This window comes from Ambystoma mexicanum, chromosome 14 (assembly GCF_040938575.1).
Source record: "Ambystoma mexicanum isolate Mex_15411 chromosome 14, UKY_AmexF1_1, whole genome shotgun sequence".
Taxonomy (NCBI): Eukaryota; Metazoa; Chordata; class Amphibia; order Caudata; family Ambystomatidae; genus Ambystoma; species Ambystoma mexicanum.
The window spans coordinates 481,884,583-482,028,761 of NC_090940.1; positions in this window are offsets into that span (position 1 = coordinate 481,884,583).

Sequence of the window (144,179 nt, forward strand, 5' to 3'; positions counted from 1 at the left end):
ACACTATCAATTGTCTGGTTGCCACTACTCGGATCAGTTTTAGCCTTTTATTTGCCAATTTTCCCATACTATAAATATTTCCCAAACTATAAGGTGCACACACTACCCTTTCCATGCGCAGCTCGATCGGTTCATTAGCATTTTTTCTCTAAAATAATACAAACTCTTTTAAGTAAAAAGGCTCTGTAATATTTCATTAGATGTCCAGATCCTCCTCCTTCGACTTTTTGCAGCAATATATATTTTGGAACACGTGTTTTTTTTACCCACTCCCCATAAAAAGGATTGAAAGAGCTTATCAATTTTTATCAATTGCTTTTTATAAATCAGTAACGGGATTGATTGGATGACATACAACAACTTGAGCAATAAAACCATTTTAATTGCATTAATTTTTGCCCACAAATTCAATGTTAGTCTTTCCCATCTTTTTATTAATAACGATATTTTGGTGGCTCCTTGATCCAAATTATATTGAGTAATTTTTTTTTAAATCTCCAATAATATGTATACCTAAGTATGTGACACCATCTGGTGACCATTTACAGTTCCAAGATTGCAGAAAAAATATTTTCTAAAAATTATTATAATATAATGTCAACAGTATTTAAAGATTGAAGAACCTAGAAATCTTCAGTTAAAACTTTAACAAAATGCTTCATCTATATATTTCCATCTTCTGTTTAGTACTACTAGATTAGAATATGTTTGTCATTTCCTCTGGTAACCATCTCAAGTCTCTTTTTAGCAATTTCTCACACCTGGTGGAGTGCAATGTGTACTTTTTGGGTATCTGTATTCAGACAGAGTCTGACATAGTCCTACTGCTTTGCTGAGGGAATAGAAGACAGTCTTACAGAAAGCTGGTTATGTGTAAGGAGAGTCACATTGGCGATTGGGCATTACATTGCCTAGTGTTACCACATCAATTCTGCCAAGCTGTAATGTATGTGCTCCACAACCAAGCTGGACATCTCAGCAGTGTTGGAACCTTTGATTTGGTGTGCTCAAGGTTCAACTGACCTGACTGTCTACAAATGTCTACTGCACCTTGTTTGTCACCAGGAAGATGATGGCCTGTTCTGCAGTCGATCTCCATCACATGCAGAGATCTAGCCGCTTAAACCTTGTCTGCAGCAGCTTTCTCAGCCAAGCGATGGATCTCTGCGTGGTGCAGAACACGCTGGTGGTGACCAACCACTTAACTCGCCACACCTACGCCTTTCCCACCAAAGTTGCCCATGTGCTGTGGGAGAAGTATTTTGTGTACCATAGGTGGCCTGCCAGAATACATTCAGATTAAGGGCCAGATTTTGAGTTGATACTCATCAGAGAGATGCTGGTTGGCACCAAGAAGTCCCATATGACTCTATCAACTTCAGAGAGATGCCCAGGTAATGTTGAGGAAGGATAGCCCAGGAGCAATGTGTTTGTCTTGGAAGCAAGACAATGGAGCATAACACAGATTTGAATCCCGATCCCATGCTTAGAAACCACTCGCTGATATTAAAGGATAGTTCCGGGACTTTTTTTTTATTGTCCCTACGGGTCGGCCATGTGTTTGTAAGCATAAATCGGTAGATCGTAGGAAACTTTCCTATGGACCTTACCCGACTTTTCGCCCATTATCGCACTCGAAATCAGCCTCCATTTTGTGATAATCCTATCATTCCGCCGCATCGACCTGGCTCACCTGCCTTTGCGGCACTAAATCAAATCCCCCGCCCCTGAGCCTGACATCAGCAGACGCGTACTGCCCATTTCAAGCACGTCTCGTGTCAACAATCGCTGCGCCTCAGCTATTGACGTGTTGCCATGGAAATGGCAGGACGCCTCTTTCCCCAATAAGTATAAACAGACCGTTTCACAACACACAGCAGCAGATTTTCGATTCCATTCCTCTCTCTGTGTTACTTTGAGTATTCTGTGACTCGTTTCAGTGCTCTGGTCAGCTACCTTCGCCGCTTGTAGCCCGTGTGAACACCTGTACCATCTCTGTAAATTATTTTACTATCTTTACCGCACAATGGCCACAATAATGCCGTATATGTACGAGCCCGAGTACACCGAGGAAGAACTACTGGAAAGTCAAGCACGCGAAAACGATGGGGATTCGGACGGCAGTTGGGAGGACCAGTCAACGGATGAAGAGCCTGGACCATGTCGCATGGACGGCGTCTCCACCTGGTGCACGTGCAATCAGTGCGAGCTAATGCCAACTGAGGAGGAGAACTGCTGCTGCCGTGAAAATTCCGGGTGCTTGGCCTACATTTCGGAAAGCGAGCAAAGTCTGCAGGAAGGCGAGCAAAGTCCGCAATGCATCACCGAGCTGCCAGAGTTCAGGGAAGCCTGCCTCTCACGGACCGTGTTGAGGATGATGATGGTGCTTATGCACGAACTTCGCGGCACTGTTCGTCCGCGTAATCCGAGTAACGAGTAAGTATACTCTGTTTGTGATGTCAGTGATGCCACCACTATTTCATGGTCGTCTCCCACATATAAAATTACATTTACATATCATTCGAACGCATGTAAATTTGTTCCATATAGTGCATTTTCTAGATATAATTTTTTTCTAAGAAAAATGACATGTGTTACCTGAATCGACATTGATAAGAAAGTTTGGTCAGTTTAATACAGTTTGCATCTTTTTTTTTCACAGGTGGTACAGGCTGGTGGCCTATCGTTGCTTCACTTGGTGGCTTCACGGGAGGCTCGGACACCGCGTTCGGAGAGTAATACCTGCCTGTGCGGTACTTGCCATTAGACAACATTTCCCCAGTGACAGTGGACAATACCGCGGATTTTCCCTCGATGTGCTGCAACCTCAACTTTACAATGTGTAATGTTTATTATTTATGTTTAATTAAAATCTAAAATAAAGCCCAACATATATTTTAACAATGGTTGTTTTGATTTTTTAAATGAATCTAGTGTATATTCTCCTGGGAGGGTGAGGTATTTATAAACTCACCCCCCTGCATTCCATGTAGTAGATCCTGCAGCCATCCTCTTACATTCAGTTAGATGGCCTCTCCTTGGTGAGGCCCTGCGGCAAACGGGTCTTGTCTGCACGACCACCGCCCCGATCCACCCCCCGCCCTATCAAAGGCAGTTCGCACCGGGGTACTTGTGCTGGCAAGTGGAGCTGTCAGGGAGCGATAAAGGCCAAGAGGTGCCAAAGACCATGTACACTTCAAAGTGGTCTATAGAGCATGGGTTGTTGTTCCCATGTCTACCTCCAGACCCCGTGTCTCCTGCTCTATTCGTCCACATCCCTCCACTGGTGAGTCAAGTTTACGTATTTATCTCTCGGCATTGCGGTAGTGTGTAGCATTAGCTAACAATAATTTCCCCATTTATGTATCCACTCAATATGAAGGCTGAAGATTCTCCATCCGTGTCGTTATTGCAGTCATCAGCCACTTCAAGCGCCTATCGGGTAATCTTACTTAGCTATTCTGACACTGACTTGTTTTAGGCATGTAAATCAATAGTTTTAATTGATCGTGTAATTATTTTACCTAATGGTACACCACAGTACTCGTCCTCTAGTCTTTGTTTTCAGTTATAATTATTGTTATCCAAAATAATGCAAGTACTGTCTTTCAGGGAGATGCTGAGGAGTCCAACGCATTGACGACAACCGTAGATGTCACTCAGATGCTCGAGGTACGTTTCCGGACAGTTCCATCGATGGAGATCATCAGATCTTGCATTCTTGTAGCGTGATTGTTACACACAATGTTTCTTTCGTTTTTAGCCATTGGTATGTCCTTCTGTCGTCGCCCTCCTATGTGTCTTCTTTTTTCAATATTGTGTTCATTACTAATGAAAGTCCTATGTTTCAGGGAGTCGATGGAGCATTAGTCCAAGAGGAAGGGGGAGCATGCAGTTACGGGTCGGCGCAACAGCTTGCAGAAGTGTGCACCGCAGTTACAGCGTCCCTTGATGTTCTTATGCATTTCGAGGTATGGATACTGACAGATCAATCATGCGAGATCAAATGACGTGATTACATCCGCTATACTTCCTTCTTTATTAACGCAAGTACTATGTTTCAGGGAGCTGACGGAGCTTCTTCAACAAGAACATCACCCCTAGTAGTTGATGCAGATCTCTGGGTGGTGACACTTCCAACGATGGAGCAAATCGAATCATATTTAGATATCCATTATTTATTTTAGACAACTGATCATTTGTGCAGGTCTATTTAGATGAGCCGTTGACGCCTGCAGAAAGTTTATGTTCTTTTAAACAAAATAGAAAACCATACTAATGCAATTACTGTGTTTCAGGGAGTTGCTGAAGCGTCATCTTCAATAATATCATCAATGGAAGTCTATGCGGAGCCCGAGGTATGGATCTTGACAGTTCAATCTAACTAGATCAACAATGCGTGAACTATTGTCGTTTGAATGTTCTACACAATGCGTTCATTCGTGTTTTGCTATTGAGATGTACGTATGGGTATTGGTCCCCAAGTACATTTTGTGTTTTCAATATTATTATACATACTAATGAAAGTTCTATGTTTCAGCGAGTCGATGGAGCCTCAGTGAGTGATGGATGTGCTTATCATGAAAGTATAGTCGTTGCAGCGCGAGAGGAAGTGGAGACATGCACACACGAGTCGGAGCAACAGCGTCCAGATGTTGAAGTTCGAGGAAAGAAAGTTTCAAAGAAAAGAAAGCAAAAGAAGGTTAGTGTCCTGTTCACTATATTATGTTGTCTTTCACTGTCAATAGTTCAATACTGTAAGTTGTGTTTAAACTGAACATCCCTTTTCTAATCTGTCCTCTAGTTGCGAGTGGGTGTAAGAACTAGATCTACACAGACAGTGAAGCGAACGAGAGATGTTGCTTGTCAAACCTTTTGGCAGGGACTTGAGACTGGAGATGCATCGTGCCAATGGGAAGAATATGAAGTGATTGACAACGGAGCTATACCACCACCAGCCATTGATAGTGAATGTCCTCCTGGTAGTTTGGATGCAGTCGTAGATCAATTCACAGAATCCACACCCGCAAAAAATAAGAGCACGCGAAAGTTGAAGACATTGTTTTTTTCTCCCATCTCCGGACAAGGAACAGATGTTGCAATGGAAGAGAATGAAGTGGACGACAATGAAACACCATCAATATCACTCAGCATAGCGGAAGACGATATCAGAGATTGTACCTTTCATGCGAGTGACATGTCCTCAACGTTACAGGCCGAACCAGCTGGGATGCAGAGTGACAGTATAAGGAAAGAGGCCAAATTCATTGTATTCGATAGCTGTTTGATGGATATTATTATGATGATGAAATGTGGGCATTGGGTTGGTGGGGAAGTATGTGGGGAGCCATTGATTAATGTGACTCGTGCAATTCGAGGCACTAACCTTAAAATACATGCCACCTGTACACAATATCATCCGTTCGCATGGTCTGCACAACCCATGCTGGGGCAACTGCCAGCAGGCAATCTACTTTGTGCAGCGGCCGCACTTTTTAGTGGTTCAAGTTTTAAAAAGTTACAGTATTTCTTTCAGTTTGTGGGAATCCATTTCATTGCGAAAAGTCAGTTCTACAAATACCAAACCGATTATCTATTTCCAGCCATCAGCGAAGCTTGGAGAATGGAAAAAATGTCAATGGAAAGTACATTCGCGGGCAAACGCTTCAGGCTAGCCGGTGATGGACAATGCGACAGTCCAGGATTTTCAGCCAAGTACTGCACCTACCACTTTCAGGACATGGAAAGTAAGAAAATTGTGAGTTCGGTGGTCGTGCAGGTGTCACAAAGTACATCCTCAGTGGCCATGGAGAAAGTTGGCTTTGTAGCATCATTGCAAGAACTACAATCGCGGGGAATGGTGATCGACCTGATAGCCACGGACAGACACGTTTCAATTGCCAAGACAATGAGAGAACAGTACAAAAATATAAATCACCAATTTGACGTATGGCATCTTGCAAAAACAATCAATAAAAAATTGTCGGCTGCAGGAAAAAAAAAAGATATGCAAGGTATTTCACAGTGGTCCAAGTCAATCAGCAACCATCTTTGGTGGAGCTCAAAAACATGTGAAGGGTCGTTGGAAATTCTACTGGAAAAATGGCGGTCAGTAATGTTGCACTGTAGCAACGTACATCAATGGTCGACAAATGAGCATTTCCACAAATGTGAACATGGCCATTTGTCCACAGAGGAGGCACGGAAGAAGAAGTGGTTGATTCCTTCATCACCCACTCACAAGGCCATTGAAAAGATTGTATTTGATAAAACTATAACAAGAGATTTGAGGGGACTCACGGAATTCTGCCACACAGGAGATTTGGAGGTGTTCCACAATATGTGCCTAAAGTACAGGCCCAAAAGATTGCATTTTGGCATGGAAGGCATGATAAATCGGACTCTTCTAGCGGTCTTGGCACATAACCATAATGTTGGCCGTCAACAAAGTAGGACGACCGGAACTTTAGGGACGCTTCGCTACAATAAGGCCTTCACTAAAAGAAGTAAACAATGGGTGATCAAACCAGTGTTTGAGGATATGCAATATGAGTTTATTGAGAGACTTATCGTAGATGTCCTCGATAGGCACATACATGGAGTGGTGAACGAACCTATGCAGGGGACAACTGCATTGCCACCCAACATTGCCTCTGTTCCATGTCCACCTAAAGCAGAGCTCATTGAGAAATACACATCACGGTTTAAATGATTGTAATTCGATTGTCTGTTCTCTCGAGTCTCCTCATGTTGCAGGCCCATTGCAATTAAACCAAACAGTAATATAAATCATTTTTACAAAAATTATAGAATGTTTCCGTATTACAAACACATGGCCGACCCATAGGGACAATAAAAAAAAAGGCACGCAGACAAGATGCCCTTACACTAACTGGAGCTAACTAGAAATGTGTGCTCGCTCAAAGTGAAGGTCAGCTGCTTTGATGTTTTGCTCGGGTGGCGGAAAGGCCCACGACCCAATATAAGGTTCTATTGTGATTTGACCTTGACAGGCCGGGACCATCCTGAAAGACTAAGAAAAGATAATGAATAAAATTTCAGAAACGAAACGATGAGCCACGTTCATTAGAAGAAGTAACGTCGGCAAAGAAGGAGTGGTGTTTCGGGTCTGCCCTACACAGAGACACAATGGAAAATGCAAATATAATGTAAGTAACTTTTGATGAGTTTATACCGCAATTTCATTACTATACAGTGGCTTTAAAGACGGGTTCAGTTGTACTTGTTCGTTCTATGTGGCATAGTGTTTTCTACCGCGCACTATCTGGAGGAGAACCATCTTCTTTTACTGAAGCACCTCAAAACCTTCCTCTTTGCTTCTGCTTTCTCTCTCCCTCTCCCCTGCTACAACTGGTCCACTGTCTGCGACCTCGGTCCTGGGCCCTTCCACTCTCCACCTGCACTGCCTCCCTGTCAACCCCTGCACTGGGGGACTGTCTCAGTATCCTACAGCCCCCCCTTCCCAGCACTTGTTCTGCACTTACCTTGCACTTGCCACCAGCTGGCCCTATTTATTTATTATTTTATGCTACTTACCTTGTACTCCACTCCCCCCCCTCCATGCCTCGCCACGCCTTTAAACACTTGTGTACACCCAGTAGCGCTGTCCTCGCTATGAAATGAATAATTTTAATAAGGATCTGATGGTGAGACTAATTTCATTTTTTATGTTTTTAGGTACATCATTCACTACTGTCTGTGTCACGAGTACCAGACACCGGCGGACGGCTTCTACAGCCGCCAGTTGCTTCTCCGCGTGAACAACGTTACCACCCTGACCATTTTATGGGACGATCGCCAAGTACAAGTATGCCCTTACGCGGTACTAACGGTTAGATGCAACATACCTACCGTTGTGGTGGCCTAGTGCCTCGTTGTTGGAACAGCCATGCGATTATCAGTGCGACAGAAGAGCTTATTTTTATCGTAAACCAACACCCTGTGTACTGCACACGAACATCGCTTCCCTCAAGACGAACTAATTTGGATCGAGAGCAAAGAAAAATGCAAATCGCTGAATATTCTCTAAACATTTGATGTCCAATAAACGTACTTTGCCAAATGTACAATCTTGCCGTTTGCTTTTAAACCACGGTTTCACATTCCGAATTGTGGTGCTGTATTGTGAGATGCTCTAAGACCCTGTGTACAGCAAAGGACCATCGCGTTCCTCAATACGAACTTTTTGGAACATGAGCAAATAAAAATGCAAATCGCTGAATATTCTCTAAACATTTGATGTCCAATAAACGTACTTTGCCAAATGTACAATCTTGCCGTTTGCTTTTAAACCACGGTTTCACATTCCGAATTGTGGTGCTGTATTGTGAGATGCTCTAAGACCCTGTGTACAGCAAAGGACCATCGCGTTCCTCAATACGAACTTTTTGGAACATGAGCAAATAAAAATGCAAATCGCTGAATATTCTCTAAACATTTGATGTCAAATAAATGTACTTTACCACATTTACAATCTTGCGGTTTGATTTCAAAGTACAGTTTCATATTCCGAATTGTGGTGCGCTGTATTGTGAGCTGATCTGTGTTGATTTCCGGGGTCTGTGTGGAGTCGCGTAGAAGACGCCTGGGCGCGTTTGCCTACGCAGCACAGTCACGTCACGGATAGAGGCGGGGAATATGAATGTTTTGATAAAGTCTGTTTCAGGGGCGGGGGATTTGATTTAGTGCCGCAAAGGCAGGTGAGCCAGGTCGATGCGGCGGAATGATAGGATTATCACAAAATGGAGGCTGATTTCGAGTGCGATAATGGGCGAAAAGTCGGGTAAGGTCCATAGGAAAGTTTCCTACGATCTACCGATTTATGCTTACAAACACATGGCCGACCCGTAGGGACAATAAAAAAAAAGTCCCGGAACTATCCTTTAAGCGCCTTACAAAAGAACAATTATAGAGGTTCAATTGCACACTCTTAGCAATGCTGGATACCATTTGGCCTGAGAAAAAGAGAAGATGGTGCCAACATGTGCTCAGCCTTACCCATGCTTGCAACTGTACAAGGAATGTCATCACTGGATTTAACCCCTACTACTTGATGCTTTTTTAATGTTATTTTTTAATTTCTGAATTGCACATAACAGATTACATTATTACTCCTGTTCAAAGCCTTAGTAACCATTACAAATGATTCTGGATACACATTATAATCAGGGCATTTCCCAAGTGGAATATCAGATATAGATTCCCCTCTCACCTTCAACCCTCCTATATTACTTGTGTCAAATATGTAGACCGACTTTTACTAAATCAAGACCATTCACGGTGAGTGCAAGTCTTGTATAGTCATTAACTTGTTAAGCATCTCTCTCCAATCCAACACCTCACCCCCTTCCTCCCCAGTTCCCTATGTCTCCTCGGAGTCTCTACTTCTGCTATTCCCAAGTGTTGCACATCTCCAACCCAGGATTGCACAAGTGGGCCTCTAGGGCATTAATAATAATTATTATTATTATTTACATGATATTCTGATTCTGCGCCTTGGTGAATATTAACAGAAATTGGACCATTTTCTTTTTTGCCTTAGCCCATTTCCCCCCTGGTATCAGTCCACAGAGATACACCTCTGGTGTACATTCATGTGTGTCGTGTAGCAGGAATTCTGTTTTGCAATTACCTCTGCACAGTAGGATTTGAGGGATGGGCAGTCCCGTGTCATGGGCCAGAATCCTGCCTAAACTCCCTCGCATCTGGGACAGAACTGAGAGGTCTGTGGGTTAATCGCATGAAGTCTGGTTGGGGTCATGTATACCCTGTGTAAGTAGTTGTCCCAAGTTAAACAAAACCTCACGTTTCTAGATACCTTCTTGACCTGTTCCCATATATACATATCCATTTGTCATCTGAGATCTCATGTCCCTCTCCCACTTTGCCTTTATCCCTAGTTCAGCTCTCTGTTTCTGCTCATTGATGCCCCTATAGAATCTCAATATAACCCCCTTACTCTCATCCAGGGTTAATATCTGTTGTAACAATTCATTTGTCTCAGGCTCCTCAGGGGCGTCTTCCCATAAGTCTGCTAGCCTTTTTACCATTCGTGAGTGTGCCAGAAAGGAGCCCGTAGCATATTGTATGTGTGTCACCTTGCTCAAAAGTTCAACCAACATACAAGTTCCACCAATACCTACCCTTCTTTTACACACTCAGGTCGTGGGAGTCGCCCCAATTCAAAATGTACACATCTGTGTTAACTAAATTAAACAGAAGTACAATAAGTCAGTGAAAACATACACATATTTTAATTGTTATACCATTATAAAAATAAATCATGAAAAAGGGTAAAATAGTACGCACAAGAGTCATTGTATCCAACGAAGCATGTCTAACCGATGTTTCAAACATGGACTCAAAGTGTCATCTGTTCCTTATTTCTCATTGAAACAATGTTTGTGAGGTTAGTAACACTAGTGAGAGGCTATTGCCAAATCAATGTCTATATATTCGCCCCCTCACTGTATAGACATTGACTTGGCACCAGCCTCTCACCTGTGTTACTAACCTCCCAAAAATTGTGGGTCCATGTTTGAAAACATCAGTTCGACATGCTTCGTGGAACCCTAATGGCAGGTGTGAGCAATACATCCATGATAAGTGCAATTTCTGAGGGATGTTGCTATATGTCCCCCCCCACACCATACCTATTGGGTTAAAGTTGTTCTATCCCTTCCCTGTTCTTCAGGAATCTCATCAGAAAATGTGTTGGGTGCCCTTCTGGTGAATCATTCGAGTAGGTTACCTCATGTAACTGGCCTGCATGAAAAAATAAGATTCAAAATCAGGGAGATTAAGCCCTTGCTCTAGATCTGATCAACGTAACGTGTCTAAGGCTACTCTTCTACGGCCTGTTCCCCATAATAATTCCCAAATTTTTGTGTCCAACCTTTTGAACAAGCTCTTTATTATCTTATGTGGGATATTTACAAAATAATAAAGCAATCTTGGTAATACCACCATCTTGTATAAGGCAATTCTTCCCATTAGAGACAATTACAGAGTGTTTCAAAAATCCAGAGTCTCCTATCCCGGACAGTGCTCAACCTATATTATTGAGAAAGGTTTCTTCCTTGTCATGGAAGATTTGGATCCCCAGGTAACGAAAAGATGGAAGCTCCTATCTTCCATTGAAGGAGTTTTTGCTTTGGCTGTCCTCATAATGCTACGAGTGGGAATAGTAAAGATTTTTCAGTATTCACCAGAAAATCCAAAAATCGCTTAAAATTACAGAATACTTCCATTAATATCAGAATATTTTCCCTTGTATTACTGACGTATAGCAGCGCATCATCTGCATACATGGATATTGTTAAGATGGATTTCTGAACTCTGACCTGGTGGGCAGAGATTCAGAAGGCCAGTCTAGTTTCTTGGAACAGGGTAAACTTCTGGACAATCCAGACCAATCAAGGTAGCATTGGCAGTGATCAAGACTAGGTCTCAGGAGGGGTGAGGGTGATTGAAAAGTCCACAATGAGAACACACAGCAAAAACCACAAATTACTCTGTCAGGTGTATATATCAGTAATATGAACAAGTGAGGATCCACAACCTGTAACAGAAGAGGGTCAGCCAGTGCAATTATACTTTAGGCAATTCTTCAGCAACCCAAACCCTAACTAATAGGCAGTCCAATCCCTACGAAGTGTGAAGTCTTGTGCTCAAAAGTACGTTCAGCTTGGCAGCACTCAATCGTGCGTTAAAGTACAACAAGGGTCTCTTCAAGGGGCTGTAGTGTCGCATGAAGGGGGGGGGTAAGGTGATGAAGATCAGAGTTCCACCATTCAAGGAGGGTCTCCAAAAGGGCGCAGAGCTATTTCCGGGAATCGGGAATAGGATGGTAGTTCAGACTATCCTAACAAAGGTGAATGGCCCTTGGGGGATACTTGTTCATAAAAGTCTATGGATGCGCCAGGGGCCACCGGTAAGTGTTGCAAGTACTCACCAACCCTCGACACAGTCCGGACCAAACGTCGCCAATCAAATCAGTCCGTGGCTGGACAGTGCCCTTTTCTCCGCTTCTGGGAAGGGATCGGGCCAGTTCCACTACAGGTCGTCTTAGGGCACAGGAGGGTACAGCAGCAAACCTTACCGAAACCAATTTATGCTTTCAAAAAAGGAAGCAATATTAAAGTTTGGGTCTCCAAAGCGGATAGAAATTCAGCACGAGAAAAACAGACTAAGATAACATCAAGTTGGGGCATGCCACCAGTTTTGGGCCATTACCCATGCAGTAGCTGTTGTAATTGTGCTTCAACCACTAACATACATACATGAGAGAAATTGGACACTGAGGAATCATACAACATGCCTCAGTACCAATGTCAATATACGTGATAATATGCCCTTGTAGAAAAGCGTATATCGGCAAAACTTCTCGAGCAGTGAAATTACGAATAAGTGAACATAAATCAAAAATTAGGACTAAACAACTGAACGCACCCTTTGTCACCCATTTTTTAGAATGCAACCACAGTCATGATGATGCTAAGTGGTGGGTTTTGGAAAAGGTCACCAGAACAGATGCTGCTAATACAGCTATCCGCCTGTCGCAAAAAGAACAATGGTGGCTTTACCATACCCAGAGTTTTCTGAAAGGTCTTAACCAGCAAGAAGAATGGAACCAATACACTAGATAAAGATGTGTACTATTCCCAACTGCTTTGATGTATCAGCAGAGACACATTGCGAAAATCTTATACACACACCATTCATTGTAGGTGTGTAATAGATTGCGTATGCAGCAACCGTTGTACATGTATCATTATGCCCATTAATTAGATAGAGACTGCATTCACCAGCAGGAGTACAGTTCCCACATGATTATATAATACATTAATGTCAGTATATTGTTGTCTCAGTCTCAGTCCCACTGAATGTTTTGCCATTGTGTTACGAGTCCAAACTCAAATGGCATACAGAAATAGTTTGAGTGAGCAGTTACCCCCAGACTTATTTTTCGTTTCCATTTATACTTTATTTATTTTGTATTATTTATTTTTCAAGTCATTTTACGTTTTTCAATCAATTAGAGATTGTATTTGCCATTATGGGCTTCGTTCCCATACTATTACACCACACATTAAAACATGAATGGTATCGTTGTCTTTTTAGTCCCACTACGCGTCATTTGGCGTTAGACTGAGAGATTTTTGTTCTCTTTCAGTCCTCTTTCAGTCTCTTTTCTTCTTGGTTTGTCCTAGAGGGCATGGAAATAAAAGACATACTTCCTCTTCCGTGTCAAACCATACGCGTATGCTCCAGAGAGGATACAAGACACTGCAATGATGTTTCCCAAGCAACTTAGGTAAGAGCCTTCATATATATATATATATATATATATAAAAATATGCTTTTATTTTTAGACCAGATGGAATAGACAGATTACCATTGTCGTATTTGGTCTTGCCTACAGATAAACAGAGGCATGCTTGGATTCAACGTGCTTAATAGGACGTATTTCACCCGAACGTGCATACAAATACCGGCGGGGCGGAGACGCCGTATTAACAGAAAATAAGCCTTCTAGGTTAGAGCTTGTTGGAAACATTGAGTGAATTTATTGAACAGGTGAATTGGCACAAACTTTGATGGGATTACGGTCTCGTTATAGATTAATACATAAAGGCTTCGATTGAATTGAGAATCGAATGAACTCGTTTAAGACTGACGTTGAGGGCAACAAAGATGGCGCCTTTTTAAAGAAAGAAGCCTAAGGTACATTGATTATGTAAATTGTTGAAATATTTTCTAGGATAAAATGACGGGTTCTCACACGCCCCCTCTCCTTCCCTTCCTCCCTTTTTTTTGCTGTTTTTTGCAGCCTCACAGCACACGAAAACTGTTCCGCTATACAGCGCCTTGATTAAGAAACATACAAGACAGCTCTGAACAAACTATCGAGCTTTGCAAGGTGATGAACTAATTTGTGTTTCATATAAAAACATAGTATTGCTCATCAACAACAAGGCAAGACAGTTGACATTCCTTTATATTTATATTTGTTTCAATAGATCTAACATCACGATTAGATTATACGAACTGCTCAAAAAGATATATTCAGAGAGTACTGGATTCTTGCCCATAGGTAAGACGCTAGGTGGCCACAATTTAAAAGTACGGAGTTAGCCATGCTGCTTAACAATGGGAACCAATCTGGGGTGTTACTGATGTGTTTTTAACTGCCTGCATGCCCAGACATTTGTACAGAGGTCCTGCAGGGGTGTTTGTGGAGTCTAAACAGGCATTGCTTTTGGCTTTTGCACAATTTTGTTAAATCAGATTAGGACTATTGTCCTTAAATTAAGGTTAGACAGATAGAGATTTAATCCTACACTGTTTACCATATACATACTGGGTGAGATATGAACGGGCCCTGTTTAGAAATGAGAAAACGGGTATGAGCATGACAATGAAATTCGCTCCCCGATTGAAATGTTTATAAAATGAAAAACCTGGAAAGTAGAGACATGAGCTTTTAATATAAGTGTTTTAATAGTATGTTATAAGTTTGTTTTTAGAAATATATCTTGAAGAAGACACATACAATGGTCTGGAAGAAATCCACCAGACAGTATTGAGTCAAAACTATTGATACACTGGAAGTTCTTTATAAATGGAAGAACTATATTTTGGGACACCTATAGTTAATAATGTTTACAATGGCCCTCATTACGACCCTGGCGGAATTCGGAAAACGATGGCGGAAATGCAATACCGCCATCGAATAGCGCTCGGTGCGACTATGACCCGTCACCGCAAAGTACGAAGCCATTAGCGACACCGTAGTCAACGCTAACTGCACCAAGCACGCGCGCGCGCCATGCCAAACTGTAAACACCACCATGGCGCAAGGGTACGCTAATTCCGACCCTAGCGGACATGTACCTAACGCCATCAAGCATGGCGGAATGTACCATTCCGTCATGGTGAGAAGTACGGCATCGCGAATCAACCGTAAACGGCCCCACTGAGTGCCTGTACACCGCTCCCTGCCCACAAAGTACAACTCCCCGTAGGTGCAATGAAGTCACAATGCAACCATTGAAATGTACAAGTCACCCATGCATGCCAACGAACAAATGAAACACAAGAGGGGCCAATGGGAGCTGCAGGGCACAGATGGCACGAATACAGAAGCCATCCCAATGGACATGACCACAGTCCCCCACCAAGAAACGCACGCAAACACAGGCACCTGTGACCAGCAATATTCCGAAAATCACATCATTCCACCAGTCCACCTGGCTGACCGGCATCTGTTACACAAAACCCAATCCCCCGCCCCTGAGCATGACAACATTCAAACAGTCATATTGGCAGCCCCCATCCCTGACCTCACGGGCTTCGTAGGCAAACGCGCCCAGTACAGTACCACGCAACTGAACTCCGAAGCTGGAACCCAATGCAGATCTCCTCACAATACATCGCTCCCCAAATAGGAATATGCCACATCACTTGCAAAGAAGAACGCTACACGGGCCAAATCAGAATAGAAATTTAATGCACAACAAAATCACCAAGCCCATACAGCCATCAGGCCATGAACTCCAAAACACATTTCACCATTGTGGGCTGCATCCGCAAGAAATGACTAGCCACTACTTGTGTGACGCCCTGTTCCATCATGGTACACAGAGCCACATTCACGTACGAAAAGGCAACATGGAAGCGCACAGAACCGCAGGGCCGTCCCAATGGGGAGGTACTAGTCCAGCTGAAAGGCCGAAATGTTGCTCCGAGCCACTAGTACTGCGTAAGGGCATGTGGCCCATTGGCGATCGTCCCATAAGATCGTAATGCTGCTCCACTGATTAACACGAAGCAGCAGGTGTCGGGAGTAAAAGCCATCTGCAGGAGTGGCATACAGATGGCAGTGGCAAAAGGGGAGGAGATACCTGTCAACCAAAAGAAAAGAAAAAGAACAGAATGGCCATCAGAACTACATCCGAACAACTCACTTCAATGATCACACTGAATCCACAGCCATATGCATGCTAGCCCACTCCAAAGGATCATCACCACCCCAAAACCACTTGCGACTCATAACCATCTATATCGAGGTGTAAACACCATCACAAACGAGTGTACCTGTGCATGCGTCTGTGAAAACAGAATCCATCTGATGGGATTGTTAACGTGCATGGACACAAGTGTCTGAAGGCGCGTCGAGAAAGGGAGGGCTCAACAAGGCCAGATAGACGATGGTCCCACTATGGCAGCCCTGCATCACATAGCGCAGGGGAGGCGGATAGATTCCAAGAAGCCCTGAACATGGCAAACTCTGTATCAAATCATCTGCCCATGCATCCATTCATCATTCCCTCATCCCGGTATAAAAACGCCTGAACATTTACTCACATAACATTAGAAATATCCATTGAGTCTGTGCGTTATGCAGCCTGCAAAATCCACAGTGCCCCAGCCCGTAATTCCAGTGTTGTGAAGTAACATGTATTTGGGAACGTCCGGCCTCATCACCCACGTCGCTATTGCGCATCCCAAACTATTCATATCAATCATTGCTTCCTCGCCATGGCCCCTGTCTCAAGGACATTGAACAATAGAACGTTATATTTGCAGTCAGACCTGTGGGCATCTCCTCGCCGCGAGCTGAAAACCGAAAGCGCCGCCCTTCGAATTCCTCATTTGCAACATCACGTCGAAAAGGCATCTGTGGCCGTTTGAAATCACAAATTAATCCATCTAGTGCGGCTGTGTGTGAAAATGGCAACTGCCTTCACCCACAAATGGGACGCCCCGCCCGTCGGTGCAACTCGGTACAGTGATGCATGAGGGCCCACCGTTACTCGAGTACTACGTTCCACTGACCCTTCACAAGTCTGTTCGCGACGGCAAAGATTGTATGTGAAACAATGGGACCATAGCCGAATGTACATATCAACAAATGTTACACGGCCATCGGGTACAAATACATGATTGCAATAGCAAGATGCCATTACCGAATTGCAGCGTTGTGTGCGGGACGTGCTCGGCCAAAGGGGAGAGCAGCTTGCACAGGTGGAATGAATCACCACAGGTGGAGGCCATACAGCCTGAAAACACATAAATTGCACACCCAGTCTCCTCCCACAACCACACCCACTCCGAAATGCTACCGGCAGGACTCGCGATGTTGGCCCTGGGGGACCTGATAGCACTGCAAGTACTCCAACTCCAAGAAGAAGACGAACACCAACTACAACCGGCCGCACGGAGGAGACGCAGGAGGAGGAGGAGGGCAAGGCAGGGCCAGCAAGGGCCGCCAGCACAGCCACTACCACCACGCAGGCAGGCCGCAATCCCACGCCTCCGAGCACATCCGTTCAACCTCACTGATGAGCAGATCCACACCCTCTACCGTTTGGACCGGGACACCATAGCCGCCATTGTGGACATGACACAGGCTGACCTTGTCAGCATGATAGATAGCCCAACCGCCATCCCACCCCTACTGAAGGTGGTGTCTGTACTCCACTTCCTGGCCACAGGCACCTACCAGCACACAGTCGGACAGTTGCATGGCATTTCTCAGCCACTGTTCTCACGGACACTATTGCAAGTGCTCGATGCCCTCCTGCAGCACGCAGACGACTACATCTCTCTACCACGCTCGGAGCAGGAAATTACCAACACGAAAGTGGGATTCCATGCACTTGGCGGCATACCGGGTTGCATTGGTGCCATCGACTGCACCCATGTTGAATTGGTCGTCCCACATGCCATGGAGGCCCAGTACCGCAACCGAAAACAATTTCATTCCCTGAATGTACAAATGGTGTGTGACTCCAACAGGATCATTACACATTGTTGTGCCCGATTCCCTGGATCAACCCATGATTCTATGGTCTTGAGGAACTCTACAATACCACGCTACATGGAGCGACACGCAGGGAACAGATCCTGGCTACTCGGTGAGTCTCATTACATGCATGATAATGTGGGGTATGTGATTCGGAAATGACCTGGCAGGAAGGGGGGGGGGTGGTGTGCGTACGTAGCAATGGCATTCCACATAATCCGTTTATCGTCCACATACAGGTGATGCTGGATATCCACTGAAGAGATGGCTCCTCACACCAGTCCGGAACCCACGGGACCAGCATGAGGAGGACTACAACCATGCCCACTCACGTACCCGTGTAGTCATTGAACAGGCATTCGGCCTACTGAAGGGTCGTTTCCGCTGCCTCAGCAGGTCTGGCGGGGCACTCCTGTACCGCCATGAGAAGGTTGCAAAGATGGTGATGGCATGTGTCATGCTCCACAACATGTGCGTACGTAGAAATGTGCCCATGCCCCCTGACGCAGAACTGCAAGCACCTGATGATGGTCATGATGAGGGTGGGGATGTGGCAGCACCTCAAGGAGTCTGCGAGGCACCGGAGGGCCGTGACATTCGTCAGCATCTCATTGATGCATGCTTCTAGCACTCACGCCTGGTGGCTGATACATGGACACGGTACTCGTGGCACTGTGTGTGTCTGGTACATGCACAATATGGACTGTACGCCTATGATGGCCTAGTACACAATGATCATTGTCCACACATCACATTGGTTGATCGTGCACTGTTTATGGCATATGTGATATCATATTGAACACCCTATCGACCCGCCACCCAGGTGAGCCCAACACACCCCCTCCACCCTCCTACCTCCCCCCCGAACACCAGTGTCCAAAGATGCTCATTGTCAGTGGGCTGTCGCTATTGCAAGCCCCCTCTGCGGGTATCAGGGGCACCCCTGCCTGTGGAGCGCAGGTTCCTCCCAGATCTACGTTGGGGGCTGCCCTGGACGGAACTTGCAACGGATGATGTCTCTGCCTGCTCACGTCCATGCATGTCCCTAAGGGTTTGTGAGAGCTCAGTGAGCACACGGCGCACTGCGGCAAGTTCGGCACATACGTCTGTGGACGTTGCATGCAGTTCCCCCCTCAGGCTCTCGGTGCCACTCTCCATTTGGACTCTCAGGCTCTCGGTGCCACTCTCCATTTGGACTCTCAGGCTCTCGGTGCCACTCTCCATTTGGACTCTCAGGCTCTCGGTGCTAGTCTCCATTTGGACTCTCAGGCTCTCGGTGCTACTCTCCATTTGTGCCCTTAGTGTCTCTGTACTTCTCACCATTTCTGCCCTAAGTGTCTCAGTTGATGTTTCTATGTCTGCCTTAGTGCCCCCACATTCATCGGCATGGTCCTTGAGGAGCGTGGCCAGTTGCTGCTGTTGCACGATTAACTGGTCGAGGGACTGTTGCCTCTGCTGGGCCATGGCCATTTGCGGGGGTGTCACAGAGGGGCTGTTGACCTCATGTTGCCTTGCCACAGGGCTTGTGGGGGATGGCCAGTCGTCGTTGTTGGGTGTCCTGACCCACGTTTAAGCTATCATGCCACAACATTTGGTGCTGTGGGCTTAGAAAATTCAAGATGGCGGAAAACCCACATGTGCGCCGAAATCCAGGAAAGCTGCGCAGTTTGTGCGCACACCGAAATGGTTGCCTCACTTGCCACCCACCAGTGCGAGAACGAAAGGCCGGGTTGCCATGAGGGAAATGGGTTGCCAAAGGAAAAACAGTAGCGCCGGTTAGCTTCAAAGCGCTTTAAAACCACCATTGGACTACCCGCACAGTAGTCTGAAACCATTGGGAATGGAAATGCTGATTGCCAAATGCAACCTAGAATGGTGGGGAATTCATTTCTTAAATCCCAAAAATGGGTGCAGTACCAGTACTCACCACTATCCAAAAGCCGGCATTTTAAAACCACACCAGATTTTACTTTTTTGTGTAAAACTGAATGAACCCAAAGCAGGCTAAAGAAAGACTTACTGAGAGGTGGATCCAATGTAAAGTTATATTCTGAAGTGACTTGAAGGTTTATAACAAGACTGGCTGCGCTGTGGATTTCAGCAGTTTAAGTAAATTTGGACTGAAAGACACTAAAAAAAATCTAAATGTTTAAATTGACTGAGTGACCTACTTTTGAGTGTCACATAGGTTGCAATTGTTTAAATGTCATAGTTTTAAACTTAGAATCAGCCTTCTAGCTGCATATGTGAAAATGTTTAGTTTTATTTGAATGCAGAAACTGGGGAACAGAAATGACAGCTTAAAGAGATTCCAATTTGCCTGGCAACTACCCCCATCAGGAGTGAAACTTGAGTCACAGCTGTGTTCCCAGGCCTAGCTGCCCTTTTGCTGCTCACACTAAGGATATGCCATCTATCTGATAATTGAATTACCTGTGCTCTACAGGAGCTCTGAACAAAGCCCTGTCCTGGCTCAGGCAAAGGTTTTATTGGCAGGAGTCGTAAATGGTCGTAAAAAGTGGCTTCCTCCTGAGGAAAGGGGAGGGGCACTGCCTGTGAGAGCAAGCTGGCTTGGCAGAACTGGATAAACCAGTATTTCTACCTTGTGCTGAGAGGAAACCACACCCCTTTGGAGCCAGAACATAACTTTAAAAAGATGGATCATTCATAGAGCGGACATGTGAAAATTTTATAAATGATACCATAATTCTTGTGATTTTTCTGCCCACATTTTAAGAGGTTTTTCGACCCGGTGGCGTGTTCAGGGGGGTTTTAGCGGAAAAGTGGATATTACTCTAAATGTATATATGTTAAAAATCTGAAACTTCATCAGTTAATGTCCATACTCCCTGCGCACATGTATGTAAAGTTGGGTCAATGTCAGAAATTGAAAAATCAGTTAAAAAGTCAATTATGTGCCATTTCTGAATGCAAGCTCTTAGAAACAGCAGATTTGGACAGAGACATGGCTAAATTCAGCCACACCATGTATATGTAATTTCAAGCAACTGTGTAACTGTGAAATATGTCTTTTATTATCAAATATAGAATGTGTGCAATCTGACAGAGGAGTGTCCTATCTGCAAGCCATAAAATGACATCCCTCTGACTCACAGTTCATTCCCCAATCAAATAAGAAATGGAAGTTTGACCAATTAGAAGCTGAGAGAGAGGTAGGGTCAGTGATGCTAGAACACACCCACATTCTAAACACATAAAAGCAGACAGACAGGACAGATAGGGATCTTCAATTCCATCTGCAGCGGGACGCTCTGCCGGAAAAATCCATACTTTACCTCCATCAAACCTCCAGAGAGCCAAACTAGAGACTTCAATCTATCCAGAACTAGAGACCCAGACCAGAGAACCAGAGAGAGCTGACCCAGATCACTGTGAAGTGCAGAGACCAGAGGCGAGTCTAAAACCCTGACCAGATCCGTGATGAGGCCCATTTCACTCAAGAATATAGTGTGAGTACCTAGAAAACTGTGCAGAACCAATCTCCTAGTTAAAATAATATAATTCAATCTATTTAATCTAAGTAGAACTGTCTCCTAACTGTCACCTGTCATTTGTAAAGCTGTCACTTGTCATTTTTTAGCTGCAAAAGCTGCACTTGTCTTTTTGAACGTTAAAATTTCAAATCTGAAAAACGACCTATTAAATCGGTCATAACTCTGTAACCGTTTGGGCTAGAGACTTGCAGTAACTTTTATCTGAAAGCTTAGAATCGTGGCTTTCCTATGAACCTAGAACCGCATTCCTACCCCTTATAGTTTTACCGCAATCGCGGAACACGCATTCGCGAATTTTACCGCGATTTGCAAATTTCTTCACATGTAAAAACTGCTGCTGCTTGCCTTCCATTTGCCAGAAATTCGTTTAACCTGCTAACTATCCCTGCATCATTGCTAGTGTGAGCCTGGACTAATATTAACTAGATACCACTCACCCTGAACCTCTGAAAGGGAATTAAAAGCATTTCCAGCATATTTCTCATCCATTGCTAGCACATATCAAAGCATTTTGCCTGTGTTTTCAAAACTCCTATCTGTTTTCTGTAGTGTAAGCTTGCTGGGGTGAACTGAATCACATTTGATTGCATTTCTGAGAACTGTGTGTTTTCCTTCCATTTCCTTGCCTTGCATCAAGGGGGGGGAGGGGATTGCCAGAGAAAAGTGATTACATTGTTTTGTTGAAATCATATTGAGTATTTCTATACTGCATTTCATTCATTCAACCTTGCATCCATTGGAAACCATAAAAGTATTGTTGCTATCTTATCCATCCTATAACCACTCATCCTTGATTATAAAGAAGTGTGCTAGTGCCAGATTCTCCGTTGTTGATCTTTATCATATCAGATTAAGTGCGCTATTCAATTATTAATTTATTATAAAGTGTGATATATATATATATTTTAAATTATCAAATAAACCTTTTAAACTTGCAAAACAGAACTACTTCTTGACTCAGTGGGGTCAGGAGGATTCCAACAGAGGGGTGTTATATAGGGGTAGTCATCCAGAACGCATGAACTGGACATAAAGATATATCAATAAGGGTTTTCATTCAGTATTATAGACTAGGCGTTGACTTAGCTGTAGTGTTGAATTGAATCCCCTTACATCGTCTTGTGGGTGCCCCTGCGTGGTATCCTCATGTTGTACGGGATGGGACAGACGGGGATTGGGACAGGTCATGGATGGATCTGACTTCGACATCCCCGTCTTCTGTGTCGGAGCATGCTGCCATCAATGGGGTGTCACCTATGGTGCTGCTGCCACCAGAGGCAGTGCCTTCTGTGGCATCCGTTGGGGGGACCTGTGGTGGTGGTGTTGTGGGCATGCTGGCTGCTGGGGTGCCTGTTGATGTTCCCTCCTCTGTGCTGCCACCTGATTTGTGCTGCTGCCGTGTCTTGATGCGTGCAGCTGAGGTGGAGGGTCTTTGGCCGTTGGTCTTGGCCCTCTTTGCAGGTGTGCTGGTAGGGGTGTCCTGATGCTCGTCGTTTGGATCGGACCCTGTGGTGGAGTAAAGGAGGGCGAGGGTTATTAATGGGTCTGTGGGTATTGGAATGGCATTGTATCACATGCATTGGGGTGGTACCTGAGGGTGATTTGGGTCGGGGCCTTGGAGGTGCTTTCATTTGTGTGTGGAGTGAGGGTGCAGTTGTTTGGCAGCCTGCAGTTAGGGTGTGCCTGCTGCACGTGTAGTGGGTGTTTTAGGGGTTTTTAATTATTTATGTATTTATTGTGAGTTTTAAAGTGCGCTATCAGGCCGATGTGTGTGGACGTTCTCCTGGACATGTGTTTCTGTTGCACTATGTGGACACATGGTACTTCACATGATTGGACATTGTGGATTTAGCATTGTTTTATTTGGCCCACCTACCTGAATCTTCGGATGTCTGCACTCCTTTCTCCATCCCTCCGACTCCCTCTATGCTCTCCATTCCGATGGTGGAGGCACAGATTTCTTCCCAGGGGGTCAACTTGATGGGTGATTCAGGACCTCCCCCGGTGGCTGTGGCAATGTTGCGGTTGGCAGAGAGTATGCTGCGGACGCGTATCCGCAGGTCGTCCCATCGCTTTCGGCATTGCTGTGGGGTGCGGGGTGCGGTCCCCACCGCACTTACCCGCTGTGCCACCAGAGCCCATATGGCCTTCTTGTTTGCAAGTGCCGTCCTGGTCATTTGTGTGCAGAAGACGACGGCAGCATTCTCCTGGAGGGTCTCTGTTAGCACGGTGAGTTCCTCACGGGAGAAGTGGACCTGCCGCTTGCGGTCGCACGCTTTCTTCGCTACTTTTCCCATTTTTCTTGGTTTCGCTAGGGTGGAGGACGGGTTGGGGTGTGTCTCAGGGTAGTGTTTTTGGTGGTTGTGTGGTTTTAGTGGTTTTATAGGTGTACGGCGGGATGTTTCCCGTTCCGGGCCCATGTTTTTACTTCCGTTTCCGTATATTTACGGTCACCGTACTTTCCGGTAGGCGCACACTGCGGTGTCCGCTGTGATGGGTGGCGGTATTGCACCTAGGGCGCCGTACGGCGGCGGTGTGGGCCGTTTTGGGGTCATTTCCGCCATCGCGGACTTTGCACTTCCGCCATGCCGTGGTGCTCGTGCCCGATGGGTCGGAATGGGCCGCACTTTGCTCCTTCGTGCAATGGTGGAAACGCTATTTACGCTGTGGCGGTCCGGTCAGTCACTTTCCGCCAGGGTCGTAATGAGGGCCAATGTGGACAATTATTAATGAATTGAATTTGCAATTAAGTATATTGGAATTGAAATAATGTACATGAAAACGTTGAGTTCTCAAAATAATGAGCTGTTTTAGAATATCGAAATTTAATGGTATGCATGGAGTATGAATGAATGCTTTAGTGATGATGTTTGATTGAACCAGATTTGTATTTGTATTTTCATAACTAAAAAAAAATATCTAAAAAAATATTTCTACATTTAGCTAAAATGAAATAAAACAAGGTTTAATTAGCCACAGCTCCAGTCTCGACTGTCCCGTTTTTTTTTCTCTAAAGTTTCATCTGGCACTATTACTGTTCTATATATAATTGTTCTACCTTAGAGTCCCAGTGTAGTAGAGGTACCCACCTATGTTTTTTTTTTTGTAGAGTACAGCAGCAAGTCACCCACGAATCTCGTCACCGCAGCTGGACGACACGTGTACCACGTATGCTCGGGTTTGGTGGAAGACCTAGGAATGCTGGGTGTACGAAACTCAGTGGTAGAGTACCTTCTATGAAGAGCTTATGGTTCCCAAAGGCTAAAGTTGAAACTCGATACAGCAGCGGTTCCAGGGCAAAGGTCCGTACAAGCTGGTCAGTTAACGGAGCAGTCCAGGAAAACTTCCGAAGTGGCTCGTTTGCAGGTTAAGCAGGATGTGCTGTGTTAGTCTCATTACTCCAATGGTTCGAAGTGTCCTTGCAGGCCTTCTATGATCGATGAGAAACAACGGCTCTGACGGAACAACAGCGGGGTCAGGGTGCCAAACCTTACAGCAGGTCACCAGCGGTTCCACAGATCTGTTACTTGGGTTCAGGATACTTGGCTCCTTTACTAAGTTTGGTGTGAACTCAAAAGATCGACCTGGAAGGTGTAGAGTGCCTTCTCTTATCCAAAGTCTCCTTTGCGCCAAAATAAACAGAAACCAATGTGAAATCTTCTCACATTCAGCCACCCCAGATGTGGACCAATCACGGGCCACAGTGGTCTCAGTCGTCCCAGCACACCAGACATTCTGGCCCCTTGGATGTGTATTGGAACTAGACAGCTCCAGCCCACATGCTGTGCGCACACACACAAGGCATGCAAAAGCCCACAAAGACTTTGGTTTGCGTGGCGGTCTGCATGCCCAAATAAGGAATTTGCTGGGTACTGGGGAAACCAGAGGGACAAAATGGGCAAAGGACAGAACAATGGACCTCGTGGCATGGCCATTTTAGGCAATGGCCACTGTCCTCGCCCAAACGCAGTAAACACGGTTTGGACCATTGAAAAGAGTCAAAAATGCTTTAGAAGTAACTGCTGCCACCAGCTCTGTCATGGACACACTTGTACATTCACCAAAAATCCTTTGAGGGAGTCTACGGCCTTAAAAATTAACAAGAGACCCCAGCACACGTTACTGGAATGTACATTGTGCACTGATAAAAAGTCACCAACAAATGGCAACTAAATGACAGACTAAGGGAAACAAAGTCGTCCAGTACTGACATTCTGAAGGGCATGTCAGTTTCCCCTTAACAAGATGAGCAAAAGCTCAGCGGAGTACAGCAGAAGGCTGGGCTTCAGTGGTAAAAGTCAGGCTAGATGGTCATACAAAAGCAAAAAGTTGGGGTGTTCATAATTTAAGGGAAAATTACCCATAAATCAAAATCTATCCGAACATATATGTTGTGGGTAACTCCTCAGATCCTAATCCATCTTTCCAATATATAATTTCTGAAGAACTCCGCCAGATGTTCCAGCGCCATGGCAAACCATATTGGTGATACAGGGCCACCCTGTTGAGCACCTCTTTCTAGTGTCCATTGCGAGGAGCTCCAGCCACCTGTCTTCACTTGTGACACCGGGTTTGTGCACAATAAGTGAATCCACCTCTAAATGCTGGGTCCCAACTCAAATGCCTGCATTACCCTAAAAAGCCAAGGCCATTCCAGAGAGTCAAAAGCCTTAGTTGCATCTAAACTCAATGCTGCTAGTTCTTCCTTCGATCCCTGCACCTGCTCCATTATGAAATGTAGCCTCCTTATATTTATAGAAGTGTTCCTCCCCCACAAATCCACATTGATCTGGGTGTATGAGGTCTGGGACCACGTTAGATAATCATGAGGCCATTTGTTTCCCTTATATTTTGGCATCTACGTTGATGAGAGAAATAGGTCTATACGAGTTGCAATAATTCAGGTGATTTCGGGGTTTCAGCAGCACTGTAATTAACACCTCTCTCAAAGCATCAGGAAGGGTGCCCATATCATATGCTGAAAATTGCACCTGTTTCAACTGAGGAATCAATATATCTGCATAGGTGAGGTAGAATTCTACTGGTAACCCATCTGTGCCTGGGCATTTACCTCTTTGCACAGACCGGATTGCCCTCCTTCCTCTATAGATGCATCCAACTGCTCTCTCTATTTTTGTGATAACTGAGGTAACTGTGTGATATCTAACATGTTTGCTGCTTCCTCTCTGGTGTATCATTTTCTATAATATGCCTGAAATACCTCATTAACGTGTTTCTGTGTAACAGCCCGTGTCCCCGATGAATCATAGACCTGTCTGATAGCCCCTGTCAGAAATTCTTTCCATAATAACCAGGCTAACAGATGCCCTGCATTGCCCGCTTCTCCATGTATTACATGTATGTTGTCATATATTGACTCTGATCAAACCTGGACAATACCTCCTGATGTTGCTGCTGAGCAAGAAGTGCTTCTGCAAGATCTTCCCATACCCTTCACCCGTTACCCATATAATTCTCTAGATGTCTAGTTTAGTTTAGTTTCCTTCAAGGATTCCTTCAAGGATTCACTCAGCAGTTTCCGCACCCCTGCCATCTTGGATATTCAAAAACCTCTCATCAACACTTTAAAAGCCTCTCACAAAGTCCCCATATCAGCTACTGACCCTACATTCGTTTTTTTTAAAAAAGGCAACTATTTACTCCCGTATTGTAGTTCAGAATGCGGCATCCTCTAATTTGTATAACTTCATTCTCCATGTAAGTGTGGCCGGTCGAGTAGTGGTCCACTTCAAGTACATCACCAATGGGGCATGGTCTGACAGGATACTCCCTTAATATTCTGTGTCTTCAAATCTATGTGCATATTAACAGCCCACAAACAGATCATCTAATATGGATAGAACTCAAGTACTCTCCAATAACTGGAATACTTCCTATCATCCCTATGTGACCCCCTCCACAGCTCCACAAATTCCAACTCAGTCACTGCTCTATTCAGCAACCTCGTCTGGCTAGATTACCTTAACCGGGTCCAAATGGCTGTTGAAATCCCCACCCCAGATAAAAAGTATCTCCCATTTGACCCCAGATAATGCCTGTACGAATTGGGAGTATTCCTCATTGTCTGTGTTGGGTGCATAAGAATTCACTATGCAGAGGCTCTGCCCCTCCAACTTTCCTTTTACCAAAAAGGTCTGTCCCTACGTGTCCCCTCTGGTCACTTCTATTTGCATTAGTACCTTTCCATCTATCCAGATCAGAACAGCCCTGGCATACGATGATTATTTGGTTCCCATCCCATTTTCTACGAATCCCTTCCAGATATGAGTCTGTTAAGTGTGTAGTAATAGAGCCACCTGGATGCAGAGCCATTGTAAAAATGTACTTACTATCAACGGTTTGGCGCTATTACCCAGACCCTGCATGTTACATGTCCCTATCTTAATCATCATCAGTGCCCCTGAAAATGATCCCTACACTCTGAGTCCCGCTTGGTATTGTGAGGTTTATCCCCATGTCTGGAAAATCAACATTCGAGTGCTGTGATTTAAGTGATACTGTGGGCCAATGCAATCTAACTGCTACTCGAAAATCAACAAGACAATCTCTCCTCCCAACTCCCCTCTTTCTGCATATGCCCATTACTCAGAAAAACATTGTCATAGATACTCAACATGACTCACCACTCTTCCCCCTTCTGCCTCCCCACCCACTCCCTCAACCTTCCCTGTTTACATTTGCAAAATTAACTATTGTCACTCAATTGCTGCATATCCATGCTGCAGTTTCTCCTTGGGTCATGTTGTGTGACTACCAAGGCAATCTGCCCTGTCAGCAACAACCCTTGAGGGTCAACGAATCAGTGGTCGGGGTTGTAACCAGTCTTTTGGCTTGGCCACAAATCTAAACTCCCTCCAGTGTCTCACCCTTTGTCTTACTCTGTGTCTCAATGAGGTTCTGTCTTCTTATCTGGCATTTCAGCGCTATGTTATCCCTTCATTTCTCCCTGCCTTTTGCCCTGGTAGTCTCCCCAACCCATTCTGCAGGTCTCCTGAACTTCCAGCCGCTCCCCCTCTAGACTCCAATCAAAGACAGGCTTCTGATGCAGAGAGAAAAAAGTAAGAGTTCTCTTCTGCCAACACTTTTTACGTTTTGCGGGGAAAAACATCATATATTTCAGATTGTGTTCACAAAGTTTACTTTTTAGAGTGTCGAAAGAACGCCTTTGTTTTTGAAACTCCTGCATACAGTCAGGGATGATAAAGATCCTTGTGTTTCCCTGCTGGTTATGGCCAATTCTTCTTGCTTGCTGTAGAATCACATCTCGATGCGTGAAGTTCAGCAACTTTGTCACTATTGCTCTCGGAGGTGCTCCTGGTAGAGGTGGTCTGCCTGGCACTCTGTGTGCCCATTCAACTATAAACAGTTTGAAAAGACCCCATTGGCGTAAGGTTTCCAGTACTAGCTTTTCCACTAACAGTTCTGTGCAGTTATTCTCCTCTCTTTCTGGTACACCTACAAGCCGGATATAACATCTTCGGGAGCGTCCTTCCAAGTCTTCTGCTCTTTCTTCGAGGAAACTTGTTGCTTCCACAAGACTCTTAGCTTGAGTTTGTAGTTGTGCTAGCATATCCTCTAGATCACTGTCCTGTTGTTCTGCTGCAGTCACCTTTTCATTGATCTTCTTCAAGTCTTCCCGTACCAGGGAGACATCTGAACCCACTTCCTGAATTCTTCCCTCCAGCAACTTTCTGGAATCGTGTATTGCCACTAATTAGGCTCTCCAAGGTGGCCGGCCCCACTCCTTGCTCAGCCTCAATAATGTCCTCCAGCCGGCCAGTGGTCTTTTGTGTGTCCTTTCTACTTGGTCTCTGTTCAAGTGTTAGCGTGCCTCATGCCATACCTTAAAAAATGCTCCCTTCACATCCACACTTGTCCCCCTTTCACAGATGTTTTAGGAAGATTGCCCCACCGCCTCCATTCTCAACATTATCGGACATTGTTTTAGCACAAATTATAGATTAGACTTAAGGGCGTTCCTCCCTTACCGCCCCTAATGCAAACTGCTAGTATTTCCAATGTCCAGTCCTGTTTATGTTGCCTCGTTTATGTTGCCTCTCCTGATCCTCTGCAGGTACATCCTCACGTGAAGTCCTCACACCTTCTTAATGAGCTGATGGTTATGCCCACCGGGAGCCTAACACCAGCTTCCCACTTTGATGTTCTGACTGCGCTCATCAAGCACTCACCGCGGTGCGCTCTCACTTCCTGAACTGGCCTCGTTGAACTGTATGATGGTCTGCTCCTTCATGCTCAGTCTGAGAGCCAGTGGGCCACTGAAACTGCACACTGGGAGGGGTTTCCCAGCGCAACTGCATCTGAATCTCTCAGGCCGGCGATTGCTATCCCCACACCTCCCCCGTCTGACCCAGCGGACCGCTCACTTCACCTCCAGCAAGATGGCTGTTGCTGCCACAGCCAGAGGATTCGGTCCTTAATTACTGCATTCCCTGCTCACAACTGTGTAAATAACCCATCGCAACAGCAACAGTGTGGTGCTCTGATACTTGTTTTCACAGCCTGCTATGGAATCCAAGCTTTAAACAGGATTATCCCAGAATAATTATGACACGGCCTCGGAGCTCCACTGGCTCACGTCTGCATTGCTTGATAGCTGGCCACACCCTCAACCCCTACTACTTGATGCTTGGAAGAGAAGCCCTGTTGCATTTAGACCTGTCTTTTGGAGCATCCACAGATGAAACAGCAAGCTATCACAATGACAGTGAGATACCGTAGTTCTGGTGAGGTGGTTGTCACTCAATAGACTGCAGCACAGTCATTTGAAGAGTCTACTCTACAATGGAACCTTCATAAGGACTGCACACAGTTTTAAAGGAAACAAAATGAAATTCCTTTTAGATTGATATGTGCCAGAAAAATGTTGGTAGGCGGGATAGGTTCAGTATTAGACTTCTGATTATCAAATAGAGGCCAAAGAGTGATGGGGTTAACGACAGATTGTGTGGAGTTCAAGGTGAATTTGGTGCAGAAGACTCATGTCTTTATAGGTTTATGAAACATCAGGCAGTCTGTTTCAAGTGCTATGTGAGTTTGAGGGCTCACCTTTCAACGCCAGTAACAACCAAAACGTACACTCACCAAACTCTAAACAATTCGATTAAACACAACTATGGAATTGTTAATAAAGCTTGTGGCCTCTACCAGCTGCTCCTTTCAGCCCTGCTTACTAGCCTTTTTCATACTGTGCACTTGTTTGAAATTTAGCATTTATATATGATATGACATTTATAACGCGCCTGTACACAAGTGTTTCTAGGCACGACAAGGAAGGGGAAACAAGGGAGGACAAAATAATGATCTTACTAGGCATTGTGTCAATCAGATGGCGCAAGTGCGGGGAAGAGGGAAGGGGAGAAGTGCCAGGGGCGAAGGGAAGGGGAAGTGCAGTTAACTTACAAGTGCAGCCAGTGGGTGGCTCATACGTGCAGTGAGAATGGACTGTAGGGTTGCAGATACAGATCCTTAAGTGCTGGGGAGCCGGAGGCAGTGTGAGGGCAACTGGACATGCAGGAGCCTGGGCCCGAGCTCAGAGGGTGACAAGGTGATCAGTGCGCAGAGCAGTCGGTTGCATCTGCAAGGGAGAGGGAGAAAAAAGCGGAAGCAAAAAGGAAGGTCTTTAGTTTCTTCTGGATACAGAGGTGGTTATGCTCAAGTTTGAGAGAGGCAGGGAGGCTGTTCCAGAGGGAGTCCCCAGCCGAGGAGACAGATCTGCCCCCACTCTCTGCTTGGAGAAGTGGCTGACCCTAACAGAGAGTTGGAGGTGGATGAGCGGAGAGCTCGAGAAGGAAGATGTTTTGGAAGAGAAAGTTAGAGGTGGAGCGGTCCCAGGCCCCAGAAAGCCTTGTGGACAATGCAGAGTGTGTTGAATTGTATCCTTGCAGCCACGGGGAGCCAGTGAAGAGATTTCAGAGCTGGAGAGATACAATCCCTGGGCTTGAGGCCAAGGACATGTCTTGCAGTCCTGTTCTGGATAAATTGTAACGGTCAAAGAGTAGAGGCAGGAAGATTAAGAAAGAGGCTGTTGCAATAATCCAGCATAGAGAGGACCAGAGCTCTGGAGACAGGGATTTTCTGGAGAAAGTGAGAAAAGGAAGAATACCTCTGAGGAGGTGCAGCTGATAGTTTGACTTCTTAGAGACATCAGAGATGTGAGGAGAGAAGGAGAGGATGGAGTTGAAGATGACACCAAGGTTCTTACCCTCACAGGAAGGAGCAGGAAGAAGGCCCAGAGTGGGCGGCCAGAGAGAGAGAGAAAGGAAAGGAGGGACAGGGTGTCCCATTGAGGAGATGAGGAGGATCTCATTCTTATTGGCATTAAGGCAGATATCAATGGCGGGGCACCATTCCTGAATTATGGCCAGACAGTCTGATATAAGAGAAGAAGCAGAGTTGACTGAGGAGAGCCTGAAAGAGAGCTGAGTGTCATCCGCATAACATTGAAAATTGGAGCAGAAAGAAGCGATGTTGTGGGCCAAAGGTGGCAGGTAGTGGTTGAAGAGCCAGGGAGAGAGGTTAGACCCCTGGGGAACACCACAAGTAGAGAGAGAGAGACAGAAGAGAGGAAAGACCCCAGTTGGACCTGAGAGGGTCAGTCGGTGAGAAAGGTGGTCAACCAGGCCAGGGCCTGATCACTAATACCAAAGTTGTCCCGGAGATGATTGAGCAGGATGGCATCACTGACCCTGTCAAAAGCAGAGGATAGATCAAGGAGAATGAGGACAGAAGGGAAATTAGAGTCATGATTGGAGAGCAAGTCTTCACAGGTTTTCAGGAGAGCATGTTCAGTGCTTCTGGCAGCCCTGAAGCCAGACTTGTGGTCATGGAGGCAACCAACAAATTCAGTATGTAGATTAAGCTGGGAGAGGGCCAGCTTTTCCAAGAGTTTGCCCGTGAAAGGAGCAATGGAGATCCGGTGATAGTTAGCCGGAGAGGAAGGATCGGCTGAGGGTTTCTTTAGACTGGAGTGCACAAGAGAGTGCTTAAGAGGGAGGGGAACGTTCTTGTGACAAAGGAGTGATTGGAATTATCGGCCAAGGGTGGAGCAAGGGTGTTGATGTGGTCCTTGATAGTTCTGGATGAGCAGGGGAGAACCTGATTTGATGAAACCTTCATAGATCGGACTTGTCTAGAAACATTGTCAGGGGTGAAGAGGGCAAAGGAGGAGAAAGGAAGAGGAGAGACAGCCTCAGGCAGGACAGAAGTGGTAGAGGAGGAGGAAAAGGAGGTAGAGAAAGAGAGGGCGGACAGGATATCCTGAGCATTGGTGTCTTAAATAAAATCCTTAATTCCTGGAAACTCGTTTAGAAGAGCTGCCCAAAGAAAACCTATCCTAAACCTTGGCCCGAGAAAGGGTGCTGCCCAGAAATACATTCTAGCAAAACTACAATTTCCATTAGTCACACTTTGATGTGGTGTTGGGAAGATTAAGCCACAAAAATGCTTTAAAAAGCAAAATTAATAAACAGATTTTTTCATTGTGTTGCATTTCTTTGGCATGCTTAGAATTTTTGCATGACAACAGATTCACCAAACAACTTTTCTTTAAGTGCTACTGCCTATTCCAATGAACATTTATGTTCCCAGAAGCCCGACTTGAACCCGACTGAAGCAAGTACCCACAAGGCGGGTTCTGGGGCATAACTGCTTAACACAGGGTCCAGGGGCTGAGTGCTATGCGTTGACCCCTGTTTGTCAAAAACGAGCATTAAAGTTAGTAAGGGCCACAGTTTACTTTTTTGTCAGTTCAGGGTGAGTGGCTGCGCTGCACATGGGCCGCCGACACAGCGGGGGCCAGAAAGGCAAGAGGACCAAGGTAAACGGGGTGCAGAGAAAGGGAGCAGGAAAAGTTGGTGGACCTGAAGTGGTCTGACCGATTTCGGGGACCATGGTCACACCATTGATTTTTAACAAGATTCCGACATTCAGCTTTGGGCATTCGTTTTTTTTTATTACCAAGGTATTCATTTTACATTACAGTACTGACATCGGCAAGTAACTATGTACACAGGAGGTAAAAGGGAACATAAGTGGCCTGTGACCAGGGGTTTTGCTATGTCTGGAAAAGATCCGGGGTTATGCTAATTTTGGGACTGCGGGACTGGGGGCTAGCTAGCCTTTTTAGTTGTAACTCCTGAGCTTCTATCTGGGGCTACAACCAAAAGACCCGGAGCTATAGACCCCTCGGCCCCCCCCTAGCAACGCCTCTGCCTGCGACTAGCCAGGGCGGTGCCCCGGCAGTCTCCAAAACGCTCTCCAGAGCCCTGGCTCCTACCAGGCCTCACTCTGTCCTTTACTAATAAGCATGAGAATGCATGTCTCCTGTAGGCGTAAGCATGCTTCTGAGACTCGCTAGATCAGTGCTGAAGGGACAAGCTATGCAACAAATGCATTCAGGAAATTGCTCACGCAGACAGCCCAAGCCTAGCACCTGAGAGCTGACACTTCCCACAGGTGCATATATGGTTCATGGTGTGCAGACATGTTACTGTTAAGGTGAGAATTGTTACAAATGAAATTAGCAAGCCCTTACGTGGTCAGAAGGCTTTGATGCTTGAATCACCCTCGCAGGCATACTTGTCAAATATAAAAATCTGTGATCATTCTAATGTTTGCAAGATGTTGTTTGATTTTATTAAAGCAGCCTGGAGCACACTCTGGCACTATGTGTCACCATCTCCTTTTTCAAATGTGATTATTTACAGAATGAGGGTGATTTACTCACTGATTGAATTGTTAAAATACTTAGAGAGAGAGTGTTTCAGTTACAGACATTGGCCTCATTACAAGTTTAGCGGTATCTGGGTAAATCTGCTGAGTTACCACCAAACGGATTTACTGTTAGCGCCACTAGGTCTGGCAGAATTACTGCTGGATTACAAATGGCAGTATGGTGGCCATTTATGGAATCATGAGGATTTTGGTGGAATTACCACCAGCGGTATTGGGCCGGCAATAATTCTGTCGAAATTGCAATTTATTGGCAGTACGGTGGCAGAATTACATCCAGCTTATTACTCAAGGGTTTTATTCCACTTTACCTCCAAACCCATAGTTCGGCGGTGTGGTAATGTGGCAGTAATGCACACCGCTGAAATCATAATGATGCCCTTTGATTTATTTCCAACTCAAGCCAGAGATATTTATTTACAATATTCAGACTGGATGCAAACAAGCCTCCTGGAGTATTGTTTGGGGCAGGCACCCAGTCCCCTTTAGACGACGGCCAGCACTTAGGCCACACCCCTTGTTCGAGCCGCCCTTGTTTTGCCCCTTTCCCCAGTTACACAAATGGAGATTGAACAGAGCATTACTCTTAAATATAAGCAACGTATCATGCGTTCAGTCTCCTTGATATACATGAGACTTATTTCAGAACTTTCATGTGGCATTACTTCTGTATCATATTGTAGATCTTGTTGATATGCAAATCAAACGCAGGAAGAGGGGAGGTGGTGCATAAGGAAAACTAAACAATGAAAAGAGAAACACAGTGCGACCCGGCAGCCACACGAGTAACCGTACCATGCATCACATGCAGCTATCCTTTAATGGACACTCCGGCATAGGAGAGGCAGCCCAGCCCAGATTAACAGACCACAGTGACATGGCTCCTAGAAATATATGGACAGCATTAATGTGGCATGCTCATTAACCACAGCCCCGTCCTCCACTGGTGACTATCCCCCACCTGCGATATTAGAGCTGGCAGCGTGTTATGCCACTCTGATTAGCACACCGTACGGCCACGTTTATGGGGCTCTCATGATTCCAGTGAGACGGTGCAGCAAACAGTATATTTACACAATTAAAAAGGACAGTATGCAGACTAGTTCTTGCGGACCCACTTCTCTGTTTAGTTGTCAGCCGTGACCTGCTGCTAAGAGAGACGCGCTGTTTTGCTTACTTCTCTTCTACACCCCCCTGCTGTTGGCCCTAGGGGAGAATAGCAAGGCTAGGCAGATACCTTGGTGCTACATTGCACCTGCTCCCTTGACCCTTGGTTAAGGACAGGGGGAGTTACACTTTTCCTAGGCCTTTAGAAATCCTTGCACACGCCCAGTTGCCACAGAACACATAAACCAACGTTTGGGCAGCAAATGCGCCACTGACGAAATTCATTATGGTGGCTTTCAAAAATGTGTGTGTTTATTGATCGCCTGGGTCTCCGTTTTTTAAAGCTTTTCTGTGCTTTTCTTTTCTCTGGCGGCAGGCAGATATCAGCCAGCAAATAAGGCCTGTCCAGCCCGTTCATTCTGCTATTTGCCTGCTCCGACACCTTGCATGGCCTTATTCTGAGCAGAGAGATACAGTCAAAAGCAGCAGCAATTAAATTACCACTACTTTTATCACAACTCCATATTCTGAGTTTGGAGGTGAAGCGCAGGAATCACCTACAACACTTAGTTGGAGAGTTTTCCTCAGCTTTACCTCCAAAGAATTGAGAATTTACTGTGGGTGGAATTACCACTCGTAGTAAATGTTCCAAAACTGCAGTAGAGTCCTGTGCAATCCATCAATGGGGACTAACATCACCTTACTATTGCTTATAATCTGACATATTTATGACCAAACTCTTAATGATGCCAAACTGGCCTGCCGCCTGCTCCAAAGGTAAAACAGACGCGCCATCTGCTCTAAGAAGAGGGCCTATAACCAAGTCTGCATCTCCGTGGCCACTAATAACACGGCTGAACTTTTCAAAATCTGCAAGGAACTCGCCAACCATACTGCAGTCTCCACTTCTCCTCTGCCTTTACTGTCACTCTGCACTTCTCTGGCCCCTCACTTCATCTCCAAAATTCAAGACATCCTCTCCACACTCACCTGTAATCCACATCCTTCTCCCTCACCTTCTTTCAGGCCTCCCTTGCCCCCCTCTTCCCTTCCCTTCTATTCCCCTCTTTTTCTCCCATAACCCCTCATGAGGTTTCTCAAAAAGTCAGCTCTATGAAAGTCTCTTCCAAACAGGTGCTCCCCTGCTCCTCCAGAACTATCAAGGACAACATTGTCTCCCTTGCCCCATCCTTGGCCGTTTTCTGCAATCACTCCTTTGCCACTGCATCCTTCCTCTCACTCCTCAAGCACTCCCTTGTGCACACTCTCCTCAAAAAACCTTCTGGCGATCCTTCCTGTCTGGCAAATTACCACCCTTTCTCCACTATCCCCATTCTTGGGCAAACTCTTGGAGAAGCTGGCCATCACCCAGCTTATCCACCATGCTGAATCTGTTGGTTGCGTCCACAACCACAAATCTAACTTTAAGAGCTGCCAGAGGCAGGGAAACTGCTCTCCTGAACACCCGTGAAGACTTGCTCACTAATCTCGATTCCAGCTCTCCTTCTGTTTGCATCCTTCTTGACCTCTCTTCTGCATTTGACACTGTCAATCATGCAACTCTGATAAAGCAGCTATATGGCACTCTTGGCATCACAGACCTGGCTCTGGACTGGTTGGCCTCCTTCCCCTCTTATCGACCTTCCCAGGTTCAATTGGACCCTTTCCACTACCATCTCACTCTCCACATGTGGTGTCCTCAGGGCTCTCTCCTCTCGCCCTAGCTCTTCAATATATACCTGGACTCTCTAGCCCATTTGATATCCACCTTCAGTGTTATGCTGATGGCACACAACTCTCTTTCAAGCTACTATCCTCTTCCTCTCTCATTCCTGGCTCCATGTCTGCTATTCAGGCTTGGGGCACAATTAACAATCTCTGCCTTAATGCCAGTAAGACAGAGATCCTGCTCATTGGGACCCCTTCTCCCTCTTTTGCTTCCATACTCTGGCCACCCTCCTTGCCTCCACCCTCGTGTGAAGCAACAAACCTTGGTGTTATCTGCCACTCCTTTCTCTCCTTCTCTCCTCACACCATGGACTTGGCCAAGAAGTCCCACTTTGAGCTGCTCCTCCTCAAAGGCATTCTCCCCTTCCTCACTTTCCGCCAGAAACTCAATGTATACAGAGCTCTGGTCCTCTCCAGGCTGGATTACTGCAAGAGCCTCTTCCTCAATCTGCCTAACTCCTCCTTTCGCCCCCTTCAACTAATCCAGAATAGGACTGCTATAGTTTTCCTTGGCCTCAAGCCAAGGGACCGCATCTCTCCAGCCCTCAAATCTCTCCACTGGCTCCCAGATGCTGCGAGGATCAAATTCAAGACCCTCTGCATCATCCAAAAGGCTTTATGGGGCTGGTGACCCTGCTATATCCAATTCTCTCACCCTAAATACCTCCCTACTAGAGCCCTTTGCTCCTCTAACTCTAACTCTCAGCAAATCAGATGGTTTTCAATGAAGAGAGTGGGGCCTAAGTCTCCCTTCTCTGCAGGTTCATCCCTCTGGAATGGCCTCCCTGCCCCTCTCATTCTTTCGCCGGTCTCCTTAAGTTCCAGAAACCCCTCAAGACCTTCCTTTTCTCTTCTTACTTCCCCCCCTACCCTGATAATGTCCCCTCTGCCTGAGACTGGTAGCCTGGTTCCTTCAGAATCATTCAGGGCACCAGGCCTCGCTGCCCAGTCTACTTCTGCACTTGTTCCCCTGTGACCCCGCCCCTGCCAAACCTCACCCTGCACTTGCAGTTACTGGCCCCCCACCTAGACTTGACTGCCTGGCTTGCACCACTTGGAGGCATTCCAGCCCCTTAACTTGCACTTAGTTGTGTACCCGTTTGTCTTGGGAGGATGGTTCAAGGGGCAACGCGCTCACCTTGGAAGCAAGATGACAAGGAGGAACTCTGGTTCAATCCCTGGGTCCGCGCTTAGAAACCTCTGGGTATTAAGTGCGTTATAAATAACCAATTACAATTAGCCACCTTCACTCTGTGCTTCCCCCTGGCCTCCCTGGCACTCTCCTTCTCATGGGCCCTTCCACCATGCACTTCTCATTAACGCACTTACACAATATGAATGTTGCAAGGCCTTTTAGGATATCTACTTTTCTCCTACCTGTTCCCCCCCTCCTGCCTTGCTGCGCCTCGAAACACTTGCGTATAGGCACATTACAAATGAACAATAACAATTTAAATAAATAAAATGGTCTCCAGCTCTGCTCTTGTATTCGCGCACTGGTTGTTCCTGTGTTTCTATTCCAGGTCTTTGTGAATTTAATGATTTTGCAGCCACGCTGTTTCACAATGCATGCAACCAACACCTGGGACTAAAAGCATTTCTCTTGTAGAATTTCTCACTTGCAGATACATTATTTTCATCTGTCTTTTCATTAATTTGCAAAACGTACCATACCGTTCTTTCACCCTGTGGAAAACAATGGAATTCAGGCCTCATTCCGAGTTTGGCGGTAATCCATGGTAAATTGACCGAATCACCACCAAAATCGGTTACCATTACTGCCACTCGGTCCTGTGTACTTACCAAGTGATTCAGTGTGGTGGTACGGCTATGTTACTCCCCTTTGTCGTAGTCCATTTTGACGGATTTACCAAGAGCATGATGCGGGAGGTAAATACTGCACTTCAAGGCAAAACCTGTACTTTGGTGGTGTGATAAACGCGGCAGTTGTACAGAATCATTAAAGTATTTGTTTTTTTCTTGTGATGCTACAGCACACATCAAACATAAGCACTTTAGATTTGTTTGGGATTATTACGCTGCTGTTCCCGATGACCTACTGTGGTCTAAAATCAGCCTCATTAAACCTTTAACAGATTTAAAGAGCAGAGACAAAGTGACATTACTGTTATTATTGAGAGAGTGGGCCGACGGTCTCGAGCAGACAACTACCAAAGGGAGTCCTCGTCATCCGTGCGGTATTCATGTTCACCGTTATCACACGCAGAGCCACCTTGAGAGGAATATGGAGGCAGAGGCAGGTGGCATGATACCAGGGGAGCTGGTGGGCAGAGGGGAGACCCTGGCCATGCTTGGGACCAAGGAGCGGGAGGAGGCTGATGTCTTCGAAGACCCTACACAGGATTTCAGTTAGAGGAGTTTATGGGGATACCTTCAACCAGTGCAACGCTTCAATTCAGACACTAGTGAAAGGCTGGGCTTCAGCTTTGTGGAATCTATGCAAGTTTTCAAGTCCCAGATAAAGGGTGATCGATTACCAGGTGCTGGTGAATAGTGAAACAGTAGATCACTCGCCGAACCTCTGACCTCATTCTTCTTGACCTCTCTTCTGCCTTCAAAATGGTAAACCACAACATCCTGATCTCACGTCTCCATGATACCCTGGGCATCACAGATCAGGCCATGGCCTGGCTTGCCTCCTTTCTCTCTGACCATCCCAGGTGGAGTCTTTTCCCTCCGCTATCACTCTCACTACTTGTGGTGTCCCCCGGGGATCTAACCTATCCCCCTGGTTCTTCAATGTCTACATGGCCCCTCTGGCCCGCAAGATCTCTGCCTTCACCTTCAACTTTCAGTGTTATGCGGATGACACACAGCTCTCGTTCAGGCTACCCTCGGCCTCCTCGCTCATTCCGACTGTCCGCAATTCAGTCTTGGTGTGTTGCGAACAATCCCTGCCTTAATGCCAGCAAGACATCCTCATTTGGACCCCTGCACCCGCTTTCCCAATTTCACTCTTGTCTGCCTCCATTGCCCCTTCACCCTCACCCACTAGTGAGGCAAAAAATCTCAGGGTCATCTTTGACTCCACTCTCTCCTTCCCCTCTCACATCTCGGACATCTCGAAAAAGTCTCACTACTAGCTGCACCTCCTCAGAGGTATTCTACCTTTTCTGAGTTTCCCCCAGAGGTCTACTGTCTCCAGAGCACTGGTTCTTCCAAGACTGGACTACTGCAACAGTCTCTTTCTCAATTTTCCTACTTCTACTCTCCGACTTCTACAACTCATCCAGAACAGAACTGCAAGATGTATCCTTGGCCTCAAGCCTAGCGGCAGCATCTCTCTGGCACTGACATCCCTCCACTGGCTCCCCGTGGCTGCAATGATCAAGTTCAAGACCCTCTGCATAATCCACAAGGCTTTCTGGGGCCAGGGCCCGTACTATCTACAACTCGCTCTCCCTAAAAGCTCTCCTTCTAGAGCCCTCCGCTCATCCTCATCCAACTCTCTACGGGTGAGCTGATTCTCCAAACAGAGATTTGGGAGTAGATATTTATCCTCTGCAGGTGCTTCCCTCTGGAACAGCCTCCCTGCCCCTCTCCATCTTGAGTTTCATCTCCTTAAGTTCCGAAACTCCTCAATACCTTCCTCTTCCACTTTCTCTCTCCCTCTCCCTTGCTAACCTCCTCTCCATTCTCGCCTATCTCCCTCCTCCTTCTCTTACCTAACTCGCTCCATTCCGCTGACTGGTCACCTGGTGCACCTCCAGAGTCACACAGGTCCCAGCCTCCCCTGCCAGTCCTTGCACTTGCCTCCGGCCTCTGCACCCTGTTCACCACTATTTCACTTCCGGAATTTGTCCCATGAGAAGGGTAACTTCTCTGCACTTAACCCAGGGCCCGGTGCACTGGTGCACTTGTTCCCCTCCTCCTCCCTCCCAATCCCTTACAATTCCTGGTTGCGCACTTACATTACCTCAATGCACTAGGCCTAGTTTGCCAGGCCTAATACGGTAAATTTTGTTTCTGTATGTTCTTCTCCTTCTCCTCCCCCCCCTTATCACCTCACTCTGTCATGCACTTGCACTATCGGAAACGTTGTTGACCTAGTACAGTAGTATATGGATTGTATGTTCTTCTCCTTCTCCTCCCCCCCTTATCACCTCACTCTGTCATGCACTTGCACTATCTGAAACGTTGTTGACCTAGTACAGTAGTATATGGATTGTATGTTCTTCTCCTTCTCCTCCCCCCCCTTGCTTGCCTTCCATCGTGTCATGCACTTGCACTAGTGGGACTGCTGTTGGGTTTAGTTTGCTAGTCATTTTTTGTTAGATCATTCAGAAACTTCAAGGTCGAAGAATGACTCTGTATTTCCTTGTTGCCTTCCCGCCTTGAAGCGCTTTGAAGCACTTCACTTGTGTATAAGCGCTTTAAAAATAAACAATTACAATTACAACTTGATGACAGGTAATAGTGCATCTCAGTTGATAGACTTGTATTGGTTTGTATTGAACGTTTTAGCATGTTAAAAATCCAAATGTAATTGATCTTTACGCTGGGTTTTAGTTTCATGAAATGCCCCAATGCTATTTATTTATGTCGAAATAGTTTTCTGATTTTTTTTTTGTGTAAGAAACAAAGATATGTTTACATGTTCTTTTTATTACTGTATTTTGCAACTCGCGATTTGTTATTGTTGTAGGTTTATATTTAGTCATTTTTTTAATGCAGCAATAATTCCCTAACTGCAAAAAAAGTGGCGTTAATAGAATTACCGTCACTTTTTTACCGGACCGTTCAATGAGGCTCTATATATGTCCATCATTCCCATGTTGATAGCATTTGCGCATGCCGAGCCCAAACTAATAAATAAAGGACCTGATTTACACAGCCTAAACGTTTTTGTAAATCAGGCCCATAGTCATAAGTGCCCATATTCAATGGAAATAAATCGATATGTTTGTCTCCTTTATAGAGCAAGCATTTTATTTTTTTTCTAATACAAATGGCCTGTATGTTCAACGGCTGCGGGCAAATGCAAATTGCAGTTCACAATATGAAATCTTGAATTCTTATTAAGGCGGTCCGTGACTGTGCCTCCAAGCGCCTGATTAAATATACATATGGAGAGAGGTATGGGGGGTTTAGGGTGGGTGAGTGGGAGGGGGGGGCGAGAGCGCGGACACCTTCGCGCGCAGGTGTGCTCAACGCCCCCCATTTCGTCGACGTTCGGACGGATCTCTCCGCCTCAGGTTACACAGCGTTGAGGGAACACAAGATAAAAAGGGGAGAAGCTGCACTCCGCCAAATCTGTTCACTGTCAACTTAAATGCACACAAATGGCGGATGATGATCGCTTTTATTGGACTAACATTTATCCAGCAATATCCACACGCTTCCTCTTCAGGTGTTCATTTGAATAGAAATCGCTGAATGAGTGTTTTTATAATTGATCCCTGGAGTACTGGATGTCTAGTACTGCATAACCAACATTTTCCCACTGCAGGATTTTTTGTCCAAATTGCTACTCTGCAAATTTAGAATTTCGTATATTTTTTTCCTACACGGATTAACCTTCCAAATGCCAAATCTCCTTCACGTCACTTGCTAAATGGGGAGATGCGGCGAGGAGACAATCCTTGGGGCCTTTTTTTGCTTCCAAACAAGATGATCAGCAGTAAACTTTTTTCTTATCTATTAAAAATCAATTCACGCAATTAAAAAAAAGGTTAAATGGTTGTCACCAGTGACAGGAGTCATTGAAAGATTTTAAAGTTCCACCTGCTTTTTTAAAACTGGGAATGCGCCATGACACTCGCGCCCTTTCCAGGCTTTGCAGCTGTAAACTGCCTTTTTGTTTTTTTAACTCTGCATAGATTATTTTCCTACTTCCTTCATTTGCAAACTTGGTTGCATTGAAAAGGAAGACATTTGTCTATAGCACTTAAAAGTAAGAATCCACCAGCTTCTAAAGGCTGAACTAACGTCATGGCATTCAATTCATTCACACTGCACGCACGAACGTCTGAGTCAGCACTGTTGGCATTTAAATCCGTGTCCTTCAGGCTGATTCATGTGTCGGAGACAGCACTTAACTCGCTGAGCTATCTTTCCGACAAAGAACTCTGATTTATTTCACAGGATTTGCCAGTGAAAAAGTATACCAGCACTTTCATGTTTTATGCCATGTCACGTGTGTAGCTCATCCAAGTCGAAGTCATATATTTTTGTTTTGCATTCTGGTCGTTTTATTGCTCCATTGTAAATCCAGCACCACAAGTATTTTCTAATATTTCTTCTTAAAACAGAGTAAAGTGGGCGGTATCAGTCTCAACTTGCTCCCCTTGGAAACAAGACAACACAAAGCAACACTGGTTCGATCCCCGGGTCCGTGCTTAGAAACATCTGGCAACAGTCATATTCCTGTAACAGCGCTTCGATGCCCCCGGGCTATGTGAGTGTTAAGATGGTTTTCTAAACTCTGACCCGGTGGGCAGATGTTCAGAAGGCCAGCCTAGTTGCTTGGAACAGGGTAACCTCTGGACAAGCCAGACCAATCAAGGGAGCTATGGTTTGCGGTCAAGACTAAGTCTCAGGAGGGGTGAGGGTTACTGAAGGACCTCAATGAGCACACAGAGCAAGGACACTTACAAATTACTCCAGACAGGTGTATATATCAAAAATATAAACACATTTATTACAAGGCCTTTGTAACTCAAACACAGTAAAAGAATCACAGCAACACTATCAAACCAACACAATGAATACAAGATATATGCAAGACCATTGGGGTCTAAAGGGTTAAAGGCACAAAATATGTTCACAACCTAGAGGGGAAGGAAAATAGGCAGTGCAGATAGCCTTTAGTCTCCTGCAACATCAAGCACACACCTAACTGAGAGGCAGTCCAAACCCTAAGAAGAGAGGAGTCTTATGCTCAATAGTACATGTAGTGCAGGTGCATGCGGTTGTTCCAATGGGCAAAACGGGATCTCTTCAGGGGTCTCTAGCATCTCAGGAAGGTGGGTGAGGCGATGAAGAATTGATTCCCACTATTCGAGGATGGAGGTGCTAGGGGGCCACCGGTTTGGATTACTCACCGGCCCCAGGCGCACCCCGGACCAAACTTCGCCAGTCGAGTCGACTTCGGTTGAAGGTTCAACTACGGCAATACGGCGGCTCTGCGGCTTTCAGTTCTGAAGATACAGTGATGATTCCCAAACGGGACAATGTGGCAATTTCTCCACGCCTGATGGATGGATCAGGTAAGTTTCACTGCAGCAGACATCAGGGGCAAGAGGGTCACAAATGCAGCGCACCTGCAAAGATTGTTACCGCGGCTAGGCAACAGGGTAACCGCGTTTACTCTGGTCCTGGCGCACTCGTCTCACTTCAGACCTGGGAATGCCAAGTGTTCGGAATTCGGTGTGAGGGTGCCAGGGACACAGAGCTAGCAGTATACCAAGTTTCGAGGGCCTCAAAACAACGGCGGAGACAGAGCAAAGGTCCTGTGTAAGCTGGTTAGCCAACTGGTTGGGCCAGGAACACTTCCGGGAATGCTTACTTGCAGGTTTTGTTGAAGGTGCAGAGAATAGTTGGTCCCACTATTCTAATGGGTCGAAGTGTCTTCTCAGACCTTCTAGGACGACCAGATGCAGAGGTGTCCCATGGGACGACAGCGGGCTCAGGGTGCCAAACCTTCCAGCGGTTCACCAGCGGTTCCTCGACTCGGCTTCTTAGTTTCAGGATACTTGGATCCTATCCTTCGTTCAGTGAGAACTCCAGAGATCGACATGGTATTTTCTTCAGCCTCCTCTTATCCAAAATTCCATTCACGCCAAAACGGAGAGGACCCAATGGGAGATCTGCTCACAAACACACACTGCATACGTGGACCAATCATGACCACAGTGGTCCCAGGCATTCACAGCACTCCAGACTCTCTGGCACTCAGGATGTGTATTGGGGACAGACACCCCAGCCCACATCCTGGTGGCACACACACAAGGCATGCAGAAGCCTGCAAAAGCGTGCCGTTTCACAGGAAACTGCATGAACAAATAAGGACAGACCTGGGTCGGCTCGACCTGGGGAAGGCAAAGTGGCAAGATGGCCAAAGGACAGGACAAAGAACCTTGTGGCATGGCCATTTTGGAGCCAGGCCACCTATTCGTGCCAAACATGGTTAACGCGGTTTACATTGCAGGATAGGGTTAACATTATATAAAATGATAAGCTGCCGCCAGCCCTGTCCATGACACATCTGTACATCTCCCAAAAAGTCCTACGAGAGTATCGAGGGTCTTTGGAAATTACTATGAGACCCTAGTGCACTGTAATGTAAGGTACATTGTGCACTTGTTACATGTTGCAACATTGGAAAAGGACTAAGGGAAACAAAGTCTCCCAGCACTGACTGTCTTAAGGGCATGTCAGTTTCCCCATAAAAAGTGAGCGAAAGCCCAGAGGATTGCAGCAGAAGGCTGTGCTTGTTAGGATTCCCCAAAGGTCCGTATGGTTAAAATGGAAAAGACACCATCCCAGATACCTGCAACATAAACCAAAATGGCAGCTCTTTTGTTCCGTTTTTGCTAAACTGAAGTACCGGTCTAGTGTTTTTCAAAATGGCGCCCGACACCTACCCGATCTGATATTAGGATTTTTTAGCAACAGGTAGGTGCGTCGCTACTCGGCTCACTCGTGTGCTATTCCCTTCACTCAGCTTTGCTAACTATTCTTCAACTTACCTTTTCTGCGGACTCGTTCCACACTATTCTTATCTCTGTTATGTCTTACTTTTCTCTCCTCTCCGGCGGACCTTCCGCCTGACATCCTCCCTTCCTGCCATTTCAACTCAGCTATTCCACGTTGTGTCAACATTCCCGAGGAATCCTGCTTGCAATCTACAGTTCCGCGCTCCTTCCGAGTACGGAACATTTCCTTGGGAGTTCCAACTGCCTCACCATGCACCTCACGGAACGATGTGCAAGGAGGAGTCCTTTAAAACATCAACGCTTGTAGGAGTTCTGGACAATGGGTTTTCTACCCCAGAGGGTTTCACGTGGCTGTCGCCCCGGGTTACTGAGAGCCCAATCATTTGGTCTCTCAGTGGTCTAAGGGAGGCATACCAATTACCTCTATTTGCAGCAACTTCCGGACAAACACTTGAAGGCATACCAAATTCCTATCTTGCAGCAGCTACAAGAAAGAACTACTTCAAGGCAACGTGAGTACCTACCATGAAGATTGTCTATAACAGTGCTCCCCTCGCAAAGTCAGACTAAGGTGTTTAAACAGCAGCAAAAAGTTTGGGGGTGTACAACTGGAGGGAAAATTACATATAAAATTAAATGTTTCCTAACACTGAGCACTTTAAAAATGCAAATAAAATAAATGAAGTGAGGTATCTCTTGTGATATTTTTTGTATAACGTGGATATCGTAACTCCCTTACTGAAAAATGTACTGCATTAATTTCTTGTATGTGTTTTTGAGGAATTAATCAGATAATCAGGAGGGAGGGTGTAGCTCGAGTCCTACATTCTAACTCAGTTTCAAAGACACTTAATCCAGCTATCCACAAGCAGAGGCAGGCCAACAGCCTCACTGAATTATCCTTGGCTTACTTATCAGCAGTGCAGGCCCAAACTTTAGGCTTAGTGCTGCATGCGTTGCAATGCAATGCAGGGATTAAACTACTATTGCAATTCAAAATAGTTAAAAGTGAAAGACTGGGAGGGCCAAAGACACATTTTCCTAAAAATGCTAAATTGGTTTAAAAATTCAGTGACAGAAAAGGTAGCAATCAGAATAAATAGTACAATTTGCTTCATAAAATAATTGAATAAAAACCAAGAGACTTTGAATTGGATTAAAAAACCCAACAACTGTTTTTATTAAAAAAGAAAAAGCAATAAAAATGAAAAGGAAATAAAATGAAAAAAGTGATAGCCTTTTCCAGACTTGACCTTGCCGAAGGAGGTGGATCCTTGATTAAGGACAGGAGAAAAGCAGAGAAACTGGGGCAAGCTGCAGGGCCATCCAAAGCACTTTGGAGGCCCGGGGCACAGACCTCTTTGGGGCTCCCCTCCACTAAACCAAATGAATTAAGGGATCCAGAATAACGGCTCGAAACCCCTGTGTCATGATCACAACCCATAACATGATATGCTTCCTCACAAAATAAGCATCAGCACTCCCTTACCTTCTTAATTCTCGCTGTAATAAGAATGATAAAGAAAGTAGCATTTCAAGGGCAACATTTGCAGTCCACGTGTGTTCTACCATAGGTTCAGGACACTTCATCAAAAGTAGCCACAAGAAGGTACACCGGCCACAGTATAAATGCAGGGGACAGATCACATGTAATAGGTGCACCTTATCCAGAATAGACAAAAGCCTCACACAATGCAAAAGATCCCAAACATGGATACTGGAAGCTGATTAGAAGCTAGGATAAAGGTGCACATATACATAGCATAGATAGTGGATGAATATTAGAAGCTACTAGGAAGGGTTCCGTATCCAGACAGTCTGAGATTAGAAGAGGGCCATGGTTGTCAAATGGTGTTGCCATTAGAGAGCAAAGGAACAAGTGACTGTGGTGTGCAATATTTCAATGCTCACTATTATTATAGAGGAAGCAACACTATAGCCAGTGAAGCCATGAGTGAGGCTTTTATTTATTTAATGTGTTATAGTTTTAGTATAAAACTTTACACATGTACAATAAATAATACAAATATCATGAAGTTCATTACATCATCAGATTACACTCATAAAATCACTATATTCAGACAATTAATCAAAGTCATTAAAACTATTTAAAACTCTTAAGATATAAGTATATGTAACATTAAAATAAGATAAGACCCTAGAAAACAGAGAAACAGAGGGACAGAGAGAGAGACGGAGAGATAATAAACAATACAGATCAATTTAATTTCATGCACTATTATAGAAAGTGCATAGTTCGTCCAGCCCTTCTATTTCAAGATAGACTAGATGGGATGAAATGAGATGGATTTATAGTGGGTTTACGATTGAATTGTGCTAAACTAGGTGCCCCCCTTCATACCGGAGCAATGCCACTGGCTTGTTCATGTGCCTCTTTATCATGTGTTGAGGTTAGAATCTTGGCCACCACCTTCCAGATTCTGAACAAAGTCATGTGGAGCCCCTTGTTGTAGGCGTTGATACATTGCTTCCAAAATAGGGGGTCCTTTACAGTGTCTAAATGGTGTACAAATGTACCCAAGTGGTTCATGTGCACCAAATCCAGACCAGGACATTCAGTCAGGATTGCTTGGCAGTCTCACCCATTCGCTTTGTTAAGGCAAATACGGCAATAGCGTTCCTGTTCCAGAAGGGACAACGAAGGACCCAGAACACTCAGAACAGGCAAGCGGTTAATTCACAGGAGCAGGATAAATCTCTTCAAATTAATTGTGGGACATGTATCCAAGTATGGCTGCACCTTCTTGAATGTGTACAGCACGTCGGACACAAAAGCATAGCTTTTTAGTGAACTCAGGTGCATAACATTATCATTCCAATCCCATAAATTCAGGCGTTTAACAAATAGGCACCTGAGGTCATAGAAATCATCCCCCCAGTTCCGGGTCCACCATATGTTATTAAATAGAATATTCATATTCTTACTAAAACTAGACTTTGCTTTGAGCCTCCGCTCAGCATTGCCTAAACTCTGTAGAAGAGGGTTGGAAGGCCAACTCAGCATTTTAATGTACATAATGGCTCTTTTTTTGGGGCCAAGGATTTAAGTGACATAATACTACCAATTTCTAGTCGTATTATAGCCATGTGGTGGGACAGTTGAGCAATCCCAATAGTTTCCTCCAGAATCTGCCTTCGACCAACTGGAGCCATTTCAAGTCAAGGTCTGCTAGACTCTCCAGACCATAGATGACTGCCGGGACCAAGCATTGTAAGTATATCTGTCTTCCTCCCGCAAGCGTGTATCCACCCCTTCTTTTGGTAAATTGCACTATCAACGATGTCCATTGTATTGCCTTCCTAGTGCGGACCTCTATGCACGTTTTAAAGCCCGTTCTTATATTGAATTGAACCCCCAGGTATTTGTACAGCATGGTGTATGTAATTTTAATATCCAGGACAATTAGCCTTGGTCAGGCTATGCGCTTTGCAGAGAATAACATAATCTGTGTCCTATCCCTGTTGATAATCGGACCATTTGTATCAGCATACAGCCAGAGAGTGTTGGCTATGCGTTGTAGGGGAGGACAAAACAAGGCTCTTACTAGGCCCAGTGACATAGAGAACGTGCAATTGCAGGGGAGGCATATGGGGGTATGTGCAACGGGGAGGGGAGGAGTGGAAAGTGCTGAGCAATGGATAAAACAACCACTGGTAGTGCAGCCAGCATGGTGGCAAGTGCAAGGTTAAAGCACAGACAAGGGGTGTCTAATAAGTGCAGTTAAGGGGACTGTAGGTTTGCAGATACAGGCCCAAGTGCAAGGGCTGCCAGGTGGCAGTGCAGGTGTGTGGCTGGGTGGGCAGGGACCTGGGCCCAAAAATCAGAGGGTAACCAGGTGCCCAGCACTGGAGCAGATAGATCAGCAGGGGAGAGGAAGAGCGAAGGCAGAAGCAAAGAGGAAAGTCTTGAGGTGCTTCCTCAACCAAAGATGGTTGTCCTCAAGTTTCAGAGAGGCAAGGAGGCTGTTCCAGATGGAGGCCCCAGTTGAGGAAAGAGATCTACCACCAGCTCATAGCTTGGAGAAGTGACTGACCCTGAGAGAGTTGGAGGTGGAGGAGCGAAGAGCTTGAATAGGAAGATATTTGCAGAAGGAGAGTTCAAGGTATTGTGGACCCAGGCCCCAGAAAGCCTTGCGGACAATGCAGGGTCTTGAATTTAATCCTTGCAGCCACTGGGAGCCAATGAAGACATTTCAGGGCTGGAGAGATACGATCCCAGGGCTTGAGGCCAAGGACAAGTCTTGCAGTCCTGTTCTGGATGATTTGCAGAGGGCGGAGATTAGAAGCAGGCAGATTTAGAAAGAGGCTGTTGAAGTATTCCAGCGTAGAGAGAACCAGAGGTCTAGAGACAGTGAGCTTCTGGGGGAAGGAGAGGAAAGGAAGAATACATCTGAGGAGGTGCAATTGGTAGTTTGACTTCTTAGAGACGTCAGAGATGTGAGGAGGAAAGGAGAATGTGGAGTCGAAGATGACCCCAATGTTCTTAGCCTCACAGGTGTGTTAGGGAGAATTCTCCACAATGGCTAATTTCCCTTACCTACTGCGTCCCTCAGCAGATTTGCTGGATTTCTGGGATTTATTTTTTTCACCTGGTAAGAGTGTGAGCCTTTTTTTCCGACTCTTATGTGTTTTGCTGTGTGTGTTTAACATTTTTGTGTTCATAGACTGTGGAGCCTCACCTACTCCATAGGCATCATATTTTTACTGTGTGTTACATAGCACCTTCAGTTCAGTGACACAGGGTTGTCTTTTTCAGACTTCCCACTTTAAACTCCATTTTCTGGGACTGACTACTGTCTCCCAGAACATGTAAAGTTGCCATTGACTTTATTAGTCTTTTTAAATCCACAGACCCAGTACAAACTATCTTACATAGAGTTCTGGAAAGGGTTAATAGTTATCCCTTTTTATCTGTTTCTCATGGAACATTCTTTTGTTCCCTTTTCATTAAGATATGGCTGGTGGCAGTGGTATCTACCCTATATTTCCTACTGTGGTCTATTTAAATAGCCTTGGTAATGTTTTAGACTATCTTAGTAGCCTCAAACTTAAACCCGCTGGACCACAATTACTTTTATTTGGTTCCAGTTGGGTTTATTCGCCATTTCTTTTTGTAAAAGTTTTTCTCGTGTTTTACTCTGCACGCTAAACCAGGTTTGGTTCCTTTGTTCGCCGACCTTTGGCAGGCTTCTGCACAGAAGCCCTCCTTAGGCGCCTGAATGTCTGAGGGGGACAGGATGTGAGGGAGGGTTTTGAGACTCCCTGCACAGGGTCTCCTTGGACACCCATGTCACACTCTGTGTGATTGGCTGTGGTGACTGTCCCGCTGGGACAGCCACCCTGCTGTGTGATTGAAAGCCAGGCTGTGTGAATATGGGAAAACAGCATAAAAAGCAGGTCTCTGGAACTGAGAAGGCAGAGTCGCCACTGGATCGAGAGAACCGAAGAGAAGCTGACAGAAGAGGACCTCTACCATGACTGAACCTCCCGGTGAAGCCCTGCTGCGGGTCCGAATCTCCAAACTTCGACGACAGGGAAGATCTGCAAGGAATCTTTTTCCCTTGAGCTGGTGGGAACAACCAGTTCGCCAAACTGCAAGGCAGGCCTCCCTTCTCTGGTCAAATTTGCTGTACACAGCTACAGTGAACCGGATAGCCAGGAGGATCGGACCCTGCTTGGGTTTTAAGGAGCGCACCTTTTATTTGTCGCTTTGCTTTGCTTCTGGTTTCTTCCCTGGTCAGTGCAGGACCCTCCAGTCTTCCTCCTCCTTGTCAGTCCGGCAGTAGCTTCAGGAACTGTGAGCCTGCAGGACCTGCCTGGAACATCTGCCTCAGCTACAGCATTCTTCTGCTCTAAAGGTACTGTGCTAACCCGGTTGTTCGTTCGGTCCAACCGCAGTGAAAGTGTTTGAAATCTTTCGCCAATCCGAGGGCTTGTCCTTCTCTATTCTTTAAAGTAACTTTTCATCCGACCAGCTTCATTCTGAACTCTTGGCAAAGACTTAACCGTGAACTACCCTGAACTGTGTGATCCTCTGCAAAGACTGTGGTCCATTAACTTTGGCCCAGGCCTCTTGATTTGATTTCTTCACTGTAGTTCCTTTTTCTAGATTGCACTGCTTACTTACGTGTTGGTGCTGCTCAACGTTTGTCTAAGTTTGTCTTTCCCTCCCTTTTTAATTACTGGAGTGCCATTTTGCTCACACTTCATTTTGAGCTTAACTTGTCCAGCATCTTTTGGGTGCGGTGTAGTGTATTAAGATTGTGATTTTTCAAATGCTTGATAATAGTGAAATGCTTTACAACTGATGTGTAAATAAATGTATATTCTTCTACTCAGAAACCTTGAGTCAGTGTTTGTTTGAATCATAGTAATTGCTGTCCTTTGTGTGAATCATAGTAATTGCTGTCCTTTGTGTAACTATTGATACTGTTCACTTTACTCTTGAGATAAGTATGGCTACAGAGCTACCACTTTACTGTGTAGTACAGGCTTGTACAAAAGGTGAATTTGTACTGTCACTTGTAGTCTTAATTGTGTGTGGTGTTCCGAAAGGGTACTGCATATAATTCTGCCTAACAAGGTAGGAGCAGGAAGAGGGCTAAGGGAGGCCGGCCAGAAAGTGACAGGAAAGAAGACATAAAGATTATATAGTTTGACCCTGAAACTTTGTGCAATTGGCATGGTCATGGATCCCCTAGCATTGAGTCTCAAGCACACTGTATTATTTATGTGGAATATTTTAAGGTAATACAGTATCCCTGGTGAGCAGCCCAAGAGTTTATGTTTGGGCCATAGTAATTCCCTACTGACAATGTCAAAGGCTGCTTTAAAGTCTATAAATAAAGCATATAAGGGCGTTATTTTGGCTATGTACTTGTGTGACCAAGGAATCCATGAGCCGTAGGTTGTGGGAAGTGGAATAGTCAGGGCGAAATCCACACTGGTATCTATCAAGAATGCCCTTGTGTTCAGCCCACTTCTGTAATTCCTTTAGGAGGAATGAAGCAAATAGCTTCCCAGTACAGTCTAGCATTGATAACAAATGATAGTTCCCAGTGTTTCTGGGATTCCCTTTTCTTAGAACCCGGAATGAGGATGGCTGTTTGCCAAGTGGCAGGGATCTTTCCTTCTTCAAGTGCCTTATCAAATAAGATCTTTAGTAGCGTGCACCAAAATTGGGGATTGTGTCTCATAACCACATTGGCCAAGCCATCAAGCCCTGCAGCCCTTGAAGATTCTAACATCTTGATTTTTAAGTAGATGTCCTCCACTTTTACCTCAAAAGGCTAGTCAGGGGGCTTAATGTCTATCTGTAGAGGGGAGAGGGCCTAAAGAGGGGAGTTACACTTAGTGAAGAAGGCCACCCATGTGTGCTCATTTATGGGGTTAATCATGCGCTGTTTCTTGTGCCCTTTAGCCTCACCCAGGAGGGACAAAATGCTACGAAAGTCTCCACTGCAGAGGGCAGCCACCATATGTTGCCATTGGGCATCTCTGTTAGATCTACACCACCAGCAAAGCCAATTGCGATAGATATTTTGTAGTTTTATTAACTGCAAATGCACCCCATGGGACAGAGCTGCTAGCTTTGCCCTGCGCAGGGCCCCCCACAGCTTACGTTTGGCATCTCTGGTTTTGATCATAAATCAAACGAGGTTTGTACTCTAATTGTCAAACACGTTTTAGTCATGGCATCTAAGCCAGCGAAGGAGGAACTCCATCTCTCAATGTCGTCCATGTCATGGAAGACCTGGAGATCTAGAGAGTTCATATGAAATGTAGCAAGCTTAGCTCTGGTGATATTGTTCTCTGGCCAATTAAAATGACTAGCAGAGTGGTTAGTCACGAGGCCCCCTTGGGGGTTTCACTGTGGCCCATGGTGAGGGAGCCCTAAGCTTGAGGATAATGGCCTGATGATCACTCCATAAGTTAACACTGACATTTAGGTCTATCACCCTCAGCGCAACTTCACAGTTTACAAAGACACAATCTAGAGTGGCACAAGCACTTCCCCTCCTCCAGGTATACCCTTCGAGTGTGTTGCTTTTCTTACGACCATTCAGAATTTCAAGTTCCCAGCTAAGGAAGAACCTGGGCCAGCATAGCCCCTCATTGTCAGTGTGATTTTGCTTCATTATACTTTTGGGGAATAATTTGTGCTTCACCCGCTTGCCTGCGACATTGGCACAATGGCAGTTAAGGTCACCTTCTATGATGATGCATTCCTCCCCCTGCCCACCGTCCAAATTCGTAGAGTTCATGCAAATAGTCCTGCAGCTGCTCTCTATTTAGGGCTCCGGGAGGGTTATCATCATTAACCAGCAATATTTTGTTGTGCTTGTCATCTATAGGGTTGGTCACCTCTACCACCAGTAGATGTTCACGTTGGATGCTGAAAATTTTGAGCGAGTTCAGGCTGTGCATCACCCCCATGACTAGGGCCCCAAAGGGTCTACCTTTAGTGCCCTTCTTGGCAAATGATTGATGGATGGTATAGCCATCCATAATAAAGGGTGTCGTTAGCTATGTTTCCTGTAATAGAAAGAATGTGTGCTGGGTAATATAGGAAAGCGACCCAGAGGGTGATAAAAAATGCACAAAGCCCCTGGTGTTCCAGGACATGAGTGACCCGTCTGATTGTTTATTCATGGCCTGGCCATGAATAAACAAAGTATTTCAGCATTGTTTGAATGTCTGAGAGCTGAACCTTGTCTTTGGCCAGTAGATAGGCCGCTGCTGCTGAGTCACTATTACTGGTTCCTGTTTTAACAGGTAGCGAAGGATCCATCCAGTCCACTTCAGTGTCAAATTCAACCCCCCTGCCAAGAGCTGTGCACGGAAAATTTGAAGACCTTGCACTGTGGTCATGTGCTTGCAATGGATTGCCAAAATGTTAGGGTTGTTACCTCTCTGTGGTTTGAAGAACTCAAAATCATCAGATACCAGCACTCACAATTGCTGTGTACGCATGCCAGAAAGGCAGTGCAGGATAACCATTTAGCCTGGGATTTTTGATTGGTGTTCTTAATTGTTCACACCTTGCTTTCAGGGATAGTGTCTGTTCAAGGCTTTTTTTCGAGTCGCACAACCTTCTTGACGTTAGAACTAGGGTGTGGTCACCTTGGAGGCAGGCTGCAAGTCCATTCAGCCTAGGCTTATTTTGTGGCGTTCCAGAGAGGCATTGGACATATTCACAGACTTGCCCGCCATGACCCAGCTTGTTAGGTTGCCCGGACTTTTTTCCTGACGTTTTTACTACGCACCACATTTTTTGCAAGCTTTTTTTGATTTTTTAGCTGCAATGTCCATAGGTGTTAGTGAAGCAGCCACCTCACAAGGAATTTGGCGGGCTACTGCCCGTCTTGCTAGGTGGAGTTGTTTATGTGAAAAAAAGATGGCTGATTAATCAGAAATGTCATTGTTCACAACAGATGGCAGGGATGGCATATCCTACTTCTGCGCTGCTTTCGTCGCAGGCAGCAGATTGGCCGCGTTGCTTGGCGGCTGAAGGTTTTCTTGACTGCGGTCACAAAGCTTCAGGAGAATTACCATAGAGAACTGTATAGAAGTCATACATTATTGCAGTTCCGCAAAGGCTGTCTCGTTGTTGATAGATATTTCCGGCTGTATTGAATCTTTGATTGGCACAGCCCCAGAGGAATCTATAGCAAGGTTTGGGAGGCCGACAGGTGAGCAGAGGTCATGTTGGAGGCGGAACTCGCCTCTGCTCTGATGACCTGGGCATTCACAATAAAAGGTTCCTCCCTTGTCGGTGGCTGATTCTCTGTTACTGCAGCCATATTTTGCTGAGTAGTCAAACAAAGATCTAGTAAGGAATTATTGTTAATGTCCTCAAAATTGAGCGAGTCATTAGATATCCGCCCCTCCTGTGTGGGGCATTCCGCTATTTCGGGGACAACTCCTTCCCCTTCTCAGTCCTGTGGGTCATAGCCTAAGTGATATCATTGCAACCAATGCTCCCTCCTTTCCTGTCACTCTCTGGCCAGTTTCTCTTGGCCCTCTTCCTGCTCCCACCTCTGAAGCTAAAAACCTCAGGGTTATCTTCGACTCCACACTTTCCTCTCTCCTCACATCTCTGACGTCTCCAAGAAGTCACATTACCAGATGCACCTCCTCAGAGGTATTCTTCCTTTCCTCTCCTTCCCCCAGAAGCTCACTGTCTCGAGAGCTCTGGTTCTCTTTAGGCTGGATTACTGCAACAGCCTCTTTCTAAATCTGCATGCCTCTGCTCTCCGCCCTCTGCAACTCATCCAGAACAGGGCTGCAAGACTTGCCCTTGGTCTCAAGCCCAGGGATCGTATCCCTCCAGGACTGAAATCTCTGCAGTGGCTCCCAGTGGCTACTAGGATTAAGTTCAAAGCTCTCTGCATTGTCCACAAGGCCCTCTGGGGCCTGGGACCTCAATACCTTCAACAGCCTCTTTCTGAATATCTTCCTTCTCAACTTCTTCGCTCATCCGCCTCCAACTCCCTCTGGGTGAGTCGCTTCTCCAAGCAGCGGGTTTTGTGGTAGATCTTTCTTCTGCTGGGGCCTCCCTCTGGAACAGCCTCCCTGCCTCTCTGAAACTTGAGGAGAACCATCTCCGGTTCCGGAAGCACCTCAAGACCTTCCTCTTTGCTTCTGCTTTCTCTCCTCCTCTCCCCTGCTGATCTCCCGGCTGAATCTGAAACTACACTGGTTTTCCTGGCCACCCTCTGATCTCTGGCCCAGGTCCCCCCGCAAGTTGCACACCTGCACCACCCCCCTGGCAACCCCTGCACTCTGGGACTGTTCTGTATCCCTACAGCCCCTACTAGCACTTGACACCTGATGTCTGCACTTACCCTTGCACTTGCCACCAGCTGGCTGAACTTCTATTTATTTTCTATAATTATTTCACAGTCATCCTATGTACTGCCCTGCCCCCTTCCCTGTCTCTCTGCACTTTTCCCCTTCCCCCTCCCCTGTACTTGCGCGATCTCAATGTCAACTGGCCTAGTAGGATCGCTGTCTGTCTTCCCTCTGTTTCCCCTCCCTTGCCTCGTCGCGCCTTGAAACACTTGTGTATAGGCGCGTTATAAATGCCATATCATATCCCCTTTCTTAAATATTAGTGGGAGTTTTTTGGTTTGTTAGGATAAGGCATTTTGGTTGAAGCACAGAAAATTCAACATGTATAGTGTCCCAGGAAGGCCTTGTTTGCAACAAGAATGTGATATCAAAATATGGCGTACAGGCTATGGTGTTAGGACCTTACCCACCACACTCCCGAGACGCCTATAGGGCTATAGTCATAGAGACGGGCTACAGAGCGTAGCTACCACACTCCCTCCCCTGCGCCTATGAATCTTGAAGAGATGATGGCTTGGTTAAATATTAACACTGTCCAACAGTGAGGAATCGGCTTGCAATATTACTCTCCAATCAGACAGATGTGTACCACTGTATGCACAATTATTTATCAGTAGTAATACGTTCAAATGGAAGCAGTGCACCTGGGAAGTTGGAAAATTAGCTGTGAGAGAGATGGGGCCTGTACCGGCGAGACCACGATGCCACGATAACATGAAAACACACAGCGCACACTGCACGCTCCTTGTAGGGATGTCTTTTTAAAGCCCAGCCTCCAGCAATTGATAGAAAGTGTGGACAGACTTCCACTAGTATCCAGGGAAAGAGCGTTCCTTCTCAGTTCACTGTTCAATCACGAAAAACACCATTTTTTTTTAAAATCGTACCCCGAGAACAAAATTACTCGGAAGGACATCCGTTTTTGAAAGGTCTAGGGACCGGCAATTTTGACAATTTAGGCAATATACGATTGAATAAGATGCCCAGGATCACACATTGGTTAAGAGGTGATTCTGGGATTTGCATCTACTCTGCAGTTTCTGCACTTTTTCTGCTTTCTTTCCATTTCTTACCATAACCTAAAAAATCCCATTTTATATAGCTGACTTGGAAAGTAAACAAATGACATAACCCAACATGACCATTTTTAAAAATAGTGTTATAGAAGTGTATGATGAAAAATTAGAATGCTTCTAGCTTCATTGTCTCCATCATCAAGGTAAATATATATGCATCAGCATGCCATCCTGCTCAGTCGTTTCCGTGATAACCTGGGGATCACCGGTCAGGCCCTGGCGTGGCTGACTTCTTTCCTCTGTGATCAACCCTCCCAGGTTCAACTTGGGTCCTTCCTCTCCTCTTTTTCTATCTCTACCTCTGGTGTTCCCCAGGGGTCTAACCTCTCTCCCTGGCTGTTCAACCAACACCTGGCACTTCGTGCCCACTACATTGCATACTCTGCCCCAACTTCCAGTGCTACCCTTGGTCTCAAGCCCAGGGATCGTATCTCTCCAGGACAGAAATCTCTGCACTCGCTCCCAGTGGCTGCGAGGATTAAGTTCAAAACCCTCTGCATTGTCCAAAAGGCCTGCTGGGGCCTGGGGCCTCCATACCTTCGAACTCTCTATTTCTAAATATATTCCTTTTCGTGCTCTTCGCTCATCCACCTCCTACTCCTTCAGGTGTCAGTCACTTCTCCAAGCAACAAGTTGGTGGTAGATCTCTTTCTTCGGGTGGGGCCTCCCTCTGGAACAGCCTCTCGGCCTCCCTGAAACTTGAGAAGAATCATCTCTGGTTCTGGAAGCAACTCAAAACCTTTCTCTTTGCTTCCCCTCCCCCGCCAGTCGCACACCTGCACTGCCTTCCTGGCAACCCCCACACTTGAGGACTGTTTTCTGTATCCCTACAGTCCCACTACCAGCACTTGACACCTGATGTCTGCACTTACCCTTGCACTTGCCACCTGCTGGCCGTACTTACTTATTGTTATGTATTCTATTATCCCATGTATTGCACTGCCCCCACCACCCCCCACACTTTACCCCTTCCCATGCACTTGCACGATCTGAATGACACCTGGCCTCGTATGATCATTGTCTGTCTTCCCTCTGTTTCCGCTCCCTTGCCTCGTTGCGCCTTGAAACACTTGTGTATAGCCGCGTTATAAATGCCATATCATATCATGCTAATTGATGTCAACTTAAAAGATTTTATTTGGGGTTCTCTTTTGTATTTTAAGCTTTAAATATGCTCAAAACACAAGCTTGTGAAGTAGTTTTTCATATACATGCAGAAAATATATGAATTGCACAAAAAAGCAAACCGCTTTTCATGTGGTATCAGTAGATCTTAAAATATGCTTGCCAGAGGTCTGCAAAATCTGGTCTGCTTTCTTCTGTTTAGAACCTCTTTCACTCAAATGATCTATATACAAAGAAAGATCATGTTATGGGCTAACCAGTGCCACAGCACGTGAGAAGGCAAACCATAGGAAAGGCTCAGTCAGCCTTGGTGGAATTTGGTATTATAATATTGCATATGGACACTGTTCCCTGCAATGAGTGATTAACACACTGAGCTATCTTCTGAACCAGGACTCAAATGTATCAATATGCATTTGAACTTTTGCTATTGCACATGACCAATATAAACCCCACAGAAACGTGACAATGATACAGAAGTTGTGCCGTAGTGAACACACAATCTATGCATACCAGATTGAGTACAGAAAGCATTACTGGATGAATTGCCCAGGGCAGAATGTGGCTAAATAGAAAGAAATACCAAGAAAGACAATGAGAAGGAATGATGGAAAGGGATAAAATGTAGGAAAAAGGAGCAGAGAAAGACTTGATTATGTAGTCAGGCCTGAAAAGACTGCTGAAACCGTCGAACCACAGTCTTCCTGAAACCATTCCCATTGCTACATCAGTTGTTGTCCAGAGATGGAATAAAATGGGGGCCATCTTTGTTTGGGTATTATGTGAATTCAGGAAAGGTGTTCTATGGAGCTGAAGCTAACATAGCACTGTTATTTTAGCCATGATGACGAGCAATCCGGGCCATACTTGGTGGTAACAGCCAGCAGCCCTAGTTTATAGGTCTGAGTGAAAAAATGTGTCACGACGAGCATGCAACCCGTTCTTTCAAAGAAATACTAATCTAACATAGCCGCCAAGGAAATGGAAGCGAGGCTCCAATCGGGGCCCCTCTGGCCATCGGACCTGAGAGGAGCAGCACCGTGATGCTGCGGCTCTGCAACCTCTTCAGGTAAGTGGGTGGGAGAGGAGGGAAGGGGTGGTATGGGGCATGATGGAAAATGGTGGGGTGGGCGCTGGCAGCTCTCAGGTTGTATGGAACACAGGCTTATACCGTGCAGTTCAACCCACTTTCTGAGCAAACGAATTGGCTGCGGAGCCTGCCCTAGGTGCTAATAGTAATTTATGGAAGATTTCTAACACACATTTTTGTTTTATCTGTTTTTGTCTTTTGTGTTTGATTGTTTAGTCGAGCGATAACCCATATCTAGCCCACCTTAACAGATCGTCACCCCAAAATAATAGTTGAAACATATTAAGTTATCTGGCCCCTATTAACAGAAACTTTGCACCGGTTTTGAGTGAGCGCAGTGTTATACAGAATGGCAAACATTGTCCTAGTGTGCATAAATAAAACGTAATGTTTCAAAGCATTTTCACATAAGTCTCAGTTTGCTTTGGTGCTAATACAGAACGGCATTAGCCCCAGGTCAAACTTTGCCCTGGTGCACAAAGGCATTGAACAAATACGTTTTTGCACCAGGGAAATGTTTGCCCTAGTTCCAATGCTGTACAAAATTGTGTTTGTACCAGCGCAAAGTTTCTATGATACCGTCCCTGATGTACATCTTTAGAATTCTATGAATATAAGAAAACGTGACTTTGCTCTGTTAATGCTGTAAGTAGTGCAGCACTAACAGTGCTACCCTTTGGTATCCGTCTTAGTCTGCATTTCCCTATGTCCATTGATTAGCCTTCATCATCCTTTTCGCTCTTGATTTTAGCTGTAGAACAGCTGGAAATATGAAACTAAACCTGTGCTTATAACACCCGAGGGATTATTTAAGCAACCCATGAATATGTAAGATTCAATGTACGATTCAAGTGCATGACACGGAGGCTTTCTATTATGCATTCTCTGTTCTCATTCACTTCACAGGCCAGGAGGAAAGCTCAGGGGCAACGCGTTTGTCTTGGAAGCAAGCAACACAGGTTCATAACCCAGACTCACACTTAGAAACTGGTCTCTGGTATTAAGCACATTATAAAAGAACAATTATAATGATAACTTTCAGATTAGGTGATGCTGGGGCTTCTGCAAGTAAGAGGTTTTGATATTGTTTCAGAGCAGCCTCTAATCTTATGACGTGTTTACCTTTTGGCAGGGAGGTTTGAGGAAAGGACCTTTTCTTCATGGCCCTGCATCCTACATCTGGCTGAAACCTGCCTCCCTAGTGAGTGCAGCTGTCACTTGTAAAGGGAAGGGGATAGTCAAATCATTAAGTGATGCAGAAACAGCAAGTTGGAGACCTTGGAGACCTTGGAGGACCTTTTTGTTGAGCAGCAAGAGAGTAGATATGCAGAATCAGAGCAGGTTGCTCAACGTGTAGGGGTATCTACAATTATGCAGGCAGGAGACTGTGGAAGCTCATGTGGTGCAGGATTGGTGAAGACAATTTCTCCAGTGTATGGATGCCTCTGTGTTGAAGGTTGCTGACAATTAAATGATAAGATTGTAGCCAAGGCTTTGGATAAGGCTGTCCAGAGATGATCACAGTTTGCCATCCTTATTGTCATCCAAGTGGAGGAGGTGGATAATCACACCACATTGGGATGGATCATGTCCTCAGATAATCAGAAAGCCACAATTATGAGGAAGGATCCTTGGCTAATTTACTAGGTCATCTGGCTATAGGGATGAATAGCAGCTGACTAAATGAGCTAAATTGATTTCCCCATCTATATTCCCTGAGGGTGACCACATAGGGAAGGAATGGCTCCCGATGCCATGGGTGATACTGTTGATAAGACTAAGGATACAGACCTGGAGGAAGGTCTGTAAAGGCTCTAGGATTGTCTTCGGAATTTGATGTTGAATCCTAAATTGATTTAGCATTCCAACTAAGGGGAATGGTCCCTGCACCAAATGGTGGGTCCTTATAGTCTCAAGTATCTATGTTATAAAAAGAAGACGACGCAAGGAGCAAAATTAAGTTTGAATTTTCCAGGCCCAAATCATCTTTTAATGTGCAATGTTATTTCTGTGGTGAACTCCAAGATTGCTCTTTTATCTTAAGGATGGGAAAGATCTTAATATAGGGGTGGACAAGGCATGGTTCACCTGTAAGGACATGTTGCTGAATGCACCTCGCCCCTTATTTATGATAATGGACTAATTGCAAAAAGAAATATTTGTGCGACAGGATTTGGATCCAGAAAAAATCAGCAATTGGCCACAGCAGGCCTCATCACGAGTCTGGTGGTAACCCTTAAATGTGGCGGCAGCGCTATTACCGCCGCATTTAAGGGTCCGCCAGATCATGGCTTTGGCGGATTTCCCCCCAGCTCTGAGCTGGGGGGAAATCCGCTGCAAAATTTCCGATTTTCGGCGCGATTACCGCCGGCGGGAAATCCCCCAGCGGTAATAGCGTGAATTTTCCCCATTGGGCCCAATGGGGAATGAGGAATTCTCAAATGGGCCCAATGGGGAATGGGCAATAACCCTTCCGCCAAACCCGTGAACCGGCGCTAATAGCGCCGGGGGTTTGGCGGTAGGGCTATTAGCGCCGGCATTATAGCGCCGGTGTTACCGCCCAACTCATGATGAGGCCCAATATATTTTCTTGCCACTGGCAGTGAGTTAATTGCCGATGAGTGGAGAAAGGAGATATTGTTAAAGATCAGCCCTAAACTCAGTGGACTGGTGGAATCCAATCAGTCTTCCACCTCCGGCAATTATCTTTTTGTTGACTCCTTTGTGAAGAACCTAGGGAGGTATATCAACACCTTTAACTCCCTAGACAATGCTCAGGCTTCACTTAGAAAGATGTTCACACCTTGGGTCTCTGACAGGCAGGTTGAGGAAGATGATGTTCTTTCGGCCATTTCAATAGAGCAGAAGACCCAAAGAACATACAGCTCGGCACACTCTTTCTCAGGAACTGCAATGATCCACATCCTCTTTCCACATACAGGACCATCCTATAGGAATCAAGGTCTCAAGGGAGGCACTAGAAGAGGAAATATACTGCTGAGCAGTTGAATAAAACATTTATTTGCAGAATCGGTAGCTTGTTTCTCAAGACCCTTAGGATGCAATCCGTTTAGGGGTTTGTGATAGACTTCACAGTTATTCTTAGGCACTGGGTGCCCCTAAGAAAATTGTTTACTTATAAGTAAGGCTTCTGGTTTTGTGGTATTTATTTTTTCAACATTTTCGTCGGTTTCTATGCATCATTTTGTATTGCTTCATTATATTTCTGGTTTATTACAAACCTTTATACATCACACAATGATACAAAAGTAGAACGATATACAATTGATCAACAATCATCTTAGTACACTTCCTATAATACTCTTCCTACCATACATTTAAATAAAAGTAAAATCACTTAAACGCTAAAACATAGCATGGATAATGCAAACTAGAGCAATGATCATTTTCACCTGTTTCCTGTCAACAAACAACACAAAAAATCATCTACATTTAGGGCCTGATTCATGGAATGGGGTGCAGAAATGGCACAAGGTCCACGTGCGGTGAAGGACACTGCATGAGCCGTGGTACAGAAAAAATATTGCACGCCCCGCGTATTCATGGATTTCAACAAGCATTAGTAGCCGTCACGCAAGTAACAACAAGCTGTGTGAGGAATGCCCCCAACACTCCCCCACGCACACCAAAAAGCAAGTTAAAGGACTAACACGGAACAAGCCTCAGCGTCATCCCTGGCCCAGCACCCCAGAGAAAACGAGCAACAAAATCTTGCTGTACCCCAGTGAAATTATGCGACAAAAACTTGCAAAGCCAGGCTGCACCCCAGAGAAAACGCGTGCCTTCCCTTGCAAGCCCAGCCCGTACCCCAGTGAAATCACGTAACATAACCTCGCAATCCCAGTCTGCACCCCAGAGAAAATGCATACCCTCCCTCGCAAGCCGAGCCTGTACCCCAATGAAATCGCATGAGAAAACCTTGCAATTCCATGCTGCACCCCAGAGAAAACGTGTGCCCTCTCTCGCAAGCCCAGCCCATAGCCCGGCGAAATCGCATGTCCCCTCGTAAATGTAGGCCACACCCCTTTACAAAAATGTGAGTTCCCCCTACACCCTCGGCACCCATCCTGTCAACATACTCCCCTATTGCACTTGAACCACTGTAGTCCACACACAAGCCCCCCTCACCTGTGACACCCCCCACAGGCAGCCCCCTCCAGATGGGACTCCACCCCCCAGACCCCTCACCTGTGATACCACCCACAGGCAGCCCCCCACCAGATGGGACACCACCCCTGAGCCCCCCTCAACTGTGACCCCCCCCACAGGCAGCCCCCTCCAGAAGGGACACCTCCCACAGACAACACCCTCCAGACGTGACACCCCACACAGGCAGTCCCCTCCAGATGGGACACTACCCCCAGCCCTCCTCACCTGTAACACTCCCCACAGGCAGCCTCCTCTAGACAGGACACCACCCACAGGCAGCCCCCTCCAGATGGGACACCCCCTACAGGCAGCCCCTCCATAAGGCACACCCGCCACAGGCAGCCCCCTCCAGAAGGTTCATCCCACACAGGCAGCCCCATCCAGATGGAACACCACCCCCAGTCCCCCCTCACCTGTGACACCCCCACAGGCAGCCCCCTCCAGAAGATACACACCCCACAGGCAGCCCCCTGCAGACGGGCCACCACCCACATCCCCCTCACCTGTGGCACCCCCCACATGCAACCCCCTCCAGAAGGGACACCTCCCCACAGGCAGTACCCTGACAGTCTGACACATCACCACTGCAATGCATGACTGTTGCTCACCTGAAAATCCATTGTGTGACAGCACTATGAATTGCAACATGAACATGTATCCTGCAAATCCAAACAACTGGAATCACCGGAGGTCCATCCATGAGTGGAACATCTGCTCACACACCCTTCCAGGACTTAATCATCCCCAAACATACACATGTGACAAGTGAGTGCAAAAACATGTGCATGCTGCCCATGTCACATTGCCATGGCTACAAAGCACAGTGACAGAATGTGTGCCCATGACAGAAGCAAACATACCAAAACGTGTTGCAAGATCCCCAAACAATGGCCAGGTGTGTTACAGCCTGAGCATGAGTGAACTGGGAGCAAAATACCTGTCAGGGAACTATCACATGACCGGTTCATGCATGGGTGATGGTAGGGCAGTCAGAGAGAGCATGACTCCGAGACTTTTGATTTGTGCAGCCACTCTGTAATATCAAATATGTACCACTACTGCATTCCAGTGGTAGAGGTTGACCAACACATGAGAGAAGGCATTGTGTGACTGCACATGCTGGTGAAGGTGAATGCAAGACATGTGTTTTACAGAGCAATAACAATGTAATGTGCTATGAACATGACCATGGAACACTCCCACAGTGAGGGAATGAGTAGAGGGAGCCCACCTCCCTCCACCCCAACCACAGTGTTGCCAAACACAGAGTGATGCAGCACAGGTCAATGCAAATCCAAATGTACAGTGCACACCCATTCGTCTGATTGACATACCACCACATGTCAGGCACATAGGCACATGTGCATTCTGCCATCTGCAATCATCCCAGCAACAACAATACACAAGCATACACGCAACAAGACACATTACTTCCAATGGAGAGATACATTGGCTCAAAATAGAACTAGCAAACAGGCCGACACACAAATGAACTGCACGAAGTGGGGAATTTTACAAACACAATGATATATATTGACTAAATATATTTAAAAAAATGTTCAAATGAAGCTTAAAGTTGTACAGGTAAAATATTAAATAAATAAAATCCTTAAGCCTAAAGAACTATTTGCAATAAAAATGGGAAAGGAATGTCAGAAAATTGTGGGAAAAATAATAAAGAAGGGAAACCTACACCTAAATAACTATTTACACAGGCAGCGGGCTAGTCCATCTCCTCATCCTCAATCTCGCTCAGGCTCTCCACCACGGCTGAGTCCAGCGTCACATCCTCACTCCCCAGACAGGCCTCCGTTCTCGCCTGGAGGGCTTGCAGGGTCTCCGGCATCAGTGTCTCTATCACCTCGGCTTCCCTGCAAGTGGCTTCCAGGATGGCAGCCCACCCCCTCGCCCGATGCAGCACAATCCAGCCCTGGCCAACATAATCCTTGTTTCCTGAGCCCACTTACTCTCTGCTCCAATTTGCAGCCCATATCGCTGGAACACAGAAGACATCCTTTCCTTGATGTCCACGTGTTCCTTCTGCCTCACATTGCACACCTGCCTCCTTTCGATGTTGTGCCCTGAGAATTGTAGCCCCCTCCTTAATGCCTGCTTCTGCCACAGTGCCCAGTGCCTATACGCCCTCTGGGATGATGACAATACTTGGGGGTGTACGACCCGTGCCCTGCTTCTGGGTTCCTGCTGTCCCTCCATTGCTGGTGACCCTGTCGGTGCCTGGCTAGACACGGTGACCACCTTAGCTGATTGACCTTCCACTCCCAACTCGGGCAGGGATGTTGGCTCCACCAGACTGGGCAATGTGGGTGGGACTGGTGCACAGGGGACCCTGGTGGTATCTGGGTCGGAAGGCACCCCAGAGGGCGACTGGCGCACAGAGGTGGAAGACGAGGAGGGGGTCACATTAGTGAACAGCCCATGCAGCACAAACCGGAACAGGCATGTTGCAAGCCAGTTGACGAGGCGGCATACCTTACTGTGATGATGTGCAAGCGGACTACGTGTAGCCTGCACATCATCATGAATGACGGCTGTATTCCTTGCCACCCCGGCCTGCAGTAACAATGTAGCTCTCTTGATTAGGGGCATGTGTCATCCCTGTGCCGCCACCTCTTGAGCCCGGGACTCCCAAAACATTTTCTGGAAAAAAAAGGGGTGAGGGACACACTCTGGTTCCCAGCTTGGTGTACCTTTCACAGTCCAGTTGATCTTCTCCTCCAAGCGCTTTCATGCCTCTTGCAATCTTCAGGGAGACAGTCTGTTCAGGTGTTGCTGGTTAATACCAATTGTGGCCTCAGGGATTTCTGGTTGCTGTAGTCAATGCAGGTAACCAGAAACCAACTCACCCTCCAATTACATAGTGTAAGTCCCACAGTGTATATATGTTTTTTTTTTTAGTACCACAGGGCGCCTGCTTGTCCCCTCGCTGTTAATGTTTATGTTAAACCATCAGGTGTACAAATGGAAAAGATAGGCCTATAGTTCACTAATTATGCTGATGATATACAGCTGACAATGGAGCTCAGTAGGGACTATGCACAAGACTCAAGAAAACTGAACCAGGTATACAGGGTCATCAAAGATTGGATGACAACACATTGGCTTTGCTTGAACAGCTCAAAAGCAGAGCTCCTGGTTTATTGATCTAAACAAGCCAGGGAAAACTTGGGACAAGCATATAAAGGGTTTGAAATCGAAGGATGCTAAATCCTAGTAAAACATTAGGTATTTACATGGAAGCAGCATTTAGCGCAGACGCCCACGTTAATTACGTGGTGAAAAAAGTGCATCATTACCTGAAGGTTGTGTGGCAGATTAGCTCACTGGTTACTTAAAAAAACTGCGAAACACTACAATTATCATGCCAAGACTTGATTATTGTTACCCCCTACAAGGGGGCTAGCAAAGAGTGTTTAAAGAAATTGCAAAAAATTCAGATCAATGCTGTTCGAATAGTTTGTAATATTCCTAAGAGAGAACAAGTATCTAGGGCATGAAAAGAGCTTCATTGGCTTCCAGTATCGGCGAGGGTTCGACTTAAAATCCTCACCCTGCGACACAAATGTTTGTTCGGAGATGCCCCGTCTATTTCAAAGAGAAGTTGGAGTTCTATAAGCCTCACTGAACCCTGCAGTCGAGCGACGCACAACATCTTACAGTTCCACAATTCAAAAGAGCACTGTGCAATGGAAGATCATTCCCAGTATTGGCTGCCCTGGCGTGGAACGAACTTCACATTGATCTACGCCTGTAAGAACGTCATCTCACCTTCAGGAAACGTCTAAAAACACTTCTCTTTGGGTAGGGTCAACTAGGTAGTCATTGCTTGTCGTGTCTTGTTTTTCTTACGCATGCTTGCGTTTATGGAGCGCCCTGATGCCCACAGGCTTTGGTGCTATACAAACAGAAATACAAATATAAATACTCATTACCGCTAAAGATTGGCCTTTAGTAAAGGAGATATATGTGGATGATCAAGTAGACAGTGATCATCGGCCTCTGTGCGCAGACAGAAATAGGTGTAGCGACATCTGATATGGTACACAGTGTTAATATTGCGATACAAGGTAATGCATTTAGAAGAATAAAACGGGATGACATCTTAACAAGCAGCACAGGACCCTTAATATATCACTCTATATTACCATTACTTTAAGTTTTATTGTCAAATAACCTAAGCAATGGTGAGATCAACAAGAAATATGCCACTATGATTACCTATATAGCACCTTTTGTCACGAAATAAAAAAAGTCCATACATAATAAAGCAATACACCACCCCAAGTGGTTCAATAAAGAATGCTGACAGACTAAAACTACTACAATGAAGACAAAGAACCTACGGGCTCTGATAATTCGGACCTGAGAACTTTGAGAGCATCCTATAAAAATGTAATTAAGATGAAGAAAACTGCTTTTGTGGAAAAGGAATGGCAGGAACTCTTAATAGAAATCAGTAACTAAGATGCTACCACCTTCTGGAGCAAGGTTGCAGAGGTATCTGCTAGGGAGGAGAACATGGGAACATCCCAGAGGAGTCTTGGAGGATGCATTTTTCTGAACTCTATGCCTCCACTGGGCACAAATCAACGCTAGATGCACTTGCAGGGGACAGCATAGAGGTGGAGATCCCAGAATTAGAATTCACATTGAAGGAGGTCAAGGGTTATATAGAGCCCCCAAAGTTGGGGAAGGCACCGGGACGCAACATGGTACCCGCATATCTCTTTGGAATTAGACAATCATTGTCCCTCTTTATAAGAGACAACCCAGCCAATTATAGGCATGTTTCCTTGTGAGCATATTCTATTGTCACACCTGGCAGGATGAGCCAAGGAGTTGGCAGTGGTGAGCCACTTGCAGACAGGATTTCAGCCAGGTCTAACTACAATAGACCAGTCTTTTAGGCTGTTCTTGGTAATTCAACAATATGTTGTTTTAAAACAGATTAACCGTTACACTGCCTTCATTGACCTCAAGGCAGCATTCAATGAGGTCCCAAGAAACAAACTATGGAACTTTCTCGTAGCGCTAAAAATTCCCAATTGGTTATTGGGGCCATTATAATCCTTTCTTCGAATAACACAGGTAGAGTTTGCTGGAACCTAGCTGATGCTAGTACCACACCAATCAGTATCAACCTTGGCATAAAACAGGGTTCTGTACTGGCCCTTACCCTGTTTTCGAATTTACTTTAATATGCTATTCACTAGACTTGAGCAAACGGAGAATGATGCACCAAGAATGGGTCAAAGCATTATCGCCCTGCTACTTTTTGCAGACAATGCGATTTTGATCTCCAAAACCCCTATGGGCTTAATGCAACATGTTACTGCATTTCATGAGGGGAGTAAAGCAACCAAAGCAATGGTATTTCACCCGCTCCACAAGAAACGAGCAAAAATACATCTTACAATCGAAGACCAAATAATTGAGCAAGTGCATACGTTTGACTACCTAGTCATGAGATTCTTAAGTAATGGTACCTGGACTGCTCAAAAAGAACAAGCAGTATTGAGCCTAGGTAGAGCAAGTAATGCTACCCTAGAATTGGACATATATGGAAATGGTGCACTATCCCAAACACTCCAGATTTACAAAATGCAGGTATGGGGCTCAGCAGTCTATGGGGCTGAAATCTGGGGTCATGTTATTTATAACGCGCTTAGTACCCAGAGGTTTCTAAGCACAGACCCAAGGATCGAACCTGTGGTGCTCCGTTTCGTCTTGCTTCCAAGGCGAGCACATTACCCCTGAGCTATCCTCCCGAGTCAAACCTGCCAGATTGCAGGTAGAGGAGAATACATTTTTTTTTTTAACATGGATATTTTATTTATTATCAACCAAAGAGACAACAATTAAACAATAGACATCAGTATTGGCAAAGGCTTAAAATGGCACAATTCATTGCAGTGTTAAGAAAATTATAAGTTATCACATAGCTCATTCTTTGCGTTATTAGGCCGCGAGATTGGGAGACCAGCAGAGAGAGGCCTTGTTCGGGGAGGGTGCGTCAGGTTATAGTTCAGTCTAGCCAACGGGCGGTTGGGGGCTTTTGCGTGAGAGCTGAATAGCGTTCTGCATAGGCCATGAATGGGTACCAGGTTTTTCGGAAGGGATTGAGGTTGGCCATGCAAAGTGCTGTAATCCTTTCCGCTATGACGATGTCCCAACACTTGGCCCACCATAGTGGAATAGAGGGGCCCTCAGGGTGCTTCCAAAGACGGGCGAGGGCTATCTTAGCTGCCGTTAAGAATTGTGTGCACAAGCGGGCCATATTCCCTAATAGCGGCAACTCCCCGTCCCCGGTGCCCCCCAGCAGGATGATTCCGGGGTCCCACGGGATGCTGAGGCCCGTGATTGCCTGGGCGTGGTTCAGCACCCATTTCCAGTAGTGTGCTGCTTTAGGACAGTCCCATAGGAGATGGAATAGCGATCCCTCTTGTGGGCAGCCTCTCCAGCAGTTCGGTGATGAGCTTGCGCCCGATTTGAACAGTTGAGTTGGCGTGATGTAATTACCTGTAGCACACCTTATATCCACCTCCCCTGTTGGTGACGCACTGGGTGCTTTTGTGAAGCCTTGACCATATTCTGCTCTGTGCCTCTGGCTCCAGGGGGCGCCCCAGGTCCCTCTCCCAGTTTAGCATGTATCTTTCTTTCGCCTCTGGGTTAGTCTTTTCCAAGAGTTTATAGAGAGTGGATATCTTGCCCCTGGGAGGGGAGGATGTCAGTGTGAGTTCTAGGGGCGTTAGGTCCCTTGAGCTGTGCTCTTTGACGATGCGCTGAGAGATCCAGTGGCGGATCTGTGAGTAGCGGAACCTTTCCTCCTCGGGGATGTTAAACCTCGCCTTACAGTCCTCAAACGAGAGGGGCTGACCCTCCTCCAAACGTCCAAGATCCTGTAGGGGCCACCCTCTTTCCACTTGGCAAAGCTGCGGTTGCAGAGGCCAGGGGAGAAGCCCGGGTTGCCCCAGATTGGGGTCAGTGGACCTAGTGAGCTTTTGGCTGCCCATTTCCCGGCTGCGGCCCTCCAGCTGGCCACCGTGTTGCGTGTTGCTGGTAGCGGGTTCAGGGTGGAGGAGGATTGCCAGGATTGGATATGCGGCAAGTCGGGCAGGGGAGACTTGCACCATGCCTCTTCCAGCTGCAGCCAGCACGGACGATCTTCGGTGCGTGTCCAGGCAAAGGCATGTGCGAGTTGGGCCGCTCGCCTGTATCTAGGAATATCCGGAAGGCCCAGTCTGCCCAACTGGCAACTCCGGATCATTATTTTCTTTGCAATGCGATGTCTTTTTCCACCCCAGATAAATTTCATAACTTCCCGCTGCAAGGAGTTGCGGTCCTCCTCTGGGATATGGGTTGGTAGTGCGTGGCAGTGATATAACACTCTGGGGAGTAACTTCATTTTCACCGCTGCCGCTCGACCCAGCCAGGAGATCTCCTGCTTGTTGCACTGTTTCAGGTCCGCGTGGAGCGTTTTAAATAAATGTGGAAAGTTGTATTTGTAGATCAGGGCGCTAGTTTTAGGGATCTGGACCCCCAGGTATTCCAGTGTGGCATTGGCCCATGGGATGGGAAGTTCGGGGCTCAGAATGTCTCTCTGTTACTTTGGTAAATTGATCGGCAATGCTGAGGACTTATCATAGTTCACTCTGAACCCAGAGAATGCCCCAAATTACTCTCGTTCCTAGAGCAGGGGCTGCAGCGACATGTCTGGGTCCGTGATGGTTAAGAGGACATCGTCCGCGTAGAGTGCCACTTTGTGCTCTGTCCCACCCACGGTGACCCCCCTGATGCTTGGGTTCAGGCGAATCCTCTCGGCGAACGGCTCCATGGACAGGGCGAACACTAGGGGGGACAGCGGGCACCCCTGGAGGGTACCTCTGGATATGGGTATGGATTCCGATTTCCTGCCATTGACTCGGAGTTGTGTTGAGGGGGATGCGTAGTTTGTCATTGCCCAGGTTATAAAGTTATGACCCAGTCCCATGCTGGCTAGGATGCTCCGGATGTAGTCCCAGGTTACTAGGTCAAAAGCTTTATGTACGTCGAGGGAGATGATTAGCAGCGGAGTCCTCTTTCTATTTGCAGATTCGATAATGTTTAGTGTTCATCTGATATTATCGTGTGTCCCCCTACCCGGGGTAAAGCCAGTTTGATCTTTATGTATTAACTTGGGGAGGATCCTACCCAGCCTGGTTGCTAACACCTTGGAATACATTTTCCCTTCGGTATTCAGCAGTGCTGTTGGTCTGTATGAGGCCGCCTGCTTAGGGTCCTTCCCCGGTTTCTGGAGTAGGATGGCGGTTGACTCGGCCATAGAGTTTGTTACCTTCCTAGTATTCAGGAAGGAGTAAAACAGTAGTGATAGCTGAGGAATTAGGACGCGTGCAAATGTTTTGTAAAACTTGGTTCTCAGCCCATCTGGGCGTGGGGCAGTGTTCTTTAGTGATTTTATGGCGTCTAGGATTTCCTCTACAGTAATCGGAACCTCTAGGGAGTCGAGGGGGGCAGTGGTGGCTGGGGCGCGAAATGACGCTAGATAATGTTTTTGCTGGGCCCTTTCCTCCGGAGATGAGGGCGGCCCTTGCATAATCGACTTGTGATGGTTTACCAAGGTTCTGGAGTGGTGAATTTGTTCTTCCCATCTGGCCCTTTAAGACTTGTGATATTATTCCTGTTGTGTGTCTTTTGTAATTTGTATGTTAGTAACCGGTTTGCCTTATTGCTTTTCTGATAATAGAATTGTTTTGTATACGCCAAGGCCTTCGCGGTGTGGTCGTCCCAGTGCGTCTCTAGCGCCCTTCTGGCTTTTTTAGCTCCCTGTCCACCTTTCTGGAGTGGTGGGCCTTTAGATCCTTTTCCAGCGTGGAGACACTGGATTCCAAAGCCTGCGTGTGAAGCTTGGAAATTCTGACTTGCTCAGCGGCTGCACTGATGAACACCCCCCCCTTATTACCGGTTTCATAGCCTCCCACAGTAGCCCTATTGTGACTTCGGGGTTCTGGCTTTCCTTAAAATAATTGACCGAGGCGTCTTCCACCTGTCCCTTTATCACCTGGTCTAACAAGAGGGTATCGTTGAGCTTCCAGAATCTGGGAGGAAGGTCGGGGCCCCCCAGGATCGAGAGGTCCGCCGAGACTGGCGCTTGATCGGATACAATGTGTGTATGGATTTCAATGTTGCTAAAGCAGGGGAACAGGGTGTTGGCGGCTAATAAGAGGTCGATTCGGGAGTGCCCCTGTGCGCGTTTGAGTAGTATGTGTAATCGCGGGTCTCTGGCTTAGCTACCCTCCATATGTGGTTCTACGTTATTTCGCCGCGGTATTTTTCATCGCGGGTTTTTTCATCGCCGTTTTTTTTTCGAAAAACTCGTTTTTTTTTTATAAACAAAATAAAAATGGCGATGAAAAAACATGCAATGAAAAATACTGCGGTGAAATGCGTGTATACCCCATATGTCCACTGCGCCCGACTCCCTTAGAGCCAGTCCCGAGTGACATCTGGATTGGACGGGGGCAGTGATTTATCCCTTACGGGGTCTGGGACTGCGTTGAAGTCCCCCCCAATGAGGAGGTATCCCGTGGTGAAAGTTAGCAACAGGGGGAGTAGCTCCAGGATAAATTTGTCCTGGTTTGCATTGGGGGCGTAGATCCCCGCGATTGTAATTAGCTGTTTGGCAATATGTCCACGTATGAGGAGATATCTGCCGGCTGGGTCCTTTTTGACTGTGGGGTTGGTCAGGGGGAATTTATCGCTTAGTGGGATCGCCACCCCCCTCTTTTTCTCGCCGCTGGAGGTGAAGAAGCCTTGCTTGAAACGCTTGAATTTAATTCGGTGCTCATTGATTGACAAAAGGTGCATTTCCTGGGGAATCACTATGTCCCCATTTAGCAACGCTAGTCTATTCTCCACAGATTTGCGCTTCCTTGGTGAGTTAAGACCTTGGATGTTCCAGGTCAAGATGTAGACCTCTCTAACGTTGTCCGGGCCCATTGATTATGGGGGAGCGCTTAGTTCTGTGCGAATAGTGCTGCGCGGTAGCGGGGGGGCCTTAGGAGGGTTCCCATGCATGTGCGTTGATGTGCCGTTGTTGCCGATGCTACGTGTGAGACCATAACTGTTAACTTCGGCCACTAGGCTTCTGAACTGTTCCCAGGCCCCTTAACTACCCCGCAAGCCCCTCAACAACTGTTGGGATGAGACCATAAAGCTAATCCGTGGGGTTGCTAGCCAACCCCGCCGTCGAGAGTTGTGCTTTATAACAATAGCAGGAGACTACAGAGTTGCGACGTATTGGGCTCATGGCCGGTGCAGATAGTGGTTGGTGTGGGATTGTGTCCTTAGTTGTGAACATGTGGATATCCTCGTGGGTATCAGAGACCCCAGCCCCCCACACGGGAATGAGAGAGGGGATCCGTTGCAGTGTCGGTGGTCATGTGACCCAGGGGTATTCCGGGGGGTAAGGTACTAACCTTCCACATCAGCTTCTGGCAGGGCACTAGGAACCCCCAGTCAATTCGGGTCATACTGCTTCCGGGGGCCCCGGGGCCTGCGGCGCCTGCCGGCACGTGACCAGCGATTGGATGATGGCGAGCTGAGACTGAGCTGAGGCTGAGACTGTGAGCACGCCGCTGGCTCGGAGTCCTCGTCAGTGGATCCTTTTCCCAGAAACCGGTCCGCCTCCTTTGGGTTGCGGATCAGCCTGCGGGTTCCTTCCCATTCGAAGCTTATGGCTGTTGGATGGCTCCAGCGATATTGAATTTTCTGTGCTTGTAGCCATTCAGTTAGGTTGCGGAGGGCCCTCCGTTTCTGGAGGGTTATGCTCGCCAGGTCCTGATACAGTGCAATGTTGGCACCTCTGAAGATGATCTGTTTCGAGGATCTAGCCTCTCTCATTATCTCCTCCTTGACCCTGAAAAAGTGGATCCGGGCGAGGACGTCCGGAGGGGAGGGTGATGCTTGTCTTGGCGCCGTGCGATGGACTCTGTCGATTTCTAGAGGGGCACTGTCCGGTAATGTTATTATGAACCTGAACAGGTTTTTGGTGAAACCTTTGAGCCCGGCATCAGTTATTGTGGTGGGGATCCCGCGGAGGCGTATGTTATTCTGGCGGGACCTATTCTCCGCGTCCTCCTGCTTGGATTCGAGCACCTCGCATCTGGCCTCCAGGGCTGCTATTCTGTTCAGGCCGCGCTCCAATTTAAATATGTTGTCGCATAGGCTGTTTACAACCTCCTCAGTGCGTTTTTCCACTTCCTCTACTCTCTTCTCAATCGAGGCTATTTTCTTGGTTACCTCGTCTGTGCCCTTCTGGATCTCTTTGGTGAGTGCCAGCAGGAGATCTTTCAGATCTGATTTGGTGGCGAAGTGTTCAACCTGCGGCTCCTCCATTGTGCGGGTGCTGCCAGGCATTGCACTCAGCGCTTGGTCAGATTTTACTGCTTTGCTCTGGTTGGAGGTGAGCATCATTGCTGCAATGTCTGCTTGCTTTGCTCCTTTGCTGCTTTTTGTCATAGTGGTGCTGGTAGGGGGATGGAAACGGCTGTGGTGAGCCTTTCGCCTTGTGCTCAGAAGACGGGGCGCTTGGGCGGGGCGTGTGCTTGAGCGCCGCTGGTTTTGCCCCACGAAGCGGTGGAGCGCTCATCCACTCGGTGTCGCCGCAGTCGGCTCAGAGTGAGGAATGGGGGCTTCAGTGTGTGTCAGGTCCGTCCAGCTGTCTGGGAAATGTGCTGGTGCTGGTCACTGCACACACTGAGCTTGGGCCCCGCGGCTTCCGAACTAGGCGCAGCTGTTTGCTGTTAGTGGGGGTTGCATGCACTGAGCGCCGCTACTCGGATCTGCGGGATGGCGCTGGCTGGATGTTCAATTCTTATGAGATGCTCTGAAGACTTGCCCCTGATGAAGTGCCCAGCCACGGCACCACCGACGTGGCCTTATGGTGCGACGGTGAATGATGTGGTGATGCACCAGATCTCCCACTGGGTATGTCGGATATGGGCTGCTGCACCTGTAGTCCAACTCCGGATGTAGCTGGTTTATGGTTCCCAGCCCCATGTTGGGTGTAGGTTGTTGCCCCTCTGGTCCAGAACCGGGTGTCCCTGGATTATGTTTCCCAGTTCTTTATGGCGGGGCTGCGCGTGATGACAGTGCCCCCAGATCCTCTGCGCTTAGGCCCGCTGGATCTCCCCCCCCGGTGTTCACCGCGAGGTTGAGTGTCCGGGGCTGTGGGTGCGGGGCTCCCCGTCCTCCTCTACCGCCCCGCCGGGTCTCGTGGGGCAGCGTCATGTTTCGGTGCATCCGGGAGCCCACAGAAGTGCCTGCAGCAGATGGGGGTTCAGGCTGGGCCCCCGGGAGTCGTAGAGCGGCACACCACGCTCCTGGGTCTGCCCAGCCAGGCTCTGCAACTCGGGGAGGGAAAAGGAGCCTCCTGGGGGCCCCGCCCCCTGACCGTCCCGTGTCGCAGGTCCCAGCAGGAGGGAGCGGCACCGGGGTGGCCCCCCCCAAGGGGGCGCCGGGGCTCCGGAGATGCCCCCGCCTATCGGGCTCCAGCAGGCACGGCCCCAGGAGGCCCCCTGCACCGGGTGCTTGTCGGCTGTGTGGGCGGGTCAGCACAGGCAACGATCCCTCTCGAACAGCCACGGGCTCGGCAGCCCACGCACAGCCCGCAGCTCGGCACCTTAGTCGGGCAGTTCAATGCTGGCCCCTCCGCGGCCGCAGCTGCCCAGGCCGGCCGATCGCCATCTTGGTTTTTATCACGCCAGCCGGGCACGGATTTCGAAGGTAGATATCGCTGAGGAGGTCGGCCTACGTGGCTTCTGATCCGGCGATTCGGGGGCAGCTGATATTCATGCTGCGGCAGGTGTGGTTTCAAAGCTGATTTCACATTTTATGTTACTAAAATTTCCCTCGACGGCGGGGTAGACCTGGAGCAATCATGGAGCCATGCTCTTCGGTCGGCTCCTAGCCACGCCCCCCCAGGAGAATACATTTTTAATAATGGTCCCACTCCTACCTATCAGCACCCCCAATATGGCCTTACACATTCAGTTAGCGCAAACCAACATCACAGGTGAGATAGCTAACCGGCCAACCTTATACTGGGTACGTTTATGGATGTTAGGGAGAATTCTCTGTTTAGGCTGAATTTCCTAACCTAGTGAGTCCCCCAGCAGCTTTGCTGGATTTCGGGAGTTTGTTTTTTTCCATCCTGCCAAGAGTGAGACTCTTTTCTCCCACTCTTGGACATGTATGTGCGTAATTCCTTCAAATGTCAATGTGTTCGATGGGCTATGGGGTCTTTTACTCCATAGGGTCTCATATGTTTTTCTATGTGTGTTACACCGCACTCTACGTGCCGTAACACTGGGGCGTCCTAGCGGACCTCCGCCATAGACTCCATACCCGGGAACTGACTACTGTCTCCCCGGGCATGTAAAGTCACCATTGGCTTTACTAGACCTAAATTTACTAACAGGACTAGTACAAACCATCTTATTGTGGACGTACTAGTAGGGGTAATTCGATTACTCCTGGACCTGCTACTCGAGGGGGCACTGTCCCGTCCCCCCTCGTCGAGTTTTGGCTGGTGGCAGTGGAAACTACTTGTTATGTTCGACCCCGGACATAACCCTATGGGATTCGTCCCATTGTTGGAGATTGATACTTTTTCTCGTTAATCTCTAACGTACCACCGGTCTACTTATCTTAAATAAGTTTATCGGATGGTATTTTCTGCCAGAACTCGGTTTGTAAAATGGCGTCTGTGTTCGTCTCTGTGACTCCTAAACCAAAGGTTGAGCCCTTTGTTCCACTTTTGGCGGGCTTCTGTACAGAGACCCTCCAAAGTGGTGCCATTCTGTCTGGGTTACCACAGGGGTGTGGGAGGGGGTTTAGGCACCCTGGACCGAGTTGCCTTGCCAACTCCGGTCGCACACTGGAGTGATTGGCCCAAGTGGTGAGCCTTCCCGCTCACCACTTAGCATGTGTTGATTGACAGCTAGGCTGAATGAATGGGGGTTTTCTGCATAAAAGCAGGGCTTTTGGGACTGGATCTTCAGAAGTCGCCACAGGACCTAAGAATCCGACGAGGGTAACGCTGAGCTGACCTGCACGACGACACCTCCGGTGGAGCCCTGCGGAACCGACTCACCACTTCCCGACGACAGAGGAAATCTCCCTGCCGGAGAGTCTCTTCCCCTGACTGGTGGGAACAACCAGTCCCCTTTGCTTTTTATTCGCTTTAGGACGCAGTGGTCGAATTGCCCGTGCAGCGCACCCCGGCAACCGGATAGCCACTACCCCTGAACCGCAACCAAAAGGTGGTGCCTTGTGACGGAACACTCCGCGGCTGGTCTCTTCCCTGGTTTGTGCACCGGACTTCACTTTTCTTCGACGACGAGATCATCTCTACTCTTGGCAAAGACCCGACGTGCATCCACCACCAGGAACAACTGCCCCCGCCGGAGCTGCCCTCCACAACAAGGTACCGTGTCCGCCTGGCTTCCCTTTCGCTCGGATTGAGTGAGGTGTCTTAATCCTCTCCTTTCCGTTGGGTCGCCTCCAAGCTTTTCTCATTCATTGTTCTGAACTGCCCATAACAATTTGCTACAAAGACTTGAATGCATCTCCGCTAGAGACTTTTTGGGACATAGCGCCTTGCCTCTCTCCGAGGGGGCCTGGCCTCTGAACTTTATGATCTATTGTGATTCTTGCCTTCCTGCCTTGCATTTTACCCGCGAAGTATTGAACTGCGTTGACTTCGTAACCTGCCTATCTTTTTCTCTCCCGTCCCAACTAATATTCGAGTGTCATCTAGGTTGAGGTATACACCTCTGTCTGAAAATAAGTGGTGCCGTAGAACCTAGAGTTGTCGACATATTGCTAGGGGGATTGATCGTTTTCTGCTTCGTAGAGTAATTGTGTTTGATTTGTTTGCCGTGATAGTGTTTTTCATAGATGTTCTGTTATAAATAAATACCTTAATATCTTTACACTAAGCCTCGTTGCGTGTTTGCTTGTCTTGCTGTGAAGAATTGCCCTATTTTGTATACTCCACATACTGCTCAACTCTTCTTGAGGGAAGTCTGACTGCTCAGCCACAGCTACCATGTGAATCTGTGTGGTACAGACTGCTACCAAGTGGGTTCACCGCCAAACACCTGTAGTCCTAAATCTTTTGCAGTGGTCCCAGAGGGAACTGCACAGGTTTCTGCCTAACAATGGACTTCACCCAATCTGTCAAAGTATAGAGAAGGTTTAACAGATCTTTTATCTCATAATGGAGGAAAGAATGCCTTGTGTAGTCACATCAAGGCAGAAATAACAAACCTATGGAGTGATACTGCATTGATCAATGGCCGCACTAAGACATTAGTTCAGGATGCACTTGCTATAAAAATGAATACCAAAATGGAAAAGTACTTTAGCTCTTCAGCCAAAGCTGAGAATATTAATGCTGTAAATTGGATTTTGAGCCAGAAAGATACCTGTATATAATTAACCCATTATTTGCATGCTCTCTTTACACAAGACACAGAGTCGGCACGTTACCTTTGAATACATAATTATTTAATTGGGATGTCTCAGAAACCGAAAATTGTCCTGTCTGTTCTGCTGAGAAAGAAAATATTTGTACTTGTATTTTATTGAATTTATATAACGTTTTAATTCAAAACGCTTTACAAGAGGAACAAGAAAGATATAACAAACATTAGATACAACAAGCTTTAGATAACAAATTGAATCAAATCAGAAAACAGTACAAGAAACAATTTACATTAAAGATGAGGATTGAGAAAGAGAAGAGGGATCAAGGTTTGAGAGGGAATAAGAGGTATTAGTAGTGGTAAAAGCAGAAGTAAAAGAGGAAGCAAACAGTGAAAGGGAGAAGAATGGAGGAGATAAGAATTAGAGATGCTGGAAGTAGGGTAGGAGGGTGTAGAGTGGAAGGGTTAGGGAGGTGAGTGGAAGAGATAAGATTTTAGAGAGGTGCGGAAGGTAGGGTAGGAGGGAATGGAGCGGATAGAGAGGGTAGGCGGTACCAGTGGAAAGGAGTGAGCAGATGGAAAGAGGGGAAGCGGGCAAGGGCACAGGGGGGAGGAGGAGGAGGAGAGAGTGGGAAGAGATCAGCAGATTGGAGAGAACGAGAAGGAGTATAGAAAGTGTGGAGGCAGGATAGGTGGGGGGTGGCAAGACCATAGAGGGATTTGAAGGCTAGGCATAGAACATGTTATCTTCCTGTGCCCCTACTATGACAATATATTTTGCTAAAATTCAATATTAGACGTCATCTGATGCATTCATTATGGGCCTCATCACGAGTTGGGCGGTAACGGCGGCGCTATTAGCGCTGGTGCTAATAGCCCTACCGCCAAACCCCTGGCGCTATTAGCGCCGGATCACGGGTTTGGCAGAAGGGTTATTGCCCATTCCCCATTGGGCCCATTCGGGAATTCCTCATTCCCCATTGGGCCCAATGGGGAAAATTTGTGCTATTACCGCCAGTGGATTTCCCGCTCGCGGTAATCGCACCGAAAATTGGCCATTTTGCCGCGGGTTTCCCCCAGCTTAGAGCTAGGGGGAAATCCGCCACAGTCATGATCTGGCGGACGCTTAAATGCGGCGGTAATAGCGCTACCACCGCATTTAAGGGTTACCGCCAGACTCATGATGAGGCCATGTCTAAATCAACCCCAGATGAATTGCCTGGGCTTACTTTTTCTAAATACATTCATCGCTTTTGGCTCTTTAGAAGGAGCAATTGTCAATCTGCACAACATTACATAAGAAGAATATGGAGGCTGTATATCCTTGTGATTGACTTTGTAATGGGAATAGGGTCATAGGAAAATGGATTTGATCTAAATGATGTGCACACGTGCACGTTGTACCATAATTATGCATTGTCCGGTAGGATTTGTATGTAATGAAATTAATGAATCATCATTGTAATTTAATATTTTTTATATGATATTTATACTATGCGGTTTTATTTGTTTTATTGATTAATCAGGAATAAAGATTATATAAATGCTAAACTATTATTATTATTATTATAATTATTATTATAATAGATGTTGCCACATTGCTATACCGCTAATGTGACAAATGCCACAGATCTCAGACAAGGTGGCATTCCCGCAGCAACCACGTCCAACTCTACTGTAAAAAAGCTATGGGCTCATGGTGTATGCCAGGTTTCTGGGTCAAGATGGCTAAGGCAAAAACATTTATTTCATGGCATTATTGAAGTAAATCTCCTTTTGTAATCTGAAAGGCCTAATGTTGGTGCATGAACCAAACTAATGTTTATATTGGCAAATACTTATTCAGCCTCTCAGGTCCACTGTAAGGGTTCTATTGTATTCACTTAGGCGTACTGCTATAGGAGCTTGATTTCAGAGTAATGTACTGTGAGGTTCTATGAATAGGAAATGGACACAAAGACGGCATGTTGATTGGTAAAGACTTTTATAACAAAATTGGTGGGGTTGGAGGAAATCCTAACTAGCCCTATCGCTCAGAGGGTTTTCCCTGCCTCAATAAAACTAGCTAATTAAACTAACTGTGTCAGAATGTCCAAAGTAAAGTTTGCCATCATGTGTCCAAATCGTAGCCTGTCCCTCACACTCTAAATTAACAAAAGGAGAAAAGGGAAATGTCTCTTGGCTGTCGACCTGTAGCCCAGCTTCAGATTCGCAGTTAACAATGCACAAATTCCAAAAAGGTGCAACAAAGTAAAAAAAATGTCCACTAGTCTCAAGGTCTGGTTCCTTTTTGAGTCTTTCCAGCTCTCTCCAGGTTTATCTTCTGTGGACAGACCTTTTCCTTAAGTATTGCTACAAGGGAAATAGCTTGATTCTCTTCTCCCAAGCTCCACAGTGATCCTCGGCACCCCTGCCCTTGGTCCACTCTCCTGCCAAGTAGGGTACTGGGATGAACCAGGAATGAGACCGGACACAGAGGACTCATGGTGTTTGCCAAAAACATTTATTACATGAAAATGGGGTTGGGAAATGCTTCCCTGTCCCCATCCTAGGAGGTATTTCCCTACCTCAACCAAAATCTAAGAGCCTGTCGTGTGTCAAGATGTCCAAAAGCAAAATGTTCCATGTCCAAAATCCTATGCTATCTCTCATACTCTAAAAATAACTCTAAGGTGCTAAAGGTAATGACTCTGACTTGTAAAGTGAGAAAATGTTCAAGATCAACAAAAAGGCATACATCTAACAAAGTTCCAAATGAATAATGTTCATAGTTCCAGGGAACCACTCCCTTTCCCAGGTTTCTCTACACCAAACAAAATTTCAAAGAAAAACCCAAGTTCTATATAGCTCAAGAAGATAACTCCCCTCCTCTTGATGTTGCAACATGTGCCAGGGGAAATGTCTCCCTCCCCAAGCCCTTCTCACATTCAACGTAATCCAGTAATCCTAATCTTCCTTTGGATTCTCTGACTCACACAACAACTCCTGGTATATTCCCCTGACAGGTTCTTTCATATAGTACTTTGATACAATTTGGGTGCGGGTCCCAGACCCACAAGACACATTGTGTACTCTACTGCCAGGTTATTTTTACTCTTTCATCACAGTTCTTAATCCTTAGGGCATAGGTCGTCCTTGGGATTCTTTTGCTCACTAAAAACCAGTATACTACCCTGCCAGGTTCTCTTTATATAGTTCACTTTCTACACGCTTGACTCTGCCTGGTCTTCTCCTTTGCCAGGTGTTTTCATATACATTTTCATTCAGTCTTTCATCTGCCACACGGTTTTCCCCATGTGTGTCTTTTAACATTGCAATGGTCCCAGACCCTTTTTCAATGTACTTCTTATCTTGTTATTCACCTGCTCAAGCTTTCCCCAGTTCTCACACTCCGTCTCCCTTGGAATGCAGTAAACCCTTCAAAGTGCCGTGGCTGCCTTTTCCCATTCAGCAGGCTCTCCGGTTCTCAGTAGGGGCTTCAGGGTCCTTCGTGTCTATCGTGCCAGTCTGCAGCTTGTCTTTGTGTCCGTTGAGTGCTTTGTTCACCCGACAGCGTTCACTAATCCTCTGGCACACCTAAGCAGCCTCCTCTCTTCCTGGCGTCTCAGTGACTGTGCTCTGACCTGTGAGCGTCTCCAGACTACACTCACAGGCCTCCCAGGACTCAGCAGGATTGTCGGCTTGCCTTGGTCATTCCGACCCATGTCAGAAACCGTGAAACTCCTGTGTCGCGAGCCAGAGTCCTTCTGCTCACTTTCCTCAGCAGACTTCACCCCAGCTGGGTAAGCAGACAGACTCCATGCTTCTTTTCCTGGCATGTTTTTAAACCATGTGTGGCCAATTGCAGTCTTCCAACCACTAAACAGTTGGCTTTCGTTCACATTAGAAGTAATACTCATTGCTCCTTGCCTCTTCCTTGTCCCAGTTCTTGTTCTGTTCTCATCAAATAACATAACATTTGTATTCTCAGTGCTGTCTCTCTGTTTTCAGTTGCACCCACAACCTTGGTGTACTCTCCTGCCAAGGTCTCTGAGTGCATTCCTCTTGATTATAACTTGAGGAGCACTACCCCAGCATGGATCCCAGACACCCTGCACTTGATCAATCACACTGTTCTTTATGTCTAACTTTCCTTGGTCCCACAGCCTTGGTTTACTCTCCTGCCACGGTCTATGAGAGTCACTGGTAAAAACAAAGTTAGTATTTCTCCTTGTTATGGTTATGGGTGTGCTAACCCACTATGGGTCCCAGACCCCCTTGCCCTTGCTTGTTCTTATTGTTCTCTTTCTTTGATTCCTCTTCACACCACAGCCTTGGGTTACTCTGTGGATACCACTTGTGCATTTAAAGTGTGTATACCTCCTTAATTCTGTTTGTGTTATGTCTTCCCAGGGTGGGTCCCAGACCCACAACACTTGATATCTTTTCCCCAGGAAGTATTCCTTCTGTATATTGTTTTTCACTTCACTCGCTCTCTGGGTCTTCCTATCCCTCGGATTGACCACCTTTTTACCTGCAGGGCCTTGGCCGTCACCCCCGGTTGTATATGGGTCTCCCAGGAGCTGTGGTTGCTTCTGTGGTTCGCTGGGGCCTTCTCTGATCCTCTGCATGTTTACTCTGCAGTTCGGCAGCTCCTCTCGCATAACACAGCCTTCTCTGGTCCTCTGCGCATCTGCTCTGCTGTTCGGCTGCTCTCCGGGCACACTGGAGCCTTCTCCATCCTCTGCTCATCCGCTTTGCAGTTCAGTAGCTCCCTCGGGTCACCGGAGCATCCTTTGTGCCTCTGCATGTCTTCCAGCACCTGATGCCGTTCCGAGAACTAAGACGCTATCCTTCTCTTCCCTCTCCTACTTCGAATGGGAACTGACCAACAACATCGCTCGAAAGACTAGAGTGTGTGAATTAATTCTGGTCAGTAATACTCATTACTCATTGCCCCTTCCTCTTCCCAGTGGTTTTGACTTGGGATGTGTTACAGAAGTACAAAGGTATTTTGAGGGAAGGTGGGAGGGTTAGAGGGGTACCAATTCTCCCAAGATGGTCACTATTGTAAATGTGGTCCTCCCTCCCATGAGATCCTCTTGGTGAGTACCACCCCCATTGGGACTGTTGGGTAGTGGCCTCACCTACCTGGCTTCATGGAAATGGGCTCCCCCATCTACATCAGTGAGGACATCTTGAGATTCATCACATAACCTTTTCCTTGTGGTTTTCGGATCCTTCCTCCCCAGAGCAAAACCAGAAAGGAAGCCTACAGTGCCCTGGTCTTTGTGCTTGCAATGTTCCACACTAAAACAGTATGGTTGGAAATCAAGGAACCATTGCATGATGCAGGATTGGTGTCTTTCCTAAGGCTGAGCCATACTAACAGGGAATGGTCATTGAATAATGTAAAATGTCTACCTGTGAAATAGTATCGGGGATGCCCCACTGCCCATTTGATCGCTAAGGCCTCTAGCTCTATGGTAGCATAGTTTTGCTCTCTAGGAAACAGTTTTCTGCTGATGAACAGCACTGGATGTTCTATCATGTCACAGACCTGGCTTAACACTGCTCCTAGCCCTACCTTGAAGACGTCTGTTTGTAGCACAAACTCTTTGTTAACATTGGCCACGCTACACAGGATTGTTTTCAATGGACTCGCTACACAGGATTGTTTTCAGAGAATAAAAGCAAACCTGATCTTCTTTTCCCCATCTGGTGTTCTGTGGCTCAGCATTTCTCAATTTACCCGGTAGACAGGAAGTCATAGAAGAGAAATTGGATATAAATCTTTTATAATATCCTAAAAGTCCTAAAAAGGCCCTTAGCTCTCTATTGGTTTTATGGGTAGGAGACTCCTTGACTGACTTTACCTTTTCTAGCATGGTTTGACCATGCCATTACCCATGAAGTAGCCTAGATATTGAATTGCTGACAGGGCCAGGCGAAACTTCTAGGGTTTTGCGGTTAGTCCAGCATTTTGAAAGGCTTTAACTATCTGATATAGTTGTGACATATGTTATCCTCACTTCTTACTGTATATGATAATGTCATCTAAATAGGCCCCACAGAAACATTATAACATGTTTATTATTGAAACGGTTGCACAGTGGAAACAGTTAAAGATAAAGAAAAAAAAGGTATAGAACATACATCAGCACATGACATGACTTTGACTTGTTTAGGAGACCGACTGATTTTACAGCAGAGTTCCCATTACCCCGGTATGTTCCCCCACCCTCCATATTCTGCCAATCATGGGTCCCCTTGGCTGTCCTGGTTGGGATCATGCGGTTTTAGTTCCTTGTTATCGCGCAAGGTCCAACAGGCTATCTGGGGTTTATAAGTTTGTGCCAGGAATTTTTGATCATAATCCATAAGAGGGGCCCAAATGTCAGTGAACTGATGCAGGAGGCCTGCCCTTATTGCCTTGACCTTTTTCGCCACCTGAATATCCCATAGTTTAATCCACCACAATATCATGGAGGGGCCTTCAGTGGACTTCCATGTCCGAGCCGTTGTAATTCTCACCGCTAGTAGCATTTGCGTAAGTTGTTTGGCAGTTTTCCTGTACCTGAGATAGGACCCTGATACCAGTGCACCCAGTAGTATAACTTTGGGTTCATCAGGGAGTGTCATTTGGGTGATTTCTTTCATGGTGGCGGTACAGTGATTCCAAAAAGTTCAGATTACAGGGCAGGATCACCACATGTGGAAGTACGATCCCGGATGTCTGCATTTACACCAGCAAATGGGACTGAGGGCCTGGTTAAACTGATGGAGGCAACTCAGTGGGTAATACCAATGGAGGAGCAGTTTATAAGCGCATTCTCGGTTGGTAATGCAGAATAAAGATGAGTGAGCTCTGGTCCATGTCCACCCAGATCTAGTCGTCTAGTGGGTGACCAGGTCAATTTCCCACTGTGTCATATAAGGAGGTCTGGAGGAAAGGAGGTCATCTTGTAATAGTGTGTAAAGCTTGGAGGTCCCACCTTTCGTCGGTAGCTCCTGGAAGGTAAGTTCCAGAGGGCTGAGATCTTATGTGGCTTCCTGTTGATTCAACAGTTTGGAGCACCAGTGTCTGAGCTGTGCATAAGAGAATCTGTCAGTCTTGGCTAGGTGGAAGGACAGTTTACAGTCCTCAAAGGTACGCGGATGGCCATTTTCAAAAAGCTGCCCCAAGGACACCATCCCTCCCGTAACCCAGTTCTTAAAATTTGAGAGGTGAGATCCAGGGGAAAAGGCTGGGTTATGAAAGACCGGGGATTGTGGACCTAAGCCCTGTGGGATCCCCTTAGACTTGAATGTCCCGTCCTGTATACTCAGGGTGGATTTGGTGGAGGCCAGGAGCCCTGTCCATGACCTTCGAAGTGGAGGTGGGACATGTGGGAGAGAGCGGAGGTGAAAGTGGGAGTCATGACTGTTCAAGTTCGACCCACTTTGGGGGGCTATCCGTTAAGCACCATGCTCTGAAGCATGATAATTGTGCCACCATTTGATATATTCGTAGGTTAGGGACCCCCAGGCCACCAAGGCAAGAGTTGCTCATCATAACTTTCTGGGATATCCTTCACTTCTTACCCCGCCGTATATATGTAAGCATTTTCCTCTGCAGTCACAGGAGGGAAGGTTACAGGGACTACAGTAGGTAGGGATGCACAGGCATATGAGAACAGTGGTAGAAGGTTCATTTTAAAAGTTGTGATTCACCCGGTGAGGGATATTTCTTGCAAGGACCATTGCTCAAAGTCCTTTTCTAACTCTTTAAAGAGAGGAGGGAAGTTCAGTGGGAACACATCTTTTGGGCGGGCCGGGATTTGGACCCTGAGGTACGGAATGTATTTACAGTTCGGGCATAGGGGTGGAAGGCCTTCTAGTTCGCCAGAGTTCAGAACTATCCCTAGAGCCGCTGATTTCCCAAAATGAATGGCAAACCCTGCGACCTCCCCAAATTTGTGACGTTCCTTAAGGGAAGATATCAGAGTTGGACAGATTTCTGTTATAGAGAGCAGTACATCGTCTGCGTAAAGCGAGACTTTATGTTGCGAGGCACCTATTGGTAGTCCTTTGACATTCGGGTCTCTTTGGAGTCGTTGGTTGAACGGCTCCATTACCAGAGCAAATAAGAGAGTAGATAGGGGGCAACCTTGTCTAGTGCCACAGGACAGGGGAATGGGGCCGACAGATTATGGCTAACCCGCAGCAAGGTTTTGGGCGAGTTGTAGTTGGCTAGAACCATGTTATGAAAGCTAGGACCAAATCAAAAGGCTTCAAATGTGAGTTGTAGAAAAGCCCAGTCCACTTTGTAGAAGGCCTTGGAAACGTCCAGGGCCAACAGGGACAGTTTATGGGAGTCTTGGGTCGCTATCCCTATCAGATCAAGGGCTCTTCGGATATTGTCCCCAGTTGACCAGTTTCATATCAATCCCGTCTGGTCTGCATCGATTGATTTAGGGAGGACCGCTGCCAGGTAGTTAACCAGAATCTTTGAGTAAATGTTGGCGTCGATATTAAACAAAGAGATAGGTCTGTATGAACAATTATCTCTAGGGTCTTTGCCGGGCTTAAGCAGAAGGATAGTTATTGATTCCTGCATGGAGGCGGTGACGGAGCCCGAGGCACCAAAGGAATTGAAGAGAGCTGCCAGCAGGGCAGACAATTAAGGGTGGAACAGTTTGTAAAACCTAGTTGTAAAGCCATCCGGGCCCAGGGCCCTAGGTCTCAGGGACTTGATGGTCTCCTCTACCTCCTCACTTGTGATAGGGGCATCCAGCTTTTCCATGTCCGCTTCCACGAGCTGCAGAGGCATCTCAAAGTTAGTTTGCCTGCGTTGTTTTGTTGTGAGGCAATGCTGTCATAGTTTCGGAAAGGTGGGTAGCTGCTAGCTGTAGTTTTATGCGTTCTTCATAGTGGATGTGGCCTTGTGGGTCCCGCAGGCCTATTATGGTGTTCTTTCTTCTTGCCTTATCCAACTTGTCCACTAGGAGTTGTTGTTTTTGGCATAGTATCCTTGCCTAGCTTTGACCAGCGTGTACGTCGTCTTGTCTGCATAAAGGGCCTCCAGTTTTTTCCGAGCTATTTGCAATGCTCGATAGGTTTTGGGCGTTCAGCCTTTTTGTTTGTGACAAGCTTCAGCCTTTCGAATCTCCTCCTCCAGTTCTACACGGACCTGTCACTTCCGCTTATGGTATGCTGCTCCATGGGCAATCAGTTCCCCCCTCACTACAGCCTTCATAGCGTCCCAGGTATTAGCTGGAGAGGTGTCTTCAGCCGGATTCTCCTGAAAATAGTTCGCGATTACTTTGGCTATGGAGTCCCTCAAAGGTATGTCATTGAGGAGTAGGTCATATAGATTCCAGCGGCGTTGAGGAAGCGAATTCGGGTTGTGTGCCCGCAGAGTTAGTTTGACTGGGGCGTGGTCTGATAGTACAGTTGTTCCTATTGTGACCACGTCCATGAAAGAGAGAGTCTGTGGGGAGGTTAGGAGGAGATCTATCCGGGATGCTCTTCGGTGCACATGTGAGAAGAAAGAGAAGTCTTTCCTGCCTTGATGGTAAGACCCGCCAGGCGTCCACTATCTCCAGAGTGCGAAAGAAGTGGAGAAGGCCAGTAGCGATTCTAAAGTCTTTGGGGGATGGAGGATGTGATTTGTCCCATAGGGGATCCAGGACCCCATTAAAGTCCCCTCCAATGATTATTTGGTCTTCCACAAAGGGGAGTAGTTTATGACCTAATGCTGCGTAGAACATCTCTTGTCTGTCATTAGGGGAATAGACCGAAACAAGTGAGTAGAGTTGTCCATATATAAAGCCTATGCTTGCTAAGTATCGCCCCTCCAGGCAGCAAAGTGTTTCAAGTGCTCTGAAATGGGTCCCTTTGGCCAAAAGTACGACTGTCCCACCTTTTTTAGTTCCCCTGGAGGCCATATATTATTTAGGGAATTGTCTAAGATGAAGATGCGTGAAATCTATTGGAAGCAAATGTGTCTCCTGCAGAAAGACCACCAACCCCTCCATATCCAAAAGGCGCTGCATGATTGATTTCCGTTTAGAGGGACCGTTCAAGCCTTTTACGTTCAGTGAAATAAAGTTCAGTTTTTGGTGTGGGTGGTTCCTCCGTTCTGCCCGTGTTCTGTGGGCTGGGTGGGGGGGCTAAGTGTGGTTCAGTCGCATTTATGTCATCCTTTGTCTTGGTTCCTTGGTGCAACCAAAATGTTAACTTAGGCTTCAAATGTGAAGCTACAACAATAAACTTAGAGGGCACTGACCATTTTTTGTCAGCAGTTCCCCCAACAAATTGTTACAAGATTGTCATCATTCCACTCCAAGGGATTTCAGGTGTCGCTCACCTCGGAGTCGGGCATTGGCCAAGTGAAGCCCGCCTTGTAGATTGAGTCGTCGTGTGTTCCTTTTCATTTCGGTACTTGTAAGCCCGCTATCGGGAGCTGCTAGCCGGGCTTGGTGTCGGAAGCCGTCTGCTTGTGCGTCTCATGCCTCTGGGCCATTGGGCCCTGCAAATTCATCATTTAACTTTCCGGCCCTTCTGGACCCTTGTCCAGGCCGCGCACCTCAGTTTTGGGGGGAGATCATCTGTGGCATCGCCAGGGGAGCTGGGGAGGGATTCTCTGTGCCTTCAGGGGAGGGAGGGTGCAGGATCATTTTGGCATCTTCTAGTTGCCAAATCATTCAGGGGACCCCTTTGTAGGTGAACTTAAGTGCAGTTGGGAATAGCCAACAGTTCCTGACATGTTGATCACGAAGAAATAGCGTCAATGGCCTTGGGTTCTCCGTTTCAGTATCATTGCTGTGGCTAGGTCCTGAAAGATCTGCAGGCATTCTGCTTATCGCCATGTTTGCTTCTTTAGTCGTAAAGCAATGGACCTGAGTAATGACATCTCGGGGGGGGGGGTGTCTGCACCTACTCCTTGGCGGGGGAGCAGTCTGTGTGTGCAGTACAACATGAATTGGGATTTTTCAAGGTGTGGAAGGAGAGATTGGAACAAGTCACCCACATATTCTGCAAGATTTTGAGCTGGCACTGAGGAGGGCACACCACATATGCGTAGATTGTTTCGATGGGCCCTATTTTCCAAGTCCTCCTGTTTATATTCCAAGAGTTCGTTATGGTTTGTTAGGGCTTGGATTTTATGTTGCATTTCCAAGAGTAATGTTGCATGTTCCTGGGTTAGGTCCTCTATTTCCCCTACCATTTGCTCGACCTCCTGCACCCTCTGGTCAGTTTGTTCCAGCTTGGTTGTAAGTTCTGACATGCAGGCTCGCTCAAAATTCCAACTTAGTCTGACATGAAGGCCTGGATGTGATTTTAGCGTTTTCTGGGGATGTTGATGGGGGAAGGCCTGGAAGATTCAGACTTCTTTCATTTATCTGGTGGAAGCAGCTTTGTGGCAGTATCTGCACTTCTGGGGGTTTTGTTGTGTTTTGACATCTTCGGCGAGGCTTAGGTGCGTTTTGACAGTCCTTTCCCCAGGTGTGGTGGATGAAGGTTGCAGGGCGCTCCACTAGTTTGGAGGGGGAGGAACTGTAGTGTTGTGCTCCAAAAATCCCAGCGCCTTTAACAACACTTCCAAGGTGGCGTTACAAACCCCTGCCCCAGATTATTCAGTGTTATTGCATCCCTGGGTGGAGATGGGTCCACGTCGATGGATATGCACCTCCTCTGTGGCTTAGAAATGAGGAGGGTTGTGTTCGTGGGGTTTATGGGTCCCCTCATCAAGATGATATCTGGGAGCAAAAAAAAGGGGGGTATGTAAATGCACCTGATTCTCTTTTACCCCCTCATTTCAGGTGACAAAGTGAATTTGAGTAAGCTGGAGTGAAAGATGGGGGGGCTGCTTCCAGGGGCTCTCAGTGTGTGCAGTATTGCTTTGTCTGTGAAGCATTAAGTTATGTCTGTGAGGCACATATGACCGCTCCTCGGCTCCTGCGCCTCTCCCCTGTATGGAGGTAAGAGGGGCCTCAGGGAAGGCGGTTACCCCCCTTTATCCGGGGGGGCAGGCCCACGTGGGTTTTTCAGCTTCTTCGAGTTGGAAAGGGGCCGACTGCCCCTGTTGTCCGAGTCGCTGGAGGAGAGCGAGGGGGAGAGTTCACAGCTCCACGGAGGGAGGAGGAGCACACCTGGAACTGCTGCGGCACTGCTGCTGCGTTGGGGATGGGTTGTCCCTGGATTGTGGTGCTGACGGCCGGCCCACTCTGCGTTCCCGCCAGACAGGAGACTCTCCAGGCTCTGGAGCCGGACCAGTAAGAGGAGGAGGGAGGGGAGGAAGGATGAGTCTCGGTTGACCCAGTGCCGCAACACGCCACAGATGTGGTGGCTTCTCCGTTTCACTGCTAGGTCAAAGTACCCTCTGTGTGGCACGCGATGGATGCAGCGGCATCGTCGCCAGTTGTTGGCTCTCAGCTCACGTCATTCGCTCTCACACACTCCAGCTAATGATGATAGGAGCCATGTGTGTTATCAACCTCCTTTATTCGTATCTCAACCTTAACTAACTTAAACTTCCCTCTTCGTCCCTCCCCTTCCGCCCTCCTCCCGCCCTGGCATGATCTTCCTTCTTAAAGGAGCCGCGCCTTTTTATTCACCCGTAACAACCTGGCGTCACCAGTGTGAGGGTCCCTGATGCTCACGGAGGGCTGCAGGTGTTAGCACCAGGTTGCTAATCGGGCAGGCGGGTCCGCGATGTTGTGGCACAGTAAAACTTAATTCCACCGTCGAAGGGTCACAGCCTCCTTCGCCGGTAAGGTGCGCCCGCGATCTTGGATCTCTGCCGAGAGTGGGTGCTGCCTTCAGTTGGCACGGACAGGGTGAAGGAGACCGCGTTAAAGGCTTATATTCATACCGCTGGTGGCACCGATATTCGATCACTGCGGGTAGTTTCATTTGCTGGTGATGTGCTTGGAAACCATGTTTAATCGAGTATGAGTGCAGGCTTCATTCAGAGGCCATTACGGAGGCGACCTCATCGGTGGCTCTCCAGGCCACGCCCTGTCCCACAGAAATTTGAGTAAGGCTGTAAGATTTGGTCCATCAACCTTTGAAAGCTTGCTGATGCTCTTTGGAGCCCAAAGGGAAGTACCTTAAAGGGACACAGACCTCTAGGGGTGGAGAAGGCTGTTTCCTTTTTATCATCAGGGCTCAGATGGACCTGCCAATAGCCCTTCGCCAGATCAATCGTGGAGATGTATTTGGCGTCAATTGAGGTTATCAATTCTTGCCATCGGATAGTAATCAAACTGGCACACTACATTTAACTTATGAAAGTCAATACAAAACTGCCACAATTGATCTGGTTTTGCCACAAGGACTATGGGCAAGGATCATCGACTCTGAGATGGTTCTAGGATATCCTCAGCCAGCATCTTCTCCACCTCCTGAATGATTATTTCCCTTTGAGCCTTAGAGTAGAGTTTTATGTTTATAATCTTTCCTAGGCGGGGTGGTGGTGAATATGATGATACACACCTTTTATCCTCCCTGGCACACATTGGGAAATTGGATCACAAGATCCTGAATATCCTGTTGTTGCTGGCTAGGGAGGTCATTGGGAACTACATTTAGACTCCCACCGTCTTCCAGTAATAAGCTAGACACTATCACAGAAGTTGACTCTACTGGGTCTTGCCTCCACTCCTTAAAGAGATTGATGCAGTACACTTGGATTTGTAGTTGTCGGTCTGGTTAGGAGACACAGTTGTTACACAGGCTGGTCTATTCAGGGATCACATAGGGACCGTACAAGCTGGACAACATTTTGTTTTCGGATGAGAAAGAACAGTGTGCTGACCTTCTTTCATAGTAGCCGGTTTATATTTCTTGGGATTTTGCTAGATTAGAGATCTCTTCCATATAACAATTTGAAGGGTGAAAATCCAAAAGAGCTTTGGGGGGCTGTTCTTATAGCAAATAATGCCCCAGGCAGCATCATATCCCAATTATTTTTATCTGCCTCAGTCAGTTTCTTCAGAATTCTCTTTACGGTTTGGTTAAATTGTTCAACCAAGCCGTCCGTCTGTGAGTGATAAAAACCTCATCCATAACTTTACTCATAAAATGGGTGCCTTCTCTTTCCTCTGCTTGTCCGCTCTGCAGTTCAGTGGATCCGTGTGGTCACCAGAGCTTCCTCTGTGCCTCTGCATGTCTTCCAACAGCCGATGCTGTTCCATGAACGAAGACGCCATCCTTTTCTTCCCTCTCCCACTTTGAATGGGTGCTGACCAATGACATTGCTTGAAAGACTAGAGCGTGTGAATTTATTCTGGTCAGACATCCTCATTACTCGTTGCCTCTTCCTCATCCCAGTGGTTTCTACTTGGGATGTGTTACAGAAGTATATGGGGTCATTGGGGAATGGTGATTTTGAGGGATTTTGGGGGAAGGTCGGAGGGTTAGAAGGATACCATGTTCTCCCAAGATGGCCACTACTTGCAATGGGGTCTACCCTCCCCATTCAGAGCCTGCCGCTGAGCACTACCCCCAGAGGGACTATCAGGTAGCAGCCTCACCTCCCTGCCCACATGGAAAAGGGCTCCCCGATCTAAAGCAGTGACGTCTCAGGATTCATCATAGTACCCTAAATACACTATTGGCAATACCCAACAATACCCCAAAATTCACTCCTCTCTGTAATAGTCTGATGTTTTGCAATCTTATGCACTGCCCCTTTTCTGGTGGTGGATATCAGTCGGTGACCTCAGGTTAGGTCATGTCTCAAATATTGCATTGTCTGAAAAGCTGTAATTTTGTTTTGAATGCTTTATACCCCATTACAGCAAGAGCAGTCAGTAGGACCTATGTATCCTGCTTGCATGCCTCATATGACCGTGAGACAATCAATACACCACCCACATAGTGAACCAGGACTGACCTAACAGGGAACTTTGTCATTTAAATCTTTCTTCAGCTGTTGGGAGAAAATGGTAGGGGATTCAGTATACCTCTGGGGCACACAGATCCAGTTCTACTGCATTCTTCGATGTGAAAATGTATGTCTGGGGACTGAGGAAAAAGCTGAACATATTTCTACCAATGTGAAGTGTGTGGTGTTCAGTGGAATGCATGACAATTTGGTGCCAGATTCAGCACTACAGGGAATGAATGGATGACCACTGCATTGACAGATCTTAAATCTTGGAAGAAATGATAAGTATCTTCTATTGTCTTATTAACCTGCAGTATCAGGGAATTACATTGGCTAATAGTAGGGATTATTATACCCTGGTTTAAGGCATTTAAGGTGCTTTTTTTGTCATTTCACCGAGACAGGCCTTTTAACACCCCATCACAGTGAAATGCGGTCCCAGCAACCAGGTGGTTACATTTGTTATGTATGCAGAGGGGTTAGGCAGCGCATCTTTGCTCCACTGTCCAGCCCCTCCTGAAATGTCCAGGTCACCTTTGAGAATAAGGTGACCTGCACATTTCTAAAAATAGTACAAACGAAATGGGTGCATTCTCTGGGCCCTTTCAGTTGCTCTATTATTTATGAATCTGCACGCAAATATCTGCCTAACAAATGGACAGGATGTGAGGGGCTTAATATGAAGGCATGTGAATCTCATGATAGTTTCCAGGGTAATGGTGAGGGGTTCTGAAAAGGGATGCATGACTGGGGTGTTGGATATCGCTATTCCTTTTACTATTTCAGTGAATATAGTTGCATTTGGAAAATGGCCTATATGTAGGGCTGACTTGCTTGCCCCTGTGTCTACTAGGCAGGCGACTGATATTCGTTCCACGATCCACAGTACATAGGGGCATCTTGATCTATCAGGAGTAGTGGATCCATTGGGATCTCACCATCCTGGCCTATTCAGAATAGGGGGAATGGGGAATGAGAGACAGTCTGGAGGCAAATGCCAGAGCATTCAGATTCAGAAAGGGAGTAGAAGCCCTAAGATTGCTATTTGTGGAGGTGGCAGGGTTATCAGCATTTATATTCAGAGCACTACTTTCTCACTGATTGCCCTAAACATATGGTATCCAGTTTCTGCAGGGGCACACATTCTTCCAGTGCCCCACCTGTTTGCATTAATTGCAGTCTAATGGATTGGTCAGTGGTGCTTGTGGACCCTGAGGTCCCAAGATCCTTGTTGTCCCTGTTGGCATCATTGTCCCTAAGGACTCTGTTAATCCCATTTTCACTGTGGTTTCTGGTGTCCCCATTGTCTCTAGCCCCCTTGGTTCTCCCATACCCACGTGTTCTGGAGGCGGACCTCCTTTTCCCTGTTTTGCAGTCTAGCCCCTCTTTGAGCATCATTCTGTGCATTTTACATCTGTCCTTGTAAGCTTTGCATCTGGAGGGGCATTATTTTACCCCCAGAAGTCCCCTTCTTTTGGTCTTGGAACACCATGGAGTGATTCATAACTGCCACTAACTCCAGTAAGGGTTTGTCTGCCACCCTAGGCACACATTCTTTAGCTGCACTTGTATATTGGGCAATAGCTCAGCTACAAAGGAGTTAGTTATAGCTTCCTGTACGGTCTGTTGGGCTTGGTGATGCCCGAGTGCCAAGCTAACACTACCTTCAGTTAATCTAAATAGTCTGTAGCAGATTCACTCTTGTTCTGTTTACAATTCCTTATTTTATAAAAAATCTATCTTTCGAGGGCATACCTCAGGATGGTAGTGCTAGTTCTTCTGTAGCCCCAGCTAAGGCGTCGTCATTACCAACATTGGCAGGTACCCTGTTCATCTAATCACTGTCTCACCTCGGGCAGCATTACTGCCTCATGAGATAATTAATATCAGCTCAAGAGGGATTGTAGCACTGTATAACAGTGCTTAATAATTGTATAAACTCGAGATAGCCAGTACCCAATTGTAATGCAACAAGCATCCTTCATCAGAGATTCGTTACCCCTCTGTTTGGACCTTTCTTTTATAATCGCACTCATGGAGGATCTTGTGCTAATTGGATTCAGTCATATCTCTGATAGATCCAAATCCTGAAGGGAGGACTTGACATGGGTGGCCCATTGTAAGTATTTGCCCCCCCACCACTGCTAGGAGTTTAAGCGCAGCGTTCTGGTATCTCCCGAGACCGCGCTGCCTCCATAATCTAGCCCAAAAGAGGACTGGTTTAGCACAGATCAAGGAAGCGACCCGAACGCATCCCAGCTCCAAGAATACCAAAGCTGACGGGGCATTAACAGGTAGTAATAACAATTTCTTTAGAGTGGAATATGTAGAAGGTGTTGGCTGGCTTGTCTTGTGTTTGTGTGGGGGATGGGTTGGAGTTTGCCAAATAACAGTCATATGATTCTTGTGAAGGAAGCTATTGTTTTATTCGTATTTATATAGCGCACAACAGCCCGAGGACATCGTGGGACTATGGAATGCAATGGTGCACACAGAACAAGCTACAGAACTGGCAAAATGACTAGGACCTGAGCATAACCAGGAGTGGTTGTCCAGAGGGGCCATGCATAAAGGATGAAGACATTGGGCCTCATCACGAGTTTGGCAGTAACCTTTAAATCTGGCGGTAGTGCTATTACCGCCGGATTTAAGGGTCCGCCAAATCATGGCTTTGGCGGATTTCTCCCCAGCTCTGAGCTGGGGGGAAATCCGCCGAAAATTCGTGCTCATACCACCAGCGGGAAATCCGCCGGCGGTATGTGCGTGAAAATTCCCCATTGAGCCCAATGGGGAATTGGGGCATTCCCGAATGGGCTCAGTGGGGAATGGGGACTTCCATTACCGCCAAACGCGTGATCCGGCGCTAATAGCGTCGAGGGGTGGCAGTAGGGCAGATAGCGCTATTAGCGCTGGCGTTACTGCCCAACTCGTGATGAGGCCCATTAAGTGTACAGAAGGTCTACACACAATCATGAAGCATTCACAGGGTGTATAGAGGACCTGCACACAAAACAGGAACAAAAACAAATTTATAGAGCAGCTGCACACAAACAGAAACCGAAGCAAAGCAGCAGAGGCAAGAACTGGCTGTGGATCTTAAATCAGTGCCACAAGGGTTCCACAGAGCAACCACGTTCCATGCCACTGGACTATGGCTCAAGAGTTTAACTAGGCACATCTCAGTTGGCGCACACAGTTGCTGTTCATCAAAATCTACCTCCTGGGTGGGGTCTAGATAGGGTTTGAAAATGTAAAGGACTGCAAAGACCACAATGGATTGTGAGTGCAAGGTTAAAGCCTGGAACGGATTGCGGGTTGGAGTAGGTGTTTAAAACGTTTACAGGTGATTGAAGATATGCTCCAGTATTCCGGCAAAGTTCAGGGGTGAGAACAAATACTTACTGAACCCCGTGGGGGCATTGGGCATAACAGCAGGTGGTTCAATGAAAGGTTTGTGACACTGCTCCAGAACTGTGATGAGTGCACAGAAAGGTAATGCTTCAGAGATAAGCCAAGTGATATCCTTGGCCTATACTGTGAGGGTTGTGTCATGAGAGGCCATACCCAGACCCATCTGCATGTGTTCTAACTGGCTGGGCCTGGCAGTTCAGGCCACCACAGGGAGTCTAGAAGCCATCGAAGACATTGCCACCTTGTCTGCTGCTAGTTGCAGCCTCTCTGCTTATTGGGGCCCTAAAACTATCATAAGTAAAACCTGCTTACATAGGACAGTTATGGCCGGGCAATGATGAGGTAAGTGAACATATTGGAAACAAATCAGGATTTGGTGAGTAATAGGACCTGGCAATGATGTGCTAAGTGGCTTTAATATAAACTAGCAATGATGTGTAAACTGTGCATAATAGGAATTGGCAAATTTCTGCTAGGTGGGTATGAGGTAATTTCATATTTGTGCATAGATGAAAACACATTGCGCTTTTATCTAAAGGAAGAGAAATGCAAGCCAAATGTCACTCCAGAGATGAACACAGAAAATGACATTTCAACCCTGTCTGAAATATACATGGGAGATGGGCAGCCATGGTTCCCTATCTATGTAAATGGGCATTCTGACATTATAGAAGCCACTTTAGCATTCGAGAATGAAAGAAGTTTCATTAATGAGAAGGTACTCCAGCAGATAACTGACAGGGATGAGGTCCTGAAATTCAGAATAAAGAAACAACACATTTTTGGTTTGGATGATCCGGAGTCAGGTCAAACGATTGTAGGAAGATGCATGTTAAAGATTACAATTTGTTCTAAGAGTACCCATCACAATGTGTGGATTGTGAGCGGGACACAAAATACATTTTACTTGGGAAACTACATTATGCACAGAATGTGTATCATGTTAGATTTCCTAAATCAAAAGGTTTGGTCCAGATTAGGAGGGGCCGCACCTGAATTTGAGGACAAAAGAGAAGCTTATCATTGCGTGCAGATGGCATCATATGCAGTTGAATTGCAGGTGAGAAAGAATGTTACCATCCCCACATCACCAGACAAGTTACAATAGCGTTAAAATACAGAAAGGGACAACAGTTCAAATATTTGGATGCATTTGCATCCCTAAATGAATCCATGAGGCAGCAAGGGCTATAATGCGAATATGCACCACTTATAGAGATTGGGTTTGGACCCATTAAAATTCTGGTGGACAATAAAGGGTGCCAGGACATTCACTTAGAGGAGAATTCAGAGACAGCAAAATCAATCCAAAAGTCTCATTATACTGCAGATTTCAGTAATGCAGTAATTGAGAACACCCCTGGAAGATATGTGACTGCGCAGGGTGAGTTGCTACAATCTTTGGACTCTCAACCTAAAGGAATCTTTAAAGTTCAGTCTGTGTATCCTTATGAGTCAAGTGAAATAGTGTGCTGTCATCAAGATGATTGCATGCTATTCAAATTAAATGAGGCTAGAATAGAAAAGTAGTATGTTGAGATGGAAGTCAATATTCCAAAATATTTTAAGTGTGTCGTCTCTCCAAAGTGATACAGCTGCACGGTTGGAGGAAAGTACAGAGGTTCCTCCATTGGAGGACATCCCAGAATTCTCTAAAATGGTAGAAGAGCAGATGTGTGCACAAATGAAGAAGAAAAAGACCAGTTGAGAAAAATATTTTGGGAATTCAAAGAGATTTTTGCCAAAGACGCATATGATTGTGGAATAACAGATTTGCATGTTGCCACATTACCAGAAGGACATGGTAGGAAACCCGGGATTTGTGCGACAATATAGGTTGACACTGGCATGTTTGGAATCACTAGCTGAAATAATTAAGAATTTAGAATCTAGAGGAATAATTAGGCCCATTCATAGCACATCAGACACTCGCATATTAGGTGTGTTAAAACCTAATGGGCAATGATATGATATGATAGTTTATTTATATAGTGCCTATACACAATGTGTTTCAAAGCACTTCAAGGCAAGGGATGGAACAAGGGAAAATCCAATGACATTCTTACAGGCCATGAACAGTAACGATGTGAAATTAACTGTCATACTCGGCCTAACGACATTTCAGAAAGTGCAAGAGCTAAAACATAGAGAAGAAAGGGAGGGGGAGAGTGGGAAGGAAATTGAAACAGACAGTCGACTACCGTTCTAGGCCTGATGACATTTCTGGTAGAGCCAGAGAAAAACAAAAGGTCAGGGAGAGGGGTGCAGAAAGGGAGGGGGGGAACAAAACAAGCAAAATGGCGTTAGTGTGAAGATTTACGAGAATTAAACAAAAGGGTTTCTGTTTCAAGGTGGCCACTTCCATTTATTGATCAGGGTCTTGCACAGGTTCATGGGTCAAAGGTATTTACCACATTACACCTTACAGCTGGAAACTGGTGTGTACCACTGGCTGAAGATATCCAACATTTTTTGCATTTTATTTTGACAAATCCTAATATGCATGGTCCCGGACACCTTTTGGATATGTCAATAGTGGGAGTGAATTTGGGATATTCCCAATCAAGGCATTCACAGATGAGGCAGAAAGGGGGACAATAGTTTATGTGGATGATGTGCAGATTAAGAATGAGGATCTGAAAAGCCATTTCAATGAGATTAGACATGCATTTAGCCAATTACAGAAGACTGGAGCCAAAGTATCTTTACAGAAAGCACAATGGTGTATAAAGAAAGTGAACTTCTTAGGTCATGAAGTGACCGAGAATGGGTTGAACCCTCAAAGGAAGAAAGTGAAGGTGATGCAAAAGCAGAAAGATCCTACCAATCTGAAAGGGTTAAAACGTTTGTTAGGGATGAGAGGTTTCAACAGGAAATGTATTGAAAATGATGCAGAGAATACCCAACCTTTAACAAGATTGCTAAAGCAGGGTGTACCCTGCAAGTGGAAAAAGGAACAATGTGAAGCGATGGCCAGGCTTACAGAATGTCTTATGAAGGAACCATGTCTGGCATATCCCATAAAGAACCAGGATTTCTTTGTAGAGGCAGGATTCACTGATCAATGCATGTCAGCAGTGCTATATCAAAAGCATGATGTGAATAACAAAACTATTGCATATGCTAGCAAGGCCTTGTCACTGGTTGAAACTAAGTTTAGTGAATGTGAACAAGCACTCCTAACCACTGTCTGTGTGTTACAACATTTATGTCCTATAATTCAAGGGGAAAAGGTAATTATTGATACAAATCACCAGCCCCTGCAGCTTCTGCAAAGCAAGAGAATTAGATCAGGGAATTTGGCCCAGTCCAGAATTAGGTCCTGGACATTGGCACTTCAGGGATTTCTTGTAGAATTAAGATATGGACAAAATAAGAAGAGCCTGATTGCCCAAGGCTTAGCAGATTTGCATGATTGTGCAGCAGAATGTGCGTCTGAGGCCACAGAAATAGAATCAAGTATGAATTAATTTGAACAATCCCCACACAAAGCGTTCAATGAGGAGGTATGTAGGGATTTAACAACTGTGTATGTAGATGGTTGTGCATACCATGTGGAAAATAACACAGAAAATGAGCTTGTGGCAGGTACAGGAAATATCTGGTTTAAATGTGACAACATTTCAAGAGTAAGCATCAGGATTGGGCCTAGAAGTAGTCAGGTGGCAGAATTGGCTGCTATTTACAAAGCAGTCGCTATCGCAGTAGAAAACAACCTCAAAGAGATAGCAGATTCTGATTATGCCCAAAATAGCTTTGTAGAAAATGTACCTGGCTGGAAGGTAAAAGGTATGCTCACCTATAACAAAAAACCACTCAATCATTGCAAGATGATTCGAGCCATAGACAAACTTGTGTCGGAAAATGATTTGGTAATACATTGGAGAAAAGTCTGTGGCCATTTGAAGACGCCCGGAGTGGACAAAGAGGGGAATGACGAGGCAGATCATTTAGCCAAAATTGGAGCTGCGATGGGAGAGTTGTTTCCTATTGAACATCTGCTTGGTGAAATACAGGTAGATGCAATAATACGCTCCAAAACTCCAAAAGCAGTGGAGCAGCCTGTGGTGCAATAGAGTTTTGATATTCCAGATCAGGACCTGGTCAAAGCGCAAAAGGAAGATCTGATTTTAGGCATATTCTATAAACATCTATTAGATGCAGAGCAAAATCCTCTGACTGAAGAGGATTGTAAAGGGAAAGAAGAATTGAGGGTACTGCTAAAAAACAAAAAGAGAATTAGGTTACGAGATGGACTGATGATTAGAGAATCTGTGACAGCTCAAATACAATGGGTAGTGCCCTTGTCATTTTGGGGATTGATGTTCCATCATGCTCATGCTGCATTAACTGCAAGACACACGGGTTCACAGAAAACTTTGGAAATTTAAAAGATTATGCTTATTGGCCACACATGTCCCAAGATGTTGAACTATACACCAGATGGTGTCTAGTATGTGCACAATTTCAACCTGCTTCATCTACTCATAGAGCACCATTAATGAAAAGGGTGTTGACACTCCTCCCACGGTCTGATTTGCAAATCGACTATGTCAGGCCTGTAAAAAGATCAGCAAGGGGAAATTTGTATATGTTAACAGTAACTTGTTTAATATCCAAATGGATGGAGTGCATTCCAGCCCTAGATTGCAGTGCACAAACGGCGGCCACATTGCTTGTAAATCATTTATTTTCAAGATTTGTTTTACCTCAAAAGATAGTCAGACCGGGGAAGTCATTTCACTAGTGCGTTGATGACAAAGATATGACAAAGATATGGCATATTTTGGGTGTGAAAACAAAATTACACATTTCTTATGGACCTTCCTCTTCAGGGGGCGTGGAATGGTGTAACAGGTCAATACTGGATATCTTAAAGAAATTTGTGGCGGAAGCAGCTTCTAGTTGGGACCTTTAGTTTCCATTGGTATTAATGGCCATCAGGTCAACTACCGCTAAATGAACAAATCTCAGCCCTCATGAAATATTGACATGAAGGAAAATGGTGCTCCCACAGCATTTACTTTACAAGACAAATGAGCAGGTCCTTGTAAATGCCTCCACAATTCACAAATATGTGGAAGAGTTGAGGAAGCACTTACAACATGTGTTTGAATTTGTGCAGCGAATTTGGAAAAGGCAGCTGATGGGGCAAAAACATATGATAGGAAGACTTCTGCAAAAGAGTACAAGGTAGGAGATCCAGTGTACAAGTTTAACTTTGGAAAGGGAAGACATAAAAACTCTAAATTTCTTGCGGCGTGGCAAGGGTCATATAAAATTACAGGCAAGATCTCACCCGTAGTGTATAGGATAGCAAAAAAGGAGGGTGAGTTGATAGTGGAGCAGTTTGTCCATGTTAATCAGATAACACCTTTCCACCTAAAACATGAGGTGAAGAGGCTTCACCAAGTTGAGGCTAGCAAAATGAAAGGTTGCCCTAGCCAGTGGGTAAATGTAAATATTATTGGTACATGGAAAGTGCCAAGGGGTTCTGGTATAAAGGTACAATGTGGGGAGGGGTGTTTGTATATTTTTGAAATTGTTTTGGTTGCATGACGTGTTATGTCCCTGATTTGTATAATAATACATTTATTTTCAGGTACTCCATTGTTGCTTGTTACATCTATTACTTGTATTGGATAACGATAATACATTAATTTAATTTCAGATGTTCCAGTGGAAGAGGGAATGAAAAATGTATTGTGCTTGGTACTTAATGTGTCTTTTTCCTTTTACTCTAGAAAATTAATTAATTGCCTCACTAGCACCAGATCCTTGGAGAACTGGACCCCTGGAGGATGCCAGTGGATCGGAGTCCACGGGAAAGCCCCAGAGACCGTAAAAGGGGCTGAAGATAAGGAGCCCGAAACTCCATGGAGGTGACGCCTTTGGACGAGATCCCATGGAGTCCCGGACTGGAGGAGTTCTGCCAACGACAGCATTATGTGCATTTGTAGTACAACGGTTAAGGGACAGGACATACCTGATGTATAGTACCACAACCTATCTTACTACAGGACACATACAGTTTATTTAATTTTGTTATTTTTGTTTTTTTATTGATTTTACATAAAAATAAAGATCTTTAAAAAAAAAAGATAAATATCTCTTTAAAAAAAGGAAGTCTTAATGGAAAAAAAATATATACATAATTAAAAAAAGATAACAAATATATCAGAAAAAAATAGAAATCAGATCACTGATAAAAGTGATGAGATCTGAAGATTAAAACAAAATAATAATTAATAAATGTGTGGGATTTGCACAGAAATGTAGAAAAACAAACATCATAAATGGTAATTGCAGCCGGCATGCACCAGATGGATGGAAATGCACACATTATTGCAGTGAGCATATATTTAAAACATTTCTATTTCAGGGTAAGATTTCATTGGACTGGCTTGCATTATATCTAAATACTAACATAAACTAACAGGCTAATCCCTTCCCTCTAACCTGTAACATGTCCTTAATAAATTAGTGCAAATTGGTCCAGATGAAATAAACTGAAAACGACTTTGTTTGTTTGTTTATTATTTATAATGCGTGCCAGACCCAAAGGTATCAGGGCGCAACAGTTACAAGATAATGCAAAGCTTAGTTAAAAGGAGTCAAAAGAGTGAAGCATAAATTACAGAGCAGGAGAAATTACTATTTATAGTTATTACAGTCCTTATGTACAATGAAGTAGTTATCCCCAAGGGTAACCTATGTTGAGGCATGAGGATGAAATACATTTCTGCAATGGCACAACTTTACAAATGTTTACAGTGTTTTACAACAGGTGTTGTATGCTAGGAGCAGCAAATAAAGCTAACAGCTTGGGATGAGTGTTGAAATGCTCTTCTGCAATGAGGTTTAGCTGTGTGACTTCATTCAATGAGATCTTCTTATACGTGCAGCAGAGCAGCAGTTTGTGTAGGAAGCTGCAAACTGTGAAATGTGCGCTTGTGTTTGAGCAGGAAGGAATGTTACATTTGTAGTTTAGCAAAACTGTTGTTTTCAATGGGAAAAATACTGGGCAGAATGGATGAGGTGACATGATCTAGTCAAAGGAGAAGGATTCTTTTTGAGTGGCATTGGAAAGTTTTAAAAGGAACTGGGAGAAGGTGTGCTGGTCAGATGTGCAGGAGCCACTTGGGAGGCAGACGTCCACTGGTATCCAAGTTGTGACATCCTTGAGGGCTTCCCGACAGCTGGGCTGAGACTGTGCTGCCAGGCTTGCTGGGGTCGTGACATTCCTTATCGGTAGCAAACCAAGTGAGAAGGTTTTCCACGGTCAGCTGTGACAGGAATCTCGCCAATTTCTAGGTTAATATGAGTCATAAGTGAGGATTTGCCACATGAATGCATGGCAGGTAGCCAGACAGGGTTAGCACACTTCACTTATAATGTTTATTAATGTTTAAAACAATACAGTTTCAAATGTTCATGAAAAAAGTTGCTTTGCTGTTGTGATTTTTTTAGCTCTCTTTCTTACTGCATTTCCTGCCAATTTCTTCGCATATATTGAGATTGGCTAAGATAATGCTTGGGGGAGCCTTTTGATGGGTGCAAACCTTGTAATGTAAAATATAATCGCCTATCTTTTTAGTACACATGGCTTATATCGCAAGGTGTATTTTATCTAAAGAGTTCTGAACATCATTATTACATAAAAATGGAAACTTAAAACATATGGACTTGGGTTTTCTTTCCATGAAGGCACTCATTAGCACAGAGACTGAGAGTTCACAGTGACTTGGCTTATTTTGCCAGAAGTGGTCATTCATTTTACCACATGTGGTAAAATCTGATGTACGTTTTTGGTTTTCCTAGTAAGTGAGTTTAGGCGTGTACTGTGTGTGTGTGTGTATACTATTACCTGTTTCTAACATGATATGTTTTGCCCTTTGGCTGCTAGAGCATACATCAGCATTGTAGATAAGTTGCTGAGAAAAAGTGATAATTTCACATACTTGTCAGTCTAGAAAAATGGATACCTCTCATATGTAACGGCAAACGTATTTTGATGTCCGTGGGCTAACCGTCTCATGCACGATATGACAGACATATAGGTTTCTGAGTTTGCCAATGAACGCCCATTTTGATGTAACAAGAATCGCCTTTTTGTTTTCTAACCATTGCTCATTTCTTTCTGTTCTTATCGCTTCGCAGTACATTTTCTGCTTACACTGCTCGACTGCAAAACATTGTTGTCTGCACGTAAAAGGACAAGGCCGCAGGGCCGCGAGAATAACAAGAGTTTGTTGAAACACAACGTAGGCTGCGCCAGGAAGAATGCCCGGCTCCCTCCCGAATGTAGCCTTGAAGCAGAGCTGCTGGGCATTTAATCATTTTGCAGCTGCCAGCCAGTCTTGTTATATGGTAACATATGTTAGAATAAAGCAGCTAAAGGCTTGAATTATGCTCTTCTTACGGCCCCCCTTGCTGAGCCCTGTTAGAGAGTGTTGGCTCGCAGGACACGAATAGCACCTCATAGATAGCAAAGTCTGGAATGCAACTCTTCCCCCGTATGTAGCTGGCTTCCAAGAACAGAAGCGCTGTGTTCCGTTCAACAACTGAAAGATGCCTCCGCACTCACAAATTGCAAATTGTTACTAGAATAGATATTTGAAGGTGTCATAGTTGTCGAAAGTGTCCATCATCAAACCAATTTCAAAGAAACCCAATAAAGCGGGGTGTTAAACATGTCATAGCTGATTGTTTGATATGCATTTTGTATATATGTAACCGATGTACGTAATTTACTCTCTTGCGTCCCTCGAGGTGTAGAGATACACGTCGCGGGGCGTGAGACCGAGTTGGCCAACTGAGACTTTTTGCTGTGCAATAAACCCTAGCTTTGGGAATACAACCTCGTGTCTGGCGTATCTATCGTGTGTGGTGACTCGCCTTGTTTCCATAGACGTAAGGGACCCCTAGGGGCCCCTTTCATACTAAGTGTAATAAGTCTGGTAGCTGGGACTGTACACATTTCTGGGATAAAGGACAGTTGTTAGACTATATTCTGTGGAGAGTGTTACCATTATAAAAGGGAATTCACCAGTGCATGATATGATATTTTATTTATATCGCACTTGTACACAATAAGATACCACCATTTACCACAATAATAATAATACACCCCAAGATTAGGTGTAACTTCTCCAGAAAATAGATGTAACAGGAATCAGTTTCAGCTGTAGGTAATCAGAGTATGAGAAGGAAATGGAACAGCGACAGCAAGGAGTGCAGATATAACAGTGAAAACAGAGATACAACAAGTAGGGCTAATAGAGGAGGTCCTACTGTGGAATTTCAAAGAGGACGAGGTGGACAAAGACAAAGGGGCAAACCTCATCAAGGACATGCTACAGATGTGATAGTCCTTCTCATTGGGCCAATAGTCCGATCTGTTCTGCACTCAGGATAATCTGCAGAATAATTTGCAATGGAAGGGGGCATCTCGCTACATGCTGCAAAAACAAGAATTCCGTCACAAATTGGATTGGAAATCAAGACAGTGATGTATGTGAAGAGTGTGTTTTAGCAGTAGAAAATGAGGAAGGAGATCTCGATTGCCCAAAAATGATTATCCTTGTTAATGGTGCACCAGTTGTGATGATGGTTTATTCAGGAGCTAGATATACACTAATTCCTGAAGTGAAGTGGAAAAAGTTGGACCCAAGTACTTAAATGAAGTGAACATTAATCCAAGTACCTATTGTGGAGTGAAGATTGAACTGATTGGTTGCGTCAAATAAACTTTGGGCTTCAAAGAAAGAAAGGCCGAAGGGCGTGTATATGTCTCGAAGAAAAGGGCATCTCTGCTTCTGAGTTGGACACACCAGAGGCTGTTGAAGGTACGGCTGGATCTGAATGCGGTGGAGTCAGTCTTTATAATTGAGGGTCCAGAAAGAAGTAAAGAATACGTGCAAACTGAAGTATTTGAAGATAAAATTGGATGCTTCAAGAGATTCACACATCGTATAATACTCAAACAAGGATGTAAACCAGTTGCACAGAAACTAGGCAGTATTTCAATATGTTTGAGAGATGAAGTAAAGACAGAGTTGAAGAAGCTGGAAGAACAGGGAATCATAGAGAGAATTGATGCATCGATGCATCTGAATGGGTGTCACCTTTAGTAGTAGTAAGAAAGAGCTCAGGAAAAGTCAAAGTTTGAGTTAATCTATGGGAACTCAACAAATGTGTGAATACAGAAAGGCACCGTCTACCAAATATACAAGACCTGATTTCAACTATGGGTCCAGCAATGGTGTTTTCGGCACTCAACCTTACATCAGCCTACCATCAAGCTAAACTGCACAAAGAATCCAGGCATCTGACTGCATTTATTACTCCAGAAGGGCTTTTTCAATATCGCAGGATGCCGTTTGATCTTATATCCGCAGCTTCAGTATTTCAAAGAATTATGTATAGGATATTTGATGGAGAAGAGGGTGTTATCTTCTTTCAAGATGATGCTTTAGTGTATGCTGAAATCAAAGAGGAACATGATAGAAGACTAGAGACAGTTCTCAAGAAGCTGCATGATGCGGGAATGTCACTCTGTGAAGAGAAATAAAAAATCAACATAAAGGAGAATTAATATTTGGGACATGTGATATCTAAAGAAGGAAGTTCACCTAAAAAGGATTTGGTTGTTGCAATTGAACACATGGTCACAATTGCAAAGAACAGGTCAGAACATTTTTAAGTATGGCAGAATACTACTAAAAGGATTTGCTGATCACACTGTTGCTTTGAGAGCAATAATGAAAATAAACAAGAAATATGCATCTGATGACAAGTGTGAGAACACATTTCAATACATAAAGACAGCATTAGCAGCAGTGCCAGCTTTACAAAACTACAAGGGGGGCAGACGTACAGTGATCGCGACGGATGCAAGTAATGTGGGATAGGGAGCGATTTTAATGCAAATTGAAGTAGGAAAAGAATATGTGACAGCATTTGCATCACAACTGTTGAAATTTAGGAGTTTTGTCTGTGGGACCAGATTTGAGTTGCGTACTGATCACAAACCACTGGTTGAGGTATCTTCAGCGAAGGGTCTGGATAAAGTATCAGGCAGAATAAGAAGATGGATGTCCAGATTACAGGAATTTGATTTCCCAGTAACATTCATTCCAGGAGTAAGAAACTATCTTGCAGATTGTTTATGATGAGGAATGAAGAGGACAAGTGTGATGATGAAGATCACGATGTAATTTGCGAAGTTTCGGAACCATTGATTTCAAAACAGGAATGGTGTGAAGAAATATTAAAAGATACTAAGATGAGTACACTCATCTGAGATTTAATGAAAGGTGGACTAAATAAAGAATCTGTGCAAAAATTAGGAAGGCAAGGGTTCTGTAACGTTAGAGATGAACTGTGTGTTCAAGATGGTATTCTCATGAAAGGAGACAAGCTGGTGGCACCAGAAGGAATAAGGGAGAAAGTGATAAATCTGGCACATGAAGGTCATCAGGGAATAGTGAAGACCAAGCGCAGAATAAGGAACAACTATTGGTAGCCGGTATGTGATGCTGAAATTGAAAGGATTGTTAGGGATTGTATCCTTTGTACAAATTGTGACAAAGTGTGTGTGAGTGAAAAACGTCCAATTATCTCTCCGACATACAAGTAAGGCCATGGGAGAAATTGGCGATTGATGTGATTGGACCAATATGGAGTGGTGGATGTCAGACATATTGCATTGTGGTTGTTTGTTGATGTGTTGATTAGATGGGCAGAGTTAATGATGACTCTGCATGTTACGACTAGAAAAGTGGTTGAGTTTTTGGAGGAGTTGTGAATGCGTGAAGGTTACCCTGAAGTAATCTTGACCGATAATGGTTCTCAATTCAAGTCGAGAGAGATGGAAGAATGTCTTAAGGAGGGAGCCATTGTTCACACAACCAGTGCTATACATCATCCCTAAAAAATGGGGTTGTGGAGAGATATAACAGAGTGATCAAAGAAACCATTAGATGGGTGTGGTCTAATGGGAGAGATTGGAAGGAAGCGGTCAAAAGTGCTCCAGAGCACTTCATGACATGCACAATGTGTATCTCCAATGTTTGGGAGAAGATCACAATGTCATCCAAGTACACCCAAACCTGTAACCCCAGCAATCCAGAGGAAATGGAGTCCAAGAAACACTGAAGGACTGCTTGGAACTTCAAAGACAGGTGACAGTACCCTTTATTTGCATCGCATGTGGGGCATTTTGAAGGTTGTCTTCCATTCATGGCCAGGTTTATGTGTACCAAATGGTGTACCAAATGGTATGCGCTAGGTAGGTCTAACTTCATGAATGTCTTGGCAGTATGCAAGGATTCTAAGATGTCACGGATCAAAGGTCCTACTCTTCCTCTTCCCAGTACTTACCTTTGAGTATGTTCCATGCTTACAGGAACTGTTTTCCTTCAAGCGGACCTCCTCTGGCCCCTCATTCCCAAGGGGTATTACCTAGAACATACCCACCACACGACAGTAAATACAAAGCCAAGTTATTGGCACCATTGGGTGGGAGAGAAGGGAACGTGTGTACTGGGATGAGGAAGAGTAGGACTAGGAGTAATCAAGATTACTGGTAAGTAATCTGAGCATTACCTGCATGTCACTCGCCCTCATTTCAGTACTTACCTTCGAATCAATACAAAGCAGAACATGGGAAGGATGCCCATGCCCACCACAAAAGACACAGACACTAAGGGTAATGCAAAACCAACCCAACACCAATTTATTCAAGTTACAGAAGATCGGAGGCAGGCAGACCAAGCCCTTGCCACCAACTCAACCCAACACAGCCCCATAAACCCCACACCAAAGGAAGTTGACCAAGGCCCCTCCATGTTGAGCTGGTAATCTCTAATGAAGGTGTGAGGAGTAGCCCAGGCAAATGTCCAGCAAAGGCACCGCCACCTGCACGCTAACCCAGGATGCGGCCACCCCTCTAGTGGTCCAACCCTGGACTCGCCTGACCAGGCAGAGGCCTGCAGATTCATAGGCCAGCAGAATAAAAGACTTTATCTGCCAGCGGATAGTAGGAGTGGAAGCCTAGCGGCCACAGAAACCCTCCCCAAAGGTGACCAAGAGATGATCAGTGAGACGCAAGGACGCTGTCCGGGAAAGATACTGTAAAACCGTCCACTCGACATCCAGACAATGCCAAGCCTCCTCCTCAGGAGAGGACGTATCTGGAAAGAAAGCTGGAAGAACCACTGCCTGAGATGGATGGAACCATGAGGAGACTTTAGGCACAAAAGAAGGGTCACCCCGCAGAACTAGAGCCTCCCCCCGGACCACCAGAAATGTAAGCACTTACAAGAGGGCCCTGATTTCCTATAAGCACAGACCCAAAGAAACCAGAATTAAAAAGGTAGTCTTCAACGTCAACTACTTAAGCCTGACACCCTTCAGGGAGGCCTCTGCAACATAGACAGGACCAAAGGAACATCCAGAGGGGGATCCCTAACCGGGCCCAAAGGACAAGAATCTGCCACCCCTTTCAACAACCTTAAGACTGCAGCCTCCCTCCTGCTAGACAGGACCAGGAAACTCGAAATGCCTGAATGGCCTCCCACTGAGAACAGAGCCATAACCTGGGGCATGGAGAACTGCTCCAACCAAGCCCACTAATGCAGGATTTAATCCCGAATATCCAAAATCAAAGGAGGACCCAGATTGGGAGAATGCTTATACTGGCAAATAGTCAGCTCAGAAGCTTGCTCCACCACCAACGGCTCTTGAAACCCCGTAGACAAGTAGATCTGGTCCATTACCAGCTGGACCTCATCCCGGTCCAAGTACTTTAAGGTGGCCTCATCATCTTCAGAAGAAAGGGAGGAACCAGCTGCATCCAAGGAAGAGGAAGAAGAGCCATATGAGGAAGGCACAGGAACAGGCTTCGACCCTCCAAGCCCTGCTGCACGGCTGGCCAGGAATTCATCAAACAGCGCCTTAAAGTATTTTCTGGAAACCCCCGGAACAAGGGTAGCCACCTTTTTCTCTTAGCCACCCTGGAGGAAGAGTAAGAGGCCAAATCCTCATACTTTCTCTTAGCAGTGTGCTTCCCCATAGTGAAATCAGGCAGAGCCACAAGAAAACACCTCCACAGTGTCCTCACCGCCATTTAAAAGAAAGAGCCTGGGACAACCCATGTGCGGCAACCCCCGTTGCTAGCAACAAGGCAACATTGTCAGGGCTACCCGTAAACTGAAATGATCAGGCATGCCCTACCTCCCCCCAGGGGAAGAGCCTGCGTGGCAAAAAAGGTACACAACACTGAGCTGCCAGCCCAGAGTGCTCCTCCCAAGGCACTCTGCCTACTTCAAAGGCAGTGACTGGGAGAGATGGGCCCCCAGCAGGTACCCACAACTCAGGAATCCCTGGCAAGGACCAAAGGAGGCAGCCCCACCTTCATGAAACAGGAGCTGCAAAGCGCCAGAAGGCACAGCGGCAAACGCAGGGACAGGTGGAAGCAATGCAAACACCACTCCACCCCAACACAGCACACTTACCGGAGTCCCAGGGTGGGGCATGGAACCCCCTGGCCCCAAGACAAAATTCAAACCACATCCGGAGGCCAACGGCACACCCCACTTGCCCGAGGACATCTGCCGGTGCCCACAGTCCCACAGGGAGCCCGGCCGGCATCTCAACACCCTATCAGCCTCCAAGCTCAATAATGGAGCAGCCGAGCCAGGGCCACCAGCCATTGCCCCTCACGTGCCCTGCATGGAGAGGATCCATCAGTTCTTGCAGGAACAAACGAGCTGCCATGTGCTGTGTATATGAGAGGTTAAACCTCCTGGGAGGGGAGGGGCCAGAGGATGTCAGCCTGAAGAGAAAAGGTTCCTGTGAGCACGAAGCGCACCCAAAGGTAAGTACTGGGATGAGGACGAGAGATGTGTAGGTAATACGGGAGCGCCCACCATTGATTCTGAAGGTATAATGTTACCATGTTCTAAGCAGTCAAAAAGGAACATCCTAAATTCTTCTCTTTAGCTTGTTTTCTGTTTGCCTGGGTGATCGAGAGGGAAGGGGGGAGTCCTGTTATTCATTGTAATCTTTATTACCATCCTGTTCCAGGATGCCTCTCTTCAAATCAGAAAAGTTCTGGTGAAAATATTGCACGTTTTTAGATGATGTTTGTTTTAACTAAATTGCGATTTAGTGAAGCTTCTGGGTTAGGTCAGGTTAGATTAATATGCGTTGTGTTAAATCTCTGGATTTAGATGCCAGGTTATATTTACTTGTCTGGATTTAGTGGTATTATTTACTGGTGTTATTATACGTCAATGGGTGTCTAGTTGTCTGGTTTGGTTTGGTCGGGATATTTACAATGTAATGTAATTTGACATTTGTATATCGCCTTTTCCTACTGGCATGGTTGAAAATCGCTGTTGGTTGTACATCCTCGGGGGACCGAAGTACAAGGTATGGGAAATTCATCAGAGGAGTTTAGAATGAGTGTGTGCATTTTAGCCAATATGATGGTAGGCAGGGGTGGCCAAGTCCCTGTTAGCTACCCATGTCTAGCTGTCATGTGCAGCATGGGTGCTATTAGGGAGTCTGGAGAGTATGCAAGTGCAGGCGGCTCATTATTTGTCCAGCTAGACTGATTTTTTGGCATGGCAGATTGCTGCATTCTTATGGCAGAGGTGTTGTGCAATGTGTCTTAAAGTATTGTATGATAGCAGTTGTGTGCAGGTGGGTGGCCTTGCCTTTGGCTATTTTCCATAAGCATGGAGTGTGATACATACCTATGTGTCCTGGCTGGTTTCTTGGTTTGTAGCTGAGTTCAGTGCAGAGACTAAGCTTAACTGACAACATTGAAGATGCAGCTAAATTCTACATTGTGGGCATACCCCAAATGCAGCTCAGTTTAAAGCGGTGGCTAATTTAACATGCAGCTAAATTCAACACAGTGGCTATACTAAAAAATTCAGTTAAATTCAACACAATGGCTATATTACAAAATGAAGCTAGATTCAACACAGTGGCTATTCTCAAAATGTAGCTAGGATTAAAAATGCGCTGAAGATTCAAGTGCAGCTAGATTAAGCCCAGTGGCTAATTTGCGGTGCTGTGGTAATACTATATTTCACTTGGATACAATAGTCATGAAACATCGCAATACAGCACTGGCTATGCAACCAAACAGACGTTGTCGCTTACATGGAATTTGCTACAGACAGCTTTGGAGGCCTGGCTGGGGTGCCCTGGCACGACAGGCAAACCGGTGATGGAGATGCCCTTTGCTGTGGCCCTTAGCCAGCTGTCAGGGCAAGTCAGTCCTGGGGGGCTGTGTAAGTACACACGGAGCACGGTCAACTGACCTGCTTCCCAGCATCAGTCACCATAGATGAGGGAGGGAAGTTGGAGGGAAGGAGAGATGGCTGGAGGAGGGGATGGAATCACCGGAAGTGAGTGCAGTAGCATTTGATTTAAAATATAAATGAAACAAATCCAGAGGCCGGTTCAAGAGGGAAATCCCTCACATTCACCCAGATCCTGCTGATGGATGCTCCTCCACAGAGCGTGGTCATGTAGGGATGGTAACAGAAATAAATTGTCGGGGGTAGGATGAAAGATATTTCAGATTCATATGCAAATTAATGAGAACTGTGTTTTATTTGTTCTGTATCTTCCCTTTTGTATAGCTCTGGTTTAAATAAGCATGCACCCGTACCTTTTCTGGTTTATGTAGTAAAGCAGGGAAAGGAGATTAATACTGATATATTGTTGTTTGTTATGATGCTTTTAAGTATTTATCTATGTGGCACATCCACACACAGGGGCCCCCACAGGTTAGAATACAACCATTCAATATGGCAACTGTTTGCAAGTGAGCCTCAATTGCATTGCATAGTAGAAGAGTGAAGTCTGCAGTGAGTATAACGCTAGTCAGCAATGAGAGAACAGAAAGAAGAAATTGCATGACATGAAATAACAAGATAAAGAAGTTAAACTGTCCCATCATTGGCACTCCTGCTGCAGTTGCACCCGTCTGAGAATATCATTGACTTTATCTGTCACCATATGTGTCCCCTTCTCATCCTGCAGGCCAGCCAGCACCAAAAGCTGCAGGTCATACCCGGGCCCTAGCCCCTGGCCTCCAGTCCTTAAGAGGTTGCCCCTTGTCACGCCTGGTCTCAGGCTTCCAACCCCATCACTATTACCTTTACCACTGGAGTCTCTCTGATGACCACATATCCTGATTCTTTTAACGGGCTAGGATTTGGCTCCCGAGTCCATACGCCCATATGTTGGGCTCTCGAGCACTTGTAAAGCCATTAAATTTCACCTCCTTGAGACAAAGGAAAAGCAGCTTCCGTCCTCAGACAATGTTAAGATAACTATGTTTACACCCCCTGGACCTCAGCAGCACTCTTAGGACTGAAAGAGCAGTTTCCTACCCTGCACAAATACCCTACTACATTCTTCTAAAATTAAGGGACGCTGTAGCAGCCTATAAATGCACACTTTTCGACATGGCTCAGCTCTTAACAGTGCTGCTGACGGCAGAAAAGTTGGCCTTGGTCCGAGTTTTGTAGAACCCATTTCACATGCATCCATGCACCAGGCAGGTCACCTGCCCCATTAATTTGCCCCTATTGAACATTGATCCCATGAACAATAAAAAGGATGCCATTTTAAAGTCTGTGCAAGAGCTTGTGCCTCAGCCTACTGATGGGGAGGAAATGTAGGCATTAACTCAAGGATAGGATGATCACTCTGTAGACTTTCTGTACCATGTTCAGGTGCCTATAATAATCATTGCGGTATCACAGACCCTACCACATCCTCCAAGCAGTTGCTAGTCAGGATCTTTGTGTAGGATGTTCTTCCCAAAGTGTGTTGTGCCTGTCTCATGTGAGGTAGCTTGTGATGTCATGTGGAATGTTAATGTGTGGATGATGGAATGTTCTGAGTGAGTGTTCTGTGTACTGGCAGTTACAGCTGGCCTACCCTGGGTGATGGGAGCTGGTGTTGTCACAGCTAATGTCCTTTATGTCTTCATGTGGAGTTGTAACTAAGACCCTGGAAATAAACTTACTTGAAGTGAACTTAATGTGCCTGGAACCTACTTCATAACAATGGTGACGAGTCGGTCTTTGGTAACCTAGGTGCCACAAGCTGAAGGACTGAGGACCCTGCTGCGGGGGGTGCAGGAAGGACAACCTACTGGAGAAGGACAACAACGCCCCCAGAAACTGTAAGTCCCATCACCCAGGGCGCAGGGGAAGGAGAAAAAGGGCCCCTTTTATGGATGGCAACACAGGGGGCTAGAGAGAGGGTTTGGCCAAGAGAACAATGCAGAAACTGGCACCTTCACTGGAATAGGTGTAAGGAATAAGTGTAGGGCAGCCCTTATCCCTCTGTGTCAGGCCAGTAGCCCATAGTAGTTGGGAGTGCTGCATTGGAATAATAAGAATTCGAAGCTTCCCATGGGATGACAATAATGCTTTTTACAGTGCTGGCATAATGGCCGCGTTGGACTGTGGGAAGCAGACTGCTGGGCTCTGTTTCATAGGCTATGTCAAGCAATGGTTTCAATTTGCAAGGCAGTAAATTGCCTGTGGAAATGGAAATCCTCTGTAATGGGAAACAGGGCATTCAAGGTGCAAGTGAATTGTACTGGTTTGATCTGTGGGAGTTCTGAAACTCATGGCTGTTCGCTGTGACTCTATGCTGCAATCCGATCACACTGACCGTTGGTCAGTGGGAGATATGCACTGCTCTGCAGCGTGTTTGTGACTAATGATGTCACACTGAAGTCTGGGGAGTTGGCGAAGGATAGGAACGCCTTTATAGTTAACATTCTACTGGCATTTTATGCAAATCCTGGGTCAAGAGTTCCACGGAAATCAGAAGTCTCTGCGCAGCGATGGAGCAATATGAGAAACGTCCCGATTAGAGGAAGGGACCTTGCGTACTGCACGTCATCAGGAAATCCTGAGCAGCCAGTCCCTATGCCGGAAAAACGTGACATGCGGAAACGTGCTCCAGTAAGGAGGGATTTCGTGACAGTGGGTATTGGTGTCAAGTTTCTTTGGATTGCTTAGAACATGATAACCATGTGGTACGAATCGGATCCAAGAGACATGGTTTGTTTAGGTGCCGAACGCTGTGGTCTCTGCTTGGGAAAAGAGACATTTTCGGCAGATTGTGATGCAAGCATGCCGCTCCGTCTCAGTTAGTGAGGCGTCAGGCAGCGGCCAACAAATAAGGTGACGTTTTTGGGTCACGATAGTATGGTGGGGTATAGCTTCTAGTGCAGAGAATAACAGTCATAAATGTTCAGTAGTTTAAGACTTTAATTTTCCCATTTAAAACTGACGGGGCATTTTTGCATGTGCAGGATGGTGAGTGCCTTTGTGCGCTGTGAGTTTGTAGAATGGGGGCACTGCGAGGATGCAAATGAGTTAGTGTTTATAGAAGGTATACACGCATCTAAAACTACGCTGTCCTGTTATGGAAATGGATAAGTGAAACAGTGACAATATACTGTGGTAATACGTGGTATTGTAGGGTATTTAGCATAATTCCTTGAGGAATTGCAGTTTTGGAGTACCAATCTCTAATGCACGTGGACACAAATGCACATAAGTAGCAGTTATCAGTGTATGATGGGTGGTATGAGTATGTGTGTGATAGATTTAATCACTTTGAGGATTTTCAGCTATATAGTACATGTCATTAGAGCCTAAAAAAAATGGCTATTGACTCATAGGTTTGCTTTTAGAGTCTAAAAATAGCTATGGACGTTTAGGTTCATATAAGTGTTAGTTTTGGGGATTTTGCTTTATTACAGCAACATGGTTATAGCATTCAAATGTTTACAACGCAAATGTTTTCAATGCTGTTTGTGTAATGTTTACAGCAAAGCAAATGGTTGCAGCATTTGATAATTTCGGAATGCATGTAAGAAATCTGACTGATAGTTTGGAGAGAGTCAGTGAGTGCTTGGTAACTGTTGAATTCACATCCTGCACGGTTGTGTTACAGTGTGAAATGCACGGTTTGGGTTGTTTGGGTAATGTCAGTGGAGGATATAGTTTATCTTACATTGTTTTGGTTTGGTCGGTTTAGGTAAGTACCTGACGTGCTAACAGTTGAACATCCATACGGTTGCTTTAGAGTGAGGTAGCGCCTCCGCTCTTTCATAAAGGATGTTAGGATTTTCTAATTTCATGTTTGGGTACCGGTCAGATTTATAGGGGTTACATGATTCCGGTAAAGTTTGAACAGTGATGTGGTTGTTCTGCAAGGGAGGTAGCGCCTCCTTTAGGGTTTTTTACCCTTCTCATCACAGAGGACAGTAGGTAGCTGGAGGTAAAGGGGTAGCTGGGGACGCCTGGTAATGACCCGTTGGAATGGGGTGTGGTGTGTTCTTAGATGATGAGAAAATTGTTTTCTATGTTACTTGTGACATTTATTGTGGTTTTCGTTTTATCCATGGGTTCAGCAGTCGACTTGTGTGAGGATACCAGCCTTGCGAATAAGATTGTTTGTTTGATTTTACCAGTCATTGATGTTGGCATTGGGAGTGAGTGGCCACTGCTCCCAATGTGTTTGGAAGGTTTGTACAACCTGGTCTGGTGTAGTGTGCATGGTGTCGAAGTGAACTTAATGTGCCTGGAACCTACTTCATAACACAAAGCATCTCAGGACTTCATGAACAACGTTTTGGGTGGTAAACAGTTGGGTATCCCTCTTTAATATCTCAAGCAGTTCACTATTAGAATGTCCATCGTTAAAATAAATCAGATGATAAGGAAATAATGATGGCCCTCGAGATTCAGAAAGTGGAAGATCTCACTGCAACCTTACAAGATGCAATGCAGTTTACTGGCCTAGACAATCAGGACTGGGCCCCCCGACAGTCTAATACATCCTACAGGGATAGACGATCAATTCTTCCCAGCCCCGGCACCTCTAATACAGTTTGCCACTATTTCCAAAAGAATGACCATTCAAAAGCAGAATGCTCTAATTGCCCCCAATATCAGACCTTCAGGCCGAATTCTGCTTGGATGAACACCCAACCAACGGGACTCTGACCTCAATGTATGACCTCTAAGCCCCAGAGTTTTACAATTGCCCAACCACAGCACCACACCATTGCAATGGCAGGTTCTACTAGCCCCTGTCAGTACCCTGAAGTAACCCCACATCCGTCCTCAGTACAGTGGTAATTTCAGTTCCACCACAATGGCAACCCGCTGACCACCCCAAACGCTGCATTCACCCTAGCATTGCCCACAAGAGCACGTTACGTACCAGCTGTCATTCAAGGAAAACAAATAAAAGTTCTTGTATATACTGGAACCCTTCGCTGCACACTGTAGACAGTTTGGTTTTCAGCTTTGCCCCAGATAGGCGTTACCCCATTCAGAACCCACTGATTCCACTGTGGGAGTGGAAGGCAATGCCATGACCCTTCCAGTCCCTGCCCATTTGTGTTTGACAAGGGATCTGTTTGCCAAACAGCACACTTTACTTTCAATCACTTTAAACCTACCAGTTAGGCACGGATGTTTAGCTAGATTAGAAGTGACCATGTACTACTGAATAAAAGGGAATTATAGAACTTTTCCTGATCATCCGATGTGTTACTGTGAAACTCCAAAGTGCACTGTGTACCTCTTGGCCACTCTTACAGCTCCTCTGTAGACACAGCCACCACTGCACTGATCCTTGGCTATTCCAAATCCTGCTATTACCCATGTGACATCGTGTGATGCCGGCACCCGTGTCATGTGTGAGGGGTAGCCTGGGTCACAGGTTGGGAGGTGGAGTCAGGTTGGAAGAAGGACACACTGAAATAAAGAAGTGTATTGTACCCTCTACGAGTGTCTGCTCTTTTTTACAGTGTATGTGAATGAGGAGCCGTGTGGGTAAAGTGTGCTGAGTAAAGGTCCACTCAGAGGAATACCAAAGTGGCGACAAGTGGCCTGGCTTCCATGTGTCTGGACCTGCATCGGATGATTCAGGACGAGTGACCTGGGTCAGGAGGCGGCGCTCAGCAGGTGAAGCGGAGCAGCCTGTTACAGGAGCGGTTTGCTGGCAAAGGAGCAGGCGTGACATCCGGGGCCTGGAAAAGGAGCTTGATGGGCGGAGCAGTGTGTGTCCCTGCACGAAGCAAGGTACTTGCAGGGGAGGAGACCCAGACTATCCAGCAGGTGGCGTACATACCGGCTAAAACGAGTGCGAGGCCGGTGCCGCCTTTCGCAGCTTATGTTTTCGTTTTTCATCACACGTGCATGTGATTTGGTGAAGGTGCGTGGAAGGTGCCGTGAGGACATTTAAAATCATTTTTTAAGGACATTGTACTTGTGCCACATAAAGAATGCCTACAATGCAGCGTTGAGGTGATACAGCGGGAGGAGCACAACGAGGCAACGCCCAAGCCAGCGTTTACTTTTATTTTTTTCTTCTCATCTGCCAACCCAATAAAGCTAAGGGCACTCTGACAAACGGCAGCCACAAAGTAGATTCATATCTCACATCTCAGCAAGCTACAGGCCCCACCACACGCTTCCCACTGAGTCAACATGTAAGAAGAAGAGGAGCCGACTGTGCCTGTCACAGAACCAGCAGCCCTGCCCTCAAGATTGCAGGACAACTTGATTACACAGCTACCTACCCATTTTGACCTATCGGAAATCAGCAGTCTGGTCCCCAGATGGAGAAGATGGATGAGGGAATTCCAGTTCTACATCAAATTTAAACAGACCTCTGGTGGAAGAAAAAAAAACACAGCCTACTTACCCTGTCCATAGGCCCCAATGTGCGTGATATTGTGGACGAACTGCTGACTAGAACCACAGACACCTACGACAAACTCAAGACAGCTCTCACTGACTACTTTATACCTCACACAAATGTGGATTATGAACAACACGTGTTCCACATGACAAAGAGCAATAGAAAGGAGAATCGATGGACTCATAGGTCATGTGTCTACACATTCGACTCAAACATTGCGACTTCAACATATCAATGGAGACAGTGTTGGTTGTGGACAATACATGGAAGAGTTTGCATCAGTAAGTGAGCCCCTGAGGGCTTTGACAAAGCAGCAAGCAACGTTTCAGTGGTTGGACGCATATCAACAGGCGTTTGAGACAATTCGTCAACGCATCGCGGACACCAAAAACATGGCTTACTTCAACATATCAAGGGCGACGAAGTTGGTTGTGGACGCCAGCCCTGTAGTTTTGGTTGTCATCTTGACGCAAATTGACCTCAAAGACAGCGGGACATGCCTCATTATCTCGTACACCAGAAGAAGCCTGTGAAGGACTGAGCAAGCATATTCACAGGCTGAAAAAGAAGGGCTGGCTGTATTATGGGCATTGAACATTTTCATCTATTCTTGTATGGGAAACCTTTCACAGTTGTCGCCGATCACCAAGCACTACTTTTAATTTACAGGAACCCTCAATCAAAAATGCCCCCCAGAATTGCACAATGGGCTTTGAGAATACAGGTCTACAGTTTCTGCATCATTCATCGTCCTGGGAAGGAGGATAATCCTGCTGACTTCTTATCGAGATATCCGCGCAAAAGCCCCATGCCAACGCTGTCCATTGCAGATCAATATATACATTACGTTGTACATGCATCCACCACAAAGGGAGTAAACCTGGCGCAAATTACACAGGAAACTGAGAATGACCAGGCCATGTAAATCATCTGCAGGTAAATTGAGTCCAGGTGATGGCAGGCAAGTGAGTGCACCACTTCAGACATTCAACAAGATCTCAGTAGCTTGATGGTGTTGAGAGAGGAACTGGCCAGATCAGAAGAAGTGCTACTCCACAAAGGAACAAAAGTAGTCATTCCCTGGACATTACAAAAGAAGATTTTGGAGCTTGCACCTGAGGAACACCGTGGAATTGTGTCCACCTAGAAGATTCTATGGCAGAAATTATGGTTTCCACAATTGGATGTGCAGGTGGAAACGCTTCTCCGACAATGTCCCACATGCACAGTCATCAGCCGGCTCACGCGACCATTGTGCATGACAGAGCTTCCAGAGAAAGCATGGGGCGAGATAGCAGTTGATTTATTTGGGTCCCTGGAAGAGGGGAATACACATTTGTAGCGATAGATCAAAACTCTAGATACCCAGATCTATATCAGGTACCCTCCAATTCTGCTTGCCACACCATACCGGCACTGGACAGGATGTTTGCCGCATATGGGATACCAAGAGTAGTTCAATCTGATAATGGATCCCCCCTCACCAGGCAAGATTTCAAGACTTTTGCAGAATAAATGGGTTTCACCCACAGACAAATCACACCCCTATGGCCGGAGGCAAATGGCACGGTCAAGTGCTTTATGAGCAACATTGAAAGGAATGTACAAATTGCACGCTTGATGGGAGAACCTGTTGAGAAGATCTTATATCAGCTGTTGGGTGATTATCGCAACACACCTCAAAGTACCACTGGAAAGGCACCATCTGAAGTGATGTTTGGTCGGCACATACACACACGAATCCCGCATGTTGTGAACTGGGGATTAGAATACATGGAAGATATGGAGATGAGGGAGAAGGATATGAGTGCGAAGGAAGCCATGAAGGAATGAGTGGAGGGGGCCAGGAAAGCTTGTAAGAATGATCTAGAGGTAGGGGATGTTGTGATAGTGCACCAGCCCCAAACCCACACACACCACAGTTTTTAACGAGGAACCATTGACGATGACACACGTCAAAGGGTCTCTGATTACTACTGAAAGAGGAAGGAGAGCGGTGACGTGAAATTCTTCACATTTCAAGAAGATACCTGGGATTGTCCCTGTAAGAACGTCAGCCAAGGACGCTGGTCCCCAGGAGTAGGATGATGCTTATGAAGGTGATGGTGGGGACTCCTCTGAAGAGCAGGTCAGTCCACCCATGCGGGAAAGAAATGGTCATCAGCAGTTAAATATGATGGAGAGGCCCCAGCGAGCGAAGAATAGACCCCAGAGACGTATTGAAGAAATCAACTGAGTAATATTGTGTTGTTAAGAAAGGGGGGGTTGTGACGTTTGTGATGCCGGCACCATTGTCACATGTTAGGGATAGCCCTGGTCACAGGTTGGCGGAGGAGTCAGGTTGGATGAGGACACACTGAAATAACGACATGTATTGTACCTTCTCCGAGTGTCCGCTCTTCTTTACAGTGTATGTGAATGAGGAGCTGTGTGGGTAAAGTGTGCTGAGTGAAGGTCCACTCAGAGGAACACCAAAACTCATGCCTCCATCCCATCAGAGACTACATTCTTTACAGTTATCAACTTCTGCAGTACCTTTTCAGTACCCCACTAAAAGATGTCTATTTCCAACTCACCTTCTCATTTTACATGAAACTAAGAAGCTATGAGGTTCATACATACCTCTACAATCTTCTCTTGAATGCATCAAGACATACATTGGATTTATTTCCGTTGGTGACTGCAGCTAAGCTGCACTTATTTAAACAAAAAGTAAAGTATCTGAAATGCTTCCCAGGCCATGTCACGGAGCACTAGATGAATTCGGATTGAGATAGTCACCCCCACAACCAGAGGGACAGAGCTCTGCAGTGTCCTAACAGGCACAATGTATTGCCGAATTTTGATCCTGTAAGTATTCTAACATTATTAAGCCCCTGCAGAGGCCACCATGTGGGATACTCCTGAAATCTGAAATGATTCGTTTCAGGTAACTGTCTTCATTACCCTTCATGCTAGTCTCTGCTCAGCACTTGCACAGTTACCAGAAAGGATTCGAGTCCAGGAAGGTAGAATTACACCATGGCCTTTAGCATATTGAGTTCGCACACTACCTGCATGCATTCAGATTGTTACAATTGCTAAACTTAGGGTCAAAGATTGTAATTAGAAGGAATGCATGCATCTCCCTAGGTGCGAGAACAAATCCTTGTTGATGGCTCGACATTGTGATTGCCCGCAGGTGGGTAACTGTGATATTATTCTGCTATTGTTAAAAATAATGTGCTCGTGCTAAGCACATCTCTTTTGCAAACTGTGGTCACAGCTCAAGTGTCTGATCTGTGTTTCTGTATAAATTATGCTTGGCCCTGTGCAGATTTGTGCTGATGATTAGTTTTGTTTTGATGCTAACTGTGATTGTCAGGCTAGTTTCAGGCGATCTGGTGGGATTCCTCACATCCAGGGGCATTTCCACCAGCAACATGTACATGGCCCATATTACAGCCCTGCTCCCCTGTTCTATACTTTAGGGTCCTCCACCATATTGTAATTGTTACATGCTAAGCACATGCGGCAGGAAGAACCTGGTAGCCAGGTGATCGTGGTGGCAGGAAAGGCAGCAGAGGGAACATTGTTACAGGAAGTAAAATAGTACTTAGTCATTAATAATATTATTAATTGAAAGAGAAGTGGGAAAAGACAGGGAGGGTTCAGGACAGAGAGATTTTGAAGATAGATTGGTATGCCAGTGGCCCTTCAGGAGCATATTGGCAATTAGCGGTGGCAGCATATGACATTGCCCACCTGGGGGCAAATTCAATAAAAGCTCATGTGTAGCAGGGCTGGTATGTGCCAGGCATTGGGACAGTTTCTCAATGAGTGGCTGCATCCTCTGCCACCAGCACACCCCAGGCAAATCAGCCACACCCACAGAGCCCGTCAAATTGACATTATCCACATACCTTGAACTGCCGGTTACACTTACACTTTGGTGGTGAAGAATTTGTTTAGAGTATGGACAGAACAGTAGCCTGTGCCAGAGATTACACCATAACGCCACTATGTGTGTAAAATTGTGGCTGTTTGTGCACCTACACAGTTGGATGTTTTACTGCTTGCCCTTCTGTAAGTGAGAAGCAGCACTAACTGCACCACTGGATGATCCCAATATAGGATGACTTCGATACTTTGGTATTTTCTGTATTGACTATTGTGCTGAGATCTTCTTATCCACAGGTCTGCGCCTACATTCACTGGATGAACTACTGGATGTCCTGATGTCTGTGAATTGTCTTCAGCCTCCTGAGCTGTGCTGGAGTTGTTCAAGTCCTGGTGCTTCTGCTCATACCATTCCAGACAGGAGCCAACTCACTGCTGCAACATTATTCAGAGCAGAATCTATAGGCCACACTCTGCCATCCTAGCACGCCATTCATACGAGAGGTCTATTAATGGGACCAGTGCCCCTTATGACCGATTGTGCCCTTGTAAATAAGTGTGCAGTCATACGTTGCCCAGACAATAGAGGTAGTGTTTTTATGTTAGATAAATGTCCAGAGATGGAGCAGATGAAGATTATGTAGAGGGCTTTCCAAAGCTGACTATGGATTTACTGGGAAAAGTCTGCATGGACTTGTTTAGGCCCAGAAAAATACAATAAGTACAGCATTTTCTTTCCCATGTCCCCCTAGGCGCCCCACTGCCGTGTTCCGGTCATTTACACCATATCTGCTTTCTGGCTCATGCAGAGGCTTTATCAGGTGTCCTTCAAGTATCATCCTTGTTCACTGCCCAAGTACGAGCTCTGTTCTTGTGTTAACCTGCAATGCAATGACCCTGCCTTCCATTAGCTCAGCGGTGCCATTTTGTGCACTTGCCTTCATGTTTGGGCTAGAGCGGATCGTATACCCAGTCATCTCCTCCCTACAGAAACGCAGGCTGTTCCCCCTGTAGCGAGGCCCACACACAGATGCTGACCCCTTTTCTAGCCCCTTTTATTTTCGTGCTCCAGACTCCATTGATAGACACCTGTCTAATCCCTGAGCAGGAAATTAGATGCATTTTACCAATCAGGTAATTGGGCACATGCTCACCATGCACAGACCCTAACTAAGTATCACTGCAAGGCAGCAGAGCACGCTGGTAAGAATTGCCCCCTTGCTCCATCCTGGTTGGGTTTTAGAAGGGGAGACCCCCTGCATGGCAGCTGCAGTATCCAAAATTGTATTTCAGTTCAGTCTAGCTACAACGCAAGCCCTCGGCATCCATGTCGCTTTACCCAGGGAACTCAGAATAAGGGAGAAAGCACCCCTTTTCTGTACCCCCACTCACTGTCCTGTGCCTGTTAGTTTGGTATGACGCCACTGTCCCCTTTGCACCAGGTTAACTCTGAAGCCACTGATTCCTGGGGCAGAATCCAACAGACCCGTAGGTTGAGGCCTGCCCAGGGGCAAGTGGATGGACAGGAACAGAGATGGTTTTGGACAGTTCTTACTATCAACAGCCTTTGTAGCCACTTTGCTGCATCTCTGATGTTTGCGCCATGCACCCTGTGGCTGGAAGGGTCCCGTAATATCATGATTTCAGTAACTGTCTGGGCCACTGGATGGTCAGCCAATGCAATTTATAATTTGTACGCCTCTATGGCCAGCACATACAATCTAAGAAACTGCTGGTGTGCACAAATGGTTCTCGACACCACCAGCAAGGACCGCCCCTATTATCCCACCCTGGTGAACCCCACATATGGGGACTGCCTTCGGGTGCAGACATTAGGGGACCCTATGGCCCAAGATTATCTACTCTCCTTCCACAGTGGAGTGTGGCACTTCTTGAGCAACTCCTGCTGTTTCCAAGTGGTTGACCAGAGACAGCTATAAACTGACAATGCTCTCATTAGGGACCAGAGTAGAGTGTTTGGGGCAGTGGCTAAATTGGAAACCCCCAAAGACCAAAGTATATTGAACTGGTTGGCTCACGTACTACCTGGCATTGGAGGTTGGATCAAGCAACTACTCTTGCTAATTGGAAGAAGCTGTTTTTGATGCATTCTGTTTATCAGATTGTTATGAATCCTTTATAAATTGGTATGTGCAGCAAGAAGTTCAGCAGTGCAGTCTCACTTGCGAACTGTCACTGATGTGCGGATATGACATTTCGTGTGTGTGTCTCCTAAATATTTCTGACCTTGCAGAGTGCAGGGTTCGATTGTTGTGTTTCTTACCAATTGTTGTGAAAACGGAACCAATGGAGTTATATACCAAGGCTTGGTATTCCAGGTGTTCCTATCCTAGCTGAAAAGAGTTGATTTTGGGAAAGGAACTCTTGGACCACAGAAATGAAGTTGAAGAGGACTTCCACGAGATTCAGAGATTGCATTTGGTCCCCGCTATCTCCCTGCAGAGACAACAAGGTGGAAACACATAAATCTGGGAACATCTTGCCCCACACTCAACTTCACAATCCCCACATAGATCATGCCCCCCTCTTTAATTGTCTGGCTTCTGTGCAATCCCTTATAGGGCAACTGCTATCTAGGGAGTCCAGTCGACATTGATAGAGCAGAGCTGATCAGCAACTTACATTGGGCTACAAAATGCCATACAGTGTTGTGGGTCAGGGAAGAATTTGTATTGAGATTATAAGAAGAAAGAACAGAACATGTTAATAACAATACAGAAATTCATGAAGAAAAACATTAATCTGAATATAATCCAGGACAATTTGGATATATCATCAGCAAATTAATAGTTAAATGGGTAGGGCGACAAGAGTAATTAATGAGGGAGGTACAATCACAATGAGATCTGCAATATTGAAGTTTATGAGCTAAGACTAACAGGGGGGACAGACGAGGGCACAGACAAAATACAAACACGAGAACCGAGGGACGTGGGAGACGGGTATGTGAGGCAGCATGATATTTGATATTTTTCATATGTAGCAATGAAAAAATCTGAAAAGCAAATAAACGAAATCAGGTGCTACTCAAAAAGAAAAAAGAGGAAATCAAATACAAATACAAAAACTCAGGTGCCATTCGATGAAGCATTAAAAAAAGTCCATTTGGCATTATACTTGGGAATAGTGTCTACGCAGGTAGCCATACATAGCTCAAGTCTTTGTACGTGACAGATATTGTTCCACCAGCCCCTGGTGCACGAGTCCTTCCAATTAGTGGCGATGAGCTTCAGAGCAAGGGCAATAAACAAATCATATAGTTTGGCTGAGGAATGCAAATCAATGTTCGTTACCGCTAGGCTACCCAAAGAGATATTAAAAAAGATAGTGGGACATCTACTGTAAAGATGAGTTTGAGGTACTTCCAAACATCTTGCCAAAACTTTGATTCAAATGGGCAGTTAAAAAACATGTGTTTGTATGAGGCAGGGGCACCACCACATGACCAACACTTGTCATCAGCATCTTTCTTGGATTTTGATAATTTCAAGGGGATAACAAGCACTCTGTGAGTAAAGAAAAACAGATGCTGTGTTATGTTGGCTGATGCAGATATGCTCCTGATCCTAGAGTATAATTGAGACCATGTGTGGTCATTAAGAGCGCAGCCAAAGTCACTTTCCCATAATAAGTGCACAGGCCATACAACAATCACAGAGGTCAGAACATTGTAAAATTTTGAGGCATTGACATGGGAAACCATGGTTACCGGTAGAGGCATCAGGCAAGAGGATGATATTTGAGAAATGATGAAGTGCATTCAGGCAAGAATTAACCAAATTATTATAAAAGTTAAAGTCTGAAATAGGGATGGAAAAAAGATGTACCATTTGTTGGAAGGAGAGAATAGAGGGGCCATTGACAATTTGCTGAATAAATCTGATGCCTCTTTTTAAGCAAGATTTGCGACACAAGGCTCTGTTGTTAATAGTAATATTTTTGTTGTGCCAAAGCAGCGGGGAGAGGTTCTTGGAAGGGGTTTTAGTATGAGGGAAAATAAACTTTGGTAGGGCAGAGATAGAGGCCTTAATGGGATCTGATAGTGCCATAGAAGAGTATTTAAATACATAGATATGGTCAGCTCCTTCATAGGAATGTACCTGAGGTTTTTCTAACATACACCCGGGGGGAATATCTGAAGCATCAAGAGGAGCAAACCAGCAGCGGGCATGTTTGAGAAGAAATGCTGAATGATATGATTTGAAGTCTGGAAACCTGACCCCTCCCATGTCATATGGGGCTTTTAACTTGCCAACCGCAATTCTCTTACGTTTACAGGGACCCCATAAGAAATTGAGAAGAATGGAGCAGATAGATTTAAAAAATGAAGAAGACTATGGGACCGGGAGGAGCTGCAAGTAATATAACACAATGGGGGACAGCATCATCTTTATGGTGTCAAGCCGACCCCACCAGGAGAGGTACAGGGAGACCACATAGAGGTTCATTCTTTAAGTCTATCTAACAATATTCGCATATTAAGTTTGATAGTATCCCATATTGTGGGGGCAAAGCGAATGCTAAGATATTTAATAGAATCTTGACACCATTTGTAACCAACGATATCTAAGTTATGCTTGATGCAGAAGTTGAGAGGTAAAATCTCAGACTTATCTTTATTAAGTTTGTTGTGAAACACTAGGGCAAATTGATGGAGTCTGTTAAGAAGATGAGGAAGGTGAAGGTTAGGATTCTTCATGAGGATAAGAATATCATCAGCATACAAAGCTATTTTAATAATCGATTTTCCACAGGATATTCCAGGGATGTTTCTGTCAGATTTGATAAATTCTGGCAAAGGTTCAAGAGAGGGGTGTAAAGAATGGGGGAGAGAGTACAGACTTGTTGAGTGCCTAGGGAAAATAAGGATGAGGATTGACTGTTAATACTAATCGATGATTTGGGACAAGAGTAGAGAAGTTTAACAAGGGAAATAAACTGCTTGCCGCAGCTGTGCCATCAGAGAGATTGAAATATAAAGTCTGAGTGTGATAGCAGCATATACTTGTCTATCTTTCTTTTCCTTAGAGACTATGTGAAGGGCATCAAGTAATAGTCTAGCATTTGCAGAGATGTCCTGCCCCTTCACATACCCAACCTGGTCAGGTTTGGTCAAAGCAGGGAGAGATGATTCGATTCTGTTGGCAAGGATTTTGGCAAAGATTTTGCTTTCAACATTAATGAGGGAAATGGGTTGATAGTTACTAGGCAGAGTGGGGTCTTTGTCAGCTTTGGGGAATAAGATGAAAAGAGCCTCAGAAAAGGTGCCTCAAGAGGATTTCAGAGAGATAAAGTAGGAGAATAACAATATAAGTTTAGGGGCAAGGGAATGAGCAAGACTATCATAGAATTCAGTAGAAAGACCATCCGGCCCGGGGGCCTTTCCCCTACCCAACCCTTTGATGGCACATGTTATTTCTGGAAGTACAATATTGCTATCTAAATGAGATGTGTCAGTTTGAGGGTAAGAATATCTATTAATATTGCTAAGAAAGGAGTCAATATTCTCAGAAGGGACAGTAGTATCAGGGGTGTATAAGTCAGTATAAAATGTTTTGAAGCAGTTCAGGATATCGTCAGGGCTATTATTGGAGGTGCCAGATGCACCTTTAATGTGCGCTATATATGTTCTTTCTTTCCTAGTTTTAAGATAAGTGGTAAGTGATTTACCGGCTTTATTAGAAGTCTGGTAAATTTTAGACTTATATTTTAGTACAGTACTAGCAGCCAAGTAAGTGAGCTCATTGTTAATTTTGAAGCGTAAGGTCATGACCAGACGAAGGTTCATTGCATTGGAGTCCTGATAATAGCGTTTTTCAGCACAGGACTGCTGGGTATAAAGGTTGTCAAGATGTTTTTTAGCACAGTCTTGAACACATCCCAATTGTTCACTATGGAAGTGTCACAATCATGGTTGTCAGCGAACAATTGTTGTAGGAATAACTGAACAGATTGAATAAACTGCTGGTTTAGTAATAAATAATTATTGAATTTCTCCAGCATTGGATCTTTCATGGATTCACATGCTTAGAATATTCCCTGTCGTCAGGTTGGGAACCCTTGGTATATTTATAAAGACTTTTCCTATAGGAAAAATGTTGATACTTCTGTGTCCTATCTAGGTCGTTTTTGGGCTGCGTACGCCTGACCCAATAGGACATAGGGGTATAAATAGGCCCGCCCCCGCAGCTCCCTTCAGATTTCAACCGTCTCCAAAGTAGCGGGAGCACCTCGTGTGTGTTTCTACTTCGGTACAAGGTTGAATTGTACCCTTGAGAGTTTTTTTCATCAAAATGTCTGGAAAGGCGTTGTTCCGCCCGTGTGCCATGTGCGGACTGAAAAAAGTCTATGAAGGAGATGGGCACATGGATTGCTTGTACTGTCTACACCCACATCACTTGGTGGACAGTTGTGAGATCTGCAAAGGTTTCTCACAGAAAACGCTAAAGGATCGGAATAGAGGTCTGGTGACGTGGCTAAATGAAGGAACCTATCCTTCATCGGAGGTGGGATCGGCGCGCAGCCTAGCTTCCAGGCCTAAATCATCCAAGGCGGAATCCCATCGCTGGTTGGTGTCGGCAGAGCCTCCTCCGAAGAAACAGCGATCTATGGAAAAATGCACCTCTGAAAAACACCAGGCAAAAGAGTCCTCGTCGAAACATGGGCAGGATCGCCATCAAGGAAAGTCTTCTTCATCATCGTCGAAAAAAGGGAAAGATCCTTTGAAGACTTCCTCCTCAGGAGACCATCACAGGTCGTCCTCGAGTAGAGACTCGATGAGGCATAAATCTGGCTCAAAAAAGGTGGGATCACCAAAGGAAGCTGCGTCACAGCCTACACCATCGTCGACTGAGACTCAGTCGTTGACGAGATCGGTTCCTCCGGTGAATACGACAGCGATGAAAGACGTCGCCACATTGACATCGTCGACAGTGGAGCCTTCAAGGGCGCGGCAGCCGGAGGTGTACGATGCGGTTCTGCCAGAGACCTTACTACAGCCGGAGGCGGCCTTCTCAATATCATCCATGGAGGAGGATCGAAAGCAGATCGTTGGTCCAGCAGATCTGGGATTGCAAGTGATTGGTTCGTCGACGATTGCGGTGGGGCAAAGTATTCCCGTTTCGTCGACGTTTTTGAACCCTCAATCTGTATTATCCTTGCAAGTGTTGTCCACGCTACAGTTGCTTCTGAAGCAGTTGGATGAGAGGTTGCCCCTCGTAGGCGCACCTTTGGGGATCCCAGCAAGACCTGCCGACAACAAACCAGGTCCTTCTACGCGAGTCACAGAGAATCCAACCTCCCGTCCAGTGAGTGAGGAACCACCACGCTCATACCTGGAGGAAGGGGAGTTACAAGATTCAGAGTCAGAGCCTAGAGACTCTTTTTCAGAGGTGTCCTCATCCCCTTCGAGGGATCCTACATGGGAGTCAGAAGCGGAAATGGAAGCACCTAGAAGCCCGGCTCAACTATCACCGCTGGACGATATCGGCACTTTTCACGCCATGATGGGCAAAGCCTGTATTGAGTTTGGTTTGAGCCCTGAAGAAGAAAAGGAGTGCTTCTTGTTCGACCATATGGGGAAAAGAAGGATGTCAGTCTTCTCAGTTCCCATTCTAGACCACGTCTGGCAACAAGGGTTGAGGACCATGCGCCATCCATTTTCAGAACCAGCAATAAAGGGCAGGTTGGAGAAGAAATTCAAAGCTCCAGACTCTACGCCTAAATGCTTGACTGCTGAACCGTCTCTAGAGTCGGTAGTGTCGGTGGCAGCAGCTAGGAAGGCCAGATCACAACACAAGTGTTCTACCCCTCTGGATAATGAGGCTAGAAGACAGGACGCGTTTGGCAAGAAGGTTCTGCCCGTAGGAGCGAAGCCGGTTAAAGCAGCCAACTTGCTGGCAATTATGGCAAATTGTGGCATCATTTGGCCCCTATCCTAGAACACCTTCCTGAGGAGCATAGAAAGTCAGCCATGTTGCTGGTCCATGAGGGAGAAGAGGCATCGAACCACTCGATTAACATCGCCGTGGACTTGGCGGAATCCGGGTTCAAGCAAATTAACAACGGAGTGGTTTTAAGAAGGCAATCCTGGCTGAAATGTACTAACTTCAGACCAGAGGTCCAGTATAAGGTGCTCGATATGCTGTGTGAGGGAAAACAACTGTTCGGAGAGAAGGTGGATGAGGCCTTGAAAGGTATGAAAGAGGTAACGGACACGGCCAGGTCGTTAGGAGCCCTGCAAAGTGGAAGAGCTTTTCGATCCTTTCTTCCCTTCCGTGGAGCATCAGGAAATTCCTACTTTATCGCATCTAGAGATCGAAACTTCAGCAGGCCTTCATACTCCTCCCAAGGTTATAGGCGTGCGGTCCAGGCAACGCGAAGAGGCCGAAACTACCAGGCTTCGACGAGAAGGGGATATTCCTCGTCAACAAAAGACAGGCAACAATGACAAGTTTCAGGACGTCCTGGGAGGAAGGGTGGCCCGTCACGTCGACAAGTGGGAAAGTATAACAACAGACCGATGGGTATTGGACACAATAAAACTGGGGCACTCTCTGCAGTTCAAGGAAACGCCATCACAAATTCCACCTGTGTACTCGGCGCAACCCCATCTTTGCATATTACAACAGGACGTGGAGCTTATGCTGCAAAAAGGGGCTATAGAATTCGTCCCGGTGGCCGAGAAGGACCACGGAGTTTACTCTCGTTACTTCGTGGTCATAAAACCCAACAGCAAGTGGTGACCCATTCTGGACCTTCGGGCTCTCAACAAGACCCTAAAAAGTTTGAAGTTCAAAATGCTTACGCTTCAGGAGGTCATCCGATCTGTACAGCTGGGAGATTTTCTGGTGTCGTTAGACCTACAAGACGCATATTTTCATATACCGGTGCGTCGACGACACAGAAAGTTTCTGAGGTTCGTAGTCGGTCGGAGCCATTACCAGTTCAAAGTACTTCCTTTCGGACTAAAGTCGTCTCCAAGGACGTTCACAAAGTGTTTGGCTCCAGAGGCAGCGTGGCTGCGAAGAAAAGGTCACCATGTTTACCCTTACCTGGACGATTGGCTGATAAGGGGCTCGTTGCCGAGCATAACACAGGCAAGCCTAAAGGCCACCATGCAACTTCTGAAACACTTGGGGTTTGCGATCAACTTTGAGAAATCCTCATTAACGCCCTCAAGGAACTTAGTGTTTCTGGGCGCGGAGTTTCAAACTCAATCAGGGCTAGTGAAGCCCTCAGTGGATAGAATTCAGAAACTAACTCAAAAGGCAAAAGAATGGAAAGTGGGCACCAGGTTGTCAGTCAGAAAATACATGTCACTGCTAGGGGCCTTGGCGTCCTGTATTCCATTGGTGAACAATTGCCATCTCTTCATGAGACAGGTACAGGAGTTTCTGGCAGACTGATGGTCCCAGAGTCGAGGTTTATGGTCAGACAAGTTGAGCATCAACAACAAACCTTTGCGGGCACTTCAGTGATGGCAGCTCTCGGACAATCTGACGAGGGGAATGCCACTGCAGGAATCAAATTTTGAGGCGACGGTGGTGACAGATGCATCATTGCAAGGATGGGGAGCAAATCTAGGGTCCCTGCAAGTTCAAGGTCAATGGTCCCCACCGGAGTCTACTCTTCACATCAACATGCTGGAGTTAAGGACGGTATGTTGGGCTCTGAAGTCCTTTCTGCCACGCATACGAGCATCGGTCGTCAGAATACTAACAGACAATACAACAACGATGTTCTATCTCAGGAAGCAAGGGGGCACACGCTCCAGGGCGCTCTCGAGCGAAGCTCAAGAAATATGGCATTGGGCCCTCGAACACAATATGAGCATAATGGTTTACCATCTTCCAGGGGTAAAGAATATACAAGCAGACTCACTCAGCAGGGAAATGAATCAACTGCACGAATGGGAGCTGGACGATCGTCAACTAGCAAACATCTTCAGAAAATGGGGTCATCCATCCCTGGAACTGTTTGCAACCCGAGAGAACAAGAAGTGCGCATGGTTTGCGAGCAGGTGGCCACAGCCCGGATCGATGGGGGAGGCATTCTCCTTCCCGTGGACGAACAAGTTCGCTTACACGTTTCCGACGTTTCCACTCATTCGGCGGACACTCCAATGGATTCACAGGTAATCATGTCGGGTAATTGTAGTGGCTCCTTAATGGGCGAGACAGTCGTGGTTCTCAGACCTATTACAACTTTATATAGCAGAGCCAGTGAGGTTCCAGAAGATTCCAAACCTTCTATCTCAAGACAAAGGAGCAGTTTGGCATCACGATCCAGACTCCCTGAACCTGCCGGCTTGGCTCCTGACTTCTCCGAGTTCGGGAATTTGAACATTCCCTCAGAGTGTCGACGAATTTTACAGATGGCTCGAGCTCCGTCCACGAACGCTTCATATGCAAGTAAATGGAAAAGGTTCTGTGTGTGGTGCAGGGATCATCAGGGGATAGACCCCTTAAACGTCAGATCAGAACAGATTCTTCCATATTTGTTACACTTCGCGGAGCAAGGATTGGCTTTTTCCTCCATTAACGTCCATTTGGCGGCCATCTCGAGAGTTACTCGAAAAAAGACATTCAACGCCTCTTTTCAGCTATCGACTGGTAAAAAATTTCCTGAAAGGCCTGTTTCGGACTTTTCCGCCAGCTAAAAAGTTTCCACCAAACTGGAGTCTCAATCTAGTACTGTCAGCACTAATGAAGGCTCCGTTTGAGCCAATGGCATTGTCGTCGTTGAAGTTTTTGTCATGGAAAAGGGCCTTTTTTAGTAGCCATTGCTTCAGCAAGAAGGCTTTCGGAATTACAGGCATTGGTCATTGATCCGCCATACTTGCGGTTCTACAAAGACAAAGTAGTATTAGCAACCAATCCTCACTTCATTCCAAAAGTCCCGACAACATTTCACAAACATTCTTTGCAACGGCTTCTTCTGTAGCAGAGAAAACTCTCCACACGTTAGATGTAAAAAGAGGTTTGAAGTTCTATCTCAGTCGTACTCAAGGTTTTAGGCGTTCAAGGCAACTGTTTGTAGCTTATGGACCTTCGGTGAAGGGAAAACAGATCTCGAAATAAGGTCTGGCCCGCTGGGTGTCGTCGACTATTGCTTTTTGTCACTCTGAAGCAGGAAAGCCTTTGGAAAGACGCCCAAAAGCTCATTCAACAAGATCCACCTCGTCATCAGCTGCATTCTGTTCTGGAATTCCATTGGTGGACATCTGTCAAGCGGCATCATGGTCGGTGCCGCACACGTTTACTCAGCATTATTGCCTAGAGCAACAGCATGCAGCGGACATGCAGATGGGACGGGCGGTCCTTCGGCATCTGTTTCAGTAAGGTAAGCCCCACAAAGGAATGTATACTCTTGTCAATGTGCCATATGTTTAGTTATTGTCAATGTACCTTGATGTTTTTTTTTTTTCGTATACCCAAATGCATATGTGGATTGGATAGTCTTGGTTTGCATTGCACACCTCCATGTTAGGGGTACTGCTGTATAATCTATTCTAAGCATGTGAATCCATGAAAGATCCAATGCTGGAGAAGGGAGTAGTTTCTTACCTGTAACTCCATTTCTCCAGCGTTGGTATCTTTCATGGATTCACATGCGCCCGCCGGCCTCCCCTGAATGCAAACTCTATGTGTCCCCTCTATTTGGGGGTTAAAATCTGAAGGGAGCCGCGTGGGCGGGGCTATTTATACCCCTACGTCCTATTGGGTCAGACGTACGCAGCCCGAAAACGACGTAGATAGGACACAGAAGTGTCAACATTTTTCCTATAGGAAACGTCTTTATAAATATACCGAGGGTTCCAGCCTGACGACGGGGAATATTCTAAGCATGTGAATCCATGAAAGATACCAACGCTGGAGAAATGGAGTTACAGGTAAGAAACTACTCCCTTCCATTGTGACAAGGGCTTTTTGATATCTTCCAAATTGAAGTGGAAACAGGGCCGTGGTCTGAAATAATAATATTAGAGATCGAAGAATCGGTAATAGTGTCCGTGAGAGATTTGGAGGAGGAAATGTAATCTAGGCGGGAGAGTGTATTATGTGGAGGCGAGTGAAATGTGTAGTCTAGTTGTGTAGGATGGGAAAGCCTACAGGAATCAATTAAGCCTGTCTCTGCGACGCAACCTATACAGGATTTGTGGGATTTGGATGTTTTTAAATACACAATTTCATTTCCGATCCAGGAATGGGTCAAGGACCTGATTGATGTCACCACACATAATAAGATTGGTGAAATAATTCATAAGAATAATTTGTTTGATGAAAACCCAAAAGTTAGGATCAGGTAGGGTAGGGCCATAGATGTTCAGGATGGAAACATGAACAGATCCAATCAAAAGCTTGGCCCACACACAGAGCCTGTTAGTGTCAGCATCTTGACCCAAAATCTTGAAAGATAGTTTCTTGCTGAGAAGTATAGCGACTCAATTTGTATTGCCCACTGCAGGGCTTGTGATTACCTCTTTGACACAAAGGGATTAAAGCTTCATAGCTTCGATGCAAGATAAATCAGTCTCTTGTATGCATGCCAGTGACAGTTTAAGTTTATTGAGACGGGATAAAATGTTGCACCTTTTTATAGGATTGTTGCAATCTTTAGCGTTCCAGTTAACACACTTAAATAACATCAAAACAATTGGGTAATTGTAAGCACAGAATACGAACCAGTAATGTGCAAAACATATGAGTAAACCTGAAAAAAAAGCATATTGTCAAAACACAATGAATCAATGATGTAAAGACATGGTTGAAACTCCCATATCTGGGACAAGACATAAAAGGAAACCACACAAGGATGAGCGGATAGGGAGTGAAGGTCCCGATCAGGAACAACCTGTTTGGAATCAAAAAGTGAGGGAAAGACCTCCATTTCATGAAAAAAACAAGTCAGCAGCCTATTTGACATGAGAACAAAAAGGGGATCAGACCAGGAAAAAGGAAAAAAAGGGAGAAAGAGGTAAAAAGGGGTAGGTTACACCAACCAAGCCATCAACAGGAAAGAGACGACTCACAGTGGAAAAGGGACGCCATAGCCACGCCCGACTCACCAATGATATAGTAAAAAATTAATGACAGCATTGAGTAAAGCCCAACCAGGGCAAAAAGAAATAAAAAAGAGTTTCATGTTCTGGAAGTGGTGGAGGCGTTGACAGGAGAGGACGTGTCAATGCCCTCAGTTTTGATTGATCGAATAAATGCCTTCAGGTCATCAGGATTGTCAAACATGAGTGACTTTAAAGGAGCATGGGTGATACAAACCATATCTAATATTGAGCTGCTTTAATGCAGGGCGGAAGGATAGGAATTCTTTCCTACGTAGAGCTGTACTCTTTTGCAACATCTTGTGAGATATGTATTTTGTTTCCATGCCATGTAAGCAAATGTTTCTCCTTGATTGTCGAGATTATTAACTGGAGCTGAGTATATTCAAGCAAATAGAGTATGAGGGTTCTGGGAGGAGGACGAGGGGATGCAGTATTTCTTAATGGACGAATACGATGATCTTGCTGAATGTTAAATAATGTTTCCATTGGAAGATGAAGTAGGGCAGGTAGCAGCTTCTGTACAAATTCAATGGGGTCTGAGCCTTCACAACCTTCAGGCAGGCCTGAGATACGTAGGTTGTTACATCTGCTTCTATTTCCAAATCTTCATTATGTTTCTGGAGGGCATTAATGGCTTTTTCAAGCTGCGCTACCCGAAGTGACTCATCATCTACAAGACCAACCCTTCTCTCCACCTCCTCCATTCTATCCTCAAAGCCCTTCCATCTGTCATCCAACTGTTGAAAACTTTGGTTAGTCGTCTGAATGAATGGTTTCAGTGCCCTGATTTCTTGTAGAATAGTCTCAATGGCTGGATTAGCCAAGCTGAGAGGAGGTGGGGAATCACGCTTTGGCCTTTTCAAGTTGGTTAAAGAAATGTTAGTGTCTTTGATGACTGATGATGCCTTTTGATTATTTTTACCGGTGGCCATTGTTGGAAAAGGTGCCAAATAAGAGACAACAAGTGTAGCAGTAGCTGATCAAGAGAGGTTGCTGAAGTCAAGCCCAGAATGATGCAGAGGGTGGTAGGGAGGATTCCACGGAATCAGAAGCAGGATACGAAGAGTAGTAAAGGGCCTAAAACATCCAAGTGCTGAATTAATTGAGAGAAAGGATTCAAACCGTATATTAAATAAGAGCATGGTCCTGAGTTATTTAGATATCAATATGTTGTGCTTTTTTCCACTTATTTATAGCCCTCCTTTCACTTCACTTCAGTTTTTCTCCTAAACTATTGTGCTTCTCCTCCACTGTTTTCATTCTTATTCAATTAGTATTTCTCTCATGCCGCCAAATGTTAGTGGAAGTGTAAATGAATTCACTTGTTTTGTCCTTCATCCTCCTCCTCTCTCTTCTCTTCTTATTTTTTCTTTTATCTCCTACATACACATCCCTTCTTATTTCTCACTTCCCCTCGCTGTGTTGTAGCCCAGTTTGCATTAAAACTATGCAAAAAAGAAATTACACTCTGAAGGGGCAACACGATAAGAAGAAAATAGTTCAAAATTAGAAGTTTGATGAGTGTGTGAGAAAACTTAGCTTTATGTCATTAATGAATAATGGAACTGAAGTAAATGGAGTTCTCAGGTGGTGGCACCATTGTCTGGGTGGAGCTGGCAAGGCCCGAGCCTGCGCACTGTGTTACACGCAAAGCCCGATGTCTCATCATGCGCGGTGGCTGTTTCTTGCGTGGCTGGTGCTGTAATGATGTGGACTGGCGAATCAGCTCTAGCACGAACAGAGAGGGTTGGAACTTCGTGTCACGGCTGTCCGTGCGTAGCAGTAGCCTTGGAACACGGACACGTTAAGAAAATAAACTGGTAGGCAAACTAAATGCTGTATATGTTATGCAGAAAGTTGGAGTGGCAAATCTAGGCAGCCATCATCAACGGCACTTGGCCACGCCCTCCTTTTGGAGGTGTTAAAGGAAAGATAGTTAAATGAGATCCTATGCCCCTTTTGCCTAATGGTCTGAGCTCCCAGAGGAACTTGCCCCTGTGTTCAATTCCCAAGAAATTGTTCCACCCCCAACCTTAGCCTGTGATTTGTTAACATGATCTATCAAGATGTCATTCTCTCCCCTAGAGGTCTTTACTTCACATTGTAATTCCTGTATGGGTTGTGCTATAGCCAATAAGGGGTTGGGTTGTGACTCCATGCTAAGTGGCCAAGCACACTGTTGTGTTTTTCACCAATTGCCGGTAAAATGAAGCAATGGAATTAGATGCCAAGTGACGGTATACCAGGTGTTCCTGTCCTAGCTGCAAATAGCTGCCTTTGGGACACAAATCTAGAGACTGCCAGGGGAGATGTTGAAGAGGACAGCCACGAGATTCAAAGATGACTTCAGGCTCCCACTATCTCCCTGCACAGATACATAAAGGGAAACATCAATCTGGGAATATCCAGCCTCACACAACTTCACAGTCAAGCCCTCCTCCGCTTAGCTGTCGGGCTTCTGTGGAGCCCCAGGAAGCTGATTCCAGGACAGCCTGCAGGGCAGCTGTTATTTGTGGGTCCAATTGTCTTTGGTAGAGCAGAGCTGACTGGCAACCAGGAGATCCAGACCCCAAAAGAGTTCAGCGTCGAGCTGCAGTTAGGTGAACCAGGACAAAAGGAACCCAAGTGGAAGGATCAGGGACAGATGCGGCCGAAAAGGAAGGGAACGATGCTAGCAATAATGGAACTCATCAACAGAACCAGCTGAATTTGGCAACTTATTCAGTCATTTGTCAATGTTTATGTGCATTTAGCTAGATGTGTTCCTAGAGGTAAGCAGCATGCCATCTTGGAATGGAGTGTTCCCACTTTGTTCACATGGAGGGAACAACACAGACAGAAGATTTCTTGCCTTGACATGTCTATAAGAGAAAAAATATGTTCAATTGGGCAAATAATGATCAGGAAGAAGATGGATTGCACAATCGTAGGTAGGGTGTGATTGTAAAGTTATTCTCTGTGGTTCTTTACAAAGGTCCTGATATGCTATGCAGGAGTTGATCTGATGAGACGTTGTTCTCTGGTCTATGCAAGAGGGTGTGGGTTTTTTATTCCTAACCATACTACATGAGCATTGAGAAGTGCAAAGGTCAGAGCAAAAGATCAGGAATCGGAACTTTCAATTCGTGTTGGGGTTAAGAGTGGGGCGCAAGGTCAATCTAAGCACTATGGGTTATGTGAGAGTCTTTATCACAATGCAAACTAGATTCTCGCTATGCTGGTTAATATATATTTCCATTGCAAGGGACTGTTTGACAATGCGCTCAGAAGCTAATGGGGTTCCGTCCATCACCTGCACAAAGGCTGCCTATCCCGCTGATAGCATTGGACTGCCATTCTGTTGAAAATACTCTTGGTCCATGTAGTTTCCAGAGGCGCCACTGCATATCAGAGAAGGGATGGTAACCGACTCCCTCTGGCCTGGAGCCTATACCAACTGGATCTCAAATGCAAAGAGCAAAGACAGTGGCATGGGCTGAATGACATCCCCGGGAAGATATATATCAGTAGGATACAGGCCTGCTATCCCCTTTCTGCCAGGTCACAGGCCCATCAGTTTTCTGTTGATCTCGTAGCACGCATGGGGTTGTTTTCTTAATAATGGCCTGAGCAACCACAATTCAGGCAGATACAGTTGGTTCTACACTGCCGTCTCTCAGCCTCTATCAGTAGATCACAGATCGTTCATGTCTGAATTGGGTTCGCGAGTGGATTCTCCAGTAGCTGGCATGGATACCTCAGGGAGTGCACTTGGTGTGACACGTATCCCCTTTTCATCCGTTCTTTTCCGTTGAGCGCATCTCTTGGTTCAAGCAGTGATCAATCTGCTTACCTTATCAATCAGAACTTGCAGGGAGGTTGAATCGGGAACGTGGACTTACTCATCTTTATGCTCCTCACAAAGCCCCTTCAGGACAAGACTAGTTGTGTAATTGTAGCCCATAATGATTCAGTGGCAAGCTATTTAAACTGACTTATATAGGCGATCACATCTTGGCTGCTCTGTGTGATGTCAAAAAAATGGTTCTGGCCGGTGCTGCATGATTAAAGGGACTTAAAAACCTCATAAAAGGCCTTGTTATATCCTGGAAAATTCTCCAGTAATGGATTCTGGCTGAAAACATAGCGATTGGCCAAAGCAAATTCATTCCCAATCTAATCATTCAATGTGTATCCTATTTTGGCTTCCTCACTCATGAAGTGTATCAGACAGAACATGAACTGCGCAGTGGAATGATTATAGATCTTTTTCCATTTCCTTGGCTCTCCATCATATTCCATTGCCCAATAATGCCCTTCTGTGCTTTCCGGTAGTGCTGTGGAGGTGGCTGCTGATAAGTCTTTCTTCAGTTCGGCTTTTTCTGTCTTCAATCTGGCAACATCTTTATGGAGCGTTTGCAGCTCATCTTCCAGCTTCTGTTTGGCCTCCATTTTGTCTTTGGTAGAGGTAAAAGCATCACAATCTGTCAAGATGTGCCTGTGCTGCACCCTTGAATCCCAATGATCGATGTTGGAGCCATTGTGCCATGGCCACATCGATGGTGGGATCCAGTCTGGCTCAACAGGCGGGCAACATGGATAAACCACCCACTTCCTGCTTTGAGGTTTACAACCACTCGGGCCAAGAGGTATGGCAGCCCTCTCAACACCACCAGACAATCACCACCCACGATTTATGTGGTGTCAGGACTGTGCAAGTACTTTGCTTCTGTGAGGGGGAGATTGGAGAGTGCCAATTACACTGGCAGGATAAGAGGCATGAAGGAGGAGCAGATTCGACTGGCAGGAATAAAGGAATGAAACAAAGGAGCTGAATTAATCTGAACCTCTGGCATTGAGCTTGGCAACCCTCCAGACCACTGTTCTTCACCTGCCAAGCCACTAAAGAAAGGAGAAAGACCATATGAAAATCAGACTTGGTCCCACCCCAAAGGCGCAGTCCATTCCAAAGTGTTTGGTCAAATCCTTTCTGCACAAGACATGTGTCAGTGAGGTGTAGCTTGGGTCTCTAGGTCCAGCAGGCATGGGACCCACATCTGGGCATATCTGAACCACCTGGGGTGACTAAAGCAAACAAAGAAGGTAATGGGGGAAAGTTTTTGATTTAATCTGAACCTCTGCCAGTGCTCTCAGCAACTCTGCAGATAATTGTTCTTCAACCTGCCAAGCCGTTACAGAAAGGGAAAAGGCCACATGCAAATCAGGCTTGGTCCCACCCCAAAGGAGTAATCCAGCCAAACCGCTTGGTCACATCCCTTCTGCACAAGACCACAAGCAACCCCAACCATGTTTTGGCCTTATGAGGTGAACAAACCACCCACTCCTTGCTTTGAGATATAGACCCATTCATGCCAGGAGGTTTGGCAGCCCTCCCAACACCACAAAACAATCACCACCCATAATTTACGTGGTGTCAGGACTGTGCAAATACTGTGCGTCAGTCAGAGGGAGATTGGAGAGTGATAATAACACTAGCAGGGTTAGAGACATGTAGGAGGAGCAGGCTACACTGTCAGGAAGAAAGGAAGGGACACAGACTAGGATCCAAGAGCTAGAGGTAAATTAGGCACCCGACTGGAAAAAAACAGCCAGCACTGGTGTCAGTAATGCCAGCAATCCCCCCATGGAGTCTAATGGGACTCCATGGAATGGGGATTTACCGTTATTCCCACCACTTGTAATCTGCCGGTGATTCCGGCAGAGCAAGTGGTGGGAACGATAATTCTGTTTGGTGGTATCCCACCAGATTTACCCGCAGGATACCCCCAAACTCGTAATGAGGCCCACAGTGTTTAGCAGACTGCCATACCAGCAGTCAAGAGAAACAGTAAAAGCCTACTACACTAGCCTTATCTTTCTTGGATATCCTAGTCAACACAACATATTTATGTGAGATGTTTTAAAGTTTAGAGACAACAGAACTGAAATCCATTTCGGATTTTTTAAGGTAGTAAATCTTACAGACTTAGGAATCTGATTGAATAACCCTTGATAAAAAAAAACATAAAAGCAGATTGAAGCAGTAGAGGAGGAGTCAAGTACCCCACCTCAACCACCTCACCCATATTGTCTGTATGTTGGGAGCCCGGACGCGAAAACCATGCGGTACCAGTGAAAAAACTGATGCCTAGGAGAATCCTGGAGACAAGTTTCCCATTGAGAAAACCATACCTGCATACAAGAAAATATGATGGCCATTTGAATGGAATCCCGGAAGAAGCAGAGCAAATGAATGGTCAAGACGAATGGTGACATCATACAGAGCTGAGCTGACATGCCTAGAAATGAAGCAGAGACCAGAGAATGCAGATACTCTATGAGGCATCAAGAAAGTGTCAAGGATAAGTGACATCTTGGGATCAAGGTGAAGAAGCTTCTGCCATAAAATAGATGAAGATACAAGTCAGTTTACACGTGTACAGATGCAAAAGAAATGCAAGCAGAGAAAGTACTCTTGAGGCTAGCTTTATAGTGAATAGATTGCGGCATGTGCCAATATATACATATAAGTATGTAAGGAGTAAAAGATGGATGTTTCCACTATATGTCATAGCAGAGTTGGACTAAAAAAGAAAGGCCTCTTCTCAGTTTGTCGCAGTAAGAAAGCACATGAATTAAAAGTGAATCTTGAAAAGGCGAGGCTGGATGAGCCATGAAGCCAAGCCAAGAAGCCATGGTCTTATCAGGCTGAAGTCAAC